The 131,253-nt window shown below is 41.5% G+C and overlaps 5 protein-coding genes and 1 pseudogene across 14 annotated transcripts; all 6 read right to left on the reverse strand.

Moving 5' to 3' along the window:
• Positions 1-7,956: 7,956 nt before the first annotated feature.
• LOC117710332 (olfactory receptor 2Y1B-like) lies at positions 7,957-16,356 on the reverse strand (annotated as a pseudogene).
• A 5,546-nt stretch (positions 16,357-21,902) lies between these two features.
• On the reverse strand, positions 21,903-28,705 carry LOC117711249 (olfactory receptor 2Y1B-like). Of its 2 annotated transcripts, none has more exons than XM_076936954.1 (3): positions 28,378-28,705; positions 24,342-24,559; positions 21,903-24,061 (listed from the first exon to the last, which is right to left on the reverse strand). In XM_076936954.1, exon 3 carries the CDS (start codon positions 24,018-24,020, stop codon positions 23,085-23,087), a length of 936 nt encoding a protein of 311 aa, XP_076793069.1. In that variant the 5' UTR covers positions 24,021-24,061; positions 24,342-24,559; positions 28,378-28,705; the 3' UTR covers positions 21,903-23,084. The 2 variants fall into 2 exon arrangements, with proteins under 2 accessions (XP_076793069.1, XP_076793068.1); XM_076936953.1 differs by adding an exon at positions 26,952-27,131 and having other exon boundaries at positions 21,903-24,559.
• A 2,921-nt stretch (positions 28,706-31,626) lies between these two features.
• On the reverse strand, positions 31,627-38,575 carry LOC117711271 (olfactory receptor 2Y1B). Its single transcript, XM_076936959.1, has 2 exons — positions 38,248-38,575; positions 31,627-34,632 (listed from the first exon to the last, which is right to left on the reverse strand). The coding sequence occupies exon 2, from the start codon at positions 34,201-34,203 to the stop codon at positions 33,160-33,162; it is 1,044 nt and encodes a 347-aa protein (XP_076793074.1). The 5' UTR covers positions 34,204-34,632; positions 38,248-38,575; the 3' UTR covers positions 31,627-33,159.
• A 2,649-nt stretch (positions 38,576-41,224) lies between these two features.
• LOC117711185 (olfactory receptor 2Y1B) lies at positions 41,225-48,310 on the reverse strand. The gene is made up of 2 exons (XM_076936955.1): positions 45,321-48,310; positions 41,225-44,490 (listed from the first exon to the last, which is right to left on the reverse strand). Exon 2 carries the CDS (start codon positions 43,694-43,696, stop codon positions 42,761-42,763), a length of 936 nt encoding a protein of 311 aa, XP_076793070.1. The 5' UTR covers positions 43,697-44,490; positions 45,321-48,310; the 3' UTR covers positions 41,225-42,760.
• Positions 48,311-60,832: 12,522 nt separating this feature from the next.
• Positions 60,833-80,907, reverse strand: Mgat1 (alpha-1,3-mannosyl-glycoprotein 2-beta-N-acetylglucosaminyltransferase). Of its 6 annotated transcripts, XM_076936957.1 has the most exons (5): positions 80,771-80,907; positions 79,428-79,842; positions 77,500-77,647; positions 74,709-74,813; positions 60,833-63,373 (listed from the first exon to the last, which is right to left on the reverse strand). In XM_076936957.1, exon 5 carries the CDS (start codon positions 63,248-63,250, stop codon positions 61,907-61,909), a length of 1,344 nt encoding a protein of 447 aa, XP_076793072.1. In that variant the 5' UTR covers positions 63,251-63,373; positions 74,709-74,813; positions 77,500-77,647; positions 79,428-79,842; positions 80,771-80,907; the 3' UTR covers positions 60,833-61,906. The 6 variants fall into 6 exon arrangements, with proteins under 6 accessions (XP_076793072.1, XP_076793073.1, XP_034361846.1 ...); XM_076936958.1 differs by lacking the exon at positions 77,500-77,647; XM_034505955.2 differs by lacking the exon at positions 74,709-74,813.
• Positions 80,908-88,866: 7,959 nt separating this feature from the next.
• Positions 88,867-122,831, reverse strand: Zfp62 (ZFP62 zinc finger protein). Of its 4 annotated transcripts, none has more exons than XM_034507305.2 (3): positions 122,703-122,831; positions 109,341-109,393; positions 88,867-107,985 (listed from the first exon to the last, which is right to left on the reverse strand). In XM_034507305.2, coding segments are annotated over exons 2-3 (2,775 nt in total). In that variant the 5' UTR covers positions 109,342-109,393; positions 122,703-122,831; the 3' UTR covers positions 88,867-105,211. The 4 variants fall into 4 exon arrangements, with proteins under 4 accessions (XP_034363196.1, XP_076793071.1, XP_034363194.1 ...); XM_076936956.1 differs by having other exon boundaries at positions 122,699-122,765; XM_034507303.2 differs by lacking the exon at positions 122,703-122,831 and adding an exon at positions 122,078-122,672.
• Positions 122,832-131,253: the final 8,422 nt, after the last annotated feature.

Here is a 131,253-nt window from a genome sequence, read left to right on the forward strand (position 1 = left end):
TACCCTCTGGTATTATTTCTGAAAGTGTTCAGAAACACAAGTGAAATAATGCTGTTTTCCAATGCAAACCAACACAGGATTGTTGTCAAATCATTGTATTTGTTACTGCAGTCAGCTTCCCTCTAAGTGGCAGTGGGAAACATAAAGTCAAGTGAAGATAACTTCGCAGTACATATGTAGAGCAAAACAAACACAAACTGGAGGGGGGCAGGGAAGCAAAATAAGCAGGAAAAGAATTCATCCCAACAGACAACCAAACTCAACAAAGAAACACAAAAGATGTGAGAGAAAAAGCCGTTACAACACACCCAAGAGCTTACAAATCTTCAGTAGCAGAAACCAAAGACAAGAAGTTGGCTGAAATACCAGTGAAACATTTCAGAATCTTACTTTATAAGAGAAATCATGATCCAATAAAGCATTCAAATAAGCTTGTGAATAAAGTAAGAAAAGACATCTAAGACATAAAAAAAGACAGAAAGGTGGATTCAATGGTCAGAGAGTTCTCTTATCTCTAGGAGATGGAGCTTACTGGCAGCAGCATGCTGAGTCAAAGGACAGCAATCAACATGCCGATTAAATACAACCAAGCAGCAAGCTCGCATAGCTGTACTTATATTTGATAACATTGACTTAAAATAAAAACTACTCATAAGCATAAAGATGAGCACTGGTAAAATAAAGAGAACAATTCGTCTGGAAGATGTAACAGTTGTAAATATCTATACACTGTCAGTCAGTGGCCAAACTGAGTGACGAGTTTTATAAATAAAATGCTAAAGGACTGATAGATCAGATTGGACCAGAAAAAGTAAAAGTGGAAGACTTCAAAGCCCCCCCCCCCCCTTTAGATATATCTAACTGAAAAACAACAAGGAAGCTTCAGAGCTAAACTATGACGTGAATCAATTGGATTATTTTATCTAGAACACTCTTCAACAGATGCATAATTCACGTTTTTCTCAGTGGTCAAAGAATAGTCTCTAAAAATAGATCCCAATAGAAGTTAGAGAGATGGCTCAGTAGATAAGAGCACTGTCTGCTCTTCCAAAGGACACAAAGTCAATTCTCAGCACACATATGGCATCTCACATCCTTTGTATTCCAGAGTATCTAATGTCCTCTTCTGGCCTTCAGGAGTACTGAAGCCTAACCTAACCCTAAGCCCAACCCTAACCCTAACCCTGTAGATACATGGTACACAGACATACATACAAGTAAAACACTCATATACACAAAATAATAAATAAATAAATAAATAAATAAATAAACAAACCATTAGAGAGCACAGAGCAAGCCTGAACAAATACAAAAGAATTAAAATAGTTCCTTATATTTTATTGAAGCACAGTAAAATAAAATTAGAAAATACAATAGAAACTACATAAATAATTATAGATCGAAGAACACATAATTATTAAAACATTGGCTCATTGAAAAAGTAAGGAAGAAAAAGTTAAAATTCTTAGAATCAAATTAAAAGATACAGCTTACTAGAACCTCTGGAATACAGCTAAGAATGTGTTGTCTTGTAGAGAAATGTTTATAACAATAAATACTTACATTGGAAAGTCAGAAATAACTCAGACAAATAACCCACTAATGATTGTTCTAGAAAAAGAGAAGCTAGGCTACATTCAGTAGATAGCAGAAATAATGAAGAATAGAAAAGAAATGAATAAACTAGAAGCTCAAAGAATAACATATAGAACTAATCAAAAATGTTTCTGAAGAGGAGGAGTGGATGAGGAGGGGAGATGGGGAAAGAGCTGGGAGGAGAGGAGGGAGAGGAAACTTTAGTCAGGATGTAAAACAAATAAAAATTAATTAATTAACTAATTATTAATTGTTTCTGTAGTTGGGCATAGTGGTGCATGCCTTTAATCCCATCACTTGGGAGACAGATGCTGGGGGATCTTCGTGAGTTCAGGGCCAGCCTGGTCTAAATAATAATTCCAGGACAACTAGAGTTACATCATGAGACCCTGTCTTGAGAAAACAACGACAAAATTGTTTCTTTGAAATGACAAACAAGACTGATAACTCCCAACTAAAACTAACCAAAGAAATAGAGAAGAAACACAAATTAATAAAATTAGAGAGAGAAGGGAAATCAACTTCAGACTCCAGGGAAGTCCAGAATGAATACTTTAAAAAGTTACATTCCCCAAAACTTGAAAATCTGAAGAAATGAATAAATTACTAATATATACAATCTGCCAAATTAAGCCATGAAGATATAAGTAAAGTAAACAGGTTCCCAACAAGCAATTATATTGAAACAATAATTAAGTCTCCCTACCAAGAGAAGCTCAGGGGGAGTCCTGGCATGTATCAGTGAGAAGTGTTTTCCTCTTTTAATTTCAGATAGGCTCCCACACTCAACTTGGAGCTTGCCAATTGGCTAGACTGGCTGGCTCCAGATATCTGTCTCTTTGCTCTCAGGACCAGGGTTCCATATGCATACCACTGTCCCTGGCTTTGTGGGTTCTGGGGGTCTGAACTCAGGTCCTCATGATTGTGCAGCAGACACTTCACTAGTTGAGCCATCTCTCCAGCCCCTATAAATTTTAAAGAAACAGCTAACATTAATACTTCTTATATTATTCCACAAAATAGAAAGGGAAGAAATGTTATCAAACTCATTATACAATGCCAGTATTACCTCATACCAAAACTGGGTAAGGACATAACAAAAATAAACAAAACTATAGACCAACTTCTTTGATGAGCATAGATACAAGTATTCCTTAATGAAAAAGATAAAAATACTGCAAATCAAAACAACCCTGAGATACCACCTCACACCAGTCAGGATAGCTCAGATCAAAAACTCAGGTGTTAGCAGATGCTGGCGAGGATATGGATTAAGAGGAACACTCCTTCGTTGGTGGTGGGATTACAAGCTGGTACAACCACTCTGGAAATCAGTCTGGCACTTCCTCAGAAAATTGGACATAGAAAATTACCTGAGGACCCAGCTATACCACTCCTGGGCATATACCCAGAAGATGCTCCAACATATAACAAAGACATATGATCCACTATGTTCATAGCAGCCTTATTTATAATAACCAGAAGCCGGAAAGAACCCAGATGTCCTTCAACAGAAGTGTTGGGAGCCAACTCCTAGCAGAAAGCGGCTATCATCTTTGAAGCCATCTCGAGCCATATACCTTGACATGAGACTTGTTTTTCAACAGCCTACAACAGCTGAGCACACTCTGATAAACATCTTGTTTATCCCACATATCTTGTTTTGCTGTTTAGTGCCCCCAGCTGCATGGCGCACGTGGTATTCACGCCTCCAAGGCACATGGCAAAGCATATAAATACCCAGGATTTCCTTTCAATAAAGGAGACTAGAGACTAGAGACTTGATCAGAACCTCTGTCTTGTCTCCATTCTTCTCGTCTCTTCCCCTCAATCCCCACTCTCTCTCTCTAGATGCTGACCTGCAGACTGGAGCAGCGGCTTGGGCTGGGACACAGTGGCCCCCAAGCTGGGCAGTGTGGGCCTCAACAAGAAGAATGGATACAGAAAATGTGATACATTTACACAATGGAGTATTACTCAGCTATTAAAAAACAATGAATTCATGAAATTCTTAGGCAAATGGATGGAACTAGAAAATATCATCCTGAGTGAGGTAACCCAATCACAAAAGAACACACATGGTATGTACTCACTGATAAGTGGATATTAGTCCAAAATCTCAGAATGCCTAAGATACAATTCACAGATCATATGAAGCTTAAGAAGGAAGACCAAAGTGTGGATGCTTCGGTCCTTCTTAGAAGGGGGAACAAAATACTCACGGGAGCAAATACGGAGACAAACTGTGGAGCAGAGACCAAAGGAAAGGCCATCCAGAGACTGCCTTACCTGAGGATCCATCCTACATACAGTCACCAAACACAGACACTATTGTTGATGCTAAGAAGTGCATGCTGACAGGAGCCTGATATAGCTGTCTCCTGAGAGACTCTGCCAGAGCCTGACAAATACAGAGGCAGATGCTTGCAACCAACCATTGGACTGAGCACGGGGTCCCCAATGGAGGAGCTAGAGAAAGGACTGAAGGAGCTGAAAGGGTTTGCAACACCATAGGAAAAACAACAATATCAACCAACCAGACCAGCCCAGAGCTCCCAGGGACTAAACCACCAGCCAAAGAGTATGCATGGAGGGACCCATGGCTCCAATCGCATATGTAGCAGAGGATGGCTTTGTGGGGAATCAATGGGAGAAGAGGCCCTTGGTTCTGTGAAGGCTTGATGCCCCATTATAAGGGAATCCAAGGGTAGGGAGGCAGGAGTGGGTAGGTGTGTTGGGGAACACCCTCACAGAATCAGGGGGAGGGAGGATGGGATAGAGAGTTTGGGGGGGAGGGGACAGGGAAAGGGGATAACATTTAAAATGTAAATAAAGAAAATATCCAATTAAAAAAACAAATATAAAAACATATTTTAGAACATTTTATTGTGATAGAAATTAATTTTGTGAAATGAATGTTATGCTGCAGAGGAATGGTTAGGAATTTCGGAGCTACTGCTGCATAGAGAAGCCCTAAGGATCCTGTCAAGGTAGGGCATCATCCTAGACAGCACTGCCTCACAGAGACTTCCAACCACTAGAGGGAGCTACAGTATTTAAGACAGGCCTTTCTTTTTTTTTTAAATTTTTTTATTGGATATTTTATTTACATTTCAGATGCCATCCCCTTTCCCCAATTCCCCTCCCTAGAAAACCCCTATCCCATGCCCCATTTTCCTTTTTGCTTTTATACAATTTTTTAAAAATGTCAATCAAAGGCTTTATAAGTTTGGTAATGCTCAATCAGAAGTGTAGCCCAATACCCAACCTAGATATATCAACTATCTTTGACTGGTGGAGACACGTGAACATCTGGCTCCATATCCCCCCTTCTCTCTCTTTCTCTCTCTCATCACCTAGCTTCTCCTCTCCTTCTTCTCCTCCTCTCCTTACTCCTTCTCTTCCTCTCACCTTAGCTCCTCCTACATATCACCCTTCCTGTTAAAATAAAACTTTTCTCTTAAAATATAATTAGAGCATAACTATATCAATTTGTGTCAGTAAGATACAAGATAGTCCTAATACCCAGTCCATCATTTTGTTGACTAACCAGAACCTCTGTCATCTCTCCTAACTAAAAGACTTAGTTCTGAACCTGGCTTTTTTCTTGGCTTTAGAATGAATGTCAGCTGAAAACCATCCACTCAAATCTTTTCTCTCAAAGTAAATAGCCAGGATTGACTATGAGACTATATGTTTTCAACCCCATCAGAAATCCAGAATGACAGAGTTAACTGAAATTATGGGAAGCACAAAGCATAGCTTCTAAAACTTAGCCAATTTATAGAGACTGCTGAACACTTGGACAGTCCCTATACTACAAAACATTGGAGCATCCAATCTTTGGCCTTCTGGCCCAGGATTATCTGACAGACCTTGGTGATGCAGAATTATTAAGGGCTGATTACTCTGTCTAGGCAGATATAATCATTTGACTATTCTGCAAGTGTGTCCTTTTCTGGACAGCAACTTGTCTGTAGATGGAAAGAGGCAATTCTTGCCTAGTGGCTGTCTCACCACAACTGGAGTTAACTCCAAAGATGCTCAGTATCTTCTTAGAATCCAATACAGAAAGCTGTCAGGAGCAAACAGGTCTCTAATCAAAGTGAACATTACTACAGAAATGTTTGTAACGTCAATTCTGTGGACTTCTGACATTTTGAAAACCAACTATCCATGTAAGGTAATCTGGACTTAACTAATTTGAGATGGCTAGCCTGTGAGTTAAGGGCCTATAGCAAATTTATGGCTTGGAGTTTATTGCTAGGGTGTTTTCTATATTTTATTTAGAAATAGCTGATAGGAGTTAACAGACAAAAGACAGGCCTTTCAAATCAGAAGCTCTGAGGGATGGTACCAGGGCAAAGAAAGGCCTTGCTTCTGCTTGAATCTCAGGAATGGTATAAAATTCCACAGGCCTTCACTATGCCTGGCGTTTTGTCGGTTTTAATAACACGTATTCACATGTAGTAACAACAGGGAAATCAGTGTAGTTACTTTTGCAACAACAAAAAAATTGCTGGAGGTATTGTGCTTTCATTTTTGCCTCCCCAAAGTGTGTTGAATATGATAAGCTAAAAGGATATTATAGTAAGTGAAATAAAATTGAAAGAAAAACATTAGCTTGCTTATCCATAGTTGTTTTTTAAGTTAATGCTGTGTAGTTGTTTCCTCTACAGGCAGAAGACAGGAATTTCACCAGGCTTATAAAACTTAGAAGAAACTCGCAAGACTCAGAGGCTCATGAAACTTACATGACTCACAGGGCCCTCTCCAAGATTTTTGAAGCAATAATTCTCAGGAAGAGACTTCTCCATAGTATATCTGTCTAAATGATGCACAAGGAACTCCAGTAGCATGGCTTTCAGTAGTTGACACCATGCTTGAGTGAATTCTTCAATAATACAGCTTCCTTTGAGTCACCCAAGCTTTTGTAATTAAAGCCAACAAAAATCACTGGTTCACCAATTTGCATGTGGGTGAAATTACTTCTTTGGTTTATCATTGCTTTCTTTATTGGGGTGAATAAAAATAGACTTTTCAGGGAAAGTTCACACAATAATCAAATATAGAGAGAATAAAACAGAGCTGATGATATGTAGTGAACTGAGAGGAAATCAGGAGATGTGGTTCAAAGGATACAAAATTTTGATACCTAAGGTGGGCAAGTCTAGATATTTAATTAGAAAACAGTAATCTAGCTAAAAAAAAAAATGTATTATGTGAGATACTTGTGTCCAATAAGTAATTGTTAATCATCAGGCCTTTTTTCTCTAATCCAAAAAGAGATTAAAAGTATCTTGTAAGATGAAAGGTACATTAATCTGTTTTAGATACTGGTGATATTACTTCCTCTATGGAACCCATAACATCTGTTTATGAACCTCGAATACATGCAATTCACTTTATTTTAAAAACTTACAAACTAAATATTAAAAAAAAAAACAGAAAAAGAAATGGCAAGAGGTATGCTAATATTCTACAAATTGCAAGAATGTTGCCTCTAACTACCTTTATCACAGTAGAGAGACTTGGGAATCACCGTCTCTGGAGTGGCTTGGGGAGCCATGATCTCTGATGACCAATTAGCTACTGTCCTGGATGAGAAGATCCTAAGGGGTTTAGGTTTCCATAGAAATGCAATTTCCTTTTCACAAGATAAAATTTGTGGAAAGCCATGGATGATTGTGTGCCCAAATACACCAGTGGCTTCTTCAGATTTCTTGAATATGAAGTATGTTTCTACTAGTATAATTGAATTGCTATATTCTATGCAAGCTTAATAATAAAACATAATAACCACAAAACAATTTTGTTAAATTGTATTCTGAGTCAAAATAAATACTTTTTTCTATTAGGTTATACAGATGCTTGAATTATTTAGACCTTGATAAACAAAATAAAGAGAAAACACATTTATATGTGTACAATATTGGCTAGTTCTTCGAGCTAGTAAATATAAAATATAGAATCTTAGGTAGCAGCTAGCTGGATAAAATTTAGAGCAAAATAGGGCATATTTAAATGTTGCATTTCTATTTAGTATCTGGGCAACCTGAAAATAAAAACACAAAATAATTATCTGGCATTTGGTCTCTTGATAGATATAACTAATATGAGGTAGGAATTAGCCTACATTCCGCACTGAAATAATTAAATGTAACAGCATAGAGTGTTTTATAGGCACAAGGCGTGAGCTTATAGAGAACTCTTACATTAAGAGTTCTAGAAATGAGAACAGTTACCATAGACTAGATAACTCTGTAAAGGTACACTATTTGACCTCTGATGTACGAACAGGTGATTCAGAAGAATCTAGAACTTTGGAAAGAATGAGCCAGACAAAGCAGTAGTATATACTAATTAAGACGATGTTTAATTTATTCTCTAGTTTCTCTAGTCTCTTCTCTTTTGTGAACATTATCATCTCCCAACACCAAGCAGCATTTCTGAGGTGCATTGTGCACCTGAGGAAACCATAACGCCTTACCACCCCCCCAGCCCCATTACAGAATGCCTCCTAATACTTTGCATGCTACCTCAAGTAGAAAAACAACATTTATATCTGGCCTCTATGTGCTCCATGATACACCATTAATTATTATTTCCTTATGTTCTCCAAATATCATAGAAGGGTATCCACTTCAATAGACCTTCAAAAGGGCTCCTGAGATGTGAAGGGACATAGACAATATGGAAGGACTTCGAAGCACGGGTATCAATGCACATCTTGACTTTGTATCATAGGGCATTCTGCACTGCACCATATTAGGACTCTGGAAGGCACTACCATCAGGATATCGCTTCTCTGCCTCCAAGGCTTGCCTAGAAACTGCCTCCTCTTTCTACAAGAGGAGACAATATCCATTTTCCAAGCACCACAGTATAAATCAGCTCGCAGTCCTTGTTTCACCTGGACTATAGACACTGAACTACAAAACATTTCAAGAGATCTCCACTTCTAACTGCAAAGCAAGGAAGCCTCAAGCCCATGAGGTCTGCTGACCCTTATTATGTACTAACTGCTTTGCAAGAACAAGATGAGTGTTTAACCCAAGACTGTTTAACCAAATTGTGCTGGACCTTTGCTCTTCTATCCCAAGATGGCTTTCCCTAGCACCTTCCACAGAGCCCCCTTCACATCCTTGTTCCTCAGGGTATAGATCAGAGGGTTGAGCATGGGGGTGATGATAGTATAAAACAGGGCAACAAACTTCCCCTTGCTCTCAGAATAGCTGCCCTTGGGTTGTAAGCATGTGTAGATGGCTGTGCCATAAAACATGGAAACTACCACGAGGTGGGACCCACAAGTCCCCAGAGCCTTTTTGCATCCTGCCATTGACTTTATCTTCAGCACCGCCTGAGCAATGTTTGCATAGGAGCCCAGAATAAGTGTTACTGGAAATATCAAGATTACAACTCGGGCCACAAACATCTTGGCTTCTGTTCCTTCTGTGTCCTCACAGGCCAACTTCAGGAGAATAGTCATCTTACAGAAGGTTCAGTGGTTCAGTGTCCACAAAGAGGCATCACCATCATGAGGCTCGTCTGAATCAGAGAGTTCATAAATCCTCCTACCCACAAAACAATAGCCAGTGAGAGGCAGAGAATGGGGTGCATGATGGTCGTATAGTGCAGCGGACGGCACACAGCAGCGTAGCGGTCAAAGGCCATCACCACCAGGAGCACGCTCTCTGTGGAGGCTAAAGCAACGAAAAGGAAGAGCTGGGCTACACACCCTCCATAGCTGATGGTTCTATCATATCCCTGGAGATTAATCAGTAGCTGGGGCACAATGCTGGTGGTGTAGCAGAGGTCCAGGAAGGAGAGGTGGCAGAGGAAGAAGTACATGGGTGTTTGAAGCCGAGCATCCAGTTGTAAAAGAATAGTGATAGTGGAGTTGCCAAAGAGAGTTAGGGAGCAGAAAATGGAAATGAGGACGGAAAGGAGTTCCAGTTGAGGGAAATCAGAGAAACCCACCAAGAGGAAACTCTGCCTGGAACTCGTGTTGAAACTTCCAATAGCCTTTCACATGCTCCAATCACAGAACACAATTCAATGTCTGCTATGAAGAACACAGATCAGAGCATTGTTATAGATAATCCTGAAATACTCCAAAATCAAGCTTTTTCTTTTCTGCCTTGCTAGTTCAGATGTCTTCAATTCTTATCGTTTTCCTCTTCAGCCTGGAAATCATGGGACTGCGGTACTGTCTTTTGTTTGACCTATTACCCTGCTCTGTATGTGTTGTGGACTTCATCCAGTTCTCACAATCCCATGGATGCCTCTGGCAGCAGAGATAACGTCTTTCCTACCTTCCTGCACTGATGTTAAGACTAACCCAGGAACAGGTAACATTAAAGTTTCTTTGAAAAATATAAAGAGTAAAATATAGCATTATTATCAGTCTATCAGTCACTTTGGCTTCTCTTTGGTTCACCTGACAGAGTGCTTTGCATAGATTAAGATTCAGGACTACCCAGGATGAGATCACAATTTTGCCTCCACTGCCCCCATTTTCTCCATGGCTGTGACCAGAATCTCAGTCCCAGAAGCTCTGCTTGTGATCAGCTGCCCAGTCCTTCTTCTCTTGCTAAGTCTGATGAACTAGAAGGCTAAAGAGTCAAGGATACCAGTAAGCCATTTGGACTCCATCTTTGACACTGTTGTGGAAAAGATAAAGAGTCGTGAATGGTACAATAAATGTTAATCCCTATGTAAATAAATTAAAATGTCAAAGGTATTTATTAACATAATATACATTTATTAGGTCTTTGCGATGATACCAGAGGAGTCATTGTTGAGGGGTTTTTTAAATATGCATACTTACAAGTGTATAATGTCAAGTTTGACCTCTGCATGGCCACCATCTTAGAATCTATGGTGCACTTAGAGTCCTTACCACATCCCTAGGCATCAGCTTTAGCCTTGACCAGCTGAGTCACCTGTTCAGACAAATTCACTTCACTCACTTCTGTGAGTCTTGGTTTAGCTATCATGAAACAGATTAAAACGGGGCTTTAAAAAACGATTGATTGAATGTCATCATATGTTCTTCAAGCTATTAAGAATATTTTTCATGAAGTTTTTCAAATATTTTACCATAATATTTTAATGACTTCTCGTTTTTACTGACATGTATAAATTATGCATATAACTGGGCCCTGTGAGGTAATTCAACACATGTACAGAATGTACACTCACAGGACCCAGCCTCCCCTTATTCACATTTTACACCCACCTTTCCAAACTCTAGTGACCAGCGCTCTGTTACGCCCCCACTTGACCAGCAAGGAAAGATGCGAGCAACTGGATCCTTCCCAGCACCTTTATTGAAGCGCTTCATTCATCATTTACCCAGGGACCTTGAACACCCGGAGCGAGCTGCTTATATGCTCAGCCCCGGGGGAGGGTGCGTGTGGAGGAGGACAATAGGTAGAATTGCAGTGTTTCATAAACATATCCCACTTGGGAGGGGTTGGCACCAAAACTAAGTTGGCCCAAGGATGACTTCATGCACAGTGCACTTGTTTACCAGTAGATCATACTGGAAGCCAGCGCCATCTTGACCAGCCGAGTCGGGGCAGCGGCCTACAGCGCTCTACATTTAGTTTGGTGTCTTTACCTTCCACATGAGAAAGAGCACGACGCGCTTGTCTTTCTGGGTCTTGTGGCCTTTGTCTCTCTGTCTCATTAATCTTGATTATGCAACAGCGTCTGCTTTGTTACCTGCTGAAGCCCTATCTTCAAACAGAGTGTCGAGGGAATGAATAGAACTCAACAAATATTGTTAAATGAGTTAATAAATTCATTCTCCTCCATGAGACCACACAAAGGTCATAGAAATGTGTTTCCTGGGTGACACAAAGGGAATCAACACTCTTTGTTTCTAACTCAGTGAAATAACGTTTTGACATTTTAACCACTCCTATTGTATATTTTATAAATAATGATGTTCATGAACATAGCTGTGATTAATATTAATATGATTACAAATGAATGAAAGCTTAGAAACCTTAATAAAGAAATGATTTGAGATAATATTAAACAGTAAAAAAAAATGAACTGAGCTTCAAATCTTGAAGTATAAGACAGATGAGATCAGCATGGAAACCTGACGTCCACATATTAGAAACTAGGCGGCCTGGGAATGTACATGCCAAAGGCTCAGCACAGATGAGCCATGCCGGCTGACTGTTGAGTCTTATCAAGACTAGATGAAACTCTAATAAGGACCTCCTTTCACACTTGGAGGGAAAGCTGGGAGTCATTTCTTCAGCTGCTTGTGTCATCTGTTCCTTGACTCTCTGGCAGGGAATCTCAGACCAGTGCCTAAGTGATGATACCCTGTTTCCACTCCTCCCCATTTGTAGCCTTTCCTTCCTTTGTGGCCATGAGTTCCCTACACCCTTTCCCCCTCATCCCAGGCTCCTTGCTCACCCTCTGTTGCTTCTCATCTGTATAGCACCTGACACGTTGAGTAGCTGTCCCGTCATTTCCCCTCCCTTCCTGGATGCCTGTCATCCTCTGTCACAGTCTGCTTTACTTGTACATCATCGAGCCCCTTCTATTCCCATGTTATAAACTCTTCCTGGAAAAGACCACCCATTTCAGGGCTTGAGTCAAACTCACTCTTGATTATACTCAGATATGTCTCCATCCCTGTCTATTGTCTGCGTTTCAGGCTTCCACTGTTTATTTATTTCAATCTTTATTTTATGTATTTCTGATGTTTTGATACTTTGGGGACTGACTGACCGTAAAGGGACTTCCCCTTTTAGGTACAGAAATTCTCACAGATGGCAAAGTACTTGCTTGTAAGAAACATCTCCTGAAAACAGTCAGAGTCAACATCTCTTCCAGCTCCTTTGCTGAAGTCTAACAGTGGCTTCTACCGTCTCTAACACAAGACCAGAAAATTATTCATGTCATAAAGGATGTTGAAATTATTCAAAACCACAGTATCTAAGGCTTGTACACTGTCTCGTGGTCTGTGGCTTTTGTCTCCATCTCCTCTCAACTTCCTTCCTTTCTATCAAACTCTGGCACATCACTCTGTGGAGCCATGTACACCATGCCTCTTCCTTTTGAGAACTGTGAATAATGAGTTACTAATAAAACCCCAGCTATCTCCTTAACAGGGGCCTCCCTTGACCGTTAATGATAACAAACCCTCTGTGTTAGTTGACATCTACTTGCCTGTCACTTTCACTTGGAAGCTCCCTGGACCCCAGCATATTCAACACGAAACTCTTTCCCCTTCTTTAAAAAACAAAACAAACCACTTCTTCTGCTGTGTGCTTCAGCTCAGGGAAGTACTTCTCAGGTATGCTGGACAGTGGGCCAGAAAATTAGTCACCAGCCTCTACACTGACATTTTTTTGTGAGCACACCTTACATGCCACTCCATGTACAATAAATAGCATTTCTCAATCAGAGATGAAGTCGTTCATTCTGGAAGATTCTCCCACATGTACAAACATTTCTGTTAAGTGTTGAGGCCAGGAGTGGTGCCGCATCTTTTACAATGCACCATCACATACACACAGATTATCTAATCCCAGATGTCAGTGTCTGAGCTTAACACTCTTGCTTCTTGGGAGACCTCTTTTCTACTTTGGTGTGAACTGAAAGCTCCTTGCTGTATGACCATATGGACACTCCATCTTCTCACATATCACTTTCCACCTGTGACACTAATTTATGACCTTTAGCTCCATCATGACAGGGCTTATGAGAAACAGAGCCATGTCTGTCTTGTTCTTAGAACAAGGACGTGAAAACATCCTTGGTGAGAAATGGTGTTTCAAATTACGATCTTACATTATAAAACCAAGTCTATGTGCATACAGTTGATGGCTTCTATTCATAGTTAAAGTCCTGTGCTATGAGAGGGACAGTAACTGCCCTCTGTGCTTCTCCAAAGCTGAAACTCAGACTTTCAGGGGTAAATCATAGTATAAGGAAACTTAAGAGAAAGGTAAACAGACTAAATACATACTGCCTGGAAAGCAACTGGGGTTCCAGACACTTGAAAGCTTCCTGCTTATCCAGAGCCTGAGGGCTGGAGAGATGGCTCCGAGGTTAAGAACAGTGGCTGTTCTTCCAGAGCCTGAAGCTTTAACTTCCATTATGTTGTAAAATGTTCAAGCATTTGCTCAGTAAATTGGGGTAGGACTGTACTCACAAGTGACACTCCATAATTTCTCCTTTTAAATTGTCTTTTCAAAACTTAAATACATATTCCTAATCCCCTTGACTAAGTTGGTTTTATATTATATATTTGACACAGTTGCTTTTTAGCAACAGAAAGACCATTTATGATCTCTGCAAATAACAAAATTCTTGAGAGCTAAGGTCACAATTAAATTTTTTTCAGTTTTTTCAATGCCATTCCACTACATCATTGATTTTAATAAATAGAGTCATATTCAAGAGAGGAATGTCAATCATCTGACTAAGCAAAGGAGGTTCTACTAACTCCATTGTTGGTAGAGTCAGCCTTAAATCAATCAATGTTTGGTAGCATGGGTTCTTGCTTTATCTATGCTTTCCTATCCTTGCATAAGTGTTCCTCATGGAGTGTTTTTTATAAATTTTAAATTAAAACATAACTGCATTACTTTCCCCCATTCTTTTCCTCCCTCCAGCCCTTCCCAGGTCACCTCCCTCCAACTCATTTCATGTGCCATCCTCAAACTGATAACGTCTTCTCTGATTATTATTGTGATGTGTGTGTGTGTGTGTACATTCTATTTTTATCTGCATTTGTAACTTTTTATTAGTTGTTAGAAGACTCAGCTCACCATCGAACATCTTAGGCATCGTTGCATCCTTCTGCGCATGCTCCATCGTGCCCCGCCCCTCGTCTTTCTCCTTCCCCACAGACATAACTGTTGCTTATTCAGCCGAAGCTTCTCATGCTAAAATCATCCAGAATCTCACTCTATTCCACACCTTTCTTATTACATGAGTTTCAGGATTCTCTCATGTTCTTAGTAAAAACAACCAGCATTTTTTAGCGTTGAGTCAGCTCATTTGACTTCCAAAAGATGAGCAGATGAGCGAACCAATCCATTTCCTGTGTTTACACCAAGGACTCACTCACCTTGGTAGACCTTGGTCTCCCCTCATGGCTCCCTTCCTGTCTACTCCAAGAAGTCTTTTTTGATGTATCATCAACAGCTCTAACTTTGCCTTTACTCCTTGTCGCCAACTGTGATGCATGTGCCTTATTTTGCATGTTATTGCCCTGGCATCGCAGAATCGAAATTGTGAAAAAAGCAAAACAAAACACTATTGAGCTGCTCTTTACACTTAATGAGGAAACCAAGATAAACGTTTAACAAGTTCTCTAATTTAATGCTACTGAAAAGTTCATAAAATTATTGTGCGACCTGCTGTGTATACTTTAGTGGGAGGACAGAGAGAGAAAGATTCAATTAGTGTAAAGTTGCCTGAGTTCCACCTTTCCACACTCAAACCAAGGACACAACCAAACCGTGCATAACTGTTCACGCCATGCCTAGTGCTTTCTGGCTTTGTCTGTGGGAGCTGAAATGCCACCGAGTCATCACTCACCCATGGCTCCCTGTGCCCTTACCTTTCTGGATCCTCTTGGCATCAAAGGTGAGGTGAGCCCTCCATGACATTGTTGTCATCCACCAGCCAGGGAAAGCCACTTGGACCTTACTCCATCTGTAAGGTGGAGAGCTTGAGAGATAGTTACTGTCTCACAACCAGGAGAGGTTGTGAGAATAAGTGGTTTCTTCCTTGAGCTGTGGAGGTTGCTGAGGTTCATAATTTAGGGAGAGGAACCTCCACCACACCTGCACTACCTCACTCAGGCTAAGTTGGACCAGGTGGCTACCACATCAGCTATCATCCCAAAAACTGAGCCCTTCGATTCTGTCCTAGGGGCACTGCCCCCTTTAAGATTCACAAAAGGGAGAGCTTATTTTTTTTATGAGCTAAGTCTCTAGAGGCCTGTAGGCCCCAATGAGGCAATTAAAATTAACCAAAGATCTTCCCAAGATCTGAATCACAGGGTTTGGTTTTTCCTATTCCCCATATACTGTTTAAAAATCGCTGATTATTATTCAGTATCCGCAACAAATTCCAAAGATCAGGAAATACTAGCCCCAAACTGCCTCACTGAAATGAATAGGAGCTGAACAGTCACTGCCCCTCTCTTGGAAGGAGCATGCTATGTCTCCAGTGGGCAACCTCTCTTTTTTAGATACTTCAACCTGCATCCTTTAGGCCATCTGATTTTCAATCCTGAGATTTTAAATTATTTACTACATTTCTTTCTTTCTTTTTTCTTTCTTTAGTGTTTATGTTTGTGTGTGTGTGTGTGTGTGTACATGCATGTGTGTGTTGGCTTGGATGACAAAGGACAATTCTCAAGAGTGCATTCTCTCTTTCTGGCATATGGGTCCCAGAGATATCATGTCAGGTTTGAAAGCAGACAGACACGTTTATCCTCTGCTCCCTATGCTGAATTCTTGAAGAAGAGGACAGAAGAGAAAGCCTGGAGAACCTAGGACAACCTATCAGACTTGGAGGCAAACTCTGAAGTCCTTGTCCAACTCACAAAACATCTCTGAATTTGTGTGCAAATGTGGTCATGAGGCATGATTTAATGTCTCTGGATGAACCATACCCTTACTCGGCTTTCAGCTCTTCTATCAAAAACTGTTCTTTGAGCTTCAAATCCTTCTCCTTCATTTTTACCTTCACTGCCACAGGGAAATTCATCTTCCACACACATAGCAGTTTCTCAAAGACTGAGGTTGTGTTGTTTTGCAAGACTCAACTTCATGTAGTACAATTGATATACAAAAATAATGTACACATTTTAGTGCATGAGTTCTGTGAGCTTAAGTTTTAATTGTAGTTTAAGGAGTTAAAATTTAACAGGAAGAAATAATGACTGATGAGATATTTTTAACATAATGTACATTTTATACCTTGCCCTTTCTGTTGTTTGCTTACATGTTTAATTTTGCCACTTTTAGTATTTTTTCCTTCTTTAATATCATGTCAGGGGCAGCCCTGCTTATACACTGAAGGCCTAAAATCAGCAATAGGCCTGACATACATGCATGCTAACATAAAGTCTTGGGTCTCTGTAGAAAAGCACTGAAACAGATGTCTATAAGCTATTGTAAACAAGCAGCTTTGGTGGAAATTCACCAGCCTGAGTAGTCATAGACCTTGTAGATAGGTAGCCTTGGTGGACGGTACCAACTTAGATAAGGACAAGTGAATTATAGGCAAAGTCATAGTGACCAGTCCCCTGAATCTTCACCCAGACGACACTCTGTTCTGGAAGATATCTGTACTCCCCCTGAACACCTATGCTCCTGTGTCATTCTCTTCCCCACATTCTGCCTCTATGTACATATAACCCCTGTGTGAAAAAAGTAAAATCAATGGTTTGATCAGCCTATAGGCAAGTCATGATTCTTTGAGTACACCTGTCCCCCATCTTCTCTTTCAGGTGATCTCCCAGACCTGGTTTAATGCCCTGCTGGACAGGACAATATCATACCTACACACACACACACACACAAATCATAATTGTTTTGATTTTGTTTGTGAATTTCTCATGTATGTTTTAGGATCATTCTGCATGTTTCTCTGCAACGTCAATTGGTACTCATTACTGTTCTTCTCATGCATAATTCCTATACTTTCCCTCTCCTTCCAACCTCTTCCTTTTTCCATCTTTCTTATCTCCTCCTCTTTATACTTTACAACCACAACTCTACATAGCGTTAACAACCTCTAAATCCTATGGATATTAGCAATAGCCTAACTTTCTCCACCCAGATACTTTCCCACCGTGGTATATTTCTAAATTAATCTAATGCTAGTTTGTATCCTCCACCAGCCTACTTCCCTTCTACTCCTAACTAAAATCCTAATACATGTCGTATTACCCTTGTTAGTTCAGCCTCCACAGTTGTTGATGATAACTGAACCATTATTGTTAGTTGGCTAGTATGGTATTTGTCTACTGAGCATATCCAGCAGCTGTGACTGTCTGACTGTGTTTTGGTACAGTTTCTCCAACATTCAAAGTCTTCCAACAGCAGTAGGACCTCAGCTTGCCAATGTGCAGACACAGACTGAGCCTTCCAAATGGTGCCTAGGCTAGCTACTGAGATGAAAGTTGAGTTAACCTAGAGGGTTAGAAGTACTGTGCTAATGCAATATTTTATACAAGATCCATGAATAACACACTGATTGCCAAAGAGGGATTTCTTTCATGTAAATATTTTCCTGAAACACTAGGTAAAGCCTTATTTTGGTTCCTAGTTGGTTCTAAATTTGTTTCACACTGAATTTTGAAGACAAAACACATGTCATTTAAGCTAAGACTCACTCAGTAAGGAACAACGTCCCCATCATGAAAAATTATCACACCAACAGTACTGGAATAAAGCATGTCACAATTGTCTAACAAAAATGATGGCCAGTAGGAAGGTGGGTTGAGAAAGGTGTACCTCCAAGACCAACTGGAAACCCATAAGAAAAGTTCATTAGGAAGGGACAGAATCTTACATAGCCACAGACAGACTGACAACATAAACAAGATGTATAAAATCATACTCATTCTTTCTAAAGTTGGTGCATTTGCATAAACTTGTGAGCAACCGAACCCTAAATAGTATATCTCCATCAAATCCCTCCCATTAGGGCTCAGGGAGCCCTGAAGAAGAGGAGGCACACAGAGTGTAAGAGCCAGATGGGATGAAGGACACCAAAGAGACAAAGCCTTCTACATCAACAGGATAGATGCATAGGGTAACTCACAAAGACCAAGGCAGCATGCACTCAAGAGTCTGCACCAGATGGTATTCTAGAGCAGAAAGAAGTAAACAAATACATGCCCTCACTCCTAACCCAGAGGCTGTGTTCAATTGATAACTATTTGCAAATGAAAATTTAGTTTCCTCCAAGGAAGTCTCACTGGAGCAACAAACTACTCTTATGGGTAGATTGCATCACAGGAAGTAGATGGCCAACAGGAAATGAACTCAATGGCATCTATGGAGGTTTCCTGTTTTCTAGTGTAGTGCCAGGGTGATTTTTTTATTAATGTTACCTTACTTTTAAATTCTATTTTAGTATGTATGTATGTATGTATGTATGTATGTATGTATTTTTTCTCTCACAGATCTTTTGCATTATATATATATATAATGGCTGTCAGTTTAGTGTTTTCATGAGATGCCTGAGTGCATGAATGAATGAGTCTCTGTTTCATATGCCTTCTCTTGAGCTCTTTTCCCACCATGTGTTTGTTTTGTTCAATTCTTATGTGTTTGTTTTTGTTTTATCTCATTATATTTAATTATCCCATAGAAGTCTGTTCATTTTCCAATGAGATACAGAGAGGGGATGGATCTGAATGGGAGGGGAAGTAGAGAGGAGTTGGGAGGAGTAGAGAGAGGGGAAACTGTAATCAGGATATATTACGTGAGGAAAAAAATCTATTTTCAATCAAAGAATAAAAAGACAAGACAAAAACTGTGTACAAGATCTGCAAAAGCAAAGAACATGTCACAAAGTTGTATCTGCCTCCTGGGATGCGGTAGCAACTCTCTCTGTTAGTACAGGTTACACTCAATGACTCTTCCACAGCAAACGCCATCACCTATACAGAGACAATAAATATCAGGTCATTGGCTCCTGAACTGAGTACAGCGAGGCTGTTTTGGTTGGAGCTGAACACTAACCAAGCAGGAATAGAGTGAAAAGCTGTTGATAACAAATTGCTTGCGAGGGTCTGGACAGTTTATAGCCCCATTCCCAGCACAACCTGTAAATCCACACTCCACTTTCACAGCTAAAATCGTTGTGGCTGTTTTGTGCAGTCTGACTTGCCTCTGAGGTACATGCACAAGAGCTGGAAGATAAGGGCAGTGAAGACCATCAATAGAAAGTGCTGTGGTACAATAGGCTTTCCAATGCCTAACGGTAGAGTGTTTGTATTACAATAAGTGCATACAGTTGGAGGGGGTGGTAGTTTGAGGAGCACAATAGCTCCATTTGATAGACAGCCTTCAAGAACAGCCTATGGAAGGCAGGAAAGTCAGAAGTCCCATTTGCATGATTCATCAGAGGAATATCTAGCTGGTGGCACCAGTGTCTCAGGAGTATTCTGGCAGTCTCTCAGGTCATCTGAGGGAAACTGACTCAGTGCATTTCCATGAATGCTCTTTCACAGGTACATTGGGGCTGGGCACTCTGTTTGGGAAGCTGGCTGAGATTTAAGGTTCAGTTTAGTATTGTGAGATACACTTCTACCTGTGCACAATTACTACTGAGTAACAGTAACGTATACTTTCTTATTATCTTTCATTATTTTCACATTTGGATTGAAAACAAATGAGAAGGATATTATCAAAGATGCTCCAGCATCTTGGTTAGGGGTGGGACTGTGTCTACCTCTCCTCAGGGAGTTTGGCTGGTTTGAACTTGTGTGGAGCCTGTGCATGCTGTTACAGTCTATATGAGTTCATATGTGTATCAGTCCAAAGCCCCATCCTTAACTAAGATGCTATTTGTAATTGATGCCTCCTGAGAAAGGGGAAATCAGTTTTCCCAGTGGGGTGCCACTGGGTATATCAACCACATTTCAAGGCAGGCCCTATGCCAGGGAGTAGTTTGCCAACATTAAACAGACTATATGGTGTGTGTGTGCACGTGTGTGTGTGTGTGTGGGTGGGTGTGCGTGTGATGTGTATACACTTTTTGTTTTGGTTTATTTTCATTTTTTGTCTTAATTTTGTTTGGTTGGTTGATTTATTTGATTTGGGGTTTTGTTTTGCTTTGCTTAAAGAAAGAAAGAACACAGGTGAGTAAGAGGTAGGGAGTGGGATGGAGAGATGGCTCAGCAGTTAAGAGCACTGGCTGCTCTTCCAGAGGTCCTGAGTTCAATTCCCAGCAACCATATGGCAGCTCATAACTGTCTGTAACTAACTCTAGTTCCACTGGATCCAACACTCACTAAGATAAACATGCAGACAAAACACCAATGCACATAAAAATAAAAATAAATAAATTGTTTTCTTAAAAGTATTTAAAAATGGTGGGGAAGATCTGGGAGGAGTTAAGAGAGGGAAAAGAATATGGTCAAAATATATTATATGAGAGAGAGAGGGCAGAGAGATGGCTCAGTGGTTGAGAAAAGTGGCTGTGGGCTGGAGAGATGGCTCAGCCATTAAATGCTAGGCTCACAACCAAAAATATAAGAAAACTGGCTGTTCTTCCCAAGGACCCAGGTTCAATCTCTAGTGACTACATGAGAGCTCTCAACTCTCTGTAACTCCAGTTCCAGGGGATCCAACACCCTTACACAAACCTACATAGAGGCAAAATACCAATGCACAAACAAGAATAAATCAATCATTTAAACATATGATATATGAAATGTAAATAAAAAATTCTCTAGGATTAGGCTGGAAAAATAGCTCAGCCATTAAAGGCTAAGCTCACACCCCAAAAATGCTCATAGATTGTAATCATTAATGATGACATTAAATCAAACTTATTTTCTTGTGTTACATCCTGTTAACCTCTCTTTGCTCAAGATGAACAAGCTTCATAGTAGAAAGTCCCATCTGAGTGGGACTGGCATTTGGGAAGCAGAGGCAGGAGGATGTCCTATATAGTGAAATAGTTTTTCTGAGAGAGGGGGTAGGAAGGAAAGAGGGAGGGAGGAAGGGAGGGAGAGACAGAGAGAAGAGGCAGAGGAGAAGGAGGAAGATGAGAAGATGAGGAGGGGGAGGAAGAGGAAGAAGGAGGAGGAGAAGAAAAGAGGGAAGGGAAAGATAGGAAGTCCTACAAACACTTTAGATGCATAAGCACAGACTCATGCTGAAAGTTGTCTGTGACAAGAAATTAGTAAGTAGGGCAAGCCATGATTAAAATGAGATACCGTCTGTTCTGAGAATGAAAATTTTTCCCACTCACTCCTAAAAATATATCCCAATGCAGATAAAAATAGAAGAAATGAGCAGTAAGCAAAATGGCTGTCCCCTGAGACAGTTCTCTTCTTAATTGCTGTATAGAATTTCATGACATCAAAATTCTACAGTTTGACTATTGGGTTTTGAGAAAGAAGTCACAGAATAGTTTTAATATCGTGTTTTTCTCAGAAAATGAGAAAGGGAACGTGTCTACACAGCTCTAGTACTTATGTGAAAGAGTTTCTCAAATTTTTCAGTCAAATCCTAGGACAGAGGAGGTGGAGATCTTCAATACCAAAAGATATATCATATTGATAGAGCTTGCTTATTAAATTTAATCATTGACAATTCCAGACAAGAAGATAATACAATCTGATTACACTCATCCTCTCCACTGTGTGTGTGTTTGAGAAAAGATACTCTAAACTACTTTATTTTTTATTTAACAAGAACAGGAAATGAGACAATGTATTGCATATTCACCACACATAAAATGCTGATAGTGATTAATATCGTGCACATTTTACTGAAAAGAAAACCAAAACTAAGGTAAAGTACATGCTTGGACCACTCAGAGCTCCAGCAAGGTATGAGCACAAATATATGTGATAGCAAAGTCCTGGGCTTTTCAGCACACAGACCAAGACCATCAGCGGGAAGGTATGGTAGTCTGAATGAGAACAGCCCCCATAGGACATAGATTTGAATGCATGGTCTCCAGTTAATGAAACTCGTTGGGAAGGATGAGGAGGTATAGCCATATGGGAGGAGATATGTCACTAGAGGCAGGCTGGGAGGTTTCTCCATTTAAGTAAATGAACCCATGTCCAAAAGTCACATACTCTATGAAACGGCTCTGTTCATGATCTGATCATTTCCTCCAAGTATCACAGAAGAGTAAACACTGTAAGAAACTTCTGAAGCAGACTCTGATACAGCAAGAATCTGACGGGATCACCAAAACTTAGAAACAGCAACAGTGAACTTGTGTCCTCTGCCTTAGATCATACCACCAACTATGTGACATCATGTTAGGATCTGACGTTATGAAGAGTAATTCAGAATTAATTATCTCACTCTGAGCCTCATTCCCCACATCTCCTCAGAGTGCACCAGTGTACTCTCCTTGACTCAGTTTTTTTTTTTGGGGGGGGGTGGGGAGGGGGAAAGGCTGTGCGGCAATCAGCACTTACCCACTGCTGAGCAATAACCAGACAGTGACTTAAAACGAACCATAGAAGCCCCTTGCTTCCAACTTTCCACCAGGAAGGCAGCAAGCCCTGGTGCTTACTGACAACACACTTATTATTTTTGACAGCTTCATAAATGTATATCTGAATTTTGATCATTTTACCCCATGTTATCTTTTCTCATGTCACTGTCTTTCCCAATGAAACTTTCTTCTTCACAAGCCTGGAAGGATTGTTTCCTAGAGACCTATGGACTCAATCATCCTAGAGCCATTTAGAAAAAAAATGGGTATCTTTGTATTTTTGTTTTTTACTACCTGGAATCTGTGCCTCTCCCTAGCACCTTCCACAGAGCCCCCTTTACATCTTTGTTCCTCAGGGTATAGATCAGAGGGTTGAGCATGGGGGTGACAATAGTATAAAAAAGGGCCACAAATTTTCCCTCATTCTCGGAATAACTGTCATTTGGCTGCAAGTATGTGTAGATGGTTGAGCCATAAAACATAGAAACCACAAGGAGGTGTGATCCACAAGTCCCAAAAGCTTTTCTGCGGCCAGATATTGACTTGACCTTCAATACAGCCCTGGCAATGTGTGCATAGGATCCTAGAATCAGTGTTGCAGGGAAAACCAAGACTATGGCTCTCGCCACAAACATTTTGGCCTCTGTTCCAGATGTATCCTTGCACGCTAACTTGAGGAACACAGGCATCTCACAGAAGAAATGATTCAGCTGATACCTGCAGAGAGGCATGGCCATCATGAGACCTGTCTGGATCAGAGAGTTCACGAGGCCTGCTACCCATGATGAGATAGCCAAAGCCTGGCACAGAAGGGGGTGCATAATGGTCGTGTAGAGGAGTGGGCGACAGACAGCAGCATAGCGATCAAAGGCCATCACGACTAGAAGCATACTCTCTATGGAACCCAGGGCAAGGACACTGAACAGCTGGGCCACACACCTTCCATAGGTAATGGTATGGTCGTGTCCCTCAATATTGATGAGGAGCTGGGGCACAGTGCTGGTGGTATAGCAGAGGTCCAGGAAGGAGAGGTGGGAGAGGAAGAAGTACATGGGGGTGTGCAATCGAAGGTCCAGTTGTGACAGAACAATGATGGTGATGTTGCCAAAGAGAGTTAAGGAGTAGAAAATCAAAATATAAATAAAAAAGATGAGTTCTAATTGAGGCCAGTCTGAAAAACCAACCAAAATAAAGCCTTTTCCCAAACTGATGTTAAAGCTTCCCATAGCCTCTGACGTCCACAGTAACAGAAGACAAATCAATGCATCTGATGAAGAAAATGGATTAAGACATTGTTCACAGTCTTCTTCAAGTAATCACAAATCATCTATTTTATTATTCAATTCCCTTTTATTCAATATTCCATTCCTATTTTTCTCTTCTATAGACTGAATGTCTCTGGATTAGGAATAATGTCACTTTTCTTTGGACTATAACTCAGCTATTTGTTCCAAGACTTTAGCCTGACTGCTCTGCAGTCTTGCTGATCTGAACTTTCTTGTTCAAAAGGAAAGAAGAGCTTTGAAATCCAAGGTCTACATACATACCACAGCATTCTATGTTGTCATCTTTGTTCCTTCGTTTGATCTATTTGTTAGCTTGTTACAGATCTGAATCCAGGCTCAGGCAGATGGCGATCACAAAGTTGAGCCCTGGGTCCTCCTCGGCCTCCTTCTGCACCATGGATCTTGTCAGTTCACCCATCCTAGAGTCCCACTCACAGCCGCTGCCATCTGCCACACAACACTGAGAAATGGTTTTGTTTCTTTGGGGGGAAAAATAGAAAGAACTGTGTTCCTGTGATGAGAAAGAAGAATGCCCCTCTTGACCCTGATTCTTCAACTAAAAATGTCTGCAATTCAACCCCAGAGAAAGAGCCTTTTCTATCCAAACCCTCATAAAGTATTTCTTGCTAGCTCCTCCTGCTCACTTGGTGACATCCATTCGACCTGTGTCTGTCCTGCTAGGAGCAATTCTGTAGTAAAGGTCAGGCCAAATATAAAAATAAGTATCAATGTTTATCACAAAAATAATCAATAATGAATTAAAATTGTAACTGACATTTTGGTACTGAGGGTGAAAAATGAGTGCTACCTTGATTCAAGATACACCATGGCTATTGAAACATGTGTTTACCTATAAATATTAGTTTCCTCTAAGCCTGCAGATTAATTGTTAACATACTGAACATATTGGTAAACAATGGATTATAATAGCCATAAGCTATCACTCTCATCAAGAGGTAGACACTTCTCATAAACACATGATTACAATTATATGAAAGCATGCCAGAGACAGAGAAAAACAAAGATGATTCCAAAGTCTAGCCTAGGATTAGTAGGAAGTGCTTTTGCACACTTAACTAGTTCCTTCTTCTGTCAAGTTTAACAAACAAGAATAATGTCATCAATGGTCAATGCTGAACTCAAAGCCTCCATATCAGGTCCCCACAGATCAACTCTATCATGAGCCAGCTGTGTCTCCTGCTCTGAAATATACACTTCTGTGAGTCTCAGTTACCTGTAAAAAATATAGTAATAATAATTTGCTCCAAGCAATTTTGGTTATGATTACATGAAATAACGTATCATGTATATTACAAAAATTTGTTTGTTCTCATCATTAATGCTGCTCTGCCTTCAACACTAACAGTTAACTCGTGCAAATGAGGCTGCAAAACTCACTCAGGACTGTATGTCAGTCACTCACTGCAGTAGCTGGAAAATAACTATCAAAGGAAATTACTGCATGCATGCCTGCCTGGCTGGCTGACTGAAGTAAATGAATAAATAAATGATTCAATGGATGAATGAATAAATGAATGAGTGTATAAATGAATGAATTGTGCATTTGTAACCCTGGCACTGTGTCTAATGTACATGGATGTCTCTGCATATCTGCACAGTTGCTCACTTATTAGCTCAGGGTTTTTATTTACTTCTCTCCTTCTAAACAATGATTTTATATCATGGCATGTAGAATTGAATAACATATTTACTTTTGGTTTTTTTTTTTCATGTTTAATTTTGTGTGAGTGGGTGCTTTGGCTGCATCTATGTCTGTGCACCTTGTGTGTGCCTGGTGCTCACAGAGTCCAGAGGAGGACACTGAATCCCCTAGGAACAGTATTACAGATGACTGTGACCCAGTAGGTGGAAATCTGAATCCAGGTCCTCTGGGAAAGCAACAAGTGCTCCTAACCACTGAGCCATGTCTTCAGTCCCCATCTAATACATTTTCAACCAGCAAAGCTTATTGCTATAATTTTAATATGATAAACAAATGAACAATGATCCAATATGGTAAAGCTCAGAGCTTTAGATCAGTGGTGATCATTTTAATGAATGAAAAGTTGGGATAATTTTGAAGCCGGGGCATGAAGCTTAATTTTCAGTACTTGGTGCTAGCTAGCTAGATGCTGGACCCAGGACTAGCAATACCCATGAGGAATCAGGGCAAAACTGGCAGACCCAGAAGCTTATCACCCCAAAACCCTAAAAAACTACGGACTTTAGGCTTTAGAGGCTAGCCTTATAGCTTCTGGGGTAGGAATTTCCTCCCCCTAAAGCCATTCTCAACTGATAGCCACCTGCAAATGAAAATTTAATTTTCTCCAAGGGAGTCTCACTGGGGAAACAAACTATTAAGTGTAGGCTCCATGCCCAGCAGTAGACAGGAAATAAATTCAACAGCATATTAGGAGGTTCCCTGCCTCACAATGTCTTGTCAGGGCATTTTTAAATCTTATTTTTTATTTTTATTTTATTTGATGAATACATATTTTTTCTATCTTTTAACCAGACAGATATTTTTTAATATCTTTTGCATATACATCATAGCTTCCAAGTTAGTATTTTTAAGGGGTTCCTGAGTGTGTAAACGAGCAGGTCTCTGTCTATATCGATTTCTTATGCTTTTCTTGGGCTCTTTTTCCTTCTGCTTGTTTTTTTCTATCCTATTTTGCTGTGTTTACTTTTGCTCTATTCTATTCTATTCTATTCTATTCTATTCTATTCTTATCCTTGAGATATTTTCTAATGAGAGACAGAATGAGAGTGGATGAGAGGGGTTGGGGAGGAGCTCAGAGGAGTAGGAGAGAAAATCATAATCAGGATATATTATGTGAGAGAAAAACTAAAAGGAGGAAAGAATCCCACCTATGATTATAAATCCTGTGACAGGAAGCTTAGAGCTGAGCCTTCACCACCAGTGGCCATGAGGGAATTTTGGCAGCAGCCACCGAGAGGATGTCCTCTTCTCAAGAAAGCTAGGGACCAGAAATAGGTCTAACAGCTCTCTATTGGGGATTTTAATTTCACCAGCATCTAGCATCTTTCCTATTTAAAATAAAAACAAACATGAAAAGGTCTCTTTACCACATATTTACAAGGAACACTAAATAAACCCAGTAGAGTGTACGCCTGTGTGTAAAACAGTAATTAAAGATGAGAGGTCATGAGTGTGAGAGGAAGTGTGGGCACAGAAAAAGTCAGAGTAAAGGAGAGATGGAAATGATATAGGTCCATTATTCATTTATGAAAATCTCAAAAAATACAAATTTACAGTAAGAAACTACTTTTTAAAAGTGTGTGTATGTTTTCAATGGAGACTCACTGTTAACATTAACAGCCCTCTACTCTTGGATCATTTTATCTGTCTTAATCACAGTTGGATAATTGTAATAATGGAAGATGCCAAGGTTGCAAATTTTTAACTAGGTCACAAGAAAGTAGATGACAAACCTAAATAGCCAAATTATCTCTAGGAAAGAAAAACAAAGTCAGATATGCCATAATTCCAAGTACATTACAGAGAAACAGTAATTTTAAAAACAATAAAAAAAACACATAGATCACTGGAATGGGAGAGCCAGAAACAAATCTTAATGCACACAGTCAACTGCTGTTCCTAAGGGCAACAGGAAGACACAAAGAATGTAGGAGAGTCTCTCACATAGGAAGTGCTGGGAGAGATGTATTCACATAGCAAAGATAAGACTACCACTGTCAAACACCCTTCACAAAGTTTAGCTCAACAACAATAAAGCCGGCAGCAGCCCATGAGACATCATGGAGCCAACTGAGGGACACTTTGTAAGAAAAATAAGCAGCCAGAATTGGAAAAAAAAACTTGTATAACCTCAATGGTGCACACAACATGAAAGAATATGATAACATGAGACAATATCATGTGGCTACAGCTTAGATGACAATGAGAGGCTACAAGTCACGGGATATTAAGTGAAAGATATGTAGGATTTTTTAAAGTGTCTAGAGGCCTCACAGAATAGACTATCACTGCCACAAAATTGAGAGGGGGGAGGTAAAGCAAGGGGGTAGAGAAAGGGAGAGGGGAATCCATGCAGGACACTGTGTGTGTTAAGTAAGAATCCTCTCCCATCCTCTGCCTCTCTCATAAACAGTTTGTCATTTACTTTCATCAGCTCTGACCATAGTTCAGTCTCTGTTGCCTGGTTCTGGTGTCTACAATTTGCTCTGCATCTTAGACTGTAGAAATTCCTTAAAGAAACTGACTTTCAGAAGGGACCATGAATCCAGAGTATCCTACCCAGTCAGTACTCACCACAGTCCTGGAAAGAAAACAATTGTGTTGACTTCCCTCAATCTTTCTGGCTTCTAGATAATGTGAAACCCAGGCCACACTGCTGTCATTGAGAAGTATTTGAGAAGACCTGTTTCTCTTTGGTCCCAACTGCATCTGTGGTACTGAAGGCTGAATCTCAGCTATGTTCCTGAGGAAATCATGCGTATTTGAGGCCACCACCACCAGCAGGCTCACCTGCTGAGGCCCATAACTAAGAGGCAGAGGAGAGCCTGTACTGTTCTCTGGCTCACCACCATAATCAACTCACACTAGACAGAGCCGGTATATCATCCAATCTGACCTTAAGGCAGACTGTATGATGCTTGCCCCTGGGACATTGCCTGGCCTCTTTAATCAAAGTGGAAACATGATTGTTTACTCAAGTGTGGCCTTGGAGTCCTCTGGGGGCCCTGAGTATATTATAATTAACTGGCTGCTTCCATATCTGCTCTACTCAGCTCTTTCTATCCCCCATACACTGCCCAATCCAAGGTGACCTTCCAGGTCCTCAAACCACACCTTGTTATATGGCTTGTGAAAATCTATGTTATCAGAATCCTCATACTTTCCCAATGTTGACCCAAGTCTAATCAGCCTTTCCTTCAGACCATACACCAGGTCTCACTTAAGCCAACCATGTTCACCATCATCTGAATATCTTCTTGCCATGGAATTTTCATCTAAGTTTGTTCCTGTTCATGGGGATTGTCTTTTCAAATAAACACATTCTTCATTTAAAAACTGAGGTACTGTTTGCTCTTGTAAAAATTCTACTTCATACATTAGTTCTTATTTTATACCCTGTTTTTGTCCACAACAAATTTAAAAATTAAAAGCATTATTTTTTTTAAAATTATTGTATGTCAAATGGACTACCTAGGTGAGAAGTTGACAGGTAATCTTATGCTGTGTAGTGAGTTTCTGAAAAAGTTTAAATCCTGACAACAGACCACAGGAGAAATACTAAGCCTGTCCTAATATGTGAAGATATTATCAGAGTATATAGAATAAAGGAAACAACAGCCACAGATTGTTTACCCAGCCTAGGGCCCTTTTAGCAGCCAATAAAATTTAAGGGCCAGAGGGTTAGCCTGTAACCTGTCAGGTCAGGTCTGAGGGTCTACCTCTAGAAGCAGGCATACCAGGTCAGAGTGCTGCCCTTGGGCCTGAATCAGCCTGAGTATCACAAGCTAGACCTGCCAAGAGGATCATGGGAAGTGCAATGCACAACAGCCTTGTATCAGCCAGGTACCCCAGGAAGAGACTGTTGATGGGGTGGTGTCTTCTCTCCATGATGCTGTCCCCAATAATTAAATGATTTGCAAAAGTCATGAAATCGGTTTCTACTGTAATGCACTTGGCTATCATTTTCTTTTTAATATACCACTGGATGCTCAACACCAACTGGCACTTATTTAAAATAGAGGATGGTGGGCCTTCAGAAATCCTGTCCACTCTCTATAAAATGGTTTCATTACATCTTGCTAAACTCTTGAGCATCTCACTGGTTCATAAAAGCATCTGTAAGAACTCTACTTATAGCACTTAAAGACCCAAACAAAACCACCACAGGTGGCTGAAAGAAGCTCATATAAGATTTAAGGTTTGGGAGTAAAAATTCCAAAAAGAAAAGTGAGCTACTTCTCTATGACTTTTGGCCAGGGAAGGTCCTTGATACCTCATAGATTATGATACTATTGCTGATGGTTTTGGTGGATGCTAGAAATAAACAGAAAGCCTTCATTGCTGAAAATATCAATGCCTTTGGCTGTCAGACATCGAAAAGTAAAGCTAGAATAAAACTAGTAGCTCCCTCCCTGTTAGTTGCCTTTTGTAATGATAGAAGGCACCACATTGGCTTCTGGAGAAAAATTTTCACCAACAGTTCCACTCAGCTATGGACCCCATGTGCACATTACCAAAATGCCAGACAAGCTGTTCTCATGGGTGCAACAGTGTCACAATTGTTATAGGTGAGCTGCTTTTCAGTTGAATTGGAGGTCAGCTCATAGCAGGAACCTCAAATGTATTATAATCCAGACAAAGGAGGTCAGAGGTTTCAGTGGAGAAGCTACTGCTATTATTTTCTTAAGTAATAGAATGTGAGTATCAAATTACATTTTAATAATATGTGTGTTTGTGTGTTTGTGTGTGTGTAAATATAGACTACTGCTACTATTTGCTTCAATTGTTCATGAAGGGAGACTTCTCTTTTGCAATAAGGAGTATGAAGCAGATTCATAAATGCCAAAGTTTCTGAAATGATGTGACAATGACTGTGACATAGTGGATCAATACTAAGTCATAGATGGAGAAAACTATCAAACAGCCATATCACCCCCTTCAAGGTTCATAGTCCTTTTGGAGAAGAGGGTACAGTAGTAATATAATACTAAAAGAAGAGGCAGGGGCTGGAGAGATGGCTCAGCGGTTAAGAGCACTGACTGCTCTTCCAGAGGTCCTGAGTTCAAATCCCAGCAACCACATGGCAGCTCACAACTCTCTGTAACTCCAAGATTCAACACCCTTACACTCAGACATACATGCAGGCAAAACACCAACGCATGTGAAGTAAAATTAAATGAATAAATTATTTTAAAAAAAAGAAGAGGCAGAGTCTTTCTGTAGTTATTTCTTCTGTATTGAACAGTTCGCTCTTGGAAGGTAGAGGGAAGTTTCTTAAGGCTCAGAAAGTAAACAAAACTCACAAGTCTTAAAATGTTCCTGAAACTAACAAGAATCACAAGGGCCTTCCCTAAGTTTACACAAGCAGAAACAACTACTTCAGAGAAGAGACTTTGTCTGATTTGTTGAGATACCTGCAAGCAATGCAGAGTGGCTCAGGATTGTGGTTTTCCTGAGTCACCATCTATACTGGGGTAGGCTTCTTGGTACTGCAGCTGCCTTTTAGTCATCCCCCCTCCTATAAGTAACATTAAATCAACTCACTGGTTTGCTAAGGCAGAGTTGGGTAAAATAACTTCTTTGATTTGTTGCTCTATCTTAGGTTAATAGATGTTTTCTCAATCTGCCCAGGAAAAGTCACAAAACATCTTTTGAAGTGAAGACTGTATTTTTCTCATTAATAAAAAATGAAACAAAATATAAATATAATGAAACTCATGATGCACAGAAAAAATTAATGTTAACTATGCAAAATAATTTCCAAACGCAAACAAAATTAGTGCAAACACATGATAAAACAGAATTCAGTTAACACAAAATTCATTACATTTATAAAAGTTTATTAACAAAGATGCCTTCACTTTTACACATAAAGCCACCATTTGAATGCATTGAAGTAAGCAATTTGATGGAATTCCGGTAGAAAAATAAAACAGATGAAGAGGGGTGAAATGGAACCTCAAATCAACTTTTAGATACCTGGACAAATGATAAATAATAGCATTTTACCTTGATTCTTTTAAATTTTCATTGCTTATTTTCTTACAAGTATAGTTTTTATATATTAATTTTTGAATCTGGGAATATATAAAATATCAACTTTTTAAATTTTTCTTTAGTCTACTAATCTTGCATCTGGAAGTATAATAATTATTATTGAGTTCTTGGAGTTTTGTATACTCATTTTCCCATTCTTATTGCTGACAGGGAAGGAATCTCACCAGTTGGCAAAACAGACACTCACAGCTCTGCTGGGAGAGCTTTGCCACCTTGCTTTACTGCACTAGAAATGATTCTGCCTTCTTCTCCAAGAGGGAAAACTAACCCATGGCTCAAGTCCACATGCTCCATGAAGCAGCGCCGCTCATGATCAGCTTGTCTCTTCAATGCAAGAATGGAAAGCACTAATGTAAGAGTGCTTAAAAACAGGGCCTATGTTACAACTGATGTCACACGATCTATTAGGAGAGTGGGTGATGAAAATGTCCTACTTGGAGCTGATGCCGCACAACCGTGCACACACTCAGGTAACCCTACACAGACTCAGTGGGTTATAAAGTCTATTAAAGGGCATAAAGATCGTGAGAGCAAAGTGGTGTTGAGGGGCAGGGGAGATGGAAAGAAGGAACTGGGTTGGATTTGATCAAAGTATAGTATCTGAATGTATGGATATTGAATTAAAACTGAAGACACAAAAAAGAGAGATATTCAAAGTGAACTCAATCCCTCTGCCTTGGGTCACAAGTGTCTACTCTATGACACAACATGGAGATCTGACTTTGAGTGTTGCCTTTCAAAATTAAAAATCCTCTGACACTTAGACTTGCCAAGAACCCAGCCCATTTCCACAGGTCCACACAATAAACCACTCCTAGTCTCCTCCTGTGCAAAGTTGTATCTGTGACTGCATTATTCTGGCTGACCAGTGATGACAGACAGTACCAGAGATAACATCCCCACTCCAAAACCCAAATAAGGAAGGCACTAAAGCCCTATGTCTGCTGGGGAATGTTTTAAGTTTTATTATTTATTTCTTACACACACACACACACACACACACACACACACACACACACACACACGTATGGAGGTTGGAGGACCTGACTATCTCCTTCCACCATTTGGAATCTAGGCATCAAACTCAGATCATCAGGCTTGAAAGCAACTATCCACTGAGCCATCTTACCATGCCAGGACTGGTTTTGGTTTGCTTGTTTTGTCTTCTATTTTTGTATGCTGTAACAGTTTCATGCATGTACATAACTTACTGTAATTGTTTGGACACCCAATTCCCCTGTCCACTGAAACTCTCTGGACTTCAGAATATGAAATGTTTTACTGATCAGCTTTTCCTTCCTACCCTATGGCTGCAGCTCTCCCTAGCACCTTCCACAGAGCCCCCTTCACGTCCTTGTTCCTCAGGGTATAGATCAGAGGGTTGAGCATGGGGGTGATGATAGTATAAAACAGGGCCACAAACTTCCCCTTGCTGTCAGAATAGCTGTCCTTGGGTTGTAAGTATGTGTAGGTGGCTGAGCCATAGAACAGAGACACCACCAGGAGGTGGGAGCCACAGGTCCCAGCAGCCTTTCTGCGTGCAGCCACTGACTTGACCTTCAGCACTGCCCTAGCAATCTGTGCATAGGAGCCTAGGATGAGCATGGCAGGCACTGCCACAATCACCACTCTGGCCACAAACATCTTGGTCTCTGTTCCTTCTGTGTCTTCACAGGCCAACTTGAGGAAGACAGGCATCTCACAGAAGAAGTGGTTCAGTCGGTGTCCACAGAGTGGCATGGCCATCATGAGTCCTGTTTGAATCAGAGAGTTCAAGAAACCTGCTAGCCAGGAAGCAATAGCCAATGCCTGGCAGAGAACGGGGTGCATGATGGTCGTGTAGTGCAGTGGCCGACACACAGCAGCATAGCGGTCAAAAGCCATCACCACCAAGAGCACGCTCTCTGTGGACCCCAGAGCAAGAGATATGAACAGCTGGACCACACACCCTCCATAGCTGATGGTCCTGTCAAGTCCATGGAGATTGATCAAGAGCTGGGGCACGGTGCTGGTTGTGAAGCAGAGGTCCAGGAAGGAGAGGTGGGAGAGGAAGAAGTACATGGGGGTGTGCAATTGAAAGTCCATTCGGGAGAGAGCGATGATGGCAGTGTTGCCAAAAAGAGTTAGGGAATAAAAAATCGAAATATAAATAAAGAAGATGAGTTCTAGTTCAGGCCAGTCTGAGAAGCCCACCAAAAGGAAGCTTTTACCCAAACTGGTGTTAAAGCTTCCCATAGCCTTTGACCTACACAGCAGCAGAAGACAATTCAATGTATCTGATGAAGAAAATAGATTAAGACATTGCTCACAGTCTTCTTCAAAATTCCAAATCATCTGTTTCATTACTCAATTCTGCTTTATCCAGTATTCCATTCCTATTTTTCTCTTCTATAGACTGAATGTCTCTGGATTAGGAATAATGTCACTTTTCTTTGGACTATAACTCAGCTATTTGTTCCAAGACTTTAGCCTGACTGCTCTGCAGTCTTGCTGATCTGAACTTTCTTGTTCAAAAGGAAAGAAGAGCTTTGAAATCCAAGGTCTACATACATACCACAGCATTCTATGTTGTCATCTTTGTTCCTTCGTTTGATCTATTTGTTAGCTTGTTACAGATCTGAATCCAGGCTCAGGCAGATGGCGATCACAAAGTTGAGCCCTGGGTCCTCCTCGGCCTCCTTCTGCACCATGGATCTTGTCAGTTCACCCATCCTAGAGTCCCACTCACAGCCGCTGCCATCTGCCACACAACACTGAGAAATGGTTTTGTTTCTTTGGGGGGAAAAATAGAAAGAACTGTGTTCCTGTGATGAGAAAGAAGAATGCCCCTCTTGACCCTGATTCTTCAACTAAAAATGTCTGCAATTCAACTCCACAGAAAGAGCCTTTTCTATCCAAACCCTCATAAAGTATTTCTTGCTAGATCCTCCTGCTCACTTGGTGACATCCATTCGACCTGTGTCTGTCCTGCTAGGAGCAACTCTGTAGTAAACGTCAGGCAAAATATAAAAATAAATACCAATATTTATTACAAAATAATAATAAACTTGTTACTGACTTTATGGTATTGAGGGTGACACACTTGTCCTACCTTCATTTAATATATACCATGGCTATTGAAACGTGCGCTTTTACCTTTTTAGCTCATAAAAGTGAGTTTCCTCTAAGCCTGGAGTTCAACTGCTAACACACTGTCAAACAATGGACATATGATAAGCATAAACTCTCAAAGGTGGATAGTTCTTATAAAAATATGAATAAGAATATATGAAAGCATGCCAAAGAGAAAAAACAAAAACCTGATTCCAACGTCTAGCCTAGGATTAGTATGAAACACTTTTGCACACTTAGCTAGTTCCTATTTCTGTCAAGTTTAACAAACAAGAATAATGTCATCAATGGTCAATGCTGAACTCAAAGCCTCCATATCAGGTCCCCACAGATCAACTCTATCATGAGCCAGCTGTGTCTCCTGCTCTGAAATACACACTTCTATAAGTCTCAGCTTAGTTACGTGTAAAAAATGTAGTAATAATAATTTGTTCAAAGCAATTTTGGTTGTAGTTACGTAAAATAACGTATCTTGTATATTACAAAAATTTGTTCTCGCTGTTATCGCTGTTCTGCCTTCAACACTAACAGTTAACTCATGCAAATGAGGCTGCAAAACTCACTCAGGACTGTATGTCAGTCATTCACTGCAGTAGCTGGAAAATAACTATCAAAGAAAATTACTGCCTGCCTGCCTGCCTGCCTGACTGACTGACTGACTGACTGACTGACTGACTGAGTGATTAAATGAATGAATGATTCAATGAATTAATAAATGAATGAGTGTATAAATGAATGAATTGTGCATTTATAACCTTGACACTGTGTCTGATGTACATGGATGTCTCTGCATATCTGCACAGTTGCTCACTTATTAGCTCAGGGTTTTTATTTACTTCTCTCCTTCTAAACAATGATTTTATATCATGGCATGTAGAATTGAATAACATATTTACTTTTGGGTTTTTTTTCATGTTTAATTTTGTGTGAGTGGGTGCTTTGTCTGCATCTATGTCTGTGCACCTTGTGTGTGCCTGGTGCTCACAGAGTCCAGAAGAGGACACTGAATCCCCTAGGAACAGTATTACAGATGACTGTGACCCAGTAGGTGGAAATCTGAATCCAGGTCCTCTGGGAAAGCAACAAGTGCTCCTAACCACTAACTGAAGACTGAGCCATGTCTTCAGTCCCCATCTAATACATTTTCAACCAGCAAAGCTTGTTGCTATAATTTTAATATGATAAACAAATGAACAATGATCCAATATGGTAAAACTCAGAGTTTTAGATCAGCAGTGATCATTTTAATGAATGAAAAGTTGGGATAATTTTGAAGCAGGGGCATGAAGTTAAAATTTCAATGCTTGATGTTAGCCAGCTAGATGCTGGACCCAGTACTGGCAATACCCATGAGGAGTCAGGGCAAATCTGGCAGACCCAGAAGCTTAAAGCACCAAACTCTAAAAACTATTTACTTTAGGCTTTAGAAGCTAGCTTCTGGGGTAGGAATTGGGGGGGGGCACCCCAGAAGCCAACTTCAATTGATAGTCTGAGCAAATGAAAATTTAATTTTCTCCAAGGGAGCCTCATTTGGAAAGCAAACTAATCTTAAGGGTAGGCTGGATGCCCAGTACTAGATGGCCAACAGAAAAGGAACTCAATGGCTTATTGGGAGGTTCCCTGCCTCACAATGTCTTGTCAGGGCATTTTTAAATCTTATTTTTATTTGATGAATACATATTTTTTAACTTTTTACCCCACAGGTTACAGGTTAGTGCTATTAAGGAGTTCCTGAGTGTGTAGATTTGTGGGTCTCTGGGTCTGTATCGGTTTCTTGTGCCTTTTCCTTCTGCTTGTTTTTTTTTCTATCCTATTCTGCTGTACTAGTTTTTGCTTCATCTTATTATATTATATTCTATTATTATCCTTGAGAAGCCTGTTTGCTTTCTAACGAGAAACAAGTGGGGTGGGTGGAGTGAGGGTGGGGGAGGAGCTGGGAAGAGTAAAAGGAAGGGAAATCATAACCAAGATATATTATGTGTGGGGGAAAGTGGGAGAAAGAATCCCACCTGTGACTACAGATCCTGTGACTGAAGCTTAGTGCTCTGGGCTTTTAGCACCAGTGGCCATGAGGGAATTCTGACAGCAGCCACCAAGAGGCAGCTCATCTAGATGCCCTCTGCTGAAGGAAGCTAGGGACCAGGAAAGGGTCTAACAACTCTCTATTGGGGATTTTAATTTCCCCAGCATCCAGCATCTTGCCTACTTAAAATATATATTAAAAAAGGAAGAAGTCTGTGTACCACATATATACAAGGAACACTAAACAAACCCAGTAGGGTGCACGTGTGTGTGTAAAACAGTAATTAAAGATGAGAGGTCATGAGTTTGAGAGGAAGTGTGGGCATGGAAGAGGTTGGTGTGAAGGAGAGATTGAAATGACATGACCACACTACTGGTTTATGATAATCTGAAAAGAAATACAAATTTACAGTAAAAAAAAAACCTTTTTAAAGACTGTGTAAAAAAAACCTTCAACCAATACACTGAGTTAATGACACAGTCTGCCTGTATTGGAGCTACCTTTGAGTAAAAATCAATCAAACAAACAGACAAACAAACAACAAAAACTAAAACAAACAACATAACAGAAAATATAACAACAACAAAAACACCACAAAACCTGTCTGAAGACAGTAGAAAGTTTGGCACATCCCTTACTAATCACCTTTGTTACTAAAGAATACATCTGTAAATTTGAACTCAGTTCTCGTTCTCTTGTTATACCCGCATATGCAACACTCTCATCCGTCTCTGAAGAACTAACTCCCAACCAAAGCTGAGCAGGCACTGAATCATCCTTGATCTCATTCCACTTCAGTCTGCGTTTCAATACACACCATCATTCTCTCTTGCCTACAGCATCACTCACTGAAGAGAGATTACACCACATTCAATCTATACCATCAGCATTTATGGCAATATTCAAGAGTCCTATATGAAATATTTAATAATAATACACCATTTTGTAGTATAAGAAAAGAAAATGTGAGTCTAGTCACCTTAATTACAAATTCAAAGTCCGAACAGTGAATTATATTTTATACTCTGAATCCTGACACAGAAACCTACCTCCAAGTAAGAATGCTCTCCCATCCTCTGCCTCTCTCATAAACAGTTCTTCATTTGTTTTCAGCAACTTTAACCATGGTTTTGGTCTGTGTCACCTAGTTCTGGTGTCTACAATTTCCTTTGCATCTTAGATCCTAAACAGGAAAGAAATTGACTTTCAGAAGGGACCATGAATACAGAGTATCCTACCCAGTCAGTACTCACCACAGTCCTGGAAAGAAAACAATTCTGTTGACTTCCCTCAATCTTGCTGACTTCTATATAATATGAAACCCAGGCCACACTGGTGTCATTGAGAAGTATTTGAGAGGACCTGTTTCTCTTTGGTCCCAACTGCATCTGTGGTACTGAAGGCTGAATCTCAGCTACATTCCTGAGGAAATCATGCGTATTTGAGGCCACCACCACCAGCAGGCTCACCTGCTGAGGCCTATAACTAAGAGGCAGAGGAGAGCCTGTACTGTTCTCTGGCTCACCACCATAATCAACTCACACTAGACAGAGCTGGTATATCATTCAATCTGACCTTAAGGCAGACTGTATGATGCTTGCCCCTGGGACATTGCCTGGCCTCTTTAATCAAAGTGGAAACATGATTGTTTACTCAAGTGTGGCCTTGGAGTCCTCTGGGGGCCCTGAGTATATTATAATTAACTGGCTGCTTCCATATCTGCTCTACTCAGCTCTTTCTATCCCCCATACACTGCCCAATCCAAGGTGACCTTCCAGGTCCTCAAACCACACCTTGTTATATGGCTTGTGAAAATCTATGTTATCAGAATCCTCATACTTTCCCAATGTTGACCCAAGTCTAATCAGCCTTTCCTTCAGACCATATACCAGTCTCACTTAAGCCAACCATGTTCACCATCATCTGAATATCTTCTTGCCATGGAATTTTCATCTAAGTTTGTTCCTGTTCATGGGGATTGTCTTTTCAAATAAACATTTCTTCATGGAAAAGCTGATGCACTGTTTGCTCTTGTAAAAATTCTACTCCAAACATTAGTAGTTCTTACTTTATACCCTGGTTTTGTCCACAACAAATTTAAAAATTAAAAGCATTATTTTTTTTTAAAAAAAAATTATAGTATGTCAAATGGACTGCCTAGGTAAGAAGTTGACAGATAGCCTAGTGCTATGTAGTGAGTTTCTAGAAGAATTTAAATGATGACAACAGATCACAGGAGAAATACTAAGCCTGTTCTAAGGTGCACAGACATCTTCAGAGCATGTAGAAAAAAGGATACAATGGTCACAGATTGTTTGTCCTACCTAGGACCATTTCAGCAGCCAATGGAATTTAAGGGCCACAGGGTTAGCTTGTAGCCTGTCAGGTTTGAGGGTCTACCTCTAGAAGCAGGCATACGAGGTCAAAATGCTGCCCTTGAGACTGAGCCAGCATGAGCATCACAAGCTATACCTGCCAAGAGCATCATGAAAAGTGCAGTGCACAATAGCCTTGTGTCAGCCAGGTATCCCAGGAGGAGGACAGTCAATGGGGTGGTGTCTTCTCTCTATGCTGCTGTTTGCAATAACTAAATGATTGGTAAAAGTCATGAAATCTGTTTATACTGTAATACACGTTATTATCATTTCTTTTTAAATATCCCACTGGATGCTCAGCACCAACTTATTTAAAATGAACGATGTGGGCCTTCAGAAATCCTGTCCATTCTCTATAAAAGGGTTTCTTTACATTTTGCTAAACTCTTGAGTATCTCACTGATTAGTAAAAGAATCTGTAAGAACTCTACTGATAGCACTCAAAGAGTTAAACAAAACACCCAGTTGAGTGAGAAAAAAAATACTGCCAGATGCCTTAAGTTGTGGGAGTAGAAATTCTAGTAAGAAGAATGAGCTACTTCTCTATGACTTGTTAGCCAGGTAAGGTCCTTGAGTCTACGAGGATAGGCTATGATACTCGTGCTGACAGTGTTGATGGATGGTAGAACTAGACAGAATATCCTTATTGCTTATTGCTTATAAAAAACATAAAGGCTTTTGCAGACAGTCATGAAAAAATAAAGCTAGGGCTAACCTGGCAGCTTCTCCCTTTTAGTTGCCATTTATAATGCTAGAAGGCACCACATTGGCTTCTACAGAGTTGTTACCAACAGTTCCACTCAGCTACGGACCCCATGTGCCACATGCCATTAACAAAATGCCAGGCCAGCTGTGCTCATGGTTTCAATAGTAGCACAGCTGCTATGGGTGAGCTGCTTTTCAGTACAATTGGAGGTCCCCTAACCACAGGAACCTCAAATGTACAATACTCCAGACAGGCTTGGTCATTGATTCCAGTAGAGAACCTATCCGTTTCTTAAATAATATAATATGAGTATCACATTACCGTCTAACAATGAGTGTGTCTGTGTGTATGTTGTGTGTATGTGTGTGTGTGTGCATGTGTGTGTGTGTGTGTGTGTGTGTGCATGTGTGTGTGTGTGCTTATAGACCATTGCTACTATTAGCTACACCTGTTCATGGAGGGAGACTTCTCTTTGGACAAGAAGTACAAAGCAGATATATAAATGCCCAAGATTCTGAAATCATGTAACTACTACTGTGGCATGGTGGACCAATAATAATTCTTAGATGGAGAAAACTATCAAACAGTCATATCACCCCCTTCAAGGTTCAGAGTCCTTTTGGAGAAGAGGATACAATAAGACTGTAAGCACCAAAAGAAGAGGTAGAGTCTTCTTATGGTTGTTTCCTCTGTATTCAAAAGTTCCCTCTTTGAAGGTAGAGGAAGTTTCCTTAAGGCTCAAAAAGTAAACAAAACTCACAAGTCTTAAGAAGATCCTGAAACTAACAAGAATCACAAGGGCCTTCCCTGAGTTTACACAAGCAGAAACAACTACTTCAGAGAAAAGACTCTGTCTGAATGGCTAAGATGCCTACAAGTAATACAGAGTGGCCTGGGACTGTGGCTTTCCTATACTAGGGTGGGCTTTTTGGTAATACATCTGCCTTTGAGTCACCCCTATTCCTAGAAGTAACCCAAAATCAAATCCCTGGTGTGCGAAGGTAGAGTTGAGTAAAATAATTTCTTTGATTTGTTTCTCTGTCTTAGTTTCTAACTGTTTTCTCAAATCTGCCCAGGAAAAGTCAGAAAACACCATTCGAGGTGAGAACTGCATTTTTTTTTCCATTGATGAAAGAATTACACAAGAGATAAATTTAACAAAACACACAAATTTATTACATTTACAAAAGTTTATTAACAAAGATGCCTGCACTTTTACCTATAAAACCACCATTTAAATGCATGGAAGTAAGCGATTTAATGGAATTCTGGTAGTTGAATTAAACAGATGAAGGCGAGTGAAATGGAACCCCAAATCAACTTTAGATAGCTGATCAAATGATAAGTAGTAGCCTTTCCACTTTTATTGTTAATTTTCTTACAAATATAGTTTTTCTATATTAGTATTTTTACATCTGGACATACATAAAATATCAACTTTTTGAATTTTTCCTTAAGTCTACTAATCTTGCGTCTGGAAGTTTAATAATTATTGAGTTCTTGGAATTTTGTATACTAACTTTCCCATTCTTATTGCTGACAGGGAAGGAATCTCACCAGTTGGCAAAAACAGACACTCACAGCTCTGCTGGGAGAGCTTTGCCACCTTGCTTTACTGCACTAGAAATGATTCTGCCTTCTTCTCCAAGAGGGAAAACTAACCCATGGCTCAAGTCCACATGCTCCATGAAGCAGCGCCGCTCATGATCAGCTTGTCTCTTCCATGAAAGAATGGAAAGCACCAAAGTGAGAGGCCTTAAAAACAGGGCCTACGTTATGACTGACATCAGACAGGGTCAGGATACATTAGGAGAATGGGGTGATATTGAGGTCCCACTTGGAGCTGGTGCTCCACACCCATGCACATGCAGGTAGCCCTACACACACCCAGTGGATTTTAAACTCTTTAAAAGGGCATAAGGTTGTGAGAGCAAAGTGGTGTTGAGGACCATGGGAGAAATTGGAAGAAGGAACTGGATCAAAGTATTGTATCTGAATGTATGAGTATTTTAAGTAAAACTGAAGACACAAAAAAGAGAGATATTCAATGTGAACTCAATCCCTCTGCCTTGGGTCACAAGTGTCTACTCTGTGAAACAACATGGAGATCTGACTTTGAGTATTGCCTTTCAAAATTAAAAATCCTCTGACACTTAGACTTGCCAAGAACCCAGCCCATTTCCACAGGTCGACAGTTGACACAATAAACCACTCCCAGTCTCCTCCTGTGCAAAGTTGTATCTGTGTCTGCATTATTCTGGCTGACCAGTGATGACAGACAGTACCAGAGATAACATCCCCACTCCAAAACCCAAATAAGGAAGGCACTAAAGCCCTATGTCTGCTGGGGAATGTTTTAAGTTTTATTATTTATTTCTTACACACACACACACACACACACACACACACGGAGGTTGGAGGACCTGACTATCTCCTTCCACCATTTGGAATCCAGGCATCAAACTCAGATCATCAGGCTTGAAAGCAACTGCCTTTATCCACTGAGCCATCTTACCATGCCAGGACTGGTTTTGGTTTATTTGTTTTGTCTTCTATTTTCCTATGCTGTAACAGTTTCATGCATGTACATAACTTACTGTAATTGTTTGGACACCCAATTCCCCTCTCCACTGAAACCCTCTGGACTTCAGAATATGAAATGTTTTACTGATCAGCTTTTCCTTCCTACCCTATGGCTGCAGCTCTCCCTAGCACCTTCCACAGAGCCTCCTTCACGTCCTTGTTCCTCAGGGTATAGATCAGAGGGTTGAGCATGGGGGTGATGATAGTATAAAACAGGGCCACAAACTTCCCCTTGCTGTCAGAATAGCTGTCCTTGGGTTGTAAGTATGTGTAGGTGGCTGAGCCATAGAACAGAGACACCACCAGGAGGTGGGAGCCACAGGTCCCAGCAGCCTTTCTGCGTGCAGCCACTGACTTGACCTTCAGCACTGCCCTAGCAATCTGTGCATAGGAGCCTAGGATGAGCATGGCAGGCACTGCCACAATCACCACTCTGGCCACAAACATCTTGGTCTCTGTTCCTTCTGTGTCTTCACAGGCCAACTTGAGGAAGACAGGCATCTCACAGAAGAAGTGGTTCAGTCGGTGTCCACAGAGTGGCATGGCCATCATGAGTCCTGTTTGAATCAGAGAGTTCAAGAAACCTGCTAGCCAGGAAGCAATAGCCAATGCCTGGCAGAGAACGGGGTGCATGATGGTCGTGTAGTGCAGTGGCCGACACACAGCAGCATAGCGGTCAAAAGCCATCACCACCAAGAGCACGCTCTCTGTGGACCCCAGAGCAAGAGATATGAACAGCTGGGCCACACACCCTCCATAGCTGATGGTCCTGTCAAGTCCATGGAGGTTGATCAAGAGCTGGGGCACGGTGCTGGTGGTGCAGCTGAGGTCCAGGAAGGAGAGGTGGGAGAGGAAGAAGTACATGGGGGTGTGCAATCGAAGGTCCATTCGGGAGAGAGCGATGATGGCAGTGTTGCCAAAGAGAGTTATAGAGTAGAAAATCGAAATATAAATAAAGAAGATGAGTTCTAGTTCAGGCCAGTCTGAGAAGCCCACCAAAATGAAGCTTTTACCCAAACTGGTGTTGAAGCTTCTCATAGCTTTTGACCTGAATAAGTACCCGAAGGCAACTCAGTGCATCCTATGAAGAATAAGGGTTCATATGCTGTTTACAGTATTCCTTAAGCACTCCTAAACCATGAGTTGTTTTTTTTTTTTTTTTTTTTTTTTTTTAATCTCTTCTGGTATCCAGCCCACTTCTCTCCACTCTTCCACACTTTCCTACTTCAGGCAGAAAACCTCTGGATTAAGAATGATATCATCTTTGTTTGAACCATATCTCTGCTGCTTCCGTGTTTCTAGATTTAGCCAGGCCTCTCAGTCCTATAGATTTGATATTTTTTGTTCTCATTGCACTGAGATTTTGACCTAACTCAGCACCATGGAAATTGCTTTAAAAAACGGTGAGAAGGTGGCTGTGGGAAAAGCAAATGTAATGCACATGTCGCACACATGAGGACTGGAGATGAGACCCCCAGCATCTATAAAAGCCCCTCCTTCGCTCAGAATCATCAGTAAATCCTCAGGCTCAAGTGTGTCTCCTTTATTACAAGACCATGTCATCAACTTACTGTGGCAGCATAAAGAATACAGTATCTGATTGTAACAATTTTATTATTGGCTTGGAGATAGATTGGTGGTACAGAGTCTGCCTAGTGTTTGGGAAACTCTGGTTTTACTATCAGAACTGCAAACGTATTTCCTTGTTTAAAGAGACCGTTCATATACAGAGGCACTCACAAACACACGGAGAGATGAAGGTCGATGCTCACCAGTTTCCGTGATGTAGATGATCAGCAGTACCAGATGTGTCAGTGCCCAAATGCTTGGTGCTTGACAGAAGGAGTTAGATCAGCACAGTGTCATTGAAAGATAATTTAAATGGGTACCAATATATTAAATCGAACCCAATTTTCCCATGTTATGTTTGCATATGTAACCCTCTCCTCAGTCTCCAGAGAACTAACTCTCAACCAAAGCTGAGTAGGCACTAAATCATCCTTGGCCTCATTCTGCACTAGTGTGTGTTCTACAGACCCAATCATTTCTTCATAATAACACCAACACCCACTCTGGAGTTTCTTGTGAATATTTATAGTGGTCTTCAAGATTCCTTTATGGAATATTTAATAATAACTCATCAACATTTTATAGTATATGATCAGAAAATAAAGCTGGGTGATGGTAGTTCATGTCTTTTGTCCCAGCACTTGAGAGGTAGAGGCAGAAAGATCTCTGAGTTTGAGACCAGTCTGATCTACAGAGCAAGGTCCAGGACAGCCAGGGCTACACTGAAAACCCTGTCTTGGGAAAAAATGGAAAACCACCACGATATAAAATGAGTACAGTCTGCTCAAGTGAAATTCAAAGTCTGAAATTCAAAGTCTGGGTGAATACACTGCTTTTTAAACACGGAGGACTTTGCCTCAAATTAGGAAGAACCTTCTTCTACCCTCTGCCCCTTAATAAATTGTTCTTCCTTTAGTTTCAACAGTTGTGTTCATGGCTCTGCTTTCTGTTTCCTGGACCTGACGTCGTCACTTTGCTTTGCATTTTAGGTGCTAGGCATCTCAGAAATAGAGCTTTGAAAGAGACTGTAAACCCCGCACAGCTCACCAACTCTACTCAGTCAAGCTCTGGAAAAGAAAACACTTGTGCTTACTTTCTTCAGTTCTATCTGGAACATCATGTGAGTCCTGCTCCTCTCTGGTTCTAATTTCATCTGTGGTGCGGAGGGCTTGAAGGCCACCTGACCCTAGACCAGTCTTGTTTATCTATGACTCTCTGCCCCCAAGAGTCTCACCAGCCAGGCACATGAGAAGAAGGAGCTGTTCTCCATGTACTCTTGGGCTCACTTACCCTAACTAAGACTAGGAAGGAACTGGTATCTTATTAAGCTACCCTTTCCCCTCTGGACATTGCCTTTAAAAGCAGTGGCAACAGAATTATTTATCACCTGTGGCCTTTGAGACCTCTGGGCCCCAATGTGGCAATTATAACCAACTGGCTGGTTCTCCGAGATGTTCTCACTATCCTCAGCTCCTACACTCCCCTGCATACTGCCCAGTCTTAGCTCCTCTGTTCCCCAATCACTGCCCAGTTTAAATCAATTCATTCATGGTCTTTAGAATACATAATTTCACTTGGCTCATGCAACTTTATGTTGTGAGATTCCTCACAAATCCCCAACTTGGACCCAAGTCCTGCTAGCCCTAAAATCACATCATAGTCTGTGTCTCATATAAGCCTACCATGTTCATCACCATCCAGGTGTCTTGTTTCTATAGGATTCTAATCAAATGCTCCTGTTCTCCATTACACACCTCATTAATCCAACTAAACATTTGTTCCATTGAGGACGAGTCTGACCTTTCAGGGGCTCTTCAAATTCCATATGAATTTTAGAGTAGGTGTCTTTCTTTCCTGCAAATAAAGTATTTCTCCACTTTTGTGGAAGTTGAATTAAAATAGTGTTGCCATCTTAACAATATTTGACTTTCTAATCTGCTGTCATGGGATCTCCGATTGCTTTCATTTCTTTTGCTACCATTTTACAGATTTCATATACTGGTCATTTATTGCCTTAGTTACATGAATTTTTAAATTTTTTGTTGGAGGTAACTGACTTTCTTTTTCAACACACACATAACACACACACACACACAGAGAGAGAGAGAGAGAGAGAGAGAGAGAGAGAGAGAGAGAGATTCACAAAAACACACACAAAGAGACACAGATACAGACACAAAAAACATATTCATAGCTTGAGCTGTTTTGAAATGTTAGCAATGTTAACTTGTAAAGGATAAAGCCGAGATGTGGAGGTGGCTCAGTGGGTAAAGGCATTTGCTACCAAGTATAATGACCAGAGAGAACTGACTCCCATAAGTTGTCCTCTGACTTCCACAGGTGTGTGGTAGCATGCACATGCCCCCAATAAATAAATATAATAAGATCAATAAGTACTTTTTTTTAAAAGATGGGGTTTCTTTAAGTAACCCTGGCTGTCCTGACACTTGATCTGTCAAGTGGCTGGTCTCAAACTCAGAGACCTACCTGCCTTTACTTCTCCAGTGCTGGGATTAAAAGGTGTGTCCCATTACCGCCTAGCAAATAAACTATTTAAGAAACCTATAGCAGAATAAAGGCTAATGTACCAATTCCCCTTCTAGCCTCTTCCCCTGTATTAGCTAGCTTCTGTTTGGCAAACCACTCACAGGGAGCAGAGGACAGGGAAGGACAAAAAGCTTGTTTATTTGTGTCTATTGTTCATGACACCTGCCATCCAATTAGATGAAAGGGGAGCTTTCCTCGGTTATCGCATTTGGCATGTGCCTGTCTTCAACACACTGGAAACTGCTTCTCATTCTTCGCACTATCATCAAGTAGCACAAGGGAGTCCCTACTTTGAGGTTAGAAAATGAAAGGCTTGACAAGGTCAAGCAGTGTCTGGACCATCCAATTCTCTTGCTTCCCCATGCAAGCCTCCATCCATCCTCGGGAGCTGCGCCTTCTTCAGCATCCTGGAACACCTTCCGATCCTTCTGACTACAGACCGCACTGATGGAGCCATTGCTTGGTAACCCATGTCTGAATCCTGCAACTTCCTGTCTAGTTCAGCCCCAATGGAGGCCAAACCTCCTGGTAAGACACTCCTTTCTTGTCAGTCAGCTGCCATTTGTTCTCCGTTCCCGCTCCCACTCATCAGGATACAGTTGATCAGAGTGATCAACTGTAACAGCAGCAAATCTGGGCAACCGGCACTGCGCACGCACTTACTGGACACATACTCGTTGCAATGAAATATGCTCGCAAGTCCGAGTCTTTACTTAATCTTCCCACCAGCCCAGCAGGAAATTCTTTCATCTGTGAATGATGAAGATGAGGTTCTGAAAGGCTAACTTGCCCAAGGCAGTATTCACAACTCAAAGCTGTCAACCTCCAGAACGTGCTTTACTTCCCCTGAGCTAAGCTGGTGCTGGCTGGAGCGGCCCTCTGAAACTGATCTGAAGACCCACACCAGACAAGAAAACAAATGAGGCAGCAGGGCAGCTTTGACATCTCCGTGCCTTGGCCCAGCTTCCAGGAAGGCTTAATGCTTCACTGTCTGATTCAGCCAGAGAGCCTACCAGCACTGAGCCCAGGAAAGCTGACAGAGTCACATGGCTCTCCATCCTGTCAGCTATCCAGGTAGAGGAAAGGGTCTAGACTGCAGTGGTTCTCAACCTTCCTAATGCCGAGACACTTTAATACAGTTCCTCGTGTTGTGGTGACCCTTCATTGCTACTTCCTTACAATTACACTACTGTTATGAATCGTAATGTAAATAGCTGTGTTTTCTGATGGTCGTAGGCCTGTGAAAGGGTCATTCAACTCTCCAAAGGGGTTTGCATCCATGGGTTGAGAACTGCTGGTCTAGGGTGGGGAAGGTAGCAAGCATTAAGCAGATGCAGAGAGAAAGGTGATTCATATCCTGGCATGCTTAGAAGTTGGTCTAGGTAACCACGCTCAAACCCACTGCCAGCAAAAGGTCTGCGTGGGTGTGGGATAATACAAGAGCCCAAAGTACATTGGCCAGAAGAGAGACCACGCCCCCAACGTCACTTAGTGTTGGGAGCTGACTTTAGTAGAAAGTGGCTAGATCAACTTTGCAGCCATCTGGAACCATATACCCTGATGAAAGACTTGGTTGTCAAAAGCCTTTAACAGCTGAAGCACACTCTGATAAATATATTGTTTATCCCACATAGCTTGTTTTGCTGTTTAGTGACCTCAGCTGTATGGTGCACGTGGTAAAATGTTTTCACCTGTGTTCTCCTGCTTGTGTATATAAATACCTCAGAATTCCCTTCAAGAGGGGAGACATGAGAAAATAGAAGAGACTGAATCACACCCTGTCTTGTCTCCATTCTTCGCATCTCTTGCCCCAAGAGCCACACTCTCTCTTGACCAGAGCACTTAGCCCCAAAAGTGTTGAAGAAAAGTGTTGAGGCAGAGTGTGGGCCACAACAACTTAGCAAGTGTGGAAGAAAGTCAGTTCATACCATGCTGACCTGCCTTCATTCTTATCCACCCAAGTTCTGCTACTTAATGTCACCTGCACAGAGGCAAGACAACAGACGCCACCTTACAGCCTATATGGCACCACAAAGCTCAGCCTGCCCATGGGGAGGAAAGGCCTCACTGAGAATATTTATAGACTTGCTAGAGATAGAACTTCAGGCAGGACACATTCTAAGAGGTGAAATTATTATAAAGAAGTCCAATCAGTGTGTTCCTGAAAACAGGGGGGCACCATGGGTTACTGGAGAGAGGGTTTCCTCATTCCGAGTCATTGTAAAATATATGAAAAGCTGAAATTTGCCTATGGGAAAGTTTTGTGTTTCCTGTACATAGGTTTCCCATCCTTGGATTTTTGTGCAAGATGATGATACACTGTGTATATAGGTTAGGATGTAGCTCACTTATAGAGCACTTGCCAGCTGATGCAGGGTCCGAGGTCAATTCTAGCCATATACTAGTAAATAAATAAATCCTGTGTATATGGAGAATACAGTAAAGGGTTATGAAAAAGGCGAATTCTAGGACCTAATATTTGCCACAGGTTTTCCTTAAAAGCAAGTAGTGATTAAGAACTGAGTATGTAGTAACGTGCAGTAAATTTTCTTCTTACTATGAAATGCCAGAAATTAAAGAGGTAATTAACCACATTATGGGTTTTTTTTTTTTTTTTTGAAAAATAAAACAACATACAAAAATAGGAATAGAACATACATGTTAGCACTGTAATAGAGTGATTCGCTGTAGGTGTTTTTGAGGGGCTTGTTTGTTTGTTTGTGTTGTTGCTTGGCATTGCTGTTTGGTTTTTTTTTTTTTTTTCCCAAGATGAGGTCTCTCTGTATAGTCCCAGCTGTCCTGGAACTCCCTCTGTAGACCAGGCTGGCCTCCAGAAATTTGCAAAAGCTTTAAGCAGAAGAAAAGAGTGGAAATTTTCAGAACAAAAAAAAATTCTTTCTTTTTATCCAAAGTTTTAAAACTCACTCGCATGGGTGCTGGGACTCGAACCCAGGTCCTCTGAAAGAGCCAGTTCCTAACCACTAAGCTATCTCTCCAGCCTCCTTATCTTCACTTTTATTTGATGTTGTCAGGTACTAAGAAGTCTTGACTTTTCACAATTATCTCAAATGGCATTGCTCATAGCAGTTTAGTGTATTACAAAACAAAACAACAACAAAACTTTTCATAGAAGCATCAAAAATTTAAATGAGGATAAAACAGCCAAAGACATGTTTCCACCCTGGCCCAGCTAACAAGGAAGGCAGGAATTGATTCCAATCGAGTCTGGAGTGAGCAATTTGGAGATGAGCTGAATTCCAACGTCTTAGAGTATCTCAAGGGGACGCCTCTGATAAGGCCAGCAGCCATCAGCACAGAGGCAGGTCGTTTCTCTTTTCCCAGAATCCCCTGTTGGAAGCCACTAGCGGGGAGACAAGTCAGCCAAAGAGAGCAGTAAATTAAACACACATCAGTCCATTGGCAGTTTGGGTTCCCAAGGGAACAGCAGAGTGGCTGGCTGCAGTCCCAATGAGGGAAAATGCAGGGACACAGATAGCTCATCCACCAAGCAATCAGCCACAGGTCATCGTCAACTTGTTTAGAAGTGGCGTGTTCAGCTGACCCAGTGTGTGGTAGGTTAAAATACTATTTTTCTCTGTCTGAACATGGCTCTGCTTCTGCAAGGGAGAAGTTTGCTAAGGATTTCGTGTACAGTCTAAATGTGCTTATAGACACTGGCACCATTGTGCATAATGTATAAATTACATAAGCCATGATCTTGAGGGGGGGGGCTGGTTTTGAGACTCTCACTATGTAGCCCTGGCTGGCCTGGACCTTTCTACACAGACCAGGCTGGTTTCAAACTCACAGACACCTTCCTGCTTCCTCCTGCCTCTTGCTTCCTCCTGCTTCCTCCTCCTGCCTACTGCTTCCTCCTCCTGCCTCCTGCTTCCTCCTCCTGCCTACTGCTTCCTCCTCCTGCCTCCTGTTTCCTCCTCCTGCCTCCTCCAGCCTCCTGCTTCCTCCTCCTGCCTCCTTCTGCTTTCTCCTCCAGCCTACTGCTTCCTCCTCCTGCCTCCTGCTTCCTCCTGCTTCCTCCTCCTACCTCCTCCTGCCTCCTCCAGCCTCCTCCTGCCTCCTCCAGCCTCCTCCTGCCTCCTCCAGCCTCCTCCTGCCTCCTCCAGCCTCCTGCTTCCTCCTCCTGCCTCCTCCTGCTTCCTCCTCCTGTCTCCTCCTGCTTCTTCCTGCTGCCTCCTCCTGCTTCTTCCTCCTGCCTCCTGTTTCCTCCTCTTGCCTCCTGCTTCCTCCTCCTGCCTCCTCCTGCCTCCTCCTGCTTCCTCCTCCTGCCTCCTCCTGCTTCTTTCTCCTGCCTCCTGCTTCCTCCTGCTTCCTCCTGCCTCCTCCTGCCTCTGCAGTGCTGCAATCGAAGGCATGCACCCCCATATTCAAGCACTGAGCTATTTCCTGTCTCTGCTTACGATTCATGCCTGTGTCCATAAGAATTCCCATTCTAACTCATCAGCACTGAGTCAGCCTCCTTGAATCCAAGCCAAAATAAGACTGTTCTTACAAACCCACAGTAAATAGAGTGACTCTGGGGAAATAAACTTTTCTTTTGTCTGATTTATTTCTTGTGGAGAAAGAGGTGGGGGTGGGAGAAGAACTGAGAAAAACTATATAGACAGACAGACAGACAGACAGATAGATATAAATATTTACCAAATACACATACAATATTTACCGTGTGTGTGTGTGTGTGTGTGTGTGTGTGTGTGTGTGTGTGTGTATTGGTTTATTGAGACAGGGTTTCTCTGTGTAGTCCTGGTTGTCCTGGAACTCACTCTGTAGACCAGGCTGGCCTCAAACTCAGAAATCCACCTGCCTCTGCCTCCCAAGTGCTGGAATTAAAGGTATGCACCACCACCACCTATCAATGTAGTTTTTAAAAATTTCATGAGTGGCTTTTCCCCATCTTCTGTTTGTATCAGGTTCTGACTTACACGTGTAAAAATGGTTTGGTGCTCACTGAAGCTTCTTTTCTCATAAGGAAAAGAACCATATAATTAACTCTGCAATAATAATAATTGTATTCATTTAAGATTTCAACTTTGATTATGTGCTTCTGTGTCTGTGCATGGTATGGGCATATAACTAACTGCAGGGCCCACGGATTCAAAAAAGGACACTGGATCCCCTGGAGCTGGAGTTGCCGGCAGTCGTGAGGCACCCAGTGTGATGCTGGGAAGGGAACTTGGTCCTCTGCAAGATCAGTATATACTCTTGACCACTGAACCAACTCTCCAGTCCCCATGATAACTGTCTTAAAATTCTTGCAGAGAAGTAGTGAAAGACAAAAATGATACCAGTGATTAAAGTGCAGGGACTATGGGTGACCTTTTACACATCTTTACCACACTGTCTCTAAGGTGCATACATTTTATTATTAGGAAAAAGATGGAGGTGCAGGGGAGAGGGCAGGGTGCTCCTCCTTAGACTCTGAAGGTACTAAAACCTCATGATATCATGGTTAAAAGAAAAAAGCTGCTGGGTACCTGGACCTCTAGGATTTAGCATAAGTCTGCCAGTAAAACAAAGCTCCCAGGGACCCCAGGAGTCTGTTACAAGTTAATGTTATCTTGCCTTGAATTGTGTGCATTTCTTACCCCCCTAAGGGGAGCCCGCATTCCAATTGAATGATAGGATCCCATCAATAGGGCTCTCGACCTCCACTTTAATCGATTTTTACACTATGTGGTAATAAAGGGCAGAAGGCAGAAATTGTTTCCAGGCAAAACTCAGCAGGTACATTGACCTCCCCGCCCCACAGTGGGGTAGCCTGAGCTTCCAACAAAGACGGGCTTTCTTTCCTTTCCTATCCTGAACTGACTATGGGATTTGGGGAAGAGAGAATACAAAGGAAGACATAAGCTAGTGAAGGGAACCGGGTGGATATTGGCATTCTCCCCTGTGCTGACGGAGACTAGACATGTAGATGGTCTTCTTACCACCAGATCACAGACCATTCTCTTCTTCTTGCTGGCTCACTGTGTGCTCAGCACAGTGACAAACAATCCCCTTTTACTTCTTCCTGACAGGTTTGTCACAATAAGTCTTGGAAGTTATAAACTACAATAACTTTATTCATTTATTCCCCAGAGAAAGAATTGATCCTATTCTTGTATACCAACAAACGAAGGTCAGCTTAATGTCTGTGAAGTGCGGTTGCTGTCTGGGCTGCCTAGGGAGGCACTGAGAATACTGCTTGCAGAAAGTGTGTAGTTTCTGGCTGTGGCTTTCCAACCAGTAGCTTCTAAGTGATACGACTAGGGTCTTTTTTACTGATCTTAACTTTATGAGAAAAACAAAGTATTTTTCCAGTATTTTAGAATATCCATCATAGAGACCTATATAAATGTGGATGCTTGAATGTGCTAACTTGCAATAGGGCCAAGATGGTAGGTTGAACAATATCAAGAGTAAATTGTATCAGAAGTTCTAGAAGGTATGACATGTACATAAGACAAGATGTAACTGGAGAGGGGCAAAAAGTATCTTCAGCAGTTTCAGAAACCCTTGAGTCTTATCAATTCAACCAAACCTCACAAGAGACCTTGTGATGAATTCCTGTCTAGTGTGATTTTCCAAGCGAACACTAGAGGGCACTCCAGCCTAATGAAGACCAAAGTCTGACTACACACTTGTTTAATATACCAAGATTAAAAATTAATCTAGGAAGTGAAATTATGAATGAGTTTCATTTACTTCTGATTTTCTACATTTTACAATGGATTTTAAGTTAACACATTACTTATATGATTACTAAAATATTTATAAGTGAAGAACCGATGAAAAGTAGCGCCCCACCATCATCAATAAATGGAGTGGTGATCTGGATAGACGGTACTCCAAAGAAGACTCAAGGGACCAGCAGGTACCCTTAAATGTTTGAGATGTCAATATCCTTAGCCAGCATGAAATGCAAAGTAAAACTGCTTTGCTTTGATGTCCTATCTCGTCCCAGTCAAAAGGGCTATCACCAGGAAAACAAATGCTTGGGGGTGCTGTGGGAAGAGAGGACCCCTTATATCATGTTTACAAGAGTGTGAGCTATTGGAACTTAAAATATGATTCAGCTGTGTCACTCCTGGATATGAATGTGAAGGATTCTGGGTCTGCATAGCTCAGCAATCCCTGTACATCCATATTGTTGCTGTGATGTATCTACAGTAGCTGAGAACTGAAGCAGCCTGGATGCCCATCAGGCAGATGAACACATAAGGAAATGTGGTGTGTGTGTACAGTGAAATTTCATTTAGCTGTAAGGAAAAAAATTAAATCATAACACTTAGGGTGAAGTAAACAGAGCCGGAGATTGTTATGCTACACAAAATGAGCCAGACTCAGAAAGACAAATACTGCCTTTCCTCTCATGTGTAACATTGATGTAAGTGTGCGCATGCCTGTGTTGAAAGAAAGACGAGCATGACCTGGGAAACGAGGAAGAGGCCTTAAGGAGAGAAGAAGTGAAGGCAATGGAAAAAGACAATGGTTCTCAACCTTCCTAATGTCCCGACTCTTTCAGTTCCTCATGCTGTGGTGACCCCCAACCATAAAATTACTTTGTTGCTACTTCATAACTGTAATTTTGCTACTTCTATGAATTGTAATGTAAATATCTGATCTGCAGGATATCAGATATGCCACCCCTGTGAAAGGGCCGTTCACCCCCCACCCCAACAGGGGTTGAGACCCAGAGGTTGAGAACCGCTGGACTAAGGGCCATGAAAGCAGAAAGGAGGATGGTTTGGAAGAGGGCAGAGGGATGAGTGAGGGAAGCAGAGACAGGGGGGACATAAGGACAAATGATGGCATACACATGCGAAAATGCCACAGAGAAAACCAGGGCCCCAAATGTCAATTAATTAATTTTAAAAGTGATTTTTAAAAGATTTGTCCTGTGATCTGCTATTTGATGGGACAGATAAAGAGCATGGGTGTAATGTGCATGTAGCTGGCACATGACAAAGTACTGATTCTTATATTATCTCAGTGGAAGAAATGTGGGTCACTAACCTTTCAATTTCCCTATGGATTTAAATTCTCATAATAATAAACTTGAAAAAAATACTTCAAATATAAAATTGGCAAAAGCTGGGAGTGAATAAAATAATATTTATATCCATTAATTCAAAGATAATTTCTACCTTAGTAATACAGAGAACACCATACTCACCCTTGGGTACTGTGAGGAGCCGCATTTGCCATTAAAAGATGGCGCAGGCTTCTGCTTCCTGGTTCTTCACTGAAGCTTTACTTGAGAATGCGCCTGCGCATGGCGCGAAAACTGAGTATGACAATTGGATGAAAGATTTGAGCCAATGAGAGATCTGCACGTCTCCCAAAGCTCTATTTAAGCAGCGGGCTTTCTGCGCTCGGAGTCCTTCCCTCCACCTTACCATCCTGAGAGCTGTTCAATAAATGCTGTCAGAAGAATCCTGAGTGTGGCGTTCTACTTATCGGCGAGGTAGCGCGCTACAGGGTACTACTGGGTAAATATCAGGAAATTCTTATCCTTGAAACATTTGTTTAAGCATTCCATTCTGGTTCCAGAGACTTCTCCACTTCAAGGACAGAACACCAAAGCCAAGAACTCACTCAGCAGCAGATGTTCCAGCCCACCAGCTATCCCATCTGGCCTCTCCTGTGAGGTGGTCTCAGAGCACTGAGATTTCTTACAAGCATAGCTTTCAGCCCAAGTTTCTAAGCCAGAGGTTCTCAACCAGACATAGCAAACCCTTTGTGGTTTGCATACCAGATATCCTGCCCATCAGATATTTACGTTATAATTTATAACAGTAACAAAATTAGTTATGAAGTAGATTGAAATAATTTTATGTTTGGGGGTCACCACCACATGAAGAACGGTATTGAAGGGTAGCAGCTTTAGGAAGGCTTAAAACCACTGTTCTAAGCAAACCAGGCAGAAATCACACAAGCTTCTTTGTTGTTGTTATAGCTGGACATCGGACACCCTCCAGAGAGCCACATGTAAAAGGCTTGGTCCCCAGAGCAGTGTGGTGAACAGTGAGGGAGCCTGTGGAGATCTACTGTCACTTGGGGTTGTACTTCCCAAAGCGAGCTGTAGGACCCTAGCCTATCTCCTCTGTCTGCTTCCTAGCTGGAGATCAGAGCACTCACACTGCATGCATCCTCCCTCCAGGCAGCAGAGTGGCCCAGCTTAGACTTGAACCTTCCAAATCACATGCCAAAATAAACCTCTACTTCCTAGATGATCTGTGTCTACTATTTTGTTATGGTGGCATGAAGGGACTAATGTACCTTCACCAACATAACTTTGCATATACACAGCTTAACTTCTGTTGCAGTTTTAGGTAAGATGGGGCAGTGGTCCCCAGGGTGTGCTAATAGTTTTCTCCTGGGGAGGAGTGGAGGGTCGTGGTGAGGTCTGGCCACTCACCTTAGGGCCTGCGTTCTTCCTTTTTCCTAAGTAGTAACTCTGATATATAATTACATTCCCAAGAGGTATATGACCATATCTCCATACTCATGAACACTGCCTGCCTGCTAACCATCCTCTCCCTCGTCCACATTAGCTGGGCACACCATGGTCAAGCTGAGACTCCATTTCCCACTTCACCTGCAACTATGGGACCTAGGCTAAGTTCTAGTGAATGGAGTGGGGGAAGGGGCAGTGATTTGGGCACTGGTGTCAGTCTGTGAAGAACTGTTGGGCCTCCTTTCCTCCTTCCTGATGTCTAGTTCTATCTTGGATGGCGAGCCGAGAGCTGTATGCTGAAGATAAGTCCTTGGTTCATCTGTGTGTGCTTGTAGATTGGCATTTCTGTAGATATGTGTGACCTTTAAGAAAACTACTCTTGTGTGATCCTGAGAAAACCTCACCACCACGACAGGATGGTTCTCACTGAAGCCAGTAAGGGTTACCGGAAGTTCAAATTTGCCTTTTCCAGGTCAGGCTGGATTCTTAATGTATAACCTTCACTCCCGTCTTCCTTAGTAATATAGAAAAGTTTAACTAAAAATCGATTTAGCTGGTGGACTTCTTTCACAATCTCGTTCGCTGATAGCATGCCTGTGTGTTGCCAGTGGCCATGAACCTTCCATCAGGCCCTGACTGCAGGCCTTCCTCTGGCCTGTCTTCCTTTCTCCCAGCCTAATGTGTGTGGTAGCTGAAACTCTTGCAGCCAAGGAATGACACCTAGAACAGAGACCTCATGCTAAGGAAGGTGAGAGCCCGACACATAGGTATCTGAGGCTCTGATGACTTCAGAAGCCACTATGTCAGGCCTACATCACCTCCATCTCCTTTGTTTTTTAAGATTTATTTTAGTTGTGTGTGTGTGTGTGTGTGTGTGTGTGTGTGCCTGAGTGTGTACCACATGCATACTGGTTCCCCCAGGAAGCATAAGATGTCAAATCCCTTGGAACTGGAGTTAGAGGTAAGGTGCCTGGCATAGGCGCTAGGAACTGAACTGGCTTGGGCAGTACATACTCCTGACCGATCAGCCATCTCTCCAGCCTCTGGCTTTCATTTCTTTAGATCCCTGTTTCCTGTTGTAGGCAGCTAAATCTAGTTCTTAGTCTCTTACAGTTTTAGTAGGAAGAGCCACACTTCAAATGAGCAAAGGGTGGCGGTGGAACAAAGCAGACCAACCTCAGTGCCACGTGGTCCCCACTCACCCAGCCTCTAAGGTTGCTGTTCAGCTTCCTTTAGACTTATGTGAAGGTGTGAGGCCTAAAATGGAGAGACCCATGCTGAACGCCGGGGAAAGGAAGCAACAGATTTCCTTCCACGGGACTCTCTTCATGTTGCTTCCACCTATTAGATCATCTTCATAAGCTTCCAGAAGATACTACTATCCTGACCTCTTAGACAAAGTGTTGGCAGGACCCCTGTGTGATCCAGCGTGAGACATACAGACAGTGCACCCAGTGCAGATTCCAGCTCAGGCCATCACATCTGGATAATCTGTGCCACCAGGCTTGGCCTCTGAGTCTCAGGGAAGAGAACATGGCACTTGATCCCTTAGCAGAAAGGGCCTCTAACCTCTGCTTCCAAACATAAACTCCCTGCAATTTATCCAGGCTAGGCAAGTGTGCTGGGTAGAAAACAGGGCCAAGGATTCCCGGGTAGCAAACCACTTGCCGCTACCCAATTCCCACCTGGAAGGCTGAAACCCTGATTTCTTTAAAATGAGGCTAATATTATGTTACATAAATTAGTTATGTAAACCTATATAAGCTAAGTATTTGCAGAACTTTATGAATTTGATAAATGAATGTTCTATTTGTGTGAGAAAGATATCTGGAAGGATCCTGCACCACAGTGCAAATCTGATAAAGAACGGGCCACCTTGTCTGGCCCCTGCAGGAGAGGATGGACCTAGTCCTGGAGTGATTTGGTACTCTGAGGGGATGGGAAGGGAGAAGTGGGGAGGATCTGCATGAGAGGATACTGGGAGGATAGGGGAGGTTGATATTGGGATGTAAAGTGAACAAATAAATTTTTTAAAATCTGGTAAAAAATAAAGTATAGCTATTATTGTAATGTTTTGTCTTCATAAAACAAATATGTAATGAAGGGAGAAGACATTCTTAGTAAATTTTCAACCAAGCATGGTAATTGCCTTCTAATTCCCACCCTCTCAGTCTTCCCTAAGAACTTCAGTTCTCCTGGGAACTCACCCAACAAGGGTCAGATGGGCAAGTCTATTGAAAACTCAGAAGCCTTGCCAGAGACCTGTAGAGAGAATCTCTTGTGTATATATGGATGTGGCACCTGCCAATAATAAGTCTGACAGCCTATAGCTTAGGCAGGTAATAGGAGGTGGGACATCCAGGAGGCAGAAAGGATTCTGGGATAGTGCCAGGCTCAGGAGATTTGCCCAGGAATGAGTGACAGACACCTGAGCATAAGTAAGCAGCCACATGCCAGAATGTAGGCTAGAATAAATGGGTTATTATGATCTAATCAGAGAAGAGCCTAGGTATGTGGCCAATTTGTAAATGTGTTTGAGTCTGAACCTCATTTCTGGTAGCATGGAACTGGGAGGAAGAACCACCTAACTTCTACAGAGGCCACAGCCAATACATCTGTCTATGCTGGGGTGAGTCGCTCCATAAATGAGATGTCAATGGGACCTAGATAAGAGGGCAAGGACATGCAGAAGGCATAGATAGGGGTTCTGAAGCCCGCAGAGTCATGAGTGAATGGACATAAGTGACTTCGGGGTGACTGTGGAATCTCTAAACCCAAAGGTAGAAGAACACAATGGCATTTAACAGCACAGTGTTTTCGGCTGGCACGCCCACTTGGTTTCCACAGGAGCACTGGGATTCCTAGTTGACTGTGCTCACATGACCTTCAAGAATGCCTTAGCAAGCAGCAAACAGACCCCTTGGAGACATACTTCAAAGGCAAACGAATAGAAGAGACCTCAAAAAGGCACTCGCTTCAAGGAAAAACTGAAAAACCCAGGCTGTTCTTAAGTATCTGTGCAGCTTTAGCGGGCCTCAAGTTATGCCCTGCCTCCTTGTCTTGCTTTGTATTTCCTGGGCTCACTCTAACCCACCCAGCATCCAAGGTAGGAGACCACCAGCTGCAGATTCTGGAAGTCTGGTGTCACCTGCTGCCTTGGGGTCAAATGAGGCTGGGGAGGGAGGGGTACTAAGAAGGCACTGAAGGACAGAATGGTATCTCTCCTTTATATAACCAGTATCTTGGCTATTTACAGCACGCATTCCATTCAAATCCTGGGTTTTCCCCAACCATCCCTATGGGCCTGATCAAGTTCGCCTCTATTATACCTGCCTCTCCTTTGGTGAGACCGCAGCAACACAGACCGGCAGTGCTCAGAACAAAGCATGTGGCCAGTGACTGCTGAATACATTAAGTATTGAGACCACAAAGTCCAGACAAACTACTCCCCACTCAATGGTCAGGGATGATGTGTCTCCTCTCCAATCCCTGTGTCTATAGCTACAAACTCCTTTTAACATTAAAATACGTGTTAAATAACCCACCTCAGAGCAACAAGGGGGGGACACAACCAAGGCCACTAAGTAAAAGGTTGAGACAAATTCTACTCTACAATCTACATTCCTAAGTCCTCAGACAAGGCCGCTAGCCTCCACTTCTCCCCTTCTGGATAGAACTTGTCCAGTGATCTCTGACCACCAGTGGCAAGATCCAAATTTGATTCTGTCGTAAGTTGGTGCTGGGGAGGTAACTCAGCTAACAGAGTTCTTGCAACGCAAGCAAGAGAACCTGAGTTCAGCCCCCAGACCCTACATAAAGATGCCAGTTGTGTCAGCACTGGGAGAATGGAGACTGGTGGGTTCCTGGCCAGCAAGCCTAGTATAATGGCTAAGTCCTCTACCAGTGGGAGACCTTGTCTCAATAAGTAACATGGACAGTATTCTAAGGGATGATATGACTCTCATAAAAAGGCATAATTTATACACACACACATGCACACTCATGCACGCATGCACACATACACACACATTCATACACACACTCACACGCATGCACACAGACACACACATGGAATAAAAGTTTCCAGAGTGCTGCCTGTGAAACGAGAAGTTTCAGTAAACATGGAGGGTGGCACAGACGTGCTCTGGCTGTCACTATCACAATCAGGAGCCTTAGGTGCCACCACATAGCATAGCCCGCTGCATATGCATTGCAAACCCTGGATTCATGGGCAGCTTGCGGAGTTGCCCAACAGATGCTGCCTGAGCCAGCAAAGGGTATGCAGCACTATTTGGAGGGTTTACATGCCAGGGTTTTGTTATTTTTGTTTTGCAGACCACTCCCAGACCTATTTACCAACGGAGGAGCCTGTGGTCAGCTTGAGATTAACAGCAGGCTTGCAACCTCAGGCCTTCCTCACAAGCTAGCCTTGCTACCCCACCTGGCCCCATCCTACATTGTCCCTCAACCCCCAGCCATTCTCTATCCTCGAGGTGTCCACTTGCTTTCCCACTGTCTAGCTCTTTCCTGCAGACTTTACTCTCTCCCTTTGCCACTCCCCTCCCCCACCCCCTTTCACCTTCTTCCCTAAGACACACATATTTTTCAGACAATTCAGCCTTTACTTTATTTTTGAAAATAATTCTGTAGATTCCATTTTCTTCCATGAAACTAAGGTCAGGCAACAAACAAAGACACACAAGCTTCTCTCCAGCCTGCCACCTGCATCTTGGCCTGGGAAGACGTGGAGATGCTTGGGAAGGCAGAGGACAGGAGTTGGCTCAGGAGCACAAATGGCCTGGTCTCAGCTGCTGGTGTCTTTGCTGAGACGGCCACCAGGAGCAAGCCCTCAGGGAGGAACCTCTGTACCAAACCCCAGGGGAAAAGAGGCATGGAGCCCCTGTCTTCCACTAGGCTGGCACTGAATCCTCCCGAAGAATGTGGAGGGAACTAACTTTCAGAAAGGAGTGGGGCCACGGGCAAGAAGCGGGTGTACCCAAGCATAGGCTTTCTGCCTGCCACTCCTGACAACTGGCTCCACCACTGGACAAGTCTTGCTTTCGTTCCCACTTTCCGTCTTACAACACACTGCTCTGCTGCAGGACAAGAACAAAGTCAGCAGGAAGAGAAGCCAGGAGGCAGTGACCACGGCAACCCAGCAATCCAGCCTAACTCTGACAGTAAATCCCTTTGGTTAGTCTCATTTGGCCACAAATCCATTCCTTCTTCCATAATCCAGCCCCACACTGGGGGAAGGTGGAGAAAGGGGGGGATAGGTACATAAAGTGGGCTCCTGTACTGACAGGAGTCAGGTTAGGGTCGAGAGGCCTGGTCAGGAGAGAGAGCTGGAGCTGCCAAGCTCTCCACAGATGCCCTTGAAGAGAACTCAGGCCACTACAAGCCTGGCTCCAACAGGCCCAACCCTCCCCATACCACACAGTGGTTTCTTGTTCAATACGCCCTGAACATACCACACAATACTCCCTTGACAACAGGAGTATAACCCTCATCCTGTGATTTATGCACTAGAATGCCACTTGGGGGATGGCCAGGACAAAAAGGGAAGATCTACAGATCCAACAGAGAGACACTGGCAGGATGGTATAGCCCAGGGCCTGCAGGCCTGACCCAGCTCATCACACAGCAAGGAGACCCAGGAGGGAAGGCAGGTGCTGCTAATTCCAGCTAGGATCATAGCCATTCCACGTCTGTGGGGGTGCCAGGTGGACACGCCTGCCCCGGAACTGGAAAGTAACAATGCCTCGGTAGCCAGCCCTGGGGACACCAGACTTGAGGTCATCCATGACACCCAGGGCCTTAGCAAAGGCCTTGAAGCTGTCTCTGGTAGTGTATTGTACCCGCACCTCCCCCAGCTCTTTCCGATCATTGGTCCTCACTCTCTCCACCTGTAGCTGGGGGGCACCATAGACCTGGGCAAGGAAGTCCCGGTCATAGGCCTCCTGCTGCAGGTACGACAGGTCCAACTGGGTAAAGGGCACAAACTGCTGGTTCAGCTTGATGAACTTCAGGTGCTGGTCAAAGAACTGCCCATGGCTCACACCCTTGCGACCAAAGGTCATAGTTCTTGAAATTTCTGGACGAATACAAGCCCGTCCCTTCCGCTGCTCAGGTCTGCGCATCCAGTCGTCCCAGAAGGCCTTGGGCCACTTAGGCTCCAACTCTGCCCACAGATCAGCCAACAGCAGCCATCCAAGGCCAGGAAAAAAGTCTGTTCGATAGAGCAGCTCAGGTTTGCTTGAGTCTACCATCTGCTCCTTGCCATTGTCATTCCAGGCAGACACACACCAAAGGGAGGGGTCTGTTCTCAGCAGTGGGTAGGTGGCCTGGAAGTACTCAAAGAAGTCTGGTGCCACTTCCAGATCATCCTCCACTACCACAGCGGCCGGGAACTTGAACTTGTTGAAGATCTGGCCTAGTGCCCAGCGGTAGTGCCTAGCAATCTTGTAATAACCCTGGAACTTGCGGTGGTCTGGCTGCACAGCAATGTTACTCAGGTCCGGCTGTCGGATGTGAGTGACCGCAGTGCCATAGGAAGCAATGACCTGTGCTGTCTCTTCGTGCCCACAGTCCTGACTGACAATAATGGGGAAACGCTCAGCTGAGGGCCGATAGTGTAACAACTTATCCAAGCAGCGCCGGACAGTGCTGCGGTCACAGGCAATGACCAGGATGGGGATCACAGCTGGTGAGGGTGTCACAGGCACATGGGGCCAGGCTGGAGGGGCCACACTGGGAACTCTCCATTTCTGCCTCCACAAAGCATAATGCTCCTTGATTTGCTGCAACAGTCCCCGCTGCCGCTCCAACTCCGCCTCAGCGTCCTCGGCCAGGTGGATGACCTCACGGGTGAGGCTGGCAGGGTCATCACCAAGAGCACTGTCTGAGGGCAGCCTGCCAGGTGCTGGGCGTGTCCAGAAGAAGAGGAGCAGCAGGGCATTCCAGCCCACAAAGATGATAGCACCCCAAAGCACAAGCCCTGCAGACTGCTTCTTCAGCATCCTGGCCCCCGCAGGGGAGGACAGGCAAGGAAGGGCTCAAGGCTGCCTTTGGCTTGCCTGGCTCAGTTCCCCACAGTCTAAGGGTTTATTCTTCTAGGCTGAGAGTAGGAAGAAGCCATGTACCTAAAGAGGGGAGAGAGAAAACCAATTGTTACCTCAAGTTTATATAACTTCACACAGCACCGGGGAGAGGCTGGGCACAGGTGAGAGACTGAGGAAGGAGGAGAGAGGGTGGCTGACTACAGGATCAAGTTGACATGTTCCATCCACCGCTTCAAAATGAGCTAATGAGTCCTGAGAAAAGCAATGTGACTTTGACAAGGAGGCAGAGAATGATGCTTGTGGAATAGAGCCGAAAAATAATAAAAACAAAATGGAAAACTCCAACTCCTGGTTCCCGACCACAGATTTCATTTCTTGTCTTTCATCCAGTCTAGTTTAGAAGGAGTGAGAGGTAAGACCATTTGACCCCCACTCCTCAAGTCAAACTGCACTAAAATTACTGATTTTTTAAAAATCAAATGTTATAATGGACTTAGTAAGGAACACAATGAGAAAACATCTGTCTCTCTGTGTCTAGGTCACTTTGTTTGATACAATGATGTCAGAAGTAAAGCTAGGCTGCCTACACCACTCATGCTTAGAGGCACTACCCACAATATCCAAGTTATGTAATCAGCCTCGTGTCGGTGACAGATTAACAGATACACCAGTGTGGTTTAGATACACAATGGAGCAGTGTCAGCCAGAAAGAACACAATCCTGTCAAAAGAACTGAAGGGCATCGTGTTAAGCAAAAGCCAAACACGTACATTTTCTCTTGTTGTGGTAACAAACAACAGCTTCAAAGTAGAGGAGAGGCCAGGTGTGGTGATGCACCCCTTTAATTCCAGTACTTGGGAGGAGGAGGAGGCAAGCAGGTCTCTGAGTCTAAGGCCAGCCTGGTCTACAGAGCAAGTTCTACAACAGCCAGGGCTACACAGAGAAAAACCAAGGCCCTTGGGTGGCGGGGGGGTTGGGTGGGGAGTGATAGAAAAGATATAGATTATTGGGGAACGGAAAGGATCCTACGGTCCAGAAAGGAAGGAGAAGGGGGAACAGAGAGGGTGAGGACAACCAAAACAAGACACATGCATCTGTGTGATAGTAATACATTAATTTTAAAAGCCATGATGCCCACAACCTCAATGGTTATTAATTAGCCAATACAAGTAGACTAGACGAAACAACTGAAGGCTGAAGTAAAACTGTTTGCTGATATTATGAGGATTTCTACAAACAGTTATATTGCAATCAATAGTAAAAACAACTAACATACTCATGTCCACAATAATAACTACAAGTAATGGACATTTAAAAAAAATCCTATAGAAAAGCCATGAAAACAAAATATTTAAAAGTAAACTTAAGCATTCAAAAACTTGTATGAAACAAAATTAAAATTTCTGAAAAACACTTCATCTCTTTCCTTGATTAAACCACACTGGACCATCAAAAATCTCAATCAAAACACTTTTGCAGAGGCAGGCAGATCTCTGTGAGTTTGAGGCCAGCCTTATCTACAGAGTGAGTTTTAGTACAGCCAGGGCTACACAGACAGAGAAACACTGCCTTGAACAAAAACCAAAAAGCACAAAAGATTTTGCATGGAGCCACAAAAAAAAAAAAAAAAAAAAAAAAAAAAAAAAAAAAAAAAAAAAAGAAAAAAGAAAAAAAAAAAAAAGAAAATAAAATGTCACCAGAACTCTCCGGAAGAAGAAAACACATCAGAACATCTAGGAAAACAGTGACAATGTGTGGTGGAGAGGGACCTGCTCAATGAGGCATCAAAGCAGTATCCACTCAAGGCTGGCGACTGGATGGTTATGAATGAGCCGACTATCCGATGACTAGAACAGGGCTGGAATTACTATACAGGCATTTGGGAAAATGTAAAATTATATCAATATACAAGAATAATTACAAGTGCACCATAATTTTAAAACAATAAAAACAAAACAAAGCAAAGAAACAACAAAAGTAAAAGGTAGGAAGAAACATGGCAGCACAAAAAGGCTTTCTAATTATGACTCGAAATCTTGGTGTTAACAAAAGAACCCTTTCCTTACTTGAAAGGCTGTCGCGTCGTGGATAGAAATAGCACAAGGAAGCCAAAGAGCAAACGGAGTACTTCTGCAGCATCAACCATAGATACACAATACCACCCTGGGGGGAGTTTGAAATAACAGAGGAAACTGAAGTAAAAAAAAAAAAAAAATTATAGAAAATGAGCCAGTACCAGTAACTCAGAAGATCACCTGCAGTCCTCAAACATATCAAAGACGGTCGGTCCACTTCAAGCATAAGCACAATGCAAATTAAAACTAGCTTGAGATGATGCTACTCATGAGACTGGCAAAAATAAAAATAAAAGAGAAAAGCTGACTTGGTCTCTTGGTGACTGCTGAAGAGCCCACGCTCTCAGTTTGGGGCTGGAGGAAATCAGTGAACTTGGGGTGGGTGGATGTAGTCACTGTCTTGATTACGGTGATAGTTTAATGGGTGTATATATCAAAATAAACTGCCTCTTAAATGCGTGTGTTTACTGTGTGTCAATTACACTCCAATAAACCTCTTCTTACAGAAAAGACACTAAGGGGCTGGAGAGATGACTCAGTGGTTAAGAGCACTTGTTGCTCTTGAAGAAAACCAGAGTTCAGATCCCAGCACTCACAAGGTGGCTCACAATCATCTACAACTCCAGTGCCAGGGGATTTGACACCTTCTAACCTTTGAAGACATCAACAATGCATACATACTAGTAGGCAAAACACTCATACACATAATATAGAAAAAAAATAAACCTAAAAAAATGTAAGTCACAAATCATAAAGTAAAATTGGATGCAGACAGTAGGTTAAAGTCTATATAGTAGCTGATAGCCATAGAGGTATGGAAGAGAGCACATCACAAGTCTCAGGGAATACACACTGAAATATTTAGAAAGGTGCCCTCGAGTAGTTCAGAACAGAAATGACTACACAGACTGAATGGAGCAGACATTAACAACAGGTAAACCTGAATAACATCAGTATGTCACTCTGAAGGGCCATTTGTATTCCTGAAACTTTTTTTTTTTTCAAATAAAGTTTCTCAAAAAAATAAAATACGGCAACATGAGTTTTAATTTGCATTGTGCATAGTTTTAATTTGCATTCCCCAGCTGGGCACATGCAGTAAGGAAAGCAGAGACAGCAGGTTTACCTGGAACCCCTCAATCACAGACCTGCTCCTGCCAGGCTCTTAGAAGGGCCAGGGCACGAGAATAAGCCTTGCTCCACACTTACCCCATTCTCTATTTTAGTCAAAACCTTGAATACCAGATCTATTCTCTGCAGCCCTCTGATCTGGGTCCTGTCTTTCCAAACCCCTGCCTGCCCCCATCACTGGTTTTCCTCCTAAAACCAGGCACCCCCCATAATTCCAGAACACCATATAGCAGAAACCTGGGGCCATTTCCACTCAGCTTTGTCATTACACTACTTTCTTGGGAGAGCTGAGAGATTTACCAGTTGCCAGTTCTCCTTCAATCCCTTTCAGAATGTGGTCAATGTTGAAACTTTCCCTGAATTCCAATGGCCAGGATTTCAGGGTATTCCCCAACTTCCTGCTTCCTAAATAGGTGACCAAGTAGGAAAAAGTCTTTAAAACAAAAGGATGGGAGAAAGACAAGGAAACAGCAAAAAGAATTACCTTAAATGTTGTCTGTCTTCTGGGATAGGGGAGTGTCCTTGACTTGTCACTTCAGGTCTACCTCCAAGTTTTCAGATGGTGGCAAATCCCCAAGAAATCACCTACCTACCCTTCGACTTTACTTTCAAATGACTTTTTGTTTTCTCTAGATGTTGAACTAGGTGTAATGCATCCACTAGCGTGCAGATCAAAGCAAGCCTGGATTGCCTGTCAGCAGGACTTTTAGCAAGTCTACATCCATTTAGAGTGGCTGGATGGCTCATAGAAAAACCTCTCTCAGGCTCTTGGTCTCTTCCTACCCTCCTCCTCAGCCCTTCACTATGAACTCTCTAACAATACTTGATTCTTCTGCCATGAAAATGCACAATTCCCTTGCTGAAGCCCTAGCTGCCTCTCCACACAAGTCCATTAAGATTCCCTGTGTCATGCATGTTCCTACATATTCTTCAGGGCAGGACGTTCATCCATGTCTAGATGTTAGTAGTATATGAACATACACTGACTGTGTGTGATGCTCTCTACAGCAGATGCCATGTCTAGAGGTGTGATCCTTGGCTGGCGGGGTGGAAGCTCCTCCAGGGAACACTGCTCAGGGTCCCCTCGGGCACCATATGAAGTTTGGTACAGATTTTAAAATAATAATAATAATAGTAGTGATAAAATAATAATAATAATAATAATAATAAGAAGAAGAAGAAGAAGAAGAAGAAGAAGAAGAAGAAAAGAAGCAGCAGCAGCAGCAGCAGCAGCAGCAGCAGCAGCAAAGCCAGATACCCAAGAAGCAATGCTTGGCATCAGACTGTGTTTTCCTACATCTGTAAGACTCAATTTTCTCACTTCTAAGAATGAAAGAATAATTGAATACCTCAGCAAGTTGCTTTAAGGATTGGATGGGATATTCCACAGCATATTTAGAACATTACCAGCTATATAACAAAATAAATGCCAAGATAATTCTTTCTTGATGCCTTCAGATCATAATAGTGCATGTCTCCATCACCATCAACACCAGTGAAACGGCAAAAGACAATACAAGGTTAGATCAGCACCACACACTGCCAAGGTACAAACTTCAACATTTAGATGTACCTGCCACCTAAACAGTGTCTTCACTGTAGGTGCCGCACACATGTACAATCCCTCCACTGTCATTTTCAATCCAAAATGCACTGAAAAAAGTTTTCAAAACCCATTTGATAATCAAATCTTACTGCACCTCATTTGGTAGCACCTCATTTGGCAGCATCTGATCTAATTTAATGTGAGGCTATTGATCTTCTCCATTCCACTCGAGTGTCTATTCACATTTTGCCACAGAAATAAACATGGTGGATCAGGGTGCATTGCTCTGTTTATAACAGAGTACATACACCAGATTAATTTTTTCTTTGAGAATTTCATATAATGTACGAATTTTAATCATATTCATGTGTGTGTATATATACATACACACACACACACACACACACATATATATATATATATATATATATATATATATATATATATATATATATAGAGAGAGAGAGAGAGAGAGAGAGAGAGAGAGAATGAGAATGTATGACCAAATCCACCCACAGCTTCCCTGTCCTCTTGGTTTACACTCCAATTTGTGCTACTCATATACTCATGGGTATGGGGCCATTCCCTAGAACATGGTGGACCTTCCAGGAGCAACATGTTTTTTTTTTTTTTTACTCATTTATTCATTCACTTTAGGTCACTATCACAGCTCCCCTCCCTCCTCTCTTCCCATTCCCACCCTACCACCCCTTCCCCACTCCCGGGTACCAACCTGCCCTGGCACATCAAGTCACATCAGGACTAAGCGCATCTTCCACTGAGGCCACACAAGGCACCCAGCTAGGGAAAGGGATCCAAAGGGGGAAGTGAGTCTGAATCAGAGAAGTACCTACTGTTACTGGACCCACATGAAGAACAAGCTGCACTTCTGCTACACATGTGCAGGGCCTCGGTCCAGGCCTGCATGCTCTTCGGTTGGTGGATCAGTCTCTGTAAGCCCTCGTGGACCCACGTCAGTTGGCTCTGTAGGTCTTCTTGTACTGCAGGAGCCACATCTTTAAAGAAAACTCTTTTCTTTTTCTCCTGCTGAAGCCAGCAGCTATCCACAGCTCCTGTCAGAGACTGGGGCTCACGAACCCGTTCCCCATGCCATGCAAGCTTCTAACTTTAGAAATGTAAGCTGCCCTAGAAGCCTCAGAGTTATGCCAAGGTTGAAAGTTACCGTTCACTGCCAGTTCTCAGTTCACACCCTCGGACCCGTTAACCCGAATTGTTTATTATGAATATTGTTTGAAGCTGGAACCTCTGATGTAGCTCCCCAGCTAACCTGATGATCTACCTGTGGCTTCTAAGTCACCTTCTGGTAGCAATAGACTCTTGAACACATTAATATTAAAAGCCATCAGAAGCTGCCACTGCCCACAGGAAAAAAATGAAAACTTCGTTTGGCAGAAATGGACTTTACAACAACAGACTTTTATACTGATATAATCTCTTTTCCACCACAAACCACATGGATCCCATACAACAGTCTCAGAAGGCTACTTCCCCAGGTACTACTTCTGCACACTGTTGTGTCTTTGCTCCTGAAATGTTACCCAGTACCCCACCTAAGAACATTCACATTCTTTAGCCTGTGACATCCCAGATACAACCAAGCCCCCCACGACTACTCTTCACTGCACTCTCCATGTTGTAACAGAACCCAAGATGGAACTTCCTTAGCTCTTATCTCACTCCTTAAGAAGAGAGGCTCTATGTCCTCGAGACCTGCTACCGTGTGCTTGGTCCATGTGTACAGTGTGATGAGAGGTTGCATGAAGGACCATTTGTTGTATTAACTAAAGCAGGGAGAACGAAGATAAAAACAGCAGCAAAAGTGAAGAACTGCACTTTCCACAGACAACTGCCACACCTCCCCTCCTGTGAGCTCCTTATTCAAAATGATGGATAGTCTTTCCTTGGGGGAGGGGGCCTCCACATTCCCTCATTTTGATTCTGAGACCCTGTGACTCCTATAAGTCATCCCTAAAAGACAAGACAGCTGAGCATGATGGAGCACACCTGTAACCTCAGGAGACATGCTGGGAAGTCGGAACTAAGTCGGGGCTACAGACCAAAGCAGGACAGTGAAGGTATTCCAGCTGACTGCCAGAGTCAACCCACAAAGTACGAAAGGGAACCGGCCCCATCAGACTGCGACACGAAAAGCCACCAAGTCTGGGATGACTCATTTAAGCAGTCAGTACTTGAAATCATGAAAAAATGATTCCTGAGAAGCAGGGTGAGCACTCTCCCGACCTGCTCCCTTCAGGTTCCCAGCCCCAGTCTTAAAGATTGCTATACTCACACCCATTTCTTACCAGTATTTTTTTTTTGGGGGGGGGGTGGGAGGACAAATAACAAATTACCTCAAAATTGTTTGGCTTAAAACTGTAACAATCACCTATTTCCTCATCCAATATCAACAGTTGAAGAATTTAGAAAGTGGAGCACAGACGGAAGGACCTATCTCTGTTTGATGTTGGGACCTCGGGTTGGAAGACTCAAAAGCTGAAGCTAGCCTCCTGTAGATGCGTGTTCCATAACACATCTGTAGTCTGATGCTGATGTTGACTGGGACACTGGCTGGAGTGCTGGCTGGAACAGCATCATGTGTTCCTTCCATGTGGCCCAGGCTTCCGGTGAACTCAGTGGCTGGGTTCCAAAGAGAAGAAAGTGCTCCAAGACCTCAACAAGGCCACTTGAAGCCTTTTCTTTAGGCAGCCTTGGCTCTCTTTTGCTTTATTCAATTCCTAGGGAAACTACTAGTTCCCACCATTTCTAAGAGATAACAATGAGGTGGAGAGCTGGCTCAGCTGTTAAAAGCATTTGCTGCTCTTCTATAGGACCCAGGTTCAACCCCCAGAGCCTGGATGGCAGCTCATAACTCTCAGTAACTCCAATTCAAAGGGCCTCTTTAAGTGATCAGCCCTTAATAATTCTGCATCACTAGGTCTGTCAGATGATCCTGGGCCAGAAGGCTGAAGATCGGATGCTCCAACGTTCTGTAGTATAGGGACTGTCCAGGTGTTCAGCGGTCTCTATAAATTGGCTAAGTTTTAGAAGCTATGCTTTGTGCTTCCCATAACTTCAGTTAACTCAGTCACTCTGGATTTCTGACAGGGTTGAAGACTTATAGTCTCATAGCCAATCCTGGCTATTTACTTTGAGAGAAAAGACTTGAGGGGATGGTTTTCAGCTGACATTCATTCTAAAGCCAAGAAAAAAGCCAGGTTCAGAACTAAGTCTTTTAGTTAGGAGAGATGACAGAGGTTCTCCTTAGTCAACACAATGATGGACTGGGTATTAGGTCTATCTTGCACCTTACTGACATAAATTGGTATAGTTATGTTCTAACTATATTTTGAGAGAAAAGTTTTATTTTAACAGGAAGGGTGATATGTAGGAGGAGCTAAGGTGGGAGGAGTACAGAGAGGAAGAGGAGTAAGGAGAGGAGGAGGAGTAAGGAGAGGAGGAGCCAGGTGATGAGAGAGAAAGAGAGAGGGGCCAGACATGGAGGCAGATGTTCACATGTCTCCACCAGTCAAAGATAGTTGATAAATCTAGGTTGGGTATTAGGTTACACTTCTGATTGATATTGAGCATTACCAAACTTATAAAGCCTTTGGTTAACATTTAAAAAAAGTTGTATAAGAACAAAAAGGAGAAGGGGGCATGGGATAGGGGTTTTCTAGGGAGGGGAAATGGGGAAAGGGGATGGTATCTGAAATGTAAATAAAATATCCAATAAAAAATAGATTAAAAAAACAAAGGGCTTCTTTAGGCCTTTGAAAACAACAGGCATGCAAGTGCTGCACAAACATACATGCAGGCAAAATATGTATACACATAAATATTTTTTTAAAGATGTATTTATTTATTTCATGTATATGAGTACACTGTCACTGTCTTCAAACACACCAGAAGAGGACAACAGATCCCACTGCAGATGGTTGTAAACCACCATGTGGTTGCTGGGACTTGAACTCAGGATCTCTGGAAGAGAAGTCAGTGCTCTTAACCACTGAGCCATCTCTCCAGCCCCACACAAATATTTTTTAAGAGAGAAATGAAAATGGAGAATCCTACCAGTGAGTGGGAAGAGGACAAAGTTAAACTGCAACAGCATGTAGAACAGGATATTTATGAACAGGGCCATTTGAAAAACTATTTTGCTGTATTTTCCTTTTAAAAATAAAATATCATAGGCCGGGCATGGTGGTACATGCATTTGATCACAGCACTCTGGAGACAGAGGCAGGTGGATCTCTGTGAGTTCAAGGCCAGCCTGGTCTACAGAGCAAACTCCAGGACAGTCAAGGCAAAAAAAAAAAAAAAAAAAAAAAAAAACCCTCAAGTAAATAGCCAAAACAAACAAAAAAAAGCAAACAAATAACAAAATAAAGTATCCATCAACCCTGACCTGAGTCTTTAATACATTGGTTATGAGATCTGCCTGTAATGTACACACTCAAAACTTGCTTTCATGTTTCTAGTGTTCTTAGGCCTCCTTTGAGGAAATTAAGCAGGTGAACCCATACCACCAAACAACAACATTTGCATCACAGTGGGATGAGAATTGAGTCTCGGAATACAGGAATACAGAAGGTTCAGTCGGATGCCAGGTGGCTCTGGGCAAGTCTTGCCAATCCCTCTGGGGCCTACTCACATTCTAATCTGAAGGACTGCCTATGAGCAGATTCCTTTCTAACACTTGTTGTTTTTTTTTAAAAAAAGAGGGTATACATAGTGCAAACTTGACTACAGCTGATGATCCTCCTGCCTCAGCCTGCGAAGTTCTGATGTTACAAGCGTGCACTGTCACATCTAGCTTCTGACACTCTAGATCCCAGTCTTGCCCCTCTCTGCCAAAGGTGCTTCTTAAGCAACAAGTAAGCAGCAACTAGTCAGTTTCCAACCAGGAGCAGGAGAGCAATCATTACCTCCAGCCTTAAAACTAAGTCTCCAGACGGAAGAACCGTTAATGAACTGTCCCTCCTGCTTCTGCTTTGCCAGTATGATAAAAGTACAGAGCACATAGTACCCATCACAGATAACGGCTATCTAAGTGAATTACTTTCTTGTTATACTCTGTATGATGTACCAGGCTCCATAATTTCAGAGAGAAAGAAGAACTGAAAAGGAGCCCGAGTAGATAATGCTAAATAATTCAAGGGTATAGAGGGTAAGACCTAGGAGGGATACAGGCTAGTCACCTGGGGAACAGGTCAAAGAGAAACACAATGCTGCTTCAGCCTGGTAACAGACAGCCAGGCAAAGCCCTGAAGCCATTACCGAAGAGCTACTGTAAACAGACAACTGACTTTGGTCTCCACCGTCCTTGATGTCTGGATGAGAATGGGATACCCTGATGTCCTAAGTAGAAAGTGAGTTGAACCTGTTGCAATGACATGGAGTTTGAACACACGGTAATAGAGCCTTCTGAGAAACAGAGGCAGGGATGTAATATTGCCATTCTTGGTGATCTCCATACTAAACAGTCAAGGACTGGTGACTGGAAACGGGAAGACCCCAGAATCAGGGACGCTCTAGTCTAAATAGGATTAAAAATGACAGACAAAAGCTGGCCAACAATAGTCTCAAGCACGAGAGCCATTACAGTAGCAAAGGTTAACACAAATGAAGCTTCACCAGAAGGCCACTCTTTCATGGAGACACGGAATGGGTGGGCCACAGTTCCTCTGAACCACATTTTGTACAATAGGGGGTTCTGCACCTCTTGGGGGCCCCCTGTTCCAAACATATTAGCAAGGAGGCTAGGGAAAAAGTTTTCTTGCCAAATTACATATTTCAACATTGAGTCAAATTTTCCTTGTGGCTGAGCAAAAAACAGCCCTAGCAACTTATGAAGCTTGGTCGCTGGGGTGAGGCTTGCATAAAGTCCACCTTCCACTCCAGTCGCCCACTTCTTCAGGACGACCCCATCTCTTCCCTGCCCGCACCCACGGTGCCCTCCAGCCCCAGCCGAGTTTCACAACAGCCCCCTCCCTCCAGCAGCTGAAGGCCGGGAATCCTGTGGCTGTGCGTTAAGTTCCCACTTCCCCGCGCGGGGGAGACTGCGCGCTGCGCGGCCCGGGGCGGGCCCGCCACTCTCACCGCCGGCTTTGGAGCACACTCGGGACTCAGACCCGACTTCCCTGGCAGCGCGGCCTCCCTCCACTGGGCTCCTTGTCCTCCTGGGACAAGCCCCAGGACTGAGGACGCTGGCGTCCCCCGGCCCAGCTCACAGGATCCTCTCAACTCACCCCGCCAGGAACCAGGCTCGCCAGGACCGGCAACACCCAGCGCTGAAACGGCCTCGTCCGGTCTGGTTGGCCTTCCTGCTAGCCGGCAATGTGGTCCTTCCCCGGGAGGGCGGGGCGGCGCTCCCCCAGCCCCTAGGCCCCTCTGTTGGTCCCCGCCCTGCCACGGGCGAGTCCGCGCTGGCCCCTCCTTCCGGGGCCTTCCTCTACTGCTGACTTCCTGATCACCAGTCAAGATCTAAACAACCGGTCTTCCCAAATCCCCTAACTTCTGAAAGGCAGTGGTAGCAGAGATGTTTGTTTGGGGTCCTCTCCCTCTCAGTCGCAGCTCCTGTGTAGATGCCAACCCCACCCACACCCTCAACCTTGTCCAGTACAGACTTTTCCCAAGAGTGTACCTTGTCCAGTCCAGTGAATCTAGAGCTTCCCTGACTTGGACACGTGGTGGTGTTAGAAGCAAGAAGAGTCTTCACCGACCCCCATAAGAACCTGGAAACGATTCCCTATATGCACGGGAAGTTGCAGACTATTAGTTGAAAAAAAAAAAAAAAAAAAAACCCGCAAGAGAGGGGTGAGGGTGTGCAAACAACAAGTATGAGGTGTCAAAGGGAAGCTAGAGAGGAAACACCTGCTGCCCAAGGTGGGTAAGAGCCAGCTTGCCGTTTCGATTCTTTTTCTTTTCTTTCTTTCGTGTGTGTGTGTGTGTGTGTGTGTGTGTGTGTGTGTGTGTGTGTGCGCGCGCGCGCGCGCGCGCCCCTTTATGGGTGGGGAAACTAAAGTTAGGCCTGTGCACAAAACCTAAGTCCTAAGGAGGGAAAGAATCAATCACAGGCTTTTGTAGTAACCCTAAAAGTGAATGGGGGAGTGCCATGGGAACCCCTGTATCTGTATTTCTTTGAATTTTAAAGCAAAAGAAACATGGTGGGGCCTGGGAGGGATAGGGAGACTCATCAGGACCCAGCTGAACAGAGTACTTGACAAGGAATACCTCAATCAAGCCTCAAATAGGCTGAGGGGTGTGGGGGGGAGATGAAGACCATGAGTTTCAGGGCCTGGCTTGGATGTCAACAGTGGTCCAGAGCACAGACTATTTCTGAGATCTGGGCCCTGCATAATTAGCAACTCAAAGCAAGCCACATCTCACTGGCTGGACCATTTTGGAGTCAGAGATGTCTGGGAATCCCTACTGTCATTCCCGGTGGTACCACAGCCGGCACTCCCTCCCACATCCTGCTGTGCTTGACCCTTAGCTCAGGCCTTGGCTCCCACCACCCTTGGATCTTTCACCCAAGAAGGGAGCAGAAAACCACAGGCTGCCCAGCAGGTGACTTTTCAGAGGTCACTGCCAGTTGATCACTTGATACACTCAACCTCAGACAGACCTTCCTACCTGCAGACTTCACTAGCCTGCCAGAGCCCAGGCTGCCCAGGACTTTTAGACATGTGTTTACTGAGTGATTATTCACTAACTTGTTCCTACCAGACACCAGAAACTACGCAGAAAGTGGGGAGTGTCTTAAGGGCCCTGTGGGCAGATGAGGAAGTAAAACAAAATTGTAAGACACGAGGTACTAATTGCCTTTCCTTCCAAGCCTGTTTTCTTGACCTCTCTGTATACTCTTCCAGCTTCTCTGCAGAGTACAGCATCAATCTGTTCTTCAGAGAAGTCTGAGGCTTTGGGTATATGTAAGCTGTTAAGTCATAAGTCAGCCAGATTTTAGATTTAGGCATTCCAGCTTCCAAACCTGGTACCCACGTCCTTGGTCCTTGAGAAGGACTGCTGAGATGGCTTTGTGCCCATGTGACAGGGACACAGTGGGGCAGCAGAGAAACCTTCACAGCAGCAGTTGGAATCCTGCCCTGAAGTAGAAAGGGCTGACACATGAGTGAGGAGGACTGTGTGTGGGTGTGGTTTGTGTATGCCCACCATTTCCAGTTTAGCTGACTGCACAGACTGTGACAGGAAGCTCAAGCCCATGCATGTAAGAGAATGCCTCTGTTTAGATACTTTAGGCCTCTTTTTACTTATATAAAAAGGAAGTAAGGGACTTATAGCTTCCACACTCAGTGTCAAAGTGTGAGAAAAATGACCAAGTTCCCTGAAGTATAAAAAGTTGGAAAACTGCTCCGTAGATATCCGAAATATAAGGAGCGCAAATCACCATCCTGGATAAAATCCATACATTGTGGGTATTGAAGATGGTGAAGACTGAGCAGCCCAGGCCATGTCAGACTGATTTGCCTGCCAAAGCAGTTAGACAGGAAGCAGGTCGGAACACACTAACTCCCCACCACATTCATCTCTGCAGCAATTTGATTAAATTCTAAGGCTCACAAAATGATCCCCAAATGCAAAAAGGCTAATACCCCCTCTGAAAAAAAGGGGTATAGCATAGAATTGGGATTGGGTAAATTTTTAAACAGGAGCAATAAAGCATTTGGTCTAAGTAACAAGAATGTATCAATATTGAGGCCTTGGAGCTCGATAGAGGTTACACTGGAGAAGGTAAGAAATGGGAGCTTGGTGTCTTGGACACTGGCGATGAGCCTGGGATCAGATTATGTGCAAATGGAAAAACAGGAAGATCTAGTCACAGGATAACAGAGAACTAAGAGGTAATATGCTTGCCTGCCTACTCTACCACCACCAGAAAAGAACTAACAAAGAAAGTAAAAACTTCAGGAAATTGCCCCCACAAACTACAACTTAGATACCTGAAAGTGTTTACAGTTTGTAAAGGATTCATGCTCTGAATTTTTGAAGAGATCTTAGCATAAAGCCATAAGAGGAAAAAAAAAACCAAGTGTTAAACTAGTGTTTAAGTTTCCCTTTTCATTCCTCCTAACATGTCTGTCCCAAACCACACAGTGATACAGAAACCCCAGCTTACTAACAGAAGGCCACTGAGCAATGCCTCCGAAACCCCTTCATTAGCTACCTGCACTTCCTTTTAGAATAAAGTAAGGTCTAAATACATTCAGTTAAAAATCCTCACACAATGTATGATTAAATTGATCACCAGTCCTGGTTAACAGCCTGACACACTTGAGTGTGCCATCCTAGCAATCTGCTGACCCCGTGAGAAGGCTTGAAAGAAATATCTGACAGAAGAGTCAAGGGAAATGGGAGAGCTGGGCTCTGACAGGTGAAACCTCTATCTAGCTCATGTTAAGGAGGAGAGGACTTACCAGAAAGGCTCTCAGGGCACCGAGTTTCTCTCTCTGGCAGGCTGATCCTAAAGGCAACTCAGCACTCCCCGGCAGAAGTACTATCAGCATATGCCACACCCCTTCTGTGAGCTCTTCCTGCTCAGGGCTCCCATAGCTCCTCCTCAAACTAGAAAAGCAATCCCCACACTCTCCTTAATGAGGGAAAGGAGATAACAGACCTGACACTTTGGATGGCACAATCAATGCAACACACCTCCTCAATAGGTACTTACGGGCCAGGAGGGACTCCTCAATAGGATGAGGAAGTCTTCTAGAACATATCCTGCCCTACAGGTGGCTCAGGAGGCACTGCCATAAGAAGTCATGATCCCCCATACATAAGCAAAGACTGGCAACCGTGCATTTATTGAGTGGATGAAGGGAAGGTGACACATCCAACTATGATTCATATGTAGAAGCCTGGTCTCAAAGGGGTCCAGACAAGCTTCAGACAAGAGAAAGAGCTCAGAGTCAGAAGACCTACTCAGAGCAGACTTTCCAAGCCTTCAGGCCACTGAGGAAAGACAGGAACTCCTATGACAAGAAGAGTTGTTGTCTTCAGTGACTGCAATGTCCCTCTGTAACTTATTGACTTACAGGCTCAATGAGTCTAGCTATCCCTGGCCAGCACATGCTGCCTCAAATTCATACGACAAGTCCCTTCCTTTCTGCTGTTGACATCATCACTAGGAAAAACAGGCACCTTGGTATAAGTAAGCTGAACTTAAAAAAACTTTCAAGGAAGGAGCAGGCAGGTACCAAGACAACTAAGAACAAACTCGCTTGTGTTATTAACAACCTATAGAGAAAAGCCCAAGATATGTCAGTTTGGAGACAACTGTCACCTGAGAGCAGACTGAGATATGACAGAGGAGAAAAGGTCCAGTACCCACTCCAAGAAATACAGTTCTGTCTTCTCACTAGATCATTAGACTTAAAATTTCTACCCCCCAAAGCTGACAGGATCCCTCAATTTAAGTTTTCCTAAAACTGTCCACCTTTATATAACATGATGAAACAACTGCCAGGCAGGCCTTTAATCAATATGTCTGCTACGGCTCTAGCCAGCATGTTCATTCAATAAATGAACAAACTTTCATCCAGAGCTTTTCTTTGTGTTACAATAAACAAGAAATCAAGTAAAGTCAATGTTGCCGTTTTATATGTACGAGGCCCAGGGTACTTTCAAAATGTAAAATTATTCCATTTGTTCCTAGTAGCAACCTAACTGAAATATCTGCTAGTGTGAAGAGAACAGGACAGAGGTAATTATCATATCTCAAGTTGCACATTGACCAGGAAAGTCTGAGCTAGACTACAGATTTTACTGTTCCCCAAACTCAATTTATGTTTTTGTTCTTTCCATGAGATTTCATGACCTAAGCTTCCTTATTGGGGAAGAAGGAAGAGAGATCATTTAGTAAATTCTCTAACCACTTCCTATCCTCCAGCTCCCCTCCCCACTTCCCTTCAAGTCTTATTCTGTTAATAGATTCCCAAAACAGAGCAGTCTGCATGGCCAGAGTAATCCATTTCAGCCTTAGCCCAGACAGATTTGAAATCCTATTATCTCACTGGAGGAAAGGCTTTTAAAGGTAACTAATCCAACAGCCCTTCCAGAAGCCTGATTTCCTTCTAGGCTCTCCTTGACCTAACCTCACCTACCTAAACTCACAATTCTTTACCAGCTATTCACTGGAGCCTCAGTATGGAACAGGAAAGGAACAACTCTGCCCCCTTAAAAGAGTGAAGTAGAGGCTTCCTGTGCACCATCAGGAGAAGGGTTCTTTCTCAGGAGGGCACGGGAGGTGCCACGACTTCCGACATGGCTGCATTCCCAGACTGGTCCCATTCACATTTCCTATACAACAACAAGGCACTAAGTGAGAAAGTAACAGAAACCTTACCTTTCTTTTCTTCTCTCTGTTGCTTCCCTGGAGATCAACAAACCCCCCACCCCTAATACTTCATTTCCAAAATTGAGAATCAGATCCACCAAAGTACAGCTTCTCTCCACTTATCCAGGTCCAAAGTCCATGGCCACTGGACCCTGATGGGGAGGAGTCTGGGGGGGAAGGGGTGTGTCCGGGCCCCTCCCCCCCCACTGCTGACTTCAGTGTCCCTCCCAGGTGCGTGTTACATCCCTTCATCCAGCTGGCTTTTAAAGCTCAGAGGCTAGTGGTAGACAGATTCCAGGGATTATGCCATCTCTTGCTCAGACAAGAGAAATCATCCACTGGTCCACTTGTGTTCTGTTGGGGCTCAGGAGAAGAAGCAGGCTTTAACACCATCATGGCCCAGGAGGCTGATTTCTGTGTGAACCTGTGGAACATTTAAACAGGATGACACTCTCATCTAATACATGCCCAAATGGATTTCTAAGACTTGCATATTTACTACACTCCTTTACCATGATCGGTCAACAAACTCTCTTAACTACTCCACACAATTTGTACAAAAGTACATTCTTCATGCACATACTGTATCCTCATCATTTGGAGCATGTGTTTGTGTCATGCCTATTCTCAATGCAGAAATGTTACCAAAAGTACTGTCAGTATGGGAAGACTGTCTTCTAAAAAATGCAGAAAATAGGGTCTACTGTTCTCGAAAACACCACTTATTAATCTTTTCTCATGCTTCTCTGGGAGTTCAGTGTTCTCATCTCCTACCTCCTGTCAACTGGACTAAATCCTACCCAGACCTAGCCTCTGGCACCTTTCACAGGCATTCCCTGCAACCCTCACCTCCCCCACTGCTTGCAAAACTATGCCCAGAATGTAATTCCCAATTTCTTTCAAACTCCTTCACGGGGCCACTCTCCTGGAATATTTGAGGCCTGTGTCCTGCTTGTAGTAGCCCCAGTTTCTCAGTTTGGAAGCCCTCCCTGTTGCCCTATCCCCTGTTAGTATACGTATACACACACACACACACACCCCTCCCTTTTGCCCTATCCTCTGTTAGTACATACACACACACACACACACACCCCTCCCTTTTGCCCTATCCTCTGTTAGTACATACACACACACACACACACACACACACACACACACCCCTCTTCCTGTAGGGGCGTGGCCGACACACATGACACCCCCCCAGAACTTAACTCCTCCCACCCTTCCTCTTCCGAACCCCGCGCTCAGTGCTCAGCGATCTCACCGCACGGTGACACTGAGACCCTCCCTGTACTCAGAACCCTCCCTTCCGCTGTGCCTAGGACTCAGTCCCTCAGGCACAGGCTGCTTACCTGGGCCCCGCCCATCGGTCCGGGCTCGGAGCCTCGGCCCTCCCGGCTCCAGATCCAGGCCGGGGCCCGGTCCCAGCCGCCCGCAGGCCCCACCCCCTCGACCCCCTGCGGCCCGGCCCTCCCCCTCGCACTCCTTTTCCCCTCCCACCAGACACCGCAGCCACTTCCGTCTGTCCTCCGGAAGTAGGTCCTAGGCAACCGCTGGCTCCCCATTCCTCCCCCCACCCACATCACCGACGCCGCCACGGGAGCACGGGAGGTGGGTCTGCAGACTTAGGCCAGTTCCACAGTGTTCACGAGGTGGAGGACCGGCGTTGCAGAAGGCCCCTGTGAAGATGTAGCCGGGGGCTCAGGGCGGGAGCAATACACGGGGGTGGGGGGGTAAAGGAGGCGGGGCGGAGGCTGAGGCCTAGAGCGGGAGCGTGCGTCACTCAGTGCGGCGCGCGAAGTAGCGCGCTTGCGCTGCCGCCTTCCGACCGGTCGCTCGCTTTGACGCTCCTACTGCCAGAGGGGGCAGGAACTAGGGCGGGAAGTGAAGGCGGAACCTGCGAAGGCTGCCCTACCTCTATCCCAACGCCAGAAAGTCGCCTAGCAACTGCCTGGCTGAAGTAGCTTCTGAGGTCACGGACCCTTTTAGGCCTTTTAGGTATTCTTTATGCTGACAGCCGGTAATCAACAAAGCCTGTTATAACAAACCTGTTACTGAGCTGAGCTTCCTGAGTAGCAGTGCAGGAAAAAGTTTTATTTTATTCATCACTCTTTTTCCACTGCATCGCTGGATGAGGTAGGACCTTTCTAAAAGGATGGAGAGCGCCGGGTTACTGTTTACTGAACACGAACTGTGCTGAGTTGTTTACAACGAAACTAGTAACTGAATATTCACAGGTCAGAACCCCAAATATGGTCTCCTAGAACCAGAGGTTTAACAGAGCTTGCAGAGATGTTAGAGCTGACTCACATCTTACAGAGTAACTGACCGGATCTGTGGTGCTTGGTCACATGATTATGCCTCTAACAAGTCCACCTGACTTTAAAAAAAAAAAAAAAAAAAAACAAAAAAAAAAAAACAGAGGTAACAGCGGCTAAGAATACCTGCTACTCTTAACAGAAGATCTGAATTCGGCTATCTACACCAACATGGCTATTCAAAACCATCTATGACTCCAGTTTTTGAGGATCTCGTACCCTCTTCTGCCTTTGGCCACCAGGCATGTATGCAATGCACTTCTATGCATTCAGACAAAACATTCCTTCACATAAAATAAAAATCTGTTAAAAACTACACTCAGAAGCACTGGACTTAAAAGACCAAATTACCCTGTTGATTTTCCTGGAAACATACCTTTTACATCTAGGGATTCTGGTTTTTATTTTATTCGATGCCAGGAACCAGCTATGGTACTTGGAAAACTTGCTAGAACTTTCTGTACCTCAATTTCCTTATAACTACACTTGGAATAATGGAAGTCCCTCAAATTAGTGTGACCATTGAATTAATGTATAAGTACTTAGAACTTCCCAGTCTGTGTACTAAGGGCTCATAATATCTGTAACTATTATCATTTATTCATAAACATTTCCATGTAGTAATTTTGTTTTGTTTTTTGAAATAGTGTCTCTCTGTGTAGTTTTGCTGTCCAGGAGCTCACTGTTTAAACCAGGCTGTCCTCAAACTCAAGATTATCCTGTCTCTTCTGTGATCAAAGGTGTGTGACATCATGCCTGGCCTCTGTGTAATAATCTTGACTGTTTTTAGAATATCTTTTACTTATCAGATAATTTCATACACATATACAATGTGTCTTGATCATATCCACTCCCAACTCTTTTATGCTTTCTAGGCCCCCTCAGCCTGTTGTCTTCCCACCTCCATTATCTTTCTGTTTGTTTATTTGTAATTCACTGAGTCCAATTAGTGCTGGAATGTTTGCTGATTTTGTTGGCTTGATCATGAGCAGATGACTATGAGAATACTCAAATCCAGTCAGAAAGTGCGTGGTTACTGCTATAACCTTCATGTCACTGTTGAACATAATTATCAGACTGTTTCAGAAAGAAACAGTCTTACAAAGGGCATGTTTTGATTTCTTATTTATAGTCTCCTTTTTCCTGGTCATCCTGTCTTCCTGAGACTCCCTTTTTCTTAGTCTCTCTCTGAATGTGTAATTCATTAGTCATTGCACCATTTTCTAAAATCATTCCCTTCAGCACTTCCAGGTGGTAAGGATAGAATGTTCTAGAAGACTAAATTTCCCCCTATTCTTTTTTCATGTTCTTTGTAGCTTTTAAAAAAATGTTAATTTAGCTAGTGCTTCCACTTCAAATGTTAAACAACAGAGGATGGGACAAACATAGACATCATAAGAGTTAAGGTATAAAGCTTAGAGACTTCTTAGACGTTATGAAAAATCTGAGTAAAATCAGAATAGTAAGCAACAGCTTGGGAATTTCACCCCTTGCATAGGATTGAGGCTATGTAAGTGCACTTAGAAAGTGAAACCCCTCTTGCCTCATTTTACCATGAAAGGTCTATTTAATCTTTTGTGTCTTACCCTAACTTATTTAATCCTTCAATTGTGATTTTAATTTATTCTACATTGGACATTTCTTCCTAGTTAAATTACTTCTTAAGAGTAGATATCCTATGTACCTTAAAACCCTCATCTTTATATTTGTTCAATTTAATAAATATTTTACTGACAGGCTCAGATGCTGTCATCCTTTTCATGGGCTCAACAGATTAGGTTTCCTCTTCACCAAGCTAGGATACAGAAACCTATCCTTTACCTTGCCAGAAGCTCTAATACAGAACTGATGGAACATGAGTGTGAAGACACTTTTAAAACTGGAGCTTATAAATATCTATAATACTTGGGAGTTCACAGACAGTAATCATAAGTGCCAAGGTGCTGTGTACACTGAGGCTTTGGAGGGGAACACTTGTAATGCCTTTCCTATTTGCAAACAGAAAGAAAGACTTGAGCATTTGCTGCCTGTTGTCTCTGATCTGGCTTCTATTCTTGGAGTTCTTAAAATATGACTGATATAATAGAGAAAGACAAGTATTTCTTAAACCCATTTCTTTGCCCATATAAGTTCTGACTATCCCATGCCTGTTTAAGTGTGAATTTGCTTTTGCTCTTTCTATGTTTCCTTAGACTGGCCCAAATCAGAGTTGCCCTAATGATATACAGTGAATAACTGAAGTCTTGACTTAGGACACTGACTTTCTAATACTGACTTTCTACTTGTGTGGGAGAATGTTATAGAAGGGAGAAGTTAGAAGAGGGGATGAACCAAACAACACCATCAGAAATAGACACGTTTGACCTTCAGGACATTTTAGGTCATGTAAAGAGGGGAAACTTATTCTCAGAAATTGACAAATTAAAAATATGGGCTGGAGAGATGGCTCAGTGGTTAAGAGCACAGACTGTTCTTCCAGAAGTCCTGAGTTCAACTCCCAGCAACCACATGGTGGCTCACAACCATCTGCAATAGGGTCTGATGCCCACTTCTGGTGTGTCTGAAGAGAGCAATGGTGTACTTATATACATAAAATAAATAAATCATTTTAAAAAATGTAAAAAGAGGTAATGTGAAGAAGTGTGTAGAGGACTATCTCTTGGGACAGAGTTCATCACCAACAACACCTTGAAGGAAAAATACCTCAGGTTTGAGAGAAATACACCTTTTACTTCAAATACAGCCAAACTCAAATGGAAATAGTTGTTTCTTAAGTTGTAAGCTAGTTCTGATCTTAAATTCAAGAGCTCGGTTGTGGTCCTTAGCCCAGCGAGCAGTACATCATTTGCCCAGATGGAATCACTTCTCTCTGCTTCTCTAAAACCTCTGAGATTTGGAGAAAACAATGGCAATTCATAACCTTGTAATTTCTTCATCTGTTTTGAAATATTTTTTAAAAGCCAAAATAACCATAATTGTTGAAAATATTTACATGATTATTGTCTTAAGTAATAGTCCTTATTAAGCATATAAAGAAATACATTTGCTAATTTCCTCAGGACAATCTCTGGTCTTTGCTATGTGTATCATACATTCTTTTCTATCTTTACTTTGAGACAAAAATGTTGTTATCAGCCCTCTCAGAGTGAACAGTAAGCTCCTTCAGAACAACAGAAAAACATAAGTTAAAAGTGGGCCAGCAGTCCAGATTGTGAGGTGGAAAAACCACAGGCTACATAACAGTTCAATCTACCACAGTGCCTGCCACCTTACAGTGGTCTCACTGATATGTAACAGTGTGTGTGTGTGTGTGTGTGTGTGTGTGTGATGACTGATTTATTCCTAGAAACTGTTAAAGAGCTCACTTTTTCAGATGATTGGCCTTATCTAGCTTCCTTGCTTGCATTCTGACATGTTTTTTGAGTGGTTGAAAAACACGTGGGACTTCAGGAGAGAATTGGGTAATAGATAAAATGGCCCAGAGCTCTTCAGCTATAACTGGAGGGGAATATCCCTGGGGGTTGGGGTGTTGCTTTTCCTTTTCTTGGGTTCATTAATATTGGAAACAGCATAGCTTCATCTCAGGGAAGAGACTGTTGGCCTGAGGCACCCAAAGACTTTTGACCCAGCTCCTTTCAGCCTTGGATACTGCCTCTCCATTTCCTGAAGTTACCAGACTTTATTACCAATTTAAATGCCATTCTCCTAGAAACTTCATTGTGTAGTTGACACTTTTTTTTTTTTTTTGCTTGTATTGAAATTCACTCTGCTCTCATCACTTTCTGCATTCCTCAGATCCACAATACCCACAATAATACCCAGAAAAGACTCGGAAAACTGAGCAGCATTTGAACTCGAGGCTGGAGGGACTAGGGTACTTTTATCCTCTCTGCCATAGCTCCTCTAGTGCAGGCTAGACTCCTCCTCCCCCACATTTCCTTACTTTTTCCACACATATAAGACTGAAGCAGTCATGGAAGAAACTTGGGTTCTGGTGATTCAATGTGCAGAAATCTCCCCAGGACAAGACTATGGATTCAAAGCTAAGAAAGAGGAGTAGAAAGACAGAAGAATCTAGATACCAGGGAAGAAGCAGAACTTGAAGCTAAAATATGAGTGAGTTTTACTATCTTCAGGGGAAAAGGGGAGACAAAATTACTAGAGAATATAATGCAGCCAAGAAAACATTATAAAATTGGTCTCACATTGTAGAAATCTGAACCAAGAGGGCCAAATTTGTGAAATAATGGAAAATAGAAAATAAGTATTCCAAGGACAAAACATCATGCATCATCCTCCCATTAAAAAGTCAGGAACTGTGGGAGAGCAGGAGTCTCCTGTATCGGGGGAGCTATGGCAAAGAGCACTATAGTCCCTGCAGCCTTGAGTTTAAATGCTGCCACACTACAAAGGTTTGTATCCATGGACAGACCCTTACCCCTTCTCCGTGCCCAGGTTTCTCCGCTTGCCAAATAGGAGTGGCCAGTGTATAATTCTATGAAAATGGTGAGACGAGTTGCCAGGAATGGTGCTATGTTATACAAAATGAAAGCTTCAGTTAGCTGTTCATTTGAAAGAAGGAATTTTTAGACTAACCTTATTAAATTCTAGAATTCCACAGATGAGCAAACTGTCGCTGCAGAATCTATTAGTTATTTTAAACTCAATTTATTGTCTACTTTGCTTTCTAGATCATTCTTAGGTAACTTTCATGTACTTAAATCTTGTCTTCCAGTATGATTTGTAAATGTAGGAACTTGTATCTTGGTCTTGTGTGTCTCTTAACAAGCTAAGTACAGAGAACATAATCAATGGTTATTGGATTTAAAATAATAATAATTTTAAATTTATCCAGTAGCAACAGTTTCTACATTGGCAGCTAACAGCATGTCAGGTTTTTGTGCTTTGTTTTTAATGCCACTTTGGAAAACTCAAGTGAACCTGGTTGAAAGGTCCCAATAAGTTAACAGAAGAAACAATTTAAGGAAGGGATATTTTGAGCCACCTTTGATTGCCTTCTTCAGCTGAGGTAAAGAGAAGGGTGAAGAGTATGCCCAGTCCCCCCTGGTGGGGTCTTGCATCAAGCCAGAGACTGAAAGATAAGAGTCTAATCTTCACCTGAACACAAACTTCAGTTCCTTTTCTATAAAAGGAAGATTTTTAAAATTTTTTAAAAATTTATTTTATTTATATGAGTACACTGTCATTATCTTCTGACATACCAGAAGGTGGCATTGGCTCCCATTATAAATGGTTGTGAGCCACCATGTGGTTGCTGGGACTTGAACTCAGGACCATTTTGGAAAAAACAGTCAGTGCTCTTAACCGCTAAGCTATCTCTCCAGCCCCTAAAATGAAGACCTTAAGAAAGGAACTACCTTGCACTGCTATTCAGAACATCATATAAAATCCATGTGCAAAGTAGTCTATATATGAGTTTTGGCTATACTCACTTTTCTGCATGAGATAAATCATATTGTCTCAATATGAAAGTGTGTACATTTGGATACCAGCCTTTAGGATGACAGAACCTTCATAAGGCCTCCAGGTCTCCTAATGACATTATGTTGCATCATGTTAAATACATTGCTTGTTGAAGCTGTATTTCTACGACCCAGATCCATCTCATTATGCTAATCCAAGCTAAAGAGTGCTAATTTCGGGGTACTCATAACTCCTGAGCTTCCTGTGGCAACCCAGGGTGAGATCTAATTTTAGTAAGAGAGCAATCTTATTGATCATTTCATCTTCTGTTTTCATCATCTGTTGCATTGGGCATTGAGGGTGAGTAACCTTTAAAATCCTACTAGCTTGGTTTCATGACATAAATAGCTCCCTTAACTTCAAAAGCTGCCAGGAGCCATCTAGGAGAAGCTAAAAACTAGCAGGTGATTTTCCTGAAATGGCTCCACCATGGACTGTAAAGTCATGACAAATTCTCTTCTTTAGGCAAGGCCTAGGAGATTACATTTAGGATGGATTCCTGCTATTAATATGCTTTTCCTGTTTATTTATATATATATATATATATATCTCAATAGGTATTAGTCTACTCTTTTGAGCAGATTTCTTCAGAATAATGAAGATGTACTGTCCTGTCGTGATGCTATTTAGACAAATAGATGATTTCTTATTTTTTAATGATGATTCTATAAGAATTCCTAAAATTATATTAGTAATTATTAAGCTCTTTTATAATAGAACTGCTATTAAGTCCTTTCTGATGCTAAAACTGCAAAGAGAACTCTGCCAGTCTTCAAGTGTCCTAAGTTAATTGCTTCTGAGATAGAAAGCAGGCATCTACAACTTAGAGCACATTCCAAGAGGTTGTAAAACAATTAACCAAAGGTCATGAAAGGGGAACTAATGATGTATTATAGGTGAAAGGACAGAAGATAAAATATTGAATGGGTTTATCTATACAAAACTGCAAAGATAACTTGATTATAGTCTTTAACTCTCCATGAACCTGTAGAGCTAGTGACAGATAATGTTTAGCTAGATAATTACTCTTAATAGATATGCATGCAAACATTCTCTGTTGTAAACTTCTTATTTAATTTATGATTTGAATTTATGTTTGAACTTCTAGTGAACTTTTATTCAAAAACAAAGGGATACTTGGAATAACCATGTGATCTGTTCTCCTAAAAAAAGGTAGAAAAGACTAGGAAAGATCACAGTGCATAGCACTGGGAGCAAGGGCATTATTGTTAGAGAGCAGGAGAGAGCGAGGTTAGAAGAAGAAATCAGAGAAGAAAAGAACTTTTTAAGGGAACTTTTTGGAGAACTTAGATTAAAATCACCTTTCAAGGTGTCCTTTTTTCTTCCTGTGACTTTCATTAGCAAGCTGGGAGTCAGAGCCAAGAAGTTCCTGTAGAGAAGGGACAAAGGCTACTTTACTTAGCCCTCCTCTGTTTTACTATGAGTTGCTAAACGTCAGAGACTGCAGCTTCTGGCCTCAGAGGACAGGCAGGTCAGCTACCGCAGCAAAGTGACTTAGACTTAAGATAGGTAAACGTTTTATTATTAAACAGCAACTCTAAAAATCTCACAAGACCAAGTCTTGCCCCTGCCAACATTCTTCCTCCCTTGACTACCCTCAAGAAAGAACCAGAAAGAAGAATCTCTGGGGCTAGCACCCGGCAAAAAGCATTTTTATCCTGGTAAATACACATAAATGTTAACATCTTAACAATAAAAATACAATTAAATAGTACCAAATACATTCATACTTGTATGTTACCAATCTCCAGAACCCCTTTCCTCCTCTAGGACTTAAAGATCTATGTCCACTAAGCAGTAACTCTGTTTCCCCTTGATGGTAGGCAAACAGCTGCTATTTACTTTATGTCCATTGATATGACTGTTCTGTGCACTTCATTTTAGTGAGATTATGTGTTCATAACTTCAATCATCACATGTATGTTGAATGCCTCACATATGTATCTCTAGCCCAGATGTCTCTACTGGAAGATTCAGAGTCACTGGAAGGTCTAGCTACTGACTCCAATATACCACACTAAAAGAAAAAAAGAAAATTTCCCTACCAAAACCTCCTCGGTCCCTGTGTCCTGTATCCAAAAGAATGCCACTGCCCTCTAACCTGCCTTTCTAGTATAATTTTACCTTATGTTTTATAATTTTGCCATCTCTCCCTTAGGGACAACTTTTTTCACACTCATTCCTAGTTCTTCACGTGGCCTTCTAACTTAGACTTGTGTGACATAAGTAATCTATAATTCTCAGCCTTTCAGAAAATCCCGATAGGCTTTACACACATTAATTCCTAATTCACTGGATTCCTACAACTCTTAGGATCGCCCTTCTAGCCCATCCATTCATTTGCAACATCTGACTACCTGCAGAACCACTCTACCAGGGACACCTTGTGGCCACAGTAGACTGGGACTAAGGAAAGTGACCTTTATTATCCTTCCTGGCCTCAATTTCAGTCTTCCTAGACTTGGTCTTAGCAGGAGCCCCTCCCATCCTACCTCCATTCTCTGGGGACTCTGACTCTTGGTGCAAACCTAGGGTCCTCCTAGTTTTTTCCTGCTGCCCCTTTAAGCCTCTAGCTTAGCTCCATTAATTTGTGACACCTGCTGACCCACAGAAGGACTCTCTACTAGGGAACCCCACAGCCTAACTAGGATCAAGAATGGGCAGCAGCAAGAACAGAACATCAGCCCAACAAAGATGAGACCAAATATCTAAGCCAAGAAACACTTCAAATAACTCCAGATGCCTAGATTACAGCACATAATAATAGTAATAATAATGCAGCTATTAATGGCCAAGACAATCTGCCTTCTCAAGAGAACAGCAACCCTATTGCAGTAGGCCCTGAGAAAAGCAGTTTAGGTGAAGCACAGGACTTCAAAAATAGTTATTATAAATACCTTAAGGACCATAAAAAGAATAAATTTAAATGTTTTAATGAAGCTTTGAGAACATAAAGAATTGAATGAAATGACAGGGGGAGGAACACCTCAAAACAGGAAAGTAGAATTTAAGAGAGAAATAGAATCACTAAAGAAAACCCAAACTGAAGTAAAACTAAAAATGAAAAACTCAAGATGTCTAACAAAAACCTCAGAGGTAAGCCTCAACAACAAATTAAAATACATGGAAGAGAGAATTTCAGGTCTTGGCAAGAAGTTAGAAGAAATGGAAGCTTAGTTAAAATGTTAATTCCAAAAGCAAATGAGAAGTTAGGAGAAATGAAAGCTTGGGTAAAGAACTTGTTAATTCTAAAAGAAATTGTCAGTTAGAGAAAATACTAAATCTAAAAATAAATCCAGGTACAAAACAACTCCGTGGTTGATATATGAGGAAACAATTTCTGCAGCTTATCAGAGCTCCATAGTTAGGACTTGCTCAACTCTGCTCCAAGATTCTGTGTGTGACTGTAAAATAGTATGCTGCCTCTCACAATTATATGTAGAACTGTAGACTAGTAAGTGTTCACTGAAAAACAGCACTAGCCATAGCCTGGAATGGGATCAGAAATCTTCCGTGGAAACAAACAAAAATAGCTGATCATTCCTTGCCTTAGTTTTCCCAAAATTGTCACATGGTAACTCAGGTTTGTGTCGGCTTGACACAACCTAGGGTCATCTGGGAAGAAAAAAATCTCAATTGAGAGAATGCCCCTATCAAGTTGGCCCGGAGACAAGCCTGTGGTCATTTCCTTGATTAGTGATTGATGTAGGAAGACCCAGCCCACTGGGTTGGTACACCGCAGAGCAGTTGGTTCTGGGTTGTATTAGAAAGCAAACTGAGCAAGTCAGTAAGTAGTGTTTCTCCTTGTCTTCTGTTTCATTTCCTGCCTAGAGTTCCCTTTCATGATAGATTATCACTGTAAACTGAAACAAGCCCTTTCCAAGTTTCTTCTGGTTATGCTGTTTATCACATCAATAAAAGCAAACCAGGACAGTTATAGTGGCTGGAGGAGAATTAAGATACAAAGTGCAGGGAAAAAGGTCAGCAGGGCGGGGGCTTGGAAAAAAGAAAGGTCCTGATTCCTGGATAAACATAATGGTCATTACCAGCCTTCATCATATCTCTTGAAATGATAGGCATTTGGTAAGATTGTCATTATACTTGCCAGGGTGGGATCTCCAGTACATCAATACCACAGGACACATAGTTGTCTTTACTTTCCCAGTGGTTTGCCTGAAATGGTAAGATAGTTTAGAAGTCTTGGTGCATTAACATGTAACCTTTGCTTCCTGGAAAGATTCCTTGGTGAGACTTTGCTACACAGGACCTCTGATGATTTCTAGTTTTAACGCCATGCTGTCTGTGAAGCCAAGGAGAGCCTGGCAGGGAACTTCATTATAATGTACATCCTTTTTATTTCCTGCCTCAACTTTTTCCCCTTCACTTGCTTTTATGAGACTGTACAACTCACCTTGCATTAGCATATAAACTATCTGTTCAAATTTCTGTTCCTAGGCAAAGGCACTTTTCCATGGAAACATAGCAGTTACTTTCCCAACCAAATCATTATTACATATCCCTGTAGAAGATTCCAAATTATTGGCTTTCTGGCATGGTGCCTATGAAATGTTCTTGGAAAAACTGTTAAACTCAAATCTAATCAAACTTTTAGACTTCATTTGGAGGGTGATACTACTTAAACATAACACTGGAAAACAACAGATAAGTCAATATACAGCCTTCTTTAAATTAACCTCCCCCCCCCCCCCCCTCAGATTCTTCAAGTCCATGCCATATGTTAAAACTATATAGAAGGAATTTTGGGGGAGATTTTCCAGATTAACCTCCAAATGGAATCCTCAGAACCTGGCTGCATCATAGATGAACATTCCATTAAAATCTTTAGACCATTAGAAAAATTTTAAAATGACTTAGAGAGACTGGTAAGATGGCTCAGAAGGTAGGGGAGCTTGCCACCATGCCTGAGAACCTAAGTTGGATTTCTGGAAGCTACACTGTGGGGAGAAAAAAAAAACTGACTTCCTCGGGTTGTCCTCCTCACATGCACTATGGCATAAGTGCCATGCAAACGCACAGATAAATGTAGTTTTTAGTGACTTGTATATTAGTTGTGGTTACTAATAGAATAATTGCTAAGTTTCTGTGATGTGATAGTATATAATTCTACAAAAGACTGTCTTTATTAGGTGGTTCATACTGAAGGGTTTGAGCAATCATTGTGCTGTATCTTCTATATACTCTCAAACAATATGTATATCTGTGTGTTTGTGAAAAGAAAAAGAATTCACATTTTGTAAAAATATTGGCATTATTGAATATAATTTGAAGGCTTTTATAGTTCCAGTCTGTTGATACCTAAGTGCTTAAAACTTTTCATAGCCAAAAGTAAGAAGACAAATACCATGGGAAAAGTGGGTCAAAATTAGGATATACTCCTGTTTGAAGAAATGTGTTAATCATCTTCTTTTCTTCAGCCAGTTTCATGTTAGAAGCCAATATGTGATCAGATGCTAATTTATGTACCTCAAAGTGGATATTCAAACTCAAATTACTATCCTCTCCAGATCATTTTACCTTTCCTATCTCTGGCAATTAACAAGGTAGGGGGAAAATCAGTATCATTTCTGTACATACAAACTCTTGTTGGCAGAATAATCAGCAAGTAGTTCAGAGAGTTATTTCTCATAAAAAGCTGTGTTCAGTTGCAGAAGTTGGAGGCAGTGACACTCTTCAGAGAAATTATTCTTTAGAGATAGATTTCAGTTGATGGTGCAGCCTCTTAGTGGCAGACATGGATTAAGTAATATTCTAAAATGCACTTATTTCAGACTTCTGATGTCAGCCCTACATTTTTACTTAATGTGGAAAACTTCCCCAACTTGGTTTGTTAACTTCTTAATTTTGACATTGTTTTCTATCATTTGCCTGGCCTCAATCCCCAAGATTCCTCCAGGCAAATATATTCCTGCTTTGTCACTGAACATTTGACTGACCAATCTGTATTCTTTCCCTATTACACTTGGAAAGTATGCTTATGTTACAGTTATGAAACCAATCTGGCTACCTATGCTCTGAACTCCAAAAGGATCTTCTCCAAGTAGAGTTGTTTCTGTTTGTCTTGGGAGCAGCTTCTCTCATGGCTGATAAGTGCTTAAAGTTCACAAATGTTCATTCTTCCCATGTATAATAAAAGTAACCTTGTAATCAAAGGCTGAGCTCATGGCAAGCAGCCCTCAAATCTTAGTAGCTTATAAAAAACAAAATAGATATTGAGTAGTCTCATGTCAGGAGAAGCAGCTATGGACCAATTTAGAGTTGTCTCATTTACCTCTGATACTCTCCACCAATGGCTACCCAACTGAGACTCAACTCATGAAGGATGGCAGGAGTGCCAGTGGCAAGCAGAAACAAAATCCTTGGATCACATCAAGGTCTTAGCTCAAAACTGACATGCTATCACTTCTGCTTACATTCCACGGGCCAGAGCCCACCATCAATGAGGTAAGCAAATATTCTCCATCTTGGCGAATCTTGCAGAGGGCAAGGAGAGAAAGAACTGCAGGCAAATATACCTTAGCTTTCCTTGAGCTTGGTGTGTACTTGCAATTAAGTTCTGGCTAAGAGAATGTAGGAAGATGTGATATACAAAGGCCTCTTGCCCTTGCTGGTCTAAGACCTGTCTTTCCCCTGCATGCCAGCTAGGGACATGGTAGAACTACAAATACTGATGGTATGGCTATCCTGCCAACCCCACCTTTGGCCTGTTACAAGTATCTTATTCATACTCCTGGAGTTTTACATTTCAGTTACAGTGCCTTAGAACCATCATTAATTTATAATTCATTCAGCAAATATTCGCTAGGGGTCTTTGTGCCATGGATCATACTTGGCCTTAGAGAAGTGACAATAATCAAAACCTTACTTGTCTGTTCTCTATCTTAAATAACAAATCTTGACATGAATAAATTGTATAGAACTAAATCTATAGTAATGTAAGAAAAACTGGACACACAATGTACAAGATCTTGGACTGTAACAATTCTAACTTCCTGTGTGTGACAGTATACTATGATTTCACAAGATGTGGCTGCAGATAAATAGGTGAAAGGTCCACAGGACCTCTGTAGTCTCACATCTACCTGCATGTAAATATATAAGCTCTTTAAGCAAAAAACAGAAACTCGGGTTCTTGGTTTCATGCTTATGCCCTAGAATTAAGTTAGAAGACTAAAAAATCAAGAAGGACATTGATGATAACTTGAACTGGTAACAACCCAACCTCAGCCATGCAAATGACAACAATGCCCTGACATAGCAGAGTAGTTATTTACATAAATCAAGCAGAGAAATGCCAGGTAAGAATACTTAGCCTGAACCATGAAGCAAGAGTAATACAAAGTACTTTTCTCTTTAAATAAACATCCATATAATTTATCACCCAGCCAGAGACACTTGAAAATAATCACATTGAAACATCCTGTGTAATGAATTATGTTGGCCACTCTACCTTTAATACATTGTGTTGTTCTTTGTTATAGCAACCCAGCTCTTCTGACTAGTACAGAGGTCAGTGACTGTTTTGTAAGCTGAGGTAAGATATACAAGTGTGGGTAACAAATAATTCCCAAACCTTAGCTACTTAAATATACCCAAATGTTTATTTCTTGCTAATGCAAAAGATAATAAGGTATTTGTATGCCCCTTCTGTCTATTCAACTCATTTAGATTATAACATTCCTGGGTTGTTAGAGACTAGAAACAAAAAACAAAGGGGGGCATGATTTTATGGGCCAATCCACTGGCTTCAACAAGACAATCATTCATCTTGTTTTCCTTCAGGTAACAGTTCACAGTAGTCCAGAGCAAGTTAAAGTGCCTCATGAGGTTATCTGGGCATCAATGTTGGCTTTTCCTCAGCAGTCTATGGCATCCACAATTCAATGAGACTCATTTGCACTTTATGACCTCTAGAACTCTACGATACTAAATTATGATGTTTTAAGTCACAGACCTATGGCAATTTATTGCATCCACCAACTAGAATTAATAATCAAACTCTATGTGAACAGACTGGTTTCTTTCCATTAGAATATAAACTGAGCTAAGGGCCAGGCTGCCTTGGAAAGACTTCAGTGTTGTGACACAAACCCACTGGGGCAGGATAGTAAAGTAAGGATGAAATGTGAACATGCAGACTGTTATTTCCAGAGGCAGTGAGTAGGGGCTAGTGTAACTATTGATTTCCTACAAAGTATTGAAGGCTCCAATGAGAAGGCTGGTTAAATCAACCTCATTGTGACTGTAACTAACAATTGAGTTACTAGGAAGCCCTTAAAAAGAATGCAAAAAGATATGTGTGTTTTCACAAAAAGCGAGTCACTATATAAATGCAAATGTGGTAATGTCATGTATGCTAAGATTCCTTTTGTTAGAAAATCAAAACCATATGTTTAGTAAGGAAAGTGCCCATTTGGAGGCATGGTGCTGAGTAGCAGTTAAGAACAGTGCCACGCTGCTGCTTTGACTTCCCCTACATGTTGCCCTAGTGACGCTATGGCTGTTTCAGGAACTAAGAGATGTTCTTGTTTGAACAAATTCCTAGAAGCATAAATGGGCAGATTATTAACTTAGCTCCTTCCAAAAAATTACATACTACTTGAGTTTAAAGTGGTTGTATTCTAACAAGAAAGAAAGGAAATGCTCTAGCTCTGGTTGGCTTCCTAAGAATCTCAGGCAAAGAGCAGAGCTTGACTATGCTGTTTCTTCTCTGCCATAGCCACCATCTTACTTTCATTAAACCTTTCATCCTTGGCTAATCAATGTAGAACTTGGTCTAACCTTATAATCAGCATGTGATCCCTTCCCTCCATGCCCAGCCTACCTACAACATTGTAGTTATGGAACTGGGTGAAAGAATACTGTTAGGAGGGTGAGAGGTAAGTTAAAGGTCCCCATGTAGGCCCCATAGTAAATGGTATGAAGCTCCTTAGTCATTGAGACCTTGCTCTGTGAAAAAGTTGAGACATGATATCTGTCCACTGTCCTGTGCTCCTGACTAACTGATGAGACATAATAGAGACTGGAATAAACTCCAGGGTACATCCTAATTTCTCCTAACTGCATCAGCCATGATGGGACAGTCAACTTCAAGTTAAGTTGCAGATTTGTGAGGACAGAAAAGACTCAGAACATGCCCTCAAAAGTTCACCAGTGTTAACTAGTGTTCTAGTCTGTTTTCTGTAGGTAATTGATGCTGTGTGCATTATAATGCAGTTTATTTGGCCCGTAATTTTAGCAGCTGAATCGTTCTAAACAGCATTGTGCCAGGGTTCTACTGAGTATTATTTGGCTGCATCACAGCATGGCAGAGAACCTGGAAGGGAATCAGCCATGTATAGAAGGAATGAAGTGCTTTGGGAATATGAGGTTAGCACTGGCTTTCTAACAACCTGTTTTTTAGAGCTTTACTAGCTTCAGGAGATCAGTATTAGGCCCTTTCCAGGGGTGATGGCCATTACAACTTAACCACTTTCCACTAGACTGTCTCTTCGGTTTCTACCACCTTAACACCACCACTTTGGGAATGGGGGTTCTGGAACACAAAAAATGTTGTGGGGGTGCAGGGGTGGTGTCTCAAGTTATTTCCAAGCTGTAAGAGCTAGTTCCCAGGGGAAAAAAAAACAAAGTAGATCGTTTCCAGGGTTTTAGATGTGGGAGGAGGTAAGTGTGGAGCTCAGTAATGATGCAACTTTTCCCATAAAAGTCGTTTTCAAAATTCTTGTTGTAGGATGGAAATGGCAGACTTACAGGAAGAAACTTCCAGAGTGTAACCAATCAGATTCCAAGAAGGAGGGGGAAAGCTACTCTTAAGTACTTGGGCAGAGGAAATCTAATGAATACTGAGAAATCAGCACCAGAGAAAGGAAAGTAACAAATGTTATGGCTAGGAAGAGGACTCAGTCAGTAAACTGTTTGCCTTGCAAGCATGAGAACCTGAGTTTGATCCCAGAACCCACATTAAAAAACAAAGGCTAAGACTGTGTTTATAGTAGTATGTGCTTCTGATCCCAGTACTATGCACGCTGTCAAGCAGATCCCTAGGAACTGCTGACCAACTAGTCTAACTTACTTGGTGTGTTTCGAGCTAGCCTGAGAACTTGTCTCAATAGAAGATGGACAACATTTAAGAATGATACCCAAGATCGACATTTTTCCAAAAAAACAACAACAAAAGGAAAAAAGACATACTATTTTCAAGGAAACTAAAGCTAAATTTGAGACTTCTGTTTACTATAAAAAAGAAGCAAATTAAAAGATAACTGAAACCAACTGAAATTAAAAATAGTAAGCTTTAAATCTAAAACAATACACAATTATGCATTAAAAGAATTCCTGTTAAAATGAACTACTGGGCTGGATTAAACAATACTATATGCCATTTCCAAGTGGCACATCCAACAGATTAGAAAGCACAGAAACACTGAAAGTAAAAGGATGGAAAGAGATAAGCCATGCGGCAATGATCAGAAAAAAGTGAGTCTATTAATGTCAGAGAAGAGACTAAATAAGCAAAAGGCATCACTAGAAAGGTTTTCCTCCATAAAGTTTCAATGAGCCAGTTCTGTATGGCATCAGTAAAGTGAAATCCTCAGTAAAGGACTAACTCAACAAACTACCACTCATTAGTAACAATGATATATGTGTGGTACATTACAAAGTTAACCTAATGACTTCATGTAGGTGACCACACCCAGTGTCTGCAGAACAATGTTCTTTTTCAATGATGTAAGCTTCATTAAAGCAATGCATGCTGGGCCTAAAGCAAGTCTCCGCACAATTTTAAGGACAACAAATACAGACTGTTTTCTGAATACAATGAAATAACAAAACTATACCTACGACACCCATATGTTAGTGTGTCTAAAAATAAAACTCCTAACCCCTCACGGAATGTCTGCTATAATTTCCTCCTTTGCATCTCTCACTTAGACTATTTGTATTTTTCTGGGTTTCTTGTTCAATCACCCCAAAAGTTTATCAATTTTCCCACACTTGAGTGCCAGTCTTGACTTTGCTGATCTCTGAAATTTGTGATTTCTTTCTTTGTCATTAATGTTTACTCTCCTCTTCATAGCTTTCAGCTTTTGAAAAATAGACTGACCATTAGTCAATCAAAGAGAAATGTTTATGTAGTATTTTTTTTGAAGTTCCAAGGCAGTATTATTAGAGTTTGAAAGAAAAATTACAGGAAAGGTGAGCTGAAAGTCTTGGCAGCTGACAATGAGTAGAAGAGAGGAAGAGAGCTAGCCATGCCTATTGAGTTAGTGCCTAAGAAAGCAGGCAGGTTTAGCAATGGATGTCACAAGGCAGATAGCTGCATGGCAGAAATGGAGGCGCTTTGGGGAAAAAATAAGACCAATGTCAGGGCAGTATTCCTGGACTTTTGACCAGTGTGCAAAAAAGGAAGATGGAAAAGGGAAAGTTACTCAGAGGTGAGCATGCAGTGCTACACAACAGAAGCTCTGGAAGCAGCTGTCTGGTATTTTCAACAGAAAATGCAGGCTTCACTGGAGTGGTGGTACAGACCAAAAATCCCCAGCACTTAGGAAGCAGAGGCAGGATTGCAAGTTTGAGGCCAATCTCATATACAGAGCAAGTTCCAAACCTGTTAAGCATACATAGTGAGAGCTATTTCAAAACAACAGAAACAAAACAAGGATGGAGATGGCTCAGTGTGTCATAGTGCATGCTGCCAAGCCTGATGCCCTGAGTCCAATTCCCAGGACATCCATATGTGTGTGGGTTAGGGCACATGTGGAAGCCAAAAGACAATTAGTAGTAGTCAGGTTGTTAGGCTTGGCAACAAGCTCCTGGGCTCACTGAGCACTTCTGCTGCCCCTTTTCTCTAGTCCTTAAATAACTGTGTTAGTGGGTTCCCCATCCCCATTTACAGATGAGAAAATTGCAGGCAGGACTTAAAACAAACTCATAACCATTGCATTGACTGGAATATTGTCCTAAGTTTAGATCTGAGACCAGAAGAACTGTGTCTGCTCTCCTCAGAGTCCCTGACAACCCCAGGATCTCCCCTTATCGTTTTAGATTTTAATGGGTACTTATTAAAAACAGCCATGATTAAGATGGTGAGACCTTGGCATTCACCAACTCTTTTTGTATAATCTCTAGCATATCTGCAAATAACCAAGTTTTTTTTAAAAAAAATTATCACCATAATTTACTACAATAAGGGCCAAAAAGAAGGAAGGATGGAACATGGGAAGCAAAATGTGCATAGCATGAGTGTCTAGGTTGCTTAAGGCTGCCTCAAGCTGGAGGTTTTTCTTGATGAACCCCTCTCTCAAAAACAAAGCATGCTTGCTCAGAACAATAGATTGCTTATTTAAAGCAAGATTACCACTGAGAAAACAGATCCAAAAGTTTGGTTTCCTTACCTGTTTTCTCATTTTATCTGTATGGCAATGGACCATGAGAAATTTTTTTGAGTTTCAGTTAAGAATTGTTTTCTTGCCTCAGGATCTTGAAATTCCAAAATGCTTGGATAAGAACCACTACTTGGCCAGCCTTTCTTGATACACCCTCATTTACACTACCCTCACGTCAGGCACTCTTTCTTGGTCTGCAGTTATACTGACTTTTCTAATTTCATTACAACTTATGAGCTCACTATTATCCTGAGAAGAGACAGGTAAATACATCAACAAGGCCATCTGGGATCATTTGTTTGTTTTTTTTTTAAGATAGGATTCCTCTGTGTAGCTCTGTCCTGAAACTATGTAAATCAGACTGGTCTCAAACACTCAGAGATCTGTGTGATTGATTAATTGATTATACATCAACTAAGCCATCTTAGAATAAGCATCAACAAGGGCATCTGGGAATAAGCAAAGTCATTTACTTATTTATCATTGGTTTTTTGAGATAGGGTTTCTCTGTGTAGCCCATCTGGGAATAAGCAAAGTCTATATTTATTTATTATTACTTTGTTTTTCTGAGACAGGGTTTCTCTGTGTAGCCCTGGCTATCCTAAAACTGTCTGTAGATCGGGCTGGCCTCAAACACTCAAGAGATCTGCCCGCCTATGCCTCCCTATGCTGGGATTAAAGGTGTATTCCCTCTACCACCCAGCAAGACTTCTTTAAATCCAGGTTTCCTGGTAGGAGAAATCCTACTTTCAGCCACCTCATTTTTGTTGCCTGTTTACATGGGTTTCACTGCTAAGCACAACCAACACTACTCATGGCTTGAGAAGCAATGTTGAATCTAAATGAGAAGTTTCTCAACAGTCATGTAAAGACTGGAATCTTTCGACATGCCCTTAAATGGTTAATCTAGTTGGGCCAGTGGCAGGGACCTGGTTAGGGAACCAATTACCTCCAGGAAGGAGGGTTCACTTTCAGAGTAAGGTGCTCCCCTTTCCAGAATTCCTGCCTCCTAGTGTAATCCCAAGCAAGCTACCACGAGATTCAGTTGTATCTGCCTGCCTTTGCTGAGGCCTTCTTGTCTTTTCTGAGGTGGGACTCAGATCTACCTGCTTCCACCTCTTGAGTTGGGCTAGATGAGATTTTTATAAGTTTACCTTACTTTTACATTCTTTAGAAGTTTGTATCTGAGGGCTTCACTAATTCTAGAAAATTCCCAACTCAGTTCCCCTTACTCCTGCCATAGTTCTCCTTCTGAACTATGATTAAATGTTTAAAAAAAAAAAAAAAAAAAAAAAAGAAGAAGAAGAAAAAAGAAAGAAAATAAAAGAAAACCTCAATCCACTGAAAAACAAATCTCAGTGGAACTTCCCATACACCTACATTTTCCCATTTTGAAGCTGCATTCTAGGCAAGTTCTTCAGGCATCTTTCAGTTGAGTAAATGTTTTCTCATGTGTTCTGTTGCCAAGTGCTTAAGTATTTGTATAAATAAATATATTACAGTCACTATGGAAAACCTACTGGGTATGTTTCTTTTTGTTGGATTTCACTTATATTGTCTTTCCCCAATACAAACAATATGTTTATCCTTGCTTGCAGATTACTGCTCATAAAAATTATTTATGGGAGCTGGATGTAAAGACACACATTTAACCTCAGAACTTTGGAAGGAAGAGGCAGATTGTGATTTTTGAGGCTAACCTGGGATAAAGTGACTTTGCTACAAAAGGGAAAAAAAAAGGGTGTGTGTGTCTCTGTGTGTGTAGTGTTACTTGAGATTAAATTGAGCTAGTTCTCTCCTGTTTGTGTCTACCATGTCTCAGGCTGCTGTTACTTAGACCTGAGTAAAACCAGGGATAGTCTCACTTTTTCTTGTACCACTGTGCCTATTATCAAGGTCTCTCTAAACTCAGGGAAAGAGTTAGCTCTGATTTATTTTGCTATAAGCAGTTTAGGAACCCAACTTTAATTAACTTCTCAAAGGTCTCCTATTCATCACTATGGTGGGACTGGCTCTGAATTTCTTACCCAGAGAGCATTAGTAGTCCACAGAATAGGCTGCATTTTTATCTTACTATAGATCCCATTTTTAAAAGACTTATATTATTTTTTTCTGAGAGAGATCTCATTAAAGCCAGAGGCACTGAAAATTCTTGAAGCTGGAGTTATGGAAGGTTGTGAACCTCCCTAGTGAGTGCTAAGATTAAATCAAGAAGGTGGAGTACTCATGTATGGTATTGGTGCTCCTATAAAGGAGGCTCAAGAAAGACCCCTTGATCTATGTAAGTCCCTTTCCCAAGAAATGGATTCTAAACAGATGTAAACAAGGGTGCCCCATTATTACACTTGTCTCTCTCCAGAATTGAGAAATAATTATTTTAAAAATTATTCCCTTTACAATTAGTTACAGCAGCCAAATGAACTAGACCGGATACTATGTACCTTTGAAAAGTACATTTTCAATGGGAAACTGACCCAAATATCATAGCCTACCTTTACCAAGAACAGAATGTGTTTTTTTTTTTTTTTTTACATTGAGGTTTTTTATCTCAGATTTTAAACTTTATCCTATTAACACTTGTCTATGACATCTTCCGTGCATGTATGACTTTATAAACATCTTGACCCTATTCCTAGATAAAACCGTTTTAGGCCACAGATATTCCAGATTCCAGTTCACTTTTTACTGTGCCAATTTTCCCTTATGTTGCAAACTTTAAAAAAATGTATTTTGATTCACTTACAGGTTAAGGTTTTTACTTTTTGTTTTCTTCTTGTATATCATTTACTAGTAAAGGCAAGGATGATCACTAATCACATATCCACAGATTGGTCCAAGCAGGCTTAGCCACAATAAATTCATTGAATCTGCAACATGGTGTCCATTATGGGACAACTAGAAACCAGGAGACCCATACACATCTGAGTTAAGCTGATTATAATTTATCTCACCCTAGATATAATACTCAAGGCCAAGCCAAAAGGCCACTAGCCTATTTATGTCTTGTCCTGAATAGAAGTAGGTTGTAGTAGTTGTCCCCAGCACCCAGTACACTGGGTAATCAAGATACCAATCTAAAAGGAGGCTAAAGAAATGTCTTAGTAGTTAAAAGAGTGTGCACTGCTTTCAAATGCAAACTTGGTCCCCAGCATCTATATCAGGTAGCTTACTTAACAACTACCTAGAACTCTAGCTCCAGCTGCTGCTTCTAGCTTCCTCAGACACAAATTCATAAGCACATAGCCCTACACATATACATAATTAAAAAGCAGTACTAAAACATGACCACAGAGCTAGAGATGTACCTCACTGGTAGAAATTCATTTTGTTTGATCCACAGTACCACAGAACTCACAATCTTTTCTGCAAGGTGGCCAGCCTCAACATTTTTACTTGTGTCATCCCTGAAACTAAGTACTGCCATAGATCCAGTTGGAGCTTACATTGGGGAACAGGAGTGTGAAAGGAATGGGACTCAAGCCACTAGCTGGTTTATAAGGCACATGGAAACCTCAGGTAACAGGACTGTCTAATAAGCCAGAAGTGGTCTTTCTTTAGCAAATGCAACCCCTTTCCTCAGTGGCTACTGAGAATGGATAGTCTACAGTCTTTCTGCTCACTACAAAACAGCCACTCTGGAGGATTCCTGAACCATACCATTCTGTTGTCTTTATTCAGGATGTTCTATTTCCTACTCCTCAGAAAAACAAACAAACAAACAAACAAAAACAATATTCACACTGATTTTCCTGGTTGGATATGGTTAATTTTCTCTGAACACTTAGGTGTGTATTGGGGTGACTTTGCTCATAGTCTTAACTAATTCCTGCTCCTACCTTCCCTACCTAGGGCCCAGGACAGTGGTTTGTACTTAGCAGATTCTCCAAATAAATCTACAGATAGGGTCAAATTGGTCAGTGTCTCATGCAGTAGAACAGAACAAGTGTGGACATTCTATTGTAGAATTGAGTGGTAAAAATATATTCTCCCTTTCTTCACCTCAAGTATCAATACCTACTGGTGGGAATTTGGAGACAGAGACAAAATACTCTCTAGTATTCCCAGAGGAAGATGTGGGAATTATTTAATGAGATTGGAGCCTTCAGAGATGGACATGGCTAATGATTGTCTTTTGTAATGATTGTAGGTCCTGAAGTCAGAGAACAAACTGAGTGTTCACCTGGTTCTGATAACCTGTCCAAGTAATATGGGTGGAGCTCAACTCAGAAGAATCTTTTACTATTGAAATACCTAGTCTTTACTGCTACAGTTACTAATGTTTTGTATTGTGTTCCTAATGAATTGTATGGTGACCGATCACTCACATAGTCTGCCCACCCTAACAAATAATCCAGACTTATATCATGATCAGATTGCTTACCTATGGTCTCTTCAAAATTCATCTGTTTTCCCCTCAGATAAGTATGGTCTAACTGCTGGTGAATCCCAAGATACTAGTTTAGTAGATGAGTCTTCACAGATAAGACAGAAACTTCTCTGGCTTAGATCCTGTACAACTTACAAGGAAAGATATAACACACAAATGGATCTCTGTATTTGTACATCTAAAATAAGTCACAGCCTATTTACATTTGAGGCATTTATTGTCCCCCCCCCACCCCCTTGCCATAACTATTCAGACTTTATGGCAAAGCGAGTTTTGAACATACTCATATTTTACAAGACAATATACACATGTATGTAGTACATAAAATTTTTATAATACTTTCTGACACAAACACTTAATATTGTTTTTAAAACATGAATTTCTTAATTACTGGTACTTATTTAGCTCTTGTAATAAAATGCCTTCCTTTGAAACATTTTTTTTTTTTTAATCCATAGGATTCCCTGAATTTTTTCTGTAAGGTGCAAATTCATGTTGAAGATGTGTTCTATTATTTAACTGAAGATACTGAAATCCTTTCCATTCTCACAGTATATGTGAATGCCATCTTCCAGGTTTTAACTTATCATATACATTACCTATTAAGGGGGTTCATTTGAAACTCTAAAGTCTTACCAGTTCAATTAGTATAATAGTATATTCCAACTAATATGCATTTTAAAGTAATGATGCCACAGATTTGACTATGCCTTTTCTTTTCCTAGGACATCTAAATTGTTTCAGAAGTTGTGGTCTTCCTACCACAAAACATTATTGTGAAGTCTATAATTCATGACCTACTAATAAACTGATACTCCCTGAAACCATCCTCTCCCTGAATTTGCCTGTTGGAGGCCCTTCTTGAATCATTTTTCCACTGACCAAATTATAGAGTACAAAATTATACCGACTTTCTACATTCTTATTCACTTACTTATTCAAATAGGATCTTTGTAGTAGTGAATGATTTTCTGAGGACCTTTAGTTTTTTGTCCAGACATTTTTTAAATGTTCCATCACTTTGAAAGGTTTTATATAGTTGTATTTTATATTCCTAAAGGGCTCAACTATTGTGACACTAGAACTGTTCTTGCTATGACTGAATCACATAGAATTGCTCATGATCACTTAGAATTCTTTCACTCACACTATGAAAATTCTAAGCCATGACAAAGGACCTTAGAAATTCTTAAATTCGTAAAGATTTTCTTCTATTTGATTTCTTTCAGCCTTGGCAGGCTCTGCCTCCCACATAGGCATCTGCATCCTGGTCCCATCTAGAACATTCCCTTCCTCATAGTAGATCCTCTTCTGGAATGTGCCACTATGATTTTCCATATTTGCCATATTTAAAGATTCCTCTCCTGTATGGATTCTTTTGTGCTTGGTAAGGTTTGATCTGATATTAAATGCCTTCCCACAATCATTACATCGATATGGCTTTTTTCCAGTGTGGATCCTTTTGTGTTGGTCAAGGACAGATCTGTAATTGAACGATTTCCCACATTCACAATTATAGGGCTGCTTTCCACGGTGGACACTTTTATGATTGATAAGACTTGAGTGTGAAATGTATGCCTTTTCACATTCATCACATCCATAGGGTTTTTCCCCTGTATGGATCCTTTTATGTACTGTGAGGCCTGAACTGTTCCTGAATGCCTTCCCACACCAATCACATACATAAGGTTTTTCCCCTGTGTGGATCCTCTTGTGTTGGGAAAGAAGTGAGCTGTAGCTAAATGATTTCCCACATTCAACACACTTGAAGGGTTTTTCCCCAAGATGAACTCTCTTATGGCTTATAAGAGTTCTGCTTGAGAAAAATGCTTTCCCGCATTCATCACATGTATAGGGCGTCTTGCCAGGGTGTGTGCTTTTATGGTTAATAAGGCTTGAATGTGAGATGTAGGCTTTTCCACATATGTCACACTCATAGGGCTTCTCCCCAGTATGTATTCTTTTATGCACTTTAAGGCTTGAGTTGTTTCTGAAGACCTTCTCACACCTGTCACATTCAAAGGGTTTCTCTCTGGTATGAACTCTTTTGTGTTGAGAAAGGAGTGAGGTGTAGTTAAAAGATTTCTCACACACATCGCATTTATAGGGCTTTTCTCCAAGATGAATTTTTTTGTGGTTTAGAAGGGTTCTGTATGTGATGAAGGCTTTCTCACACTCATCACACTTAAAGGGCTTTTCCCCAGGGTGTACACTTTTATGATTTATAAGGCTTGAGAGTGAGATATAGGCTTTTCCACATTCTTCACATTTGTAAGGTCTCTCTCCGGTATGAATCCGTTTATGTACTTTAAGGCCTGAATTGTTTCTGAAGGCTTTTCCACACTCATCACACCCAAAGGGTTTCTCCCTTGTATGAATCCTTTTATGTTGTTCAAGGGCAGAACTGTAGTTGAAAGATTTTTCACAATAGCTGCATTTATAGGGCTTCTCCCCCATGTGGATTCCTTTGTGATTTTTAAGGCTTGAGCGTGAGATATAGGCCTTCCCGCATACATCACACTTATATGGTTTTTCCCCAGTATGGAGCCTCCGATGGACTTTGAGACCTGAATTGTTCCTGAACGTTTTGCCACACACATCACATACATAAGGTCTCTCTCCAGTATGAATGGTCTTATGCTGAAGAAGAAGTGAATTATAACTAAAGGACTTGCCACAGTCTTTACATTCATGGGCTTTCTTTCCAGGATGAATGCTTTTATGGACTGCAAGGCCTGAACTATAGCTGAATGCTTTGCCACAGATATCACACTTGTAAGGTTTCTCTCCTGTGTGGATCCTTTTATGCACTATAAGGCCTGAGCTGTTCCTGAAGGCTTTCCCACATTCATCACATTCATAAGGTTTCTCACCAGTGTGGATGACTTTATGCTGAATAAGGAGAGAGCTATAATTAAAAGATTTCTCACACTCATCACATTTATAAGGTTTATCACCAAAGTGGATGCTTTTATGATTTAGAAGTGTTCTGCAAGTAATGAATGCCTTCCCACATTCATCACATTCATAGGGTTTCTCACCTGTATGGATCCTTTTGTGGACCCTCAGGCCAGAACTGTTACTGAAGGTTTTCCCACAAATATCACATTCATAGGGCTTCTCCCCTGTGTGGATCCTTTTGTGGACTCTCAAACCAGAACTGTTTCTGAAGGCCTTTCCACACTCACCACATTCATAGGGCTTCTCTCCAGTGTGGATCCTTTTATGCTGGTCAAGAACAGAACTGTAATTGAAGGATTTCCCACATTCATCACATTTGCAGTTCTTCTCCCCAGAATGGGTGCTTTTATGATTTATAAGGCTAGAGTAGGACATGTAGGCTTTGCCACACTCATCACACTTATAGGGCTTCTCCCCAGTATGGATGCGCTTATGGACTCGAAGGCTGGAGCTGCTCCGAAAAGTTCCCCTACAGTCGTCACACTCATAGCGCTTTTCTCCAGTGTGCATAATTTTATGTTGAACAAGACGAGAATTATATTTGAAGGATTTTCCACACTCATCACACTTATGTGATTTCTTATCAGCAGTAGAATTCTGCTGTGGAGTAGGGTGTAAGCTTCCATTAATGTTTTCTATGTGTTCACCTTGTTCAGTACTTTTTGGTTCTGTGGGGATAGTCTGATGCATGGTATTTGTACTTGAGTACAAAATTTTCTCAGATGTCTCACCATCCTGCTCTATTTTTATATTTGCTGTATACTTAGGTCTGTCAATCTTTTCTCCGATGCTACTTTTGTCTTCCTTCATTATTTTCCATTTTGGCCTTTCCAACTGCTTCTCTACCCAATCACAAGTGTCAGTGATCTTAGATTTCTGCATATGATGCTTATGAAAATTTCCCACATTTGGGCACTGAGAGTCTGCATTTGAATTATTTTCATTCATTTTAGCTGAGTCCTCATCCTCCATGCTTGTCTTCAAATGTGACACTAGACCAAGAAAATGAAAATGACATGTTTATTTAGAAAAAAACCTGAATGAGTAACAATAACAAATAACAAAATTAACTTATCCATTTGACAGGTATTTGCTTTTTAATATGTGGCAGGTACCATTTAAAAAATAATCTTTAACTATTTTTGAGTGTTTTGCTTGCATGGAGGAATGTGCACCATGTACATGTCTGGTGCCCAGTGACTTCAGAAGAAGTAGTCAGATCCCCTTCCAGCCCCACAGGCACTATTTTAATTATTGGGGCTATGATGGGGGACATTAGTAAGATTTCAATACCTTTAGAACTACTGTTAAAACTAGAGTCCAGATTGTTTATTGTCCAAAGAGCTTTTCCTTTCTGCATTAACCTAGCATGAAGGTACAATAAAAAGGGGTTCAACTGATGCACAAAACCATAGCCAATATCAATCAGTTTCAATGTCACCTAAGAGAAAAACAAGAAAAAAGAAGTCTCTGAAAAACAGATAACAGAAAAAAAGTTGGAACAACAAAGACATTCATTTTTCTTTGAAAAGTTACACATAATCAGGAGAGAGCAGGAAAAACTGAAGAAGATAAATCAGTACCCTAAAAGAAAAATCATGCAGGTAGTTGTAGTTATAAGATTATGAGAATAGTGTCCAAGAAATGAGAAAGAAAGAAATCTAAAGCTACTATACATTAATTTGGCCTTCTTAATTTTTCTGGGTAAAGATAACACTCTTTGGAAAGTGGCTAATCATAGAAGAACTTATATGGTAGAAACATGCTTCAGCCTGCCAAAAAATAAAGTTTTCATTCCTATTTATGAATAAATTAGTCATATAGAATGTCAAAGCTAACAAACAGCAAAGTGTAATGGCTCAATCTTGTTATTCTTGCACTTTTGAGGCTGAGGCAGGAAGGTTACTGCATGCTCTAGGCCAGCCTGAACTATGGCATAAGATCTTTGTCTCAAGGATGGTAAAACAAAGATGGCAACACCTCAAGCCACTGAGCAGAGTAGTTGGCCCTCCATAGCTGCAGGTTCTGCCTCTACAGATTCAGCCAACCATGGACCAAAAATATTCAGAAAAACAAAGTTACATTTATGAACATATACAGCTTTTAATTTTTATCATTATTCTCTAAATAATACAATATAATAAAGATACTACTTTTAGGCACTGTGAGTAATTTGAAAATACTTTAAAGTATACAGGATGATGTATAAAGGTCATATGTAAATACTGTGATTTTAAATAAGGAACTGGAACATCTGTAATAGACTTTGCTATATGTGAAATAATGAAACTAATCTCACACAGAGACCAGAAAATGACTAGAATACCGACTAGGTTCAAATACCTACTTATATGATCTTTCAGATAGCTATTTAACTTCTTTGTACAGCAGTTTATTCACCTGTAAAATGAAAATAATAGTGTCACTGTGAATATTGGATGATGGCCATCTAAAATCAGTAAGAACAATACTTGTCCCTTGGTCAGGGTAAATATTATTACTATTTGTTTTATTATTTATTTTTGTATTAAAAGTTAAGCTACTGATGAGGGTTAAAATGGAGGGGTTTTGAAAAAAGCACATGATTCAAAACAAAAAAACAAAACAAACAAACAAACAAAAACTTCCCAAAGCAGACTTTAATACCCAAGCAGGGATTCTGTTCTCCTGAAGGCACTTTACATGACTGGTAACCTATCAATACTCCTTTTCTGACATACTGACTTCTAAGATACTGTTCAACTTATTTCAAGAAAATGAAGCATTTATAATCATATAAAATGTGATCCTTCCCTCCTGTCCTACATAACATTTCAGGACATTATTGTGAAATTATGTGAATCTTACTTAGAAAGCTATATATGTAACTATGTGAAGAAAAAATGGTCAATAAAAGTAAAATACATACTTTAGAGTTAACAGGTGTAAAGAATCATACTATCCAACCTTTTTTCATTGGAATAAAGACTTCCTATAGGAATAGAAAATTCTAGAAATTTAGGAGACCATTTAGAGGGTGAGGAATCACCCAGCAAATATTAAATCAAAAGTTGGTTCATCTGAGGAAACAGTATATAAAATTAAGTCCCAAGTATAAGGTTACTGAAGACTGGCAGACCAGACAAGTTCCCTGACGCCCTGTCTGGGGAGAGCAGCCCACAATACAAAACATGGAACTGTAAGTGGGCTAGTGCGGTTCCAGAAGCTTTAGCAGCAGCATACCTTATCTATACTCTGCCATTTTACATACAACAGATTTTCCATCCATTTACTTTTCAATTTTAGCCCTTCCATCTCAACTTCATCAGAAGAAAAAAATGTTAAGGTTCCTACAGCCATAAAAACCAATTTCCTAAAATAAAAAGTTGCTAGGGAAGAAAAAGAGATGTGAGCAACTACTAGCTGTAGTGACTATTAACATATGCTATAATTAAAAATGTGCCTTTATAATTTAAATGTGTTACTGGCATATAAATAGACACATCCAGAAATTATTTCAACTACACACAAAAACTGAAGATGAGGATGGTATTACTAGGGAAAACACAGTTTTTGAAAATAGTGTAACAAATATAAAGCCATCTGGGGAATTAAAAAGATAAAATTAGATCTTTTATATCACACAAAGGATAAACACCAAATGGAACAGAGCTCTAAATATAAAGAAGCTCAAAATAATATAACAGACACTAGAATAACAAATACTAGAAGAAAATATGAATTAATGACTCTATGACCTGGGTGTAAAGAAAGCTTCCTAACCATAACCAAGATGCAATACAAGACTGATGTTTTAACTACCTTCAAGTACTTTTATAATAAAAATAGCAGACATTTCTACCCCAACTCCCAAAAGAAAATGGCAGAAATACTGTCAGAACTGTGATGAGAGGTGAGGGAGAAAGGCTGTACTCTCCATCTTCCAGCTTTTCAACTGCAGTAGAGAAAGGGCTGGCAACATAACAGCTATTTCATGTTGGACACCCTGGTTTTTCAGGAACATCTTGTTGCTGACTCTTGGAAGTCACTTTTCTAGGCCCTTTCCCCAGATATTACTATGGAATCTGCAAAATCTAGCAGAAAGAAATTAGAGCATTCTCCAAAGTCTGTTTTGTGGTGAGCCAATACTGGGCAGGAGTGCTGGGTATATAACAAACATGATGAACAAAGCCACAGGTCACCTTCAGGCCCTAAGGTTGTATGACAAAGTGGATCTATCCAACGCTTGTTTGGCTCACCAAGAGCTACTGGTATTCCAAGCTAAGCATTGAGTGGCATAAAATCTTCCTTTTCTACTACCTCAGTAATAGAAAACTGCTTTGTGACAATGTGTTGGAACTTGCTTTTGGTGGAGAACTACAGGATGAACAAAGTACAGATTATATGCAATTGGTGAAAGCTGATTCTGTTGCATAAACCCTGACAATTCCTCTGAAAACTGGAGGTATAACTACATGAACAGGTAGCTCTCATCTCTCACCTTAAAGAGAACGTTGTAGTAGCAGGATCACCAGCTCTAATGGTTATTGGGACAAAACTGGAATACACTCAAAAGAGAAATCTAGCAAATCCAGTTTCTGTGTGCCTGGAACGACCAGGCAATTTGGCCCTTAAGCCTAAAGGTCTTATTATCCTGATCTTTAAAGCTGACATACTTGTTCTACAACAGGCTATTACATTTGAATCCCTCAAGACCACTCTGATTTCCAAGCACCTGCTAGTTTATCAAAGATCAGCCCTTAAAGAAAATAAATTATATTCCAGGGGTTAAAGTAAATCAAATTTTAGCATCCTAGCTGTTCTTTTTAGTGAATGTCTTCTTGGAAGCAAAGCTGGCTCTGGTCATCATGTTCATTATATACCCAGCACCCCTCGCAGTACTGGCTCATCCCCAAAACAGACTTTGGAGAATACTCAAATTTCTTTCTGCCAGACTTTGCAGATTCCATAGAAATATCTGGGAAAAGGTCCTAGAAAAGTGACTTCCAAGAGTCATTAACAAGATGTTCCTGGAAAACCAGGGGAAGATAACCATTAGTCCAACAATGTAGATACTGAAAACCTAGAAAATCTCAAGTGCTTGAATTACAATCTTGGAGGCCATGAAACTACTGTCCATTCCAAGAACAATCAGGATTGGCCTGTCTAGAACCATCAGGACCATACAAAATGCAATGTGCCTTGGATGAACTTTCAGAAAGAAGGAAAGAAGAAAACAGAGAGGGAGAGGAAAGGGAAAGAGGAGGAGAAAAAAAATTGGTGGTGGTGGGGTGCTGAGAAGTAAGCTCTGTATAGATTGGCTTCTAAAGAAAGAAGGACAGGATAATAATGAAAGGCTTGTAGAACCTAAACCTGAGACTGAAACAGAGTCCCTGAATGTGTGGCTGTTCTTCCTCAAAAGCTAACAAGACAAGCTAAGGCACCAATCGCAATGGGTCATATCCAAATTGCTGATTCCTTCCAAGTCATAAGGATCAGTTCTCTATCAGAGAACTAGGTTTTCTGAAAAGAAAGATGTCCCAAAGAAATGCCTACTACTGGAAATCAAGCAGGCAAAGAAAAAATTTAAGAGCCCAATGGCCACTTCCTGTTGTCTCTTTTAACACAGTTAATCTGGGGATTACTAGAAAAGGCGGAAAGAAACTTCAGTTAACAGTGACTATTTTGAAAGAAAGTCTAGAAACATTTCTTAATTCACTCTCTAAAAGAAGATAACTTCCTAGATTGGTTAGCCTCCCATTATGCAGTCTCATCCTGTGTGCAGCCTAAAGTTGGTAGAGACTGTTCATCAGCAAATTCCTCTCAGAAGAGAAGGAACAGACTACTAGAGTGAAGCAGCTTTTCTGCAGACCGTCACACATCTTTGAGTTCAGTGACTGTGACTTGACAATACAATCATGGTATATTCTAAGAACTTAGTTCCTTTCCTTTCTAATTTTAAACTAGGGAAGAAAAACATCCAGTGATATTTTGTAACAGAAATAAGTTGTTGATACTAATATGGTTCAGTTTTTTTCTTTAAAAAGTAAAATTTAATTTACCCCAACTAGAAACAGCTTCTTAGTGCACAGACTTCTATAACAAACACTGTTACTTGAAAAGTAGATTATTTCTATGATCAAAATATGTTATAATGTTTTCAAGCTAATTAGTCATGGCTTCCTTAACCTTTTGATTGCCCTTTAGATGTTCTCTTTCTGGGCTTTCTTATAGTAGTCTACAATAATTATTTTGTTCAGTGAACATATAGGCTGTTTCACACAATAACTAACCAAGCCAATAATGTTTTTCCTTTAAAAATAAAAAGCAAGACAGTTACTAAACATGTAAAAATATACTTATTTTCACTAATAAGAGAAATATACATCAGAACTTCAATAAAATAGTGTTTCTCACATGTTACAATGACTAATGTTCAAAGCTTGATCATATACCCTATTGATAAAACACTGAAGAAAACAAAGATTCTAATAGATTGCTTGGATTAAAAACTTACATACTCCTTATAGTGGGAAATCTGTGCTAATACACACATTTTCCCTTCATAAGTAATTCTAAAGACATACATCTAATACCACAAAAGTGTGCGTGTATGCATGTGTGCACTCATAAGAGCATTTGTATAGATAACAGAATTATTATGACACAATTTTAACTGAAAATCTAGGAAATTACCTAAATCTACAAGCACAGAAAACAACTTACCTAAGCTATGAAATACACACAAAGGAGTACTAGAAAAGGAGAACATTTCATTGACAAGGTAGTCATTTCCAGGATGTATAGTATTATATTGTCAAAATGTGAAAAAGTGCAGATGCTAAGAAAGGAAGAAAGAATCAAGTAGTTTATATGCTTATTCTTATGGTAATACCAAGAAACAACTGATATTTGCAAAGGGTGGAGTACAGGGCATAAAGGGATAGGGAAGTGTGGTGACACTGATTATAGCACTGTAGTTTTACTTATGAAAGCCGGATAATGTTCTGCATAATCAAAGAATAACATGAAATCAGTGAAGATGAGGGAGGGAATATTGCTAAAACAGGAAGTAAACAGAAACAGTGAACTCAGCTGTGTTTCACAGGGATACTAAAACCACAGAAAGAAAATAAGCAAACAAAAATGCCTAATCTATATAACTTAGGAACACAGTATTTGATTTCATACTTGTCTACATTCAGTCTTCTGTAGGCTGGTGGAAGGTGTAGGGGATAACTCCAAACAAGTTGAATTATTGCTAGCAGTATGGGCAAAACAACTCTCCAACAACTTAGAACTCAAATGTGACTTGTGACTTTTGTTAAGAGCCAGGATTCTTTTTGTTGGGAGCCGACTTTTAGCAGAAAGCGGCTATCAGCTTCGCAGCCATCTTGAGCCATATACCCTGACATGAGACTTGGATTACAATAGCCTACAACAGCTGAGCACACTCTGATAACATCTTGCTTTAGATACCCAGGATTTTCCTTGGGTGTGTGAGATTAAAGGTGTGTGACTTAAAAGTGTGACTTGGAGATCAGATTTAGAGACAAGGCCTAAGGGCATGACTTAAAAGTGTGGCCTAAAGTCATGGCTTAGAAGTGAGACATATAAAAGGCAAGAGGCAAACAGAGATTGAGACACTAGGAGTAGAAGTAGACATTAGACACTCGGAAGAGAACAAGAGGAGTATAACTAGGAGCTAAGAACTCAAGACTTGGGTCTTGGACTAGGAAGAGAGACTGAAGAATAAACGGGATTGAAACACACTCTGTCTGGTCTCCATTCTTTGAGTCCGTCCTCACTCTCTCTTGCTGAACCCCGACCCAAGGACCGGAGTGGCAGCTTGGGCCGGGATACAGTGGCCACCAAGCGTGGAGTGGAGAGGACCGAAACATTTTAGGCCGCCCAAAGTGGGGCAGCCTAGGCCCCAACATCTTTTTTTTTTTTTTCTTTTTTTCCTTTTTTTGGTTTTTCCATACAGGGTTTCTCTGTGTAGCCCTGGCTGTCCTGGAACTCACTCTGTAAACCAGGCTGGCCTCGAACTCAGAAATCCACTTGCCTCTGCCTCGAAAGTGCTGAAATTAAAGGCATGTGCCACCCCTGTCTGGCAGGAGCCAGGATTCTTATGTAGGACAAAAAGACATACAAACTGGGGATAGGAAAAGCAACAAAGAACTTTATATGGATAAATTAGAAGTATTATGTAAATTAAATCATTTCTAAACAATGTATATGTATATATAAGTATGGACATACATACATTTTTACTTCTACATAGATATATGCCAGATAGAAAAATATCACCACAGTGGTTTAAGTACTTTAAGTTTTATTTTCTTCTAGTATCCCCTATTCAAAAGAAAATCTTCAAAGAAGTGGCTAGGAACAGAATTATAAGATGAACTGTGTGTGGTATAATGTTTACCAACAAGAAAGGAAAGAACAGAAAAAGTGAGGCACTCTCTAAGATTCCAAGAGCCAGCTTGAACATTCAGTTAGGAACAATAAGTAAGCATAATGATGACAAGCCCCTAAAAACAGGACTGCACATGTCCCCACAGATAAAAGCCAGGAAAAAAGAGACCTCCTAATTACAACAGAATAAATTAGCATTCTGTAACTATCCGAGTAAAAAGTAGATAAAAAAATTCACCAATGAATTCTAAGTCTGGGGAGAAATTCCGACAAAAAACGGGCTATTTTTTTTTAATTTAAATATTCCTTCTCAGAATGCTTATTAGAGAGAAACAGTAATTATGCATGAAATTAAACAAGCTTTGACAGATGTTCTACATTAATATTTCTAGTGAGAGCAGAGTAACATCATATGCTTCCTATAATGACATCCTGAGAAGGACAGAACCTATGAGAATTTTATTATATGAACTGAACCATAAGGAAACAGGTTAATTCAAAATTATTCTATTAAAAACTATTCTATTAAAAGGGCTGTCGGGAGAGGAGGAACTCTATTTCTCAAACCTTTATATGACAAAGAGAAGTTCTAGAAATGTTACAGGCTAAAGAAGGCCAAAGATTTTTTTTTTTACGTGCCAGAGCTGGGTGTGGTAGCAAACCTTTAATCCCAGCACTTGGGAGTCAGAGGCAGGCAGATCTCTGTGAGGGCAAAGCCTGCTAATACATAGTGCAATCTAAGATAGCCAGAGCTACACAGTAAGAACCTGTCTCAAACAAACAAACAAACAAACAAACAAACAAACAAACAAAAAACCCAAACAACAACAACCATAAAGTTTCAGCTGACAAAGTTGGAAAATAAAAGAAATATTAATTTTAAGTTTACTAGAATTGACAACTGTACTGTAGTTAGGTAAAAGAATATACCTATCCTTCAAAAAATATACTGAGATGGCTCAGCAGGCCTTTAGATATGACAGGACAAACCTGGTGGAAGAAACAAATTTCCACAATTTGTCTACTGACCTCCACAGGTATGCTGTGCACACATGTGTACATACACACAAATAAATAACTGAAATTTAATTTTTAAATTTAAAAATATATAACAAGGTATCTATCGTTAATGGACTATGATGTTAAGTTATCCTCAACTTGGGGAAAATCTTAATGATGAAAGAAAATTTTGAAATAGGCCCAAACTAATAAGAATAGCAGGGCCCTGTGATTCCTTTTAAAAATACCTGTCAGCAGGTTTGGGCCCAGTTAATTAGTTACAGAGGATGTGGAGTTACAAGACAAAGGCCTGTTGAATCATCCAAGGAACTGGCTGGCCATAAAGATAAGAAAGGTATACAAGGACATCTTTAAAAAGAAATAGGGATGTGCCTCAGGTATGTCCAAATGAGTGATGGGCCATCTGGTGTTCCTCCAAACCCTTCCACTTTCTGAGGTCCGCTCAGTGTTCCAGGAAACTGTAATTTAAGTTTAACTAGATGTTCTGCTAACTTAGATAAGCATCTGACTGCAGGAACTGCACTCTGCCCCCACCACCGGTACAGCCTGCTGATGCTCAAAAAACGTAAAGCAGCCAATCGTGTATACCTGCACGAAAGTTTCCCCCTTTTCCCCACCTCGTGGTTATAAAAACCCTAAACCCTGGAGCCTTGGGGTCGACCCCTCTGTCTCCCTCGTAAGATATGTGTTGGCCTGGAGTGCTCCACCATTAAACTGCCTCATGTGTTTGCAGCAAGCCTGTCTCTCATGAGTCTTTGGGTGTGCTCCGTCCTGAGACTTGAGTGGGAATCTCCCTTTGGGGTCTTTCAATGAGAACAAGAAGACAAAATTAAATAAAATATTAACTATGGGTGAATATGAATAAAAGTTTCTCTCACTATCATTTAAATTTATTTTTATGTGTATAAATGTTTGCTTATATGCATGTGTGGCTGGTGACTGAAGAAGCCAGGAGTTGGATACCCTAGAAAGGAAGAGACAAACTACTGTGAGCTACCTTTTGGGTGCTGGGAACTGAATCCTGGCCCTTTGGAAGGACCAGTGCTCTTAACACCTGAGCTATCTCTCAATCCCCCTTCTTTTACTATTGTTATTCTTAGAATTTTTCTGTATACTTAATATTATTTTCAAATATAAAGTTTTTTAAAATATCAAAACATACACGTAGAAATCCACCCATTCCACTTCCTTTATGCACCACTCTCACCATCCAGTCTCTTGTTTAGTGACCCATCTCCCTTTAAGCCTCATAACTCAACTGGATTTCTTTAACTCAGATCACACTGTACTAGCTTTTTCTAGGTAAGGTGCTTCCTTCAGAGAGTTGCTGATGTTCGGTTGTGCCCGATCCTTTCATTTAGACTTTCCTCTTGACTCTGCATAACTACACTCCTCTGGACATGCAGCTCCCTCTATATATGACCTCTATCACTCCTAAAAGCTGTCTGTTAGAAATTTATCTCTGGCCCAAAGTCTTTTATCCAAATACAGATAGATCCTATTATCCACCCCACTGTCCTCTTTGCCTGAATCAGAATCAGCTCTTCTACTTCTCTCATTTATAGTCAAAACATCCTGTAAGACTGATTTTATAGTATGAACACCAACTTCTAGGTCTAGACTGCTGCCCTCTAGAATGCTGCCTTCATTCTTATTCCCCATCCAATTCTTCCTCTAAGAGCTGTTAATAGTTTTATAAAATGCATATTTGATCATTTTCTGCTACAGTTTAACACCCCATTAAAACAAAATTCATGTTTAATTAATTGCCAATATAATAATAAAAAAAAAAAAAAAGCAGGTGTTTTCTTAAAATATGTTCGTTTTTGAGAAAAGTCTCACAATGTTACTGGGGCTGGCCTTGAACTTGAAGTCCCAGGCTCAGAGATGTCAGGTTCAGCCTGTCAGTTATCTAGCATTACAAAAGTGTGATGCTGTTCCTGGCAGAAGGAGATAACAAGGCCATGGAGACACTGCCTTTATGTTACAGTGTATTAATGCCATTATTGTGGGACTGGGCTCCTCATAAAGAACTCTTATTAAGGCTCTCTCTGCTCTTCTGTAGTCTGGTGCCTGCTACCATGTGAAAACAGGGCAAGAAGGTCTGAGGAGATGCCAACACCTTAACTTGGGATGTCTCAAGCTCCAGAACTATGAGCAGTACAGTTTTTGTTTGTTGTAAATTACCCAGTTTCCAGGAATTCTCTTCCCAGACTGCTGGGATTTCAGGTATATGGTATTATACCTCTAGACTTTTCACATGGGAATCTGAACTCTGGTCCTTATGATTATGACAAAAAGTCATCTCTTCAACCCCATCATCAATTATTTGACAGACTGAATTATTTCCATTATCCTTAGTCACTTTATTTCCTTGGGGACTCTATGATTGGCTAGCAACTGGCCTCAACTGCATGAACCACACTTTATTATTTGCCTCTCCAATCTAGTCAGAAGCCAAAGTTTCCTTAACTCCCTGTTTGGGTACGGGCTATTTGGCACATCCAATAGTTCACTCAATCAAAAAGAGGGGCAAAAGTACATCAAGACATCAGTAGCATAAATGCTGTTAGCACATAAGGCAACTGAGAAAGTATAAGATATACTGCCATCCTTATGAACATACTGAGGGTACATTCTAACATCATGGTTTTCTGAGTGAATGGTACACAAGAAACTTAGATTATGACCCATAACAGGTAGTTCTTTCCCTACCCACAGATTCTGGGCTAGTCCAGAGAATGAAGGGCTCTACCCTACAAAGCATCAGCACAGATAGGGTGGAAAGTGAGAGGGCTAACCTCTGCCATGAAGGACTAAAAACTTCAGGAGAGTACACTTGAGACAAGTGGGACATAGAGTAGCAAATGAAAGCAGACAGATAGGCAACAAGGGTCTGCCTCACACTGAAGAGTCTACTTAGGATTCTCAAGTAAAGGAGCAGGACAGGCATAAAATCTGGGACTGGTAAAAACTTTTCTATAAAGGGCCAGATAAGTATTAGTATTTTAGGTCTTTTGGACCATACTGTTGATTACAAACATTCCATTAAAAGATTATAAGTCCTTCTTAGCTTACTGTAGACAAATGACCCAGTAGTTTGCCTACTGCAGCTAGATAATACCAAAAACAACAACAGCAAAAAAAACCCAAAGCTAAAATAGGCTGTTATGAAATGGTACTATAGATGTTAGGAGTACATATACTCACTGGGCGGTGGTGGCGCACGCCTTTAATCCCAGCACTTGGGAGGCAGAGGCAGGCGGATTTCTGAGTTCGAGGCCAGCCTGGTCTACAGTGTGAGTTCCAGAAAACCAGGCTACACAGAGAAACCCTGTCTCGAAAAAACCAAAAAAAAAAAAAACCAAAAGTCAGGCTCTGGCACCAAGGTCTGTGGTGGATAGCCCTAGCCTCTTGTTGTCATGGTAACTCCACTCCTGGGAGGGGCTGCGAAGGAGGAGTGAATCTTGTAAACCTTCTGTCCAATCAAATTTGTTAAATAAAGGCTACAGCCAGTGATTGGGCAGTAGAAGAGGAGTGGGAGGAGCCAGAGGCAGGAAAAGAGGAGAAGAAGAGGAGAGCTGAGGAGGAGAGAGAGAAGCGGCTGGAGTTGACAGTTGGTCGAGGCAGAGCGCAGTTGATGGAGGGAGAGAAGACGAAGAAGGCCTTGACCTAGGAAACCGCAAGTTGTTAAGAGCTCTCTTAGCCAGGGAAATAGTGTAGTTTAATGGTAAATCTGCCCAATCTAGGCATGCAGCATTCATTTGATACTTATTGACTTGTGTCGTTATTCTATGGACTCCCTATGGGCAAGAGATTTACCGCAACAAAGGTCTTACCCTTGTTGAGGAGTACATATACACTTTCAATGACAACTAACATAGAACAAATGTAAACAAACAAAAAAAAAGGTGTCAGGAATTTGCTTTAAAATGGTTCAACCAAGGGGGGAAGAATGTATCAGAATCATGAACTATGGGCATACAATTTACTGTATTACCTTTACTTTGCTTTTTTTTTTTTTTTTTTTTTTTTTTTTTTTTTTTGAGACAGAACCTCACAATATAGTGCTGGGTGGCCTTGACTCAGAGAGCTCCACCTACCTCTGCCTCCTGGGACTAATGGGAGCACTGTTGCCACCACCACCACTAATCAGTGGGAGAACAAATTGAGAAGGGGTAGGAGAACCTAGAGCTAGAGCTCTGAGATGAAGTTGTTATAATACAACCAATAGGATAGACAGCATGACCTTAACAGTCTGGTAACATCAGTGAAAAAGCCAACCATGAGAAAGTCTCTATCCCTCATAACTTACTTAAGACTCACGACCTCTGGCTATTTCCATGCTTGTTCACATTCTACTGCTAGATTCTACAAAAGTACATGCAGATATCAAGAACCTTCACTTTACTCCCTGTTCCGGACAGTGAGGAGTTATTTCTCAGAAGCTGAGACAACTCACAAGAGAGCACTCTTGGTTTAGTGGATAAGATTCCTACAGTGTGGCTGCAAGAAGAAACAGGTGCAATCTACCTGCAGCTACTTTGAATTTCCAAATTCCAACTGTATCCCACAAGGTAATATCCTGTATCTCAAGTATAGTCCAGGGCTTCTGTACATTAGGCTCTTAGGTACCATATTTGATGACTAGAGAATGAAATTAAGAGAGAAGGCATGTCAACTCGAGAACACCTAAGTGGAGAAAGTGCAAATGGAGGATGGAGCTATAAGTGATACACTGAAAAAAAGTATGATTTGTGCTCTGGCTATTTTTGTATTTAATCTATGAAAAGATATAAATGGTTAACAAGATTTGTTTTTATTATTTACAAATTAGGAATAAAGACTGAAGGGATTTTTATAATGGAACATTCTCATAATGGTGGTGGAGATACTTTTAGCTATTCCAGAAATAAGGAAGGCAAAAAAGAGCATGAAGGGCAATGGAGAGACTTCTGAAGCTAAGGACTCACTCACAGGCTAGCTTGAAGCAAGTAATGTAGCACATTTAAAAACAATGTAAAACAAACAAAAAATACTTTATTAACCTCAGTCCCTCTTAACTTCATAATCCTTATCCTAATACAGAATCATTCCACATAATACCATTTGACATAAAAACATTAGAAACAACTCAAAGATTATCAACTGTAGCCTAAAGATTTATCTAAAACATCCTTTAAAATGGCCAATCTACTACAGGTTTGTAAAACAAACAACACAAAAGTTGTTTGTAAACAGGTTTGTAAAACAAACAACAGTTTCCTGGTAGAGTTCTGTAAAACAGATTCAGAAAAAAAAAAAAAAAAAGGAAGCAGGATTTATTGTGCTACCACCTGTCTGAATAAAAGAGGAACAACTTATATATTTGCTAGTATTTGAATGAAGAAATCCTTAAAGTCTACTCAAGATTTTAACAAGAGTGTTTACCTTTTAAGGTAGGGCCTAGGATAACCTTTGAGAACAGTAAAAGAAAATCTTGTTTTCATATTTTGCATTGCAGTTTTTTTTTAAATCTTTGTATTTTAATGTCGTGGTCACATGAACATTACGTATTCAAAAATATACACACACACAGGCACAGACACCAGACAAAGCTTCAGGTGTACGCAAATAGTCTTGGCCGTTTTAAGATAACACACTAGCCCAGGCACTCCACCTGACCTGTTTATCTTTCTTTCACATCGCTGCCCCAGGATTTCCTAAAGCGATCACTTGGGTTCAGATGCCTTCAGCTGCTTTTCCCTAAGCCAACACTTTCTCAGTTTGCTGTGGTGGGAGTAGGGGGGTGGAGTCGGGCAGACGGCCTTCTCTGGTCGCACCCTCTGCCAACAGATAAGTTTCTCCTAGGAGAGAGCCGGGAAGTGGAAGGGTCTGCTTCCACAGCCGCAGGTTTCTCTCAACACCTCTCTCCCACCAAAATAAAGGGGAGTGGTGACTGCACCAGGTCACCTCCAAGTCTCAGAAACAAACTTAACCGCAATCAGGGCAAATTTTTAGGCGCTAATAATCGGGGCTCTCCTCCCTCTACACCCGAAATGTCCATGACAGTCAAGGAACCCCGGGGCGGACTCTGGCCCTTCCTCGGCCCAGGGCCTGCTCAGATGGCAGCCTGCCCGCGGGGCCTGGGCCTGGGCTCTTCCTTCCCCTTCACTCCCAGAGGACGCTCCCCAAGGCGTGCGCAAAGTCACGCTCTCCCCCAGGACCCGCCCGGACCGGAGGGCAAAGAAGGGAAGGGCGTGGCGGGCCGGGGAGAGGCGGGAGCGCCGGCAGCCCGGGACTCACGTACTGGCTGTGGCGGCGCCGCGGGAGCCCGGCCGCCGGCGGGACAAAAGCGCGAACTGCCCGGCCGGAAAGACCCGCGTCGCAGGGGCACTTCCGAGGCCGCTCTGGGATGCTGGAGGACTGACTCGATGGTCGGGCTTAATTCGCGCACGTGACCCGCAGTTTGCCGGCGCTCTGCTGGCCTCCTAATGAGGAGCTTTCAGCCCGGATGCCCGGAGAGGAAGGGGGCTTCTAGTTGTTTTGGACTTTTATTCCAATTCCGGGGTGGATTGGGGGCGGGTAATGAAATAATCAAGCGGTGTGGTAAAATAGATACTTCACTTCCTGCTTGTAAAGCTGAGCTCATAGTGAGGCTGGGGAGATTCTTAGGAGGGAGGGGCTGTGCTTCTGGGAGAAAGTGAAATATGGGGCCCCCACCCCCAAAGCCAAGACCCTCAACTGAGCTCTAATTTCCAGGAAGCCTGCTATTTGGAGACTGCAGTAGAAGATTAACTGTCCCTCTCCCCTACACCCAGCTGCTTCCAGTTTAGTTTTGGACTGGGACAGGGGACTGTGGTGTATATTTACATATCAAAACAGACCTAGCCTACCTGACCAGGTTTATCCAGCCCTCAACCCTCAACTTCCCAGTCCAGGGGCTGGGCTGCCCTTCCCCCCAGAGGCTCCTCCCTATATAATCTAGAGGTTTTGGTCTCTCGCTCTTTTTTTTTTTTTAAATCTGAGTGCACAGCCTTGCTCTCCCCTCCCCCCTTCCTAGGGACTTTCCTGGCCTCGGTCCTTGGGAACATTGAACTCATCCACCTGAGAGCAGCTTCCCAGTAAACCAGCCTTTAATCTAATCTAATCTGGTTTGAATTGGCTCATTTCTGCAGCGGCTGAGAAATAAATTATCACTTCGAAAATAGCTACCTTCCTCGTTCTGCCTCTAACAAAATCCCCTTCACCCTCCTCCATCCTTAACTACAAAACTCCAGTTTAAAACCTGTAATCTGCACCAGTCTATACCTGTTTTTTCTATCTTTGTGGGCAAGCCCTAATTTACCTTAATGACTTGGAAATGTAGAGGGAATAGAAGTTTTAGTGTAGTAGTGTCTACAACCGCATTTGGGGACTAAACTCTATACACCCCTAAGGAGGCCAGGGCAAATGGGAAGTAGGCTGTGATGTCCACCAGAGTAGGACAGCAGTGAAGCCCAAGATGGAGCAGAATCCTAGGTCCTTGTCAGGCCAGCAAACAGCAAGTTTTGGAGGAGAACATGGGCAAGTTAGGGGTTGTGAGAGGATTCACCTTCAACCCAAACAGTAGCTGAGACACAGCTACAGAGTGTTTGAAGTGTGACCAGTGCTGTTGGAGACCAAGTATCTAGTTACATTTCATTGAAATAGCCACATAAGTGCTAGGATCCCACTTAACTGGATAGCACAACTCTGGGAAGAAAGAGTTTTGAGCAGTTCTTTCAGGCCTCCAGAAGAACCTATAGTCTAAATTAAAGGCTATCATATCAGGCTGGCCTGCTCACATTCCAAGATTTTGAATTCTTTTTGTTTTTACTTCCTTTTAGACAATTAAGTATAAACACAATTATATCTGGAGTGAGACACTTTGTTCGGTAAAGGGCAGCAGAGAGAGATCATAAAACCTAAATAAATCATCTTGATTAGGTGATTTTTGTTGTGGATGATGTTTTGTTTTCCTCCATGATTTTTGTTAATCAGCAAGCACTTTTTTTGGCCTTGTACACACACACACACACACACACACACACACACACAGAGAGAGAGAGAGAGAGAGAGAGAGAGAGAGAGAGAGAGAGATACACAGATGCATAGACACAGACACACAAACACAGACATACACACACACACACGTGTGCACACACACAAACACACACACACACACACAGAGTCCTTTTTTTAGCACTTGCCCTTTGGAACAGGTACCAAGACAAAGTCTAGACACAGATTGCCTGTTGTAGAACTACTGTGCACATTCGATGGCTATTAAACACATGAAATATAGTCTGAACTAAGACGCACTAAAAATGTGAAATTGACACTGGATATCCAAGCTAAGGAAAAAAACAAAAGAAGGAAAACATTATTTTATGCTGATGACAAGCTGGAGTGGTAACAATTGGGTTTCATTTGTGACCAGTCTTCTGGCTGAGAGTTCTTCCCAGAATGGGAAGCATGGCTGGGCTTTCAAGTGCTAGATCTTGCTGTTTTAACTCCTCTTAGTGTGTGGTGGCAATTGGTGTATTCAGCTGGGAACTCTAGTGTTGGAAAAACTCAGAGGGGGATTCTCACTCAAGTCTCAGGATGGCGCCCACCCAAAAAACTCATGAGAGACCAGCTTGATGTAAACACATGAGGCAGTCCATATCTCCATATCTCACATAGGGGATAGAGAGACTGACCACGAGGCTCTAAGAATTAGGACTTTTATAGCCAAGGGGTGGGGGAATTGGGAGATTTTTAACGTAGGTACACATGATTGGTTGTTTTACATCAGCAGACTGTAACAGTTGAAGGGACAGAGGGCGGTTCCTGCAGGTGGAAGCTTAGTTAGCATAGATCTAGTTTAACTTAAATTGCAGTTTTTTTGGGCCTTGAGAAGACCTCAAAGGGAGGGGGAAAGGGTTTGGAGGAACACCAGATGGCCCATTACTCATTTGGACATATCTCTGTTCTTCTAAGGATGTCCTTGTATACTTTTTTTTTTTATCTTTCATGGTCAGTTTTCTTTGGATGATTTAATAGGCCTTTGTCTTGTAACTTCACATTTTCTGTGGCTAATTAACTGGGCCCAAACCTGCTGACAGGCATTTGTAACTATTTAGGTTAGGAAAAGGAATCACAGGGCCCAGCTATTTTATTAGTTTGGGCCTATTTCAAAATTTTCTTTCAGTGTCACAGTCCCCATGTGAGCCTTGGCTATCCACATACCTAGGCCTTGGTCGTAGTCACTGTCACAATCCTTAGTCTAGGGCTGCCTTGGCTCTGAAGACTTGATGACGCTTGACATCCTTCTGATGACCAGATGCAACTTCTCCTCTTTGGCCCCTTATAGCCTTTATCTTTCTTCAGCATCAGGGCTCCATCTTCTTGTCTTCTTCCTGCTACCTTCTTCCCACCATGTTCCTTTGTAATCTGGCTAGTCCCAACTGTTGAGTTATTTCTCACCTGTCAAGCAAGTAGCCACCTTACTGCTTCCAGTTTGGTCTGCCAACTGCTCTGTTGTCACTCACTGCCTGCGCCGTCCCACTGTTGCCACACTCTGATGTCCCTGCTGCTCCCTTATGTGTTAGTAACCCACTACTAAAAGTAGGCCAGACCATTAAAGAGGGCTTTTACTGAGCTGGCCGTTGCCACATCAGAAGGGATGGAACAGAAGAGTGTTCGGTAAATGAGCCTGAACAGCCTGCTTGCATAGCCTGAGAAGAGGTGTTTGGATTAATCACAGCTATTATTTGGGCCAATCGCAGCCTTGCTTCCAAGGCCAGGTCACCAGAGCAACTGTCCCCTCTAACCAGGGTGGAAATGGTTGCATCGAGAGCTATACTTTTCCCAGGGTGTCCATACAGTATTTTCTATTGATAATGGCATAAGAACAGTGGATTTGACTGTTAGACTCAGAATGTTTTTGCTCTAGGAAGCCAGGGCAGAAAGAGCAGCAAGGGAGAGTCAGACAGCTGCTAATTAAGGAGTTGAGTCACTCCCTGACCTCATATATGTACCTATCTACAGGGAGCTGAACTAATATTAGAAGGGCTGCTTTCAATACAAGTGTAAAGAATTTGTTAATAATAAGTGATCACAACAATTTAAACAGTCACTTAATAGAGTTTAAAACTTATTACTGTCTCCGGTAAAGGTGGGTCTCACACTTGGTTGAATAAATGTATTGTTGAAATGAATTTAGTATGTCCCCTTTTGATTTAAATGTATCAACTAGAAAATTAGAGATGTCATACATGAATTATGCTACATATCCATTGGAAATGGGCGTACATCTTTAGAAGGCCAGTAAGTGCTGCAACGGTGATGTCACAAGTTAATTCTTATTTGGAGTGACTTAAGTATAGTTGTTAAATTTGTTTACAAAATTTTAAAAATCTTCTTTCCTGGAATAACAAAACCCTCAATTCATCATGTAAAATTTGAAACAAAGAGGAAACAATTGAGTTTCTCATTGAGTTGGCATAAATAGCAACTCAATTGCCATTGGGTTGCTGCTTTAGTTAACTTTCCAATGCTACATAATAAGACACAATGACCATGACCAAAAGCATCATCTATTTTACAGCTTGTAATCCACCATTTTCAATTGAGGTTTCCTCCTCTCAGATGAGTTTAGCTGTGTCAAGGTGACAAAAACCCCAAACAAGCCAGTTACCTAGTGACAACCACCATTAACATCATTTTAAAGATCCTCCCCATGCCCCAAGATATTTTTTTTAACAGAGTCTTACTCTATAGTTCTGGCTGGCCTCAAAGTCACTATGTAGACCAAGCTGGCCTTGAACTCACAGAGATCTGCATACCTGTAACCCATACTTCTGGTATTACCACACAGACTGCTACCATACACAGTCTTCCTTCCTTTTTCTACCACCAGTGGAATAGATGTTTTTTTTAGAGTGTTGCAATCATGCTACCTCTGCACTTTTTAGTGATTTAAAATACAGTATTAGACATTGTGATTTCCCATAATGCTGTTTTCTGTGTTGTTCTGTTGAGTTAGAATCTCATTAACCATTCTCCTCTTGTTCATGTATGAAGTGCTTCCTAATTAAGTATATAAAAACTAAGTTAGGTCTATAATAAACAGTACTATGCAAAGGTTTTTTCTGTGTGCTTCTTGGGAGAGTTGTAAAGGAGAGGACACTTTTAGAGTCCTAAAATAAGTACAGTAGGGGCTGAGATACTAGAGTGTTAAAGCCCACACTGCCCGGCTTGGGGGCCACTGTGTCCCAGCCCAAGCTGCTGCTCTGGTCTGTGGGTCAGGGTCTAGCAAGAGAAAGAGTGGGGATAGAGGAAAAGAGATGTGAAGAATAGAGACAAGACAAAGGGTCTGATCAAGTCTTGTCTATTGAAAGGAAATCCTGGGTATTTATACACTTTGCCATGTGCCTTGGAGATGTGGATACCACGTGCCTTGCACCTGGGGGCACTAAACAGCGAAACAAGATATGTGGAAAAAATAAGATTTTTATCAGAGTGTGCTCCGATCTTGTGGGATGTTGAAAAACAAATCTCTTGTCTGGGTATATGGCTCAGGATGGCTGCAAAGATGATAGCTGCTTTCTGCTAGGAATTGGCTCCCAACAGGTCCCCCTTTTAAAAATATTTTTTTTCCAAAAGGGAAGGCTGGGAAAACTTATGGAAACTGTGTCTGTCTTAGGTTGGAACAAAGGACCCCAGCCTCCCTTTCCTGTCTTTGGATATTCAACAGCCATTGGTTGAGCTCCTGTCTTAGGATGATGAGGCCTCCCAGTTAGGGCAGGGATCTTGAGGTGTTCTCTTACCCGTCATTGACTATTTGGCTTAGCACTTAAGTTAGGGGTTAATCTTTGTCAGTCTTGATAACAGAGGTTTTAGAGTCCCCTACTTCTAGTCTGTAATAATGGACCTGTATGGGTTTCATTTGAATAGTGTCTATCTGTTGTCATACAAAAGCTATCAGTCTGTTGAACAGCATGAACCCAAGAGACAAGAGATATAACAATGTCTGAATAGTTGGTATAAAAGCAACACTCTTTTTTAAGGGTAACACACAACTCCCTCTGTCAGAGGAGTAAAAAGTATAAGCCTCTTCTATCCTGTAACACTATTTAAGCTGAAGAGGATAATGAATTTTACAAATGCATTATTATAGCAGATTCCATTCTTTCTAAATCTAAATATATAGAAGTACAGAGCTGATCATAACTTTGATCTTAACAAAACAAGTAAGGAAATCTCCATCCCTGCCCCAGTAAATCTCAAACCCAAGAAGACAGCTGTAGTAACTGTGGTAATGGGTTTTTCTCCTGGGTCTAAACAATGTACCCCACTAAATCATAAGTTGGGGAACCAAGAGTCCAATAGAGCCACCCTGGAGGTGCGGGTGGTAATGTCTCCTTCAGCATTGAGAACTTTTAAAGTCAGGTTTGTTTGTTGATCTGTTCCAGTTTGAAGGGAATTGTAAAGTATCTTCATGTTTCTTGCAAAGAAAAAATATGTTTCTCAGGGGGTTTCTCCTCCCTGAATATGTTATTGTTGTCTATTTGTTTAATCAGTCTCTCTGGCAGCCTGTGTGCATCATCTGCTATTTGGGAATATATGTAGACAGAAATGGATAAGTACTGGATCTGGCCCATTTTAGGTTCTAGTTAATAGGTCTTTCTAGAGGACTGTTGCAAAATTCTTTTTGGTATTAGGGTGCCAGAATCTATCTGCAGCAGATTTTCCTTCAGACTTCATTAGGGCTGCACATAATCAATTTCAATTGGGATAACAGATCTCGGCCCCGAAGATTAATGGGAAGGCCTGAGATGACATAGGGTGGTATATTTTTTGTATTTCCTTCTTTATCTTTCCATGTCATCACCTTAGAGCTTTGTTGTGGGATTTGACTTTGGCCAGTACCCCTTAAATTGGTTAAGGTTGGGGTCAGAGGCCAGGTGGTGGGCCAATCACTTTGTTTTATGATTGTTGCATTAACCCCTGTATCAAACAAGCCTTGGAATGTCTTTCCATAAAGCCATAGTGTCATCATAGGTTTTTGCTTAACTATAGGCTGTACCCAGTATGCATCAGAGAAACCAAAGCCTTGATTCTTCTCTTAGGACTCTTATATTTGTGATTAGTAGGGAAAAATGGAAGTAACAATAGTTGAGCTATCTTCCTTCTTGTAGGAATTGTGACTATATTTTGTATTGCCTTGGCCATTACCTTAATCTCACCTTGATAATCATTGTCTACAACTCCAGGAAAATTTGTAGTCTCTCCATGTAGCACTGCTTCTTTTCACCATCAGGCCAAACACATTTGGATAAAGTGGTCTAAACACTCCAGTGGGTAGGTAAGTCCTGAGGTCCCATTTTTGGGGTTAATACTGTGTGGGTGGCAGAACTGAGGTCCAGTTCTGTGCTTTCTGGTGTTATTTGACTTAGTTCTGAAAGGGGTTGTTTGTTGGTATGAAACTGACTGTCCCATAAGCCTGTTTTGGCTTGTATTGGTTTGGGACCTGGGGATGGCCCCTGTTTTCATTTCCCTGATTATGGGAAGGGGTGTTTCCTTGTGTATCTGTCTTAGATTTACATTCATTAGCCCAATGCTTTCCACATCTGTAACTTGGGCATAGCCCAGGCTGTTTGCTGGGCTGTCTCTGGGTTAACTCATTTTTTGTTTTGCAATCTTTTTCAAAGTGTCTAGGCTTGCTACATTTAAAACAGGCCTTTTTGTCTCTACTTGACAAAAAAAAATCTCTTACTGATTTCTTCTTGCATGGCAGCTGCCATAGCTAAGCCCTGTTGGTAGGAGGGCCCTATGTCAGAACAGATATACCCAGTAAGTCTGATATACCCAGTAAGGTCTGTCTTCTTCCTCTAGGGTCTAATGGCCGCTTGGCAGGCAGGATTGGCATTTTCATATGTAAGGTGTTTCACATAATCTACACCTGCCTCTGCATTACCAAAAATCCTTCCTGCTGTTGTCATTAATCGATGAACAAAATCCGAAAATTATTCATCAGGCCTTTGTCTGACTGCTGTCAAAGATTCACCAGGGTCTCCCTTTGCTGGGAGTTTATGCCAAGCCTTCATGGCTGCATTTTGAATTTGAGCAAATAAGCCTGGGTCATACTACATCTGGTTATCACTAGAAGCAAATTGCCCTTCTCCTACTAAGGCATCAAAGGTCCAACCATTGGCTGCCTGAATGTTTCTCCTAGCTGTCTCTTTACAATTCTCATGATACTATGATTTCCAAATAAGATGGTCACCACCACTAAGAACTAAGAACTGCTCTCACTAAAGTATTCCAATTGCCAGGAGTCAGCCACTCCTCTGTGGCAGACTCTCAGATTGCAAGAGTAAAAGAAGCAGTGATGCCGTATTGTGACACTGCATTTTTAAATTTTTTAATGATTTGAAAATTAAACCTTGTATGATGTCTCCAAGCAACCCCTGGTCTCAGATACAGGGAAAGCCTCAGCCTCTCCCTCTTTTGGCTGATCTGTGGCTAAACTAAAGCTAGAGGACAGGAGCTGTCTTTGGACTCTGGGTTGAGGAACTGGAGAACCCAGGGAATTTTCCTTGCCCTCTCGAGTCCTCTTCCCTAACTTTAATTTTTATAGCTGATTAATTAAGTCCTGATACTCTTTTTCTAACTCTATTTGTTGTTTAAGAAAAGGTATTTTTTTCTGTAATTCCTTTTTGGGATCTACAGCCACCACCTCCATAGTAGGAGCATTTGGAGGTGGAGGTGCATAGGGGAGGGGGCCTTCGGAAAGAGGGCCATTCAGGGTCATAATATTTGACTGCCTCTTTCTCTAGGTCAGCACAATCTGG

The sequence above is a fragment of the Arvicanthis niloticus genome, chromosome 6 (assembly GCF_011762505.2).
Source record: "Arvicanthis niloticus isolate mArvNil1 chromosome 6, mArvNil1.pat.X, whole genome shotgun sequence".
In the NCBI taxonomy this organism is placed as follows: domain Eukaryota; kingdom Metazoa; phylum Chordata; class Mammalia; order Rodentia; family Muridae; genus Arvicanthis; species Arvicanthis niloticus.

Coding starts and splice junctions, on each gene's coding strand:
- LOC117711271 (XM_076936959.1), bottom strand. CDS start 34,203: ATGAAACAGATGATTTGGAATTTTGAAGAAGACTGTGAGCAATGTCTT.
- LOC117711185 (XM_076936955.1), bottom strand. CDS start 43,696: ATGAGAAGCTTCAACACCAGTTTGGGTAAAAGCTTCATTTTGGTGGGC.
- Mgat1 (XM_034505952.2), bottom strand. CDS start 63,250: ATGCTGAAGAAGCAGTCTGCAGGGCTTGTGCTTTGGGGTGCTATCATC.
- LOC117711249 (XM_076936954.1), bottom strand. CDS start 24,020: ATGGGAAGCTTTAACATCAGTTTGGGAAAAGGCTTTATTTTGGTTGGT.